The sequence below is a fragment of the Megascapheus bottae genome, chromosome 2 (assembly GCF_031878675.1).
Source record: "Megascapheus bottae isolate mThoBot1 chromosome 2, mThoBot2.hap1, whole genome shotgun sequence".
NCBI classification, from domain to species: Eukaryota; Metazoa; Chordata; class Mammalia; order Rodentia; family Geomyidae; genus Megascapheus; species Megascapheus bottae.
The window spans coordinates 83,031,466-83,175,644 of record NC_143510.1 but is presented as its reverse complement, the minus strand read 5'-3'; the positions used below and the strand labels follow the sequence as shown (position 1 = coordinate 83,175,644).

At 38.8% G+C, this 144,179-nt stretch overlaps 1 long non-coding RNA gene across 1 annotated transcript; it reads right to left on the bottom strand.

Annotated features, from left to right (window-relative positions):
• Positions 1-26,305: 26,305 nt before the first annotated feature.
• Positions 26,306-134,015, bottom strand: LOC150067430 (uncharacterized). The gene is made up of 3 exons (XR_016539630.1): positions 133,929-134,015; positions 29,284-29,347; positions 26,306-26,389 (listed from the first exon to the last, which is right to left on the bottom strand). It is a non-coding gene; the product is annotated as an uncharacterized LOC150067430 (long non-coding RNA).
• Positions 134,016-144,179: the final 10,164 nt, after the last annotated feature.

The window sequence follows — 144,179 nt, the reverse complement described above, 5'->3', positions numbered from 1 at the left end:
AAACATCTGAAATATTTAGTTGTGGCTCTTCACTCCCCCATGGGTAAGATTTATTCTCAGATGATCTTTTCTATCACGGGATACCACTATACTAAGAGGCAGGAGCCCTGGAATAAGTTACCTCAAACTCACAGATAATCAAGGATTGGCAATCAAGTAAACACTCAGAGCCAGAATTGAGAGCAAAATCAAGAGGGCAAGCTATACGCTTAGGCTATCAGGACTTCCTAGTGTCTCGCTGATCTTGGGGTTCATGTGGCCCCCCACACTCCCCTCCCTCCACAGACCTTTTCTACCACAGTCCAGTTTGCAAAGGGCTTTTGCTCCCTGTAGTACTAAGTACATTCTGCAGTCTCTGCAATTTTCTTCCTCCCTAGCTGGAAACAGTTGCTCCATTTTTAATTCCAACACTCGGAGCAAAGAATGTGCTCCTCTTGCACCCTTTTTCTTGCCAGGCCAGAAGTCCCAGGCAAGCATCAGGCTGGGCCACCATCAAATCAGGTGTCATCCCTAGTGGAGTCAAACCATAGTTACAGTGAGAAGTAACATCCTCAAGACTATGACTGTTCATACACAGAGTCTAAGCTCTGGGATGAGTCCAAGACATAGGAAGATCAACACTTTGATAGCAGGGTCCAAAACACCAAGTTTCTGAGGGGTCCAGATGAGCCATGCAAACCAGTGAGTGGAGCAGTTCTGCTGTGAGGCAGTGGGGAATGGTGGCTTCGGTGCACTGTAAACCTAAGAAGCTGCCAGATTGTTCTGTGTTTAAAGAGAAGCCATAAGTATGGAGTTTAGTGTGAAATTTCTGTTTTGAAACACTGTGCAAGCCAAACCAAACCTATCTGGGAGCCATTTTATGCGTGCAGTCTGTCAGTTTTAGGCTCTACTTTAAAAAGCAATGTACAAAGGGAGATCTTCTACACATAAGGGAAATGACATACCAAGAACAAATGTGTTATTGTTATTCATTTCTCTTTACTATAGTGGTTTGTGTACTTGCATACCTGTTCACATAGTCATTTGCATATTTGCATGCCCTGATTAGATATCTATTGGTTGACTTATTACAATATGTTATTTCTCTTGGATTGTGGTTAACATTTGTATTTGTCTTATTTCAGAATTCCTCTAACTTCTTATCCAAGCTCACAGAATACCATCTCCTCTCAACTAGAAGACAAAGCCCCAGGGTGGGTTTTAGCTTGAGGCTTCATAAAAGGTCATTTTGGAGAGATGATCCTTTGTTAATAACCTTCTCAGGTTTCTCAAAGACCACCCAGGCCTTTGGCTTGAAGATGAAGCCAGGACTAAGTGCCAGCAGGAAAATCAAGGAAAACCAAACTTCATGCCTTGGGAATTATTGAACAAGGATTTTGCAAGGTTGGTCACAAAAGCCAGAACAAATAGGCATGTATAGGTTCACAGGGAGGCAGGAGATAGATGAGGAGTGGAAACATGTGATCACTAGCTCACCATGTTTGTCCCAGGACTGATCATGCCTGGTTGAGAAATCTCTGTGACGCTCAATGGTTAGGGAAGAGTTCCAGGAGCAATGATTCTTGGATTTTCCTTCCAATCAAGAATAAGACTGTTCCACATGACTGGAGGATGCTTAAGTATCTCCCCAAGGGAGAGAGACATGTGGCCCAAGAGCTATCGTCTTCAGATTTGGAAGAAGCAACGTCATATCCATTTGCCAAACAGTGTTTTACCACATGATTGGGAAGAAGAACTACTTGGGTGTCATTCATACTCCAGACATGAGAAATAGGCTCAATGAAAACCTTGCCTAGAAATGCATCTGACTTTACTATTCTCTAGTACTTTAAAAATCCTGTACATAGAAGTATGTATGTGTGTATGAGTGCGTGTAAAAAAAGAGAACAAAGAACGTACATGCCTATAGATGCATTTTCTTGAAATGTAGCATTCTTACCAAAAAAGCCCCGTTTTATTAACATTTTGCTAAGTTATAACAAAATGAAGTAATCTCTACCATCACCACTCACATTAAAAAATGATATTATCACTATTCCAGTAGCTTCTGCATCATATCTGTTTCCCAGGCATTAGTCTTTCCAGCTCCACAAAATAGCCTCATCTTGATGTCTGACACCATGTATTAATCTCGCCTGTTTTTGAATTTTATATGAACCATGTCACATGACTGGTATTCTCCTAACTCCACTTGTTTCAATAGTCAATTTAAGCTTCCACTGTATCTGTCATATCCCACCATATGAATATAGTATAACCTTCCATTCCCACTACTGATTTAAAAAATCAGACTTATTTTCACTTTGGGGTCATTTATCGTAATGCTGCTCTGAAATATTTTTTCAGAGTGTAGCTCACCTTACAGATACATAAATTTGTTATAAATATGTGTGTATATAGATGAGAAATTTTTGTTTCAATATGGGTAGATGAGGGGTCATTAAATAATTGTCCAAATTGATTATACCAAATGATACCACAGTGCTAGAATTCCTGCTGTTTTGTCTTTTCCTAAATCTCAGTTTCATCAGACTTTTCAACTTTAGCTATTCTAAATGTTTTTATTGTTTGTTTTGTTCTGTGTTGGTGCCTCTCCAGGAGCTTGAACTCAGGGCCTGGCCATTGTCTCTGAGCTTTTCTTTTTTCCTCTCTCAAGGCTAGCACTGTATTACTTGAGCTACAACTCTACTTCTCGCTTTTTTGGTGCTTAAATGTAGATGAAAGTCCCCAAAATTTCCTGTCCAAACTGGCTTCTATCCTCAAATCCTAGCCTCCTGAGTGGCTAGGATTATGGGCATGAGCCACCAGTGCTTGGCTTGTGTGTGTGTGTGTGTGTGTGTGTGTGTGTGTGTGTGTGTGTGTGTTATACAGCAGTTGGGAATACAGTAATTTGTTAAATTTAAAATTGTAGGAAAATTTCTGTACATGTGGCTTTGGTATCACTCAGGTATAGAATCAATATTTTGGAAATCTTTTATTATCATATTTTTGATAATCCACGCAGGACATGTTTATGCAGCATTTCAAGCAAAATCCAATAAGCCTCAAACTTAATCTGGCAAAATGCAGAACTAATTCTTTATGCCCATGGGCATTCTTTTAACCTTTCCAAACCCTTCAGGCCTTAGCTCCATACTCTAATCCACTTCCTACACAATCCCTGTTGTACCTCCTCTCATGGATCTTCCTCTCTGGATTGACTATAATAATCCCAGTATTTGCTGACTTCTCTGATATTTGGTAACCCAAAGCACTTGTACAATTATGTACTTCTGAGCTTCTTTCTGGAAAAAAGATTCTGGGGAAATCAAGTGATCTGGCATACAAGTACCCCAGGCAATTATGATGATTCTCTGGGAAACTGAAAAAAAACTTAGCTGGTATTGTCAAATTTAAGAAAATCATAGAAGTGCCCAAATTTTGACCACTCCAGTTAGAAACAGTAGACACATTCACTCAACTCCATTAAATATCTTCCTCCTGTCATTCCCTTGCTTTCCTACCGCAGCTCCAGGCATGACTGGAGATGGTAGATTCTAGACAAATCACCTGACAACTAGGTGCAGCCTTGGTACTACAAATGTGGTCTCTGAAAAGTTGTTAGGAATGGATCAAGATGTACTGTATTCATAAATTGTTCAATGGCAATGCCCTTGTTCAACTGCTTAAATAATAAACAATAAAAATGGATGGAGAAAAAAAGAAATGTAGATCCTTGAGCTGGCTCCATACTAAGTAGTCCTTTAAAAGATGTGGGGGGAACAGAAGGGGGATTCTAGATCTAGATTTTAGAGTGAAAGGGCCTCTAAATCACATTACTAAGGTCTCCTGACAACCAGAAATGACTCCTGGTCCTACCATTGGGAGAGACCTTGAACAAAAAGGCTTTGGCCTAGTTACAAGCATAGTCAATGGACTGCTCTTGGCTTTCACAATAGGTCAGAGACTATGAAATATAGTATTTTATCAATAATGAGAAGGGGCTAGTTTTAAGAATGGAGAAAATCCTTCTCCTAAGATTTCATAGTGGGGTTTCTAGATTTTTGCTATAGGGGTACTAGGAGGCAAAAACCACTTCTTTGTGTGGCCAATGAGTTAAGTCAATACTGACCAATAGGATTATGGAATGCTACAAATCTCTATGCAGGAAGATCTAGCTGCTTTGGTACCTCCATCTCCCTGGGAGATGAAGATTGAATGACCAAATTCCTGCATTACTGGCAGCAGCCTGAATTAAGATCCAAATAACTCATCTTGGCAAAGACAAAAAAAAATCCATTTCAAGGCCTTCAGCTGGCTTGAAACTTGGCACTCCTGGCAAAATAATTCCAATTATTTTCAGCCCAGCCAGTTGCATATGCATAGTCGTGTAGAAATGTAGGTCTGACTATGCACTTGGGAAGCAGGAGAGTTTCATGTCATCTTGCTTTTACTGCACAATTATTTCCCAGACAGGGAGCTCTAATAATAAATGTCAGAGAAGATTACAACTCCAGACAGTATAAAGAAATAAGGTAGATAGGCTTTGCATGGGAGAATTTAGAAAATTATCAGAGTACCTGATTAAAAGAGATTTCTGTTAAGCTCTTCCTGCCAACTTCCCCACAGATAATGGTCAAGCCTTGAGGCCCAGACTTGGAGCGGAAAGGAAGCAGACACCCCTAGTCTCTTCTCCACATGACGCACTCTTCACGTTAGTGGAATTTGAGTAAACAACTGATTTCACTAATCTCAGAGGCCTCTCTCTAGTGTCTAATAAGCAAAGGCTCCCTCTCAGCATGTGCCTTTTCTCTAAGGCTCCCTATGAAATGTGATGCTAGCTGTAGAGTTGGAAGGACAAAGGAACTGAGTAAGTGTAATTTATTATCCAGGATTGTTTTCAACCTTTTTCCAATTATACACATTTTCTTTTGGCTTTTTGGCAGACCTGAGTTTATGAGGCTGTTCTTCTAGTCATTAATGGACTGAAACATTGGGCCCCAATATTCCTTAAGGGATGTGTTACTGGCTTTAGCAATTTGCTTATGGCTTCAGCTCTGTTGATTGCAGTTAGTTTAATGGGAAAACGAACAGGGATTCCTGCTTCCCTCACTGTCTTTCCTCTTATTCTCCTACATACATCAAGCTTAATATAGAATTATTTCATTAGAGAACCAAAAAGCCATTGGAACAACAGAAATGGAAGCCAGCCTGGGTTAAAGTAATCTTTTTTATTTTATCTTACTGGCTAGAGTGAAAATAATGGTCCTAGGAAGGAAAGAACCACATTTTGAAGTTTGGGGCAAAGAACACTGTGAAGTACAGGTTGATTGGGCCAAGTTGGATCATCATTTAATATCAATATTGAACAAATCACATAACTCTCTTTAATACAAGTTCCTATGTGATAGGTTAGATAGCCATTCTTGTGTCTTGGTTCAGTTATGGGTCAATGGCTCCTTTCTTTATCCTACCCATTCACCTGTAGGCATTCTGCAGACTCAGGGGCTGTCTTCTTTTCTTCCTAAGTCTTCTCTTGGTGACCTCTTTCCTTATAGCTTCAGCAGGAGTATCTGTGTTATATGTTTATACAGTCTATATTGTCTAAATAAAATGCCTAAAGTATATGTCTAAATGTGCATATCGGACATTTTCTAAATGGGTATTTTGCTTTGTACAATTTATTCTCATCAAAACTTGCTCAGAGAACTCTTCAGTTTTTAAACAAGAACCACAAATGGCAAAAAAAAATCATACCAACGAGGTACACTTTTAAGCCCAACTTTAATACTTTGAGCTGTGTTATTTGAGTGAGCCAGCTATATGAGTCAAGCTTAAATTGGCAATGTTCAGGTGATTGGAAAAGTTGGATAGTCTTGGAAGACCACCTGGTGTGTCAAGATTCTCATTCTTGAATTCTTCTTAGAATTTCTATAATTCCTCTATTCTCAGATTATCTCCCTCCCTCCCTCCCTCTCTCTTTCCCTTCCTTCCTTCCTTCTTTCTTTCTTGTTTTGTAAATCCACAACCAAGAACTATTTTAAAAGATGGTTATATAGTCCAATGTGAGGACTTAAATCTATAATCCTAGCTACTTGGGAGATGGAGATTGGGTAGTGTTGTGGTTGAAGCTAGCCCAGGCATAAAGTAGGGAATAAAGAACACAAGATTCTATCTCAAGCAGTGGTTGGTGTGGTGGCATGTGTTGTCATCTCAGTTGTTTAGGAAAGTACAAATAGAGGAATCATAGTCCTGATCCTATCTCAAAACTAACTAATACAAAAAGAGGCTGATAGAGTGGGGAGAGAGGAGAGGAGAGGCGAGGAGAGGAGACTGGTAGAGTGACTGCCTAGCAAGATAAGGCCCAAACTTCACCGACGTCAAACTCAATACTACCACAAAGAAATAATAAATAAGCAAATAAATAGAAAAATGTCTGTGTATAAACATTCCAGACATTAAGCCTGTTTCCCACCGAGTTCTACTAATTTGGAGATACAATCCTGTAGATATAAACATCATTTCTAATTATCATAAATGCAGCAAAACCTTTTCCAGACCTGAACACTGACATTATGACTATAACGGCAAGTAGCATCCAAGACTTCATCATTACTGTGAAAATATACAGAAGTTTTAAAAAAAATACTAGAGTCAAATTATAGAAGGTTCCCCTTCTTCATCAGATTTCAATCATTTTCTTATCCATTTTAAGATACTTCATGGCTAGCAAGGGCAATACTTATATACAGGTTTTCTTTGAGTGCTTCCTTAAGTCTATTAAAGTAATAACCTCTCTTTGAAGACACGACAAAAGGGATTATATCAAAATAAAAAGGGTTTGCACAGCAAAGAACATAGCTACTAAACTAGAAAGAGAGAGAGAAGTCTGGGAGAACTTTACCAGCAATTTATCAGATAAAGGCCTAATAAACAAAAATATGCAAGGAGCTCAAGAAACTAATTTCCCCTAACCCTAATGCACCAATCAATAAATGGGCAAAGGAACTAAAGAGACTCCTCAGAAAAAGAGGTACCACTGGCAACTAAACAAGTAAGGAAATTCTCAACATTCCTGGCCATAAAGGAAATGCAAATCCAGACAATTTTGAGATTCCATCTAACCCAAATTAGATTAACTGGCATTGAGAATTTGAACAACAAATGCTGGAGAGAAATAGAACCCCACTGGAACTTCCCTAGGATCCAGCCATTCTACTCTTGGGCACTATTCAGAATATTAAGAGTCAGGATCCTGTAAAGACACTTGCCCATACATGCTCACTACTGCACTGTTCAGAATAGCCAAGTTATAGAAATAGCCGAGATGTCCTGATCAATGAATGTGTGTGTATGTACATGTGTACACACAATGGAATTTTATGCATTTGTGGGAAAGAATAATATTATACTATTATATCATTTTCAGGAGAATAGATGGACTTAGAACAAATTGCATTAATGAGGTAAGCCAGGATGAGAGAGATAAATGGTACATGTTTTCGCTCATATGTAGAAGCTAGATCTAAAATATAACCAGGCATGATAACCTGTATAGGATTCCAGGCATTCATATGCAAACTACCAGACTTCGGGGAGGACCACAATGGCATAACTCCACTGAACATTTTAAATACTATTTATTGCAATGAATTCTAAGAAATGGAAACATGGGGTTTGTTGCTGCTACTTTTGTTGTTGTTGTTTTTTGCTTTTGTTTATCTTTTTAGTGGGGTCAAAGAAGGGTGCAGAAATGGAGGGAGGGTAAACAAATGCAGTCATGACATTCAGTATATACTGTGTGGAAAATAATCCACGCAACTTGTGGACAGGATGGGAGGGAAAGTAAGGGAAGGGATGACATTATTTAAATAAGAATGTACTTATAACCTGATTTATATTTATAAAATAGTTACCCTTCTGGACAATACCTTAGTGATGACAATAAAATTATATTTTAAAAAGTAATAACTTCTCTTAAGGATTGCATTTATATAAGATACAATTTTTTAAAAGACTAGGACATATCATAATACTAGTGTGCTTGTCTGACATGTAGAGTATCCTGGGTTTAATCCCCATAACTGGAAAAGAAAGTTAAACATCCCTGAGCAGAAAGGCCAAAAAGCCCCAAACGTAGGAGTCAATTAGACATGGGATCTAGAAAGCCTGGAACAATTACCCAGTTATCTATTTTCCCTAAAGCAGGTGATTGGAGTGAACAACCATAACTGTGTTACACTATCTTTGTTACTGTTATGACTTTTGTTGTTTCTTAATAGTTCTGTATTAGCAAAAACTAAGAACTGACTGTGAAGTAAGAATGAAATACTTTTTCTTTAAAATAGGCTGTTCACTACATATGCAATGTTGTAGCTCTCTTCCCCATATCTATTTGTTCTATCTATCCGTCTGTCTTCATCATCATCATCATCTATTCATCTATATTTATAACCTGTGTTTTCATAAACTTTGCATGCAAAGTAGAACAAAATACAGATTGCTCCTTTTTGATAATGAGAGCAACTATCCAAGATTAGTTATATATTTTTATTAAAGAATTTATTAACATTGATTTTTACATCATATTTCAAATGACGTGTTTAACAAACAGGTATTCAAGAAGGGAATCTCTATATACAATCACTGGCACTTAGTTTTTAGAACATAATCAAAATTAGGCTAAGGGTTAGTATATCATAGATACATATTAATTTATGAAATAAAACATTATGTCTATAGAGCCATAGGTTTTTTATGTCTATGTACTTATGTTTAAATTTCCAATACCATGTCCATAGCATTGGGTATGCAAATATTGAGTCCTCTCTCTTGTACTGTTTGGATCTAATAGTTATATTTTTGATAAAAACCAAAATGAACATCAGCAAAAGAGGAAAAACAAAAGGAGTATCCACATACCAGATGCCAGAATTGTAAGCTCATGCCTATAATTCTTAGCTATCCAGCAGGCTGAGATTTGAACATCACAAATTGAAGGTAGCCTGAATAAATGAATCAAAAAACATTTCAATTAACCTGAAAAGAGAGCTCATGGAGTTCAAGTCCCTAGTGCTGGCACAAAAGCAAATGAACTTTAAAATTGCATCCATTGAAATTTGTGCTAGAAATCTGCTGTTTCCCTGAGTTGGTTATAGTTTCCATTGCTATTACTTCTTCAGTATTCTAGAAGGAGACACTCAGGGAACAACTGGATTCTACAGAAGTAATGCAAACATTTGCGGGGGAAATGATTAGACTTATCAAACTGAAAGATTGTTGCCCATCCAAGAACACCTCTGCTTTCATCCACCAAAGAGGATGGTATTCATGCTTCCACATTTTATAACATCATTCCTTTAGTACATAGAAAGTCATCTGTGTGTGTGTGTATGCATGTATACATGTATATGTAAATCCACCAGGATAAACCCTTTTGTGTTAGTCAGAAAATAAAGTGCTTAATAAGCAAATTCAAGTCCAGAGGGGCACTGTATAAAACTTACCCTGCCATGACCATTCCAGAGATTTTGTACCCAATATAGGAGGACCATAATCAACAATGTAGTTTGCAATTTAAAAAATACCTACAAAGGCAGAAATCAAAGCCAAAGGTTAGATGAGAACCCATTTCTCTGGTATTCGTATTCCAAACTTTTCTTGGAAAGCTTATGTTGCATTGTACCTACTCTGTTGACAAAGACAATTTAGGGTGGAAGTTCCAGCTGACATGGACTAGTTACCATCACAAGCACATAGAGGGACAGAGAAAATAAGAAGCAGCAAAGTGGATGTCAGTGTTATTTGTGTTTTGTCCACAAGATGGTAGCGCAAACTTTCCATTTAATGTAAAGCTGGCTTGTGGTTCTAATTTCCCGTAAACTAGCAAATCATTGGTGTTGAACAGAGGCCAGGAGCTCTGGAGAAAATTCAATGCAATTTTTTTGTTGTTGTGATGAATTGTTGACTTGGAGAATATTTAGTGTTACCCTAGCAAGGTAGGGATTCATTTGAAAACCCAGCAATGCGTCGCCTTCCAGCTTTGTAAAGGGAATTTGAGAAGTGGGAATCATTTGAACATTGAAAAACCACATGCCAAGGATCAGATACTAACTTTTTTGTTCTTCTTTCAAACAACACCACCTTCTAGTACCTCATGCAAAAGACATTCAGGATGTCAAGTTCAATAAATCTTGGGTGGAATTTTTCAAAGTAACCAAGTTCCTTCCATGAAACTCATTCAAGTGGGTGATAGGTGTTTTCCCTTCAAATCCAAGGAGAAAGTTAGACTTTGGATGCTACGCAGTTTCCATGAGCTAAATGAGAGGGCATCATCATCATGGTGGCCTGTTCTTCTAGCCATTCAATGCCTCTCCCTCTCATCTAGCCCCATGCCAGAGGGGACAAGACACAAATGAGAAAAACATCTGGTCTTGTCTGCCTTCCCTGGCCAGAGGGTCTCTTTGAGGTTCATGTCTCCAGGCTTATTTCATCTATACTTTTTTAAACTCTTTTTTAAAATGAGAAGCTCAAATGGGATTTGCTTTCATCTTACTATATTATGTTCTAATTAAATTAGGTCTACAGCAGCAAGTCCCTAGGCCAGCCATTGAAGATTTTGTCCAGAGTGGCTGAGCTCTCCACCTGGGACAGGGTGGGGTGGGGGGAGGCAGATGAACCAGGAGCAGATTTGAGGATGTGGTAATAGCAGAGGGGTGAGAAGGGAGGCCCTGCTGCCCCAACTCTGGAGTCGCCTTTCCTGTGGACTCTGGAGTGAAATCAACATGCCATGCCTCCTCCTCTCCCATAGTCAAACCTCATTTTTTATTTATTTTAAGGACTCTGCTCTTCAACATGCATCTTGATATGAACTTAGTACAAGTGGCCTTACTGTTTCTTATGTTGGGTTTTTTTTCCCCACACTATTTTTGAGGTTAGCATGTTCTGCCTTCCTCAGAATCTCCATGGCTCTGACATCAAGGGAGGGAGTTTCTGTATCAAAATATTTTTTAAGGATGGATGCATCTGATGGGTGTGGTTAGGTTTTCTTTTTTCCAGGATGTAAGTGTGGAGAGAGATGAATAAAAGGGCACTTTAAGACGTGGTCACGAGTAATGTAGTAACATTGATCACAACTGGCTAATGCCTGCTCTTCATAAAAACTAGGTATCTTCTTTTGAAGTCAAAAACTTTCATCAATGTCTGCTTGAGTATACAGAAGGTTTCATGGAATCCATTGTAGCTTTCTTTCCCTTTTAACAACTCTGTAAATAATTCTTTATATGATATATGATGGACTATATGTTAGCAAAAGGGGTTTATCTTGACAATGCCTCACTCTGGAATTTCTGAAAACACTCAGCTTGTGCCTGTGAAGGATTGTAAGGATCTATTAATGCTAGGGTGAGATTCAGATGCAGCAGGGACTTGGAAGGGGATGGAGAATCTGAGAAGAGGAAGAAGCAAGAAAGGAGACTGCGAAGAAGAATTCTCCGAGAGCACCACTGGTTAACTAGTGGTCTGGGAAGACATGCTCTGCTTTTACACCATGATCTGAATGTTCTGCAGTGTTGTGCTTGAATAATAATAGGATTGTTTCTCTTCTAGAAACAAATGTACTCCACTTATCTTTTTCAGATAGTGTTGGCCCAAACAGAAACACAGTTTCTCAGGGTAAATTGTGTGTTTTGAAAATCTTGTCAGTGTTTTGAAGCATTCATTATCCCCAATGACTGATCAATCTATTATCTCTCTGTCTCTCTTCCTTTGTCTTTCTTTCTCTCTGTGTCTCTGCATGTCTTTCTCTGCCTCTTGCCACTTCTTTGAGTCTTAGTCTCCCTATCTATCTGCTTTTTGTCTCCATCTCTGTGTCTGTGTCTCTGTATCTCTTGTCTGTCTCTCTCTTTTATCTGGATTCTACTGTGTATATTGTTTCCTAACCCATCCTTTGTCAGTTACTTTGCTATGGATTCTTTCCAGATGGTTCATTGTTTACTAAAATATAATCTATAAGTTCATAATAGTCTACATATGTGTCCTAGATGTTTTTAGCCATCTCTTGTAATTGTGTATCATTGGACTGAAGCTGTCTGAAGATGGAATGAGTATCCTTGAAGGCATGATTGCCCCCTTGATCATGGAAGAAGAAAAGACTTAGGCTTGACCCATGCATCTTGAGGCAGAACATTAGTGCTGGATGGGGGATTAGGCTTCTCCTTCAGACTCCAAGAGTCTTGGATGTCAGCTAACTGAATCGACTTACAAGGAGCCCATTTAGGGCTGCAGGAAGAAAAGGGCAGACAAGCAACCTGATTGCGAGTTGCTCTTCACCTACTAAATTCTCTTTCCATGAGAAAGGGGATCTTTTTCTCAAAAGCACAACCTGTGCTTAGCTCAAATCACAGAGGAAGACAACCACAATTTGACTTATCCCCACCAAGGGTACTGCTGGAGGCTCACTCATGATTCACAGATGTCCTATGCCTAATACCAAGCTTCTGTCTGGTGGCCATGGAGAAGATGTCCCATTGTTAGGAAACAGTAAAGTTCACCAGAAAGAGGCACAGCCCCAAGAGAGCCCAAGGAAATGGAAGACACACAGTTCAATATCACAGACACACAGACACTCTCACTTGGGAGAATGTTGACAGATTCTTTGTAATATTGGAAAATAGAAAAGATTCTAAATACTATTGTTAGGATTATTAGATACTGTTATTTCTTTGCCTTTCAAAAATTATGTACAAAATTTATGCCTTAATGCTTGAAGTAAAATAAGCAGATAAGAAATTAGTAAGAGTTTTCTCATGGAAAAGTACAGGTTGTTTTAAGGGACTATTTTCACTGCCCCAAGCACAAGAATGATTGTGCTAAAGGACCAAGAGAAAATAATTAAAGAGGATCTTGCTTTCCATGAGCTTTCCAATCTACCAGGAAATGTATCATTATGCTACTCTATTCTGTCCACCAAAAGAGAGAAGCATACAGGATTCAGACACTCAGACTGGACTTTCTGATTGATCTCTGAATGATTTTCTCCATCACACCAAAGGCCTCCTTCACAGGGGATTGTTGAGTCATCTGACTTGGGATCCCTGAAGGAAGACAGCCCAAATCTTAAAGTTTTCTCTTGAAAACATCCATTACCAAATAGCCCGTAAACACTGTCACCTTCCCTATCTGTCCAGAAGCAAGCTCAAGATGGTCACTGCAGACCTTAGTATTGAGACACTTTTCATATAAGAATAAATGACAAACAGTTTGATCATATTAGGGACAAATACCAAAATGAGGTATCTGAGGATTTTTATTAGTATGTTTATAGCTATCTGAGAAACTGTCAAATCAAATAGGCGTTATGATATTATGTAAACAAAACAATATTCAAAAGTACAAAGACATCTGAAAATACTCATAAAAAGCTGCTTTCTTTTACAGATTGAGTACAGAAAGAGCCTACCCTCTACCTCTGCTATGTTATCTCTTTCATGTATTACTCTGGTAAATGTTACTCTGGCACAATTTATGTTATAGAATGTATTTTTATTTGCAAAGTGGTTTTGCTTTGTATGCAAAATCAACTCTCAGTAATTTGCAATGCATTCACTAATCAGTGCACAGCCTTCTTTAAATCTGTAGCAAATAGTCTGAGAAGAAATCCTACCACTATTCTAAATCAGTGAAGACTTTCATCAACAAATGCCAATTGGCACCCGCTATGTGCCAACATGCTTCTCTGGGCTGAGGAATCCATGGTGAATAAGTCTCATGTCAAGTGTAGAAATCAGAGGTGAATGGCTTCTACAAGATCTTCCATGCAAAAGCTAAATTTCTCATACAATCTTGGAGAAAAAAAACAGCTATGTATCATGGTTAAGGTCCACAAATATATTTTAGGTGGAAATTATCAACTGAGGGCCTTCTCAGAAAGGTCCTTTAAAAGAAAAGAGTCAAGGGGGATGTGACACTTTTACCTTTCCTTGTTTTCTGCCAGGACATAAGGATGGGAGCGCTGGCAGCCATCTTACAGATTGACCTTAAGGTTGGTAGAAGTTTAAAAGCTAGCAACAATTTGCCCTAGCAAATGATCCTGTAAAGTCTTTTGCAGCTGTGACCTGCTATTCCAGACTTTTTTATTCCAAGTGAGAAAAATAAACCTTATCTTCCTTAGACTATTACTATTTGAATTTTCCATTAACGATAGCCAAATTTGTCTCTCACTGGGCAATTAATTTTATTGTCATGATAAATTTACACTTGCAATAGTTGTTTTAAGTATTCATAATCTTGGAGCATAATATCATGTTTGTTTATTTGGAAATTTAATAGGCTTTCAGGAACCATTTGCCAAGGACTAATTTTTTTTGGTTGGGGATAGGTCTTGGGTCCTGAACCCTGGGCCTGGGCACTGTCACTGAGCTCTTCAGGTCAAGCTACTGCCCTATCCTTAAGTCACAGCCCCACTTCCAGTTTTCTAGAGATTATTTGGAGGTAAGAGTCTCATGGCTTTGTAGTGCCCTGGCTGACTTTGATCCTCAGATCTCAGCCTTCTGAGTAGCTAGGATTGCAGGCGTGAGCCACCCCCCCTGGCTTGCCAAAGACTATTTTTAGGTAAGAAAGTTGTAATTATTTTTAATTAACCTCGAGTTCTGTAATGTCCATACTCCTTGTCTTCACATTGAAGCATAAGTAGAGTGTAGTTCATCTGTGAAGCTGCTAGATACTGGTCTAGCAGGCATTCATGTAGGATTGCTTGCTGGCTCATGTTAAATTGAGTTATTTGACCTAAGGCTGCCTCAGAACATAAAGCTTGTTCTTTTTTTTATTCTTCTTAAGCCAAGTGTTTATTATTTTTTCATATATTTTTTATTGTAATTAATAGAATGGTTACATGATATTTGCCAGATAGATGGTGCATTAATTCCCATACATTGATACCCTTTCACATATCTTGGTCCCCATTTCCCTCCCCCCCACCTCCACCCCTCATCTTGTTTTCCCCCCTTCCCTATCCAATTTCAAATAACCAAGTACAAATATATCCGATATATCAGGTAACAAAGTGAGATACTGTAACAATATGAGATAATCAAGGGACAGCAAAAGAGATGAGAGATAACATAGTACCTTAAGAACAACAATCATTCATTATATGGCTTATGTTTCTATATCCTAGAGATCCTTATATCTAAAATATATCAACAGCTCAAAAAATTGAATCAATCCAAAACTAATCTCCAAAGAAACAACCATCCCCATTAAAAGATGGGCCAAAGACTTAAAGAGAGTGTTCTCTGAAGAAGAAACAAAAATGGCCTATAGACACATGAAGAAATACTTGACATCTCTGGTCATAAAAGAAATGCAAATCAAAACAACTCTAAGATTCCATCTCACTCCAGTTAGAATGGCCAGGATCAAGAAAACTAATAACAACAGATGCTGGAGGGGATGTGGCCAGGAGGGATCACTACTACACTGTTGATGGGAGTGCAAACTCATTCAACCACTATGGAAAGCAGTATGGCAGTGCCTCAAAAGACTAAACATAGAACTCCCCTATGACCCAGCAATTCCACTACTTGGCATTTACCCAATTATCCAGAAACTAGGGCATACTAAATCCATTAGCACAACAATGTTCATTGCAGCATTATTCACCATAGCAAAGATATGGAACCAACCTAGATGTCCCTCAGTTGATGAATGGATGAACAAGATGTGGTATTTGTACACAATGGAATTCTATGCTGCTGTCAGAAAGAACGACATCACCCCATTTGTTAGGAAATGGAAAGACTTAGAAAAAATCATATTAAGTGAAGTAAGCCAGACTCAAAGGAACTTAGGCTCAATGGTTTCCCTCATTTGTCATAAACCTTGATACATAAACTTGTTCTAAATGTTTCCCCCTAACTTGATGTGTGACCTAACTTGAGGTGTCAGCCAGAATACAATCTACCCTTGTAACAGGCAACCATGTCTCACCCAATCACAAAAAGCTAACTCTCCAGACCTTTTTCTAATAAGACAGGTATGAAGCAATGTGATATCCAAAAGTCATTTAATTATCCTTTCTATGCCACCCCACTATTGTGATTTGAACTGATGGTTTCATGGTTGGTAGGCAGGCAGGCAGGCTATCCCTTGAGCCATGTATGGTCCTATCTCCTATCTGGGGTTCAAGACCATTTCTCTTCCTGTCTCTGTATGACTCTTCTTTGTGTTATCACACTATGTTTTGGAAATCAAGGCTCCTATTACAACAAGTGGCAAACCACTCCAGAGACCTAATTATAACACATAACTCTACATGAAAACAAACTTTTGAAGACATAAATTAGGAAGTGTATATCTAAATCTTCTTGAGAGACAAAATAAACGAAAATGTATTTGCCTCTTTCACTACCCCTACATTAATAGGATGTATGTTGCAATGATCCACCCTGATTTTCTCTTCTCGCCCATGGTTATAGATCACTGTACCAGTTGTAAAAATGTCAGTCACCCTAAATGCCACAGTGATGTTGATGAAGGCTACAGTAGTCTTTGAGGGAATCACATAGATGTAATGGCTGTGTACATATAAAGTAATATTTATCCAAATGAACTCTAGGAAAGGGAAACAAGAGGTTTTTCCCCCCTTCCTCATTGTTGCTATTTTTGATTTGTGGTTTTTCTCTTTGTTGCTGGTGTTTTGTTTTCAATTCCTTTTGTCTTATTTGTTCATTTATCTGCTTTAAGAGGGCAAGGGGAGGAATAGAATTCGAGGGACAAAGGTTGAACAAATGCAGCGGTGGAACTCACTGGACATTGTGTGGAAAATGTACTTTAGCACTTGTGGGTGGGAAGCAGAAGGGAAAAACTGGGCGAGAGTGAGGAAAGGGATGAATTGAACAAAAAGAAATGTACATTTTACCAGATTTATATAACTGTAACCCTTCTGTATGCCACCTTCACAACACTAGATAAAATAAAGAAAAAAGACAGGAAGAGGATTCTCACATCATAGAGTTTTGTTGTATTTTTCTCTATTTCTAGGACCCACTCACCTATCACAGGCCTGTTAGTTCTTGAGTTTCTTTCTATTGAGCTGCTATACTGGTAGTGAGTAACTTCATAAGTGATACCCCTATTTCCTTCTTACTTTCTCCCCACATTTGATAATGCTGAGTCCTCTTCTTAATTCACTGGACAAAACTTTTACACAGAATGATATTCATTTTCTCTTCAAACACTTCTTAGAAGTAAGAATTCGTAAAAAATCCTTCATTCTTCTTTCCATTAGAACTGTAATTCCGAATCTCTCAGCTCACCATATGTTACCTGCATTCCCCTGATCAGTTGCTTCTCCTCTCATGTCAGTTCTACCTACAGAACAGAGCCAACAGTAGGATTTCTTTCAAGGAGCTACTATGAGGTTAGAAAGAAATGCTTGAAAGAATCCAAACATTTATGCCTCATAATCTCACACCCTTCATATTACTAGCACAGAAATCTCTCTGCTATACAGTACTGAGATTTTGTTCTCTATCCCTCATCCTAGTTCAAGAATTCTGTGAGTACAGGCACAATTATATTACTTAGATTGTGCAATGTGAGATTGCAAGTGAGATAAATCACAGAAAGTATTTGAAGTATGGTTATTTAAAAATGGAATTTGTTGTTAAAAGGATATCCAAGTTTGGATGCTAACTCTGCTCATTCTTTATATATTATATATGATTTGGATATAATATATTATATATTAAGTAGATATTTGTATGAAACATATTATATTAATTATATATTATTTATAAATATAACATAATAGATATGTTATATAGTTATATAATATAGTATATAATTATATGATATGTAATGCTTGTAAATGTTTTTAATATATTTGAATATGTATTTTATTTAAGGCTGGCTAATACTTGAATCATCTTCTAATGTTTGAAAAATGTTCTTCCTCCCATGAGTTTTTATGGAAGTCTATATTACTCAAGCAGTTCACACATTCAATATAATCAAAATTCTCTGAATATTTTTTACAGAAACAAAATAATTATAAAATTTGAATAAAGCCACAAAGACCCTCATATAAAGTAATGTTGGACCAGAAGAACAATGTTGAAAGCATAATACAAAAATATAGTATTGCCATAAAAACAGAAGCATGGACCAATGAAACTGAACAGAAGGCCCCAAGCCAATCATTGATGTCCACACCTGTCATTTTAGCTACTTAGGATACTGACATCAGATGATCGAGGCTCAATGCCATCCAGAAGAAAAATCTTCAAGACGCCATTTCTATTAGCCAGTAAAGTGTAGGGCTGGAGTCACCATTCAAGCAGTAGCATTCTAGTCAATGAAATATGCAATCCTGAGTTCAAACTTCAGCATGGGAAAAAATAAAGAATAGAGTTCTTCGAAATAAACTTATAACAAAGGTACTAAGAACATACAAATAAAAAAAGAACAGCACCTTCAATAATTAGTGTTGGCAAAACTGGATATTTGTGTGTGAAAGAATGATATCCTGCCCCATGTACAAAAATCAACTCAAAATTGTTGAAAAACATATAAGCTAAGTATATAAAACCACTAGGAGAAAGTACAAAGGGAAAGCACTATGCTTGCTTAGCACAATGATTTCTTTAAAAATATGGTTCCAAAATATGCATTAAACTCAAAAGTAAACAAGTGAGATTATATCAAACTCAAAGCTTCTGGACAGAAAATAATCAAGTAAATGAAGAGAAAAGTTTAGGGAGTGGGAGAAAATACTTTCAATCCATATACCAAAGCCTTTGAGTTATTTAAACAATTCAATGGCAAAAAAAAAATTACTTGTTTCTCAAGGTAATTTGGAGGGGGTAGGGAGAGGAAAATTGGGAAAAACATGAGAAGGGGTATCAATGTTCAAGAAGTTATGTTCCCCCTATCTGACAAATGTAACTGTAACCCCGACAATTAAATACAAAACAAAAAATTACCTGTTTCAAAATGGAGCAAACTTCTCAGAGGAAGATGTACAAAACGATCAACATGTTATGTAAAAAAATATTCAACAGTATTAACCATCCCATCATGCACATGAGACATTATCTCATGCTTGTTTAAAAAAAAAAAACAACATGAAAGTAACAAATGTTAGTTTGAAGTCAGCCAGGGAAGCAAAGTCCATGCGACTCTGATTTCCAATTAACCACCAGAAAACTGGAAGTGACATTGTGGCTCAAAGTGGTAGAGAGCAAAAAAAGAATCTCAGGGACAGCATCCAGATCTGGCACTCAAATCCCAAGAAGACCCCCCCAAAGTGTCCTTCAGTCTTTGAAGGTAAACCATCCCAAAAATTATCTCCCAAGGAGTCCCCCCCCTCCCCCCATCCCCCCACCTAGCTCCAATTGTTGGTGGCTCTGCCTATAATCTTAGCTACTCAGGAAGCTGAAATCTGAGGCTCAAGGTTTAGAATCAGCTTGGGAAGAAAAGTTGGTGAAATTCTTATCTCCAATTAACTACCACAAAACTTGGAAGTGGTGCTGTGGTTCAAGTCGTAGAGTGCTGGCCTTGAGCAAAAGACTTCAGAAACAATGCCCAGGCCTTGAGTTCAAGCCAAGGACTGACACACACACACACACACACACACACACACACACACACACACACACACACGGATTTCCAAGGAGAATCTCTAGAAAGAAAGCAAGATTTATCAATCTGCAGAGGTGTGAAAGGCCTTCAAGATATAAAGGAATTCAGAGGCTCCGATAAAAATGCAAAAGGTGGTTCATCCCAAACCAGCCAGACCACAGAAATACCAAGTTATTCAATGAACTCAGTGCCTGAAACAGAAACTCAGGTTCCTAAAGAAAGAAAGTGATTTTGTTTTTCTTGATTAGTGAGAGAGAGAGGGAGGGGGAGGGAGGGGAGGGAGGGAAGGAAGGGAGGGAGGGACAGAGAGAGAGATAGAGAAAGAGAGAGAAAGAGAGAGAGAGAGAGAGAAAGAGAGAGAGAGTGAGTTTATTTCCCACAGGATAAAGTCTGTTTCTTCCTTGAGAGAAATCCTGAGCAGTAACACAAACAATTAAACGGAAACAGACCATTTTAAGCCCCACTTCAGTTCAAACACCCCAGCTATCAAAGCTGGCTCACCAAAACCATCTGCTTACTCTCATCCTTTGAGGTTCAATGAACTGCGGCTTTGTTAGACTAGGAGTGAGAAAGGATTTCAAAGACAAGTGCCTTCCTTGGGAACAGATTTCCTGGTGACCTCTTCAAATTTCATGCTTTTTTATTTCTCAGAATACAACTAACCCGATTCCTAGACTCTCTTGTCTGCACCTCGCTAAGCCATGCAACCAGCATGGCTAGAAGAAAATGGTAGAGGGACAGCCATGTCTCCTGAAAACATAACAAAACTTCACCTATGTCAAAAAATAAAAAGCAAGCAGGAGATGAGACTCCTCTTTTCTGACTGTGCAATCTGCACAACTCAATTCAATGTTTTTGTGCCATGATTTAACCTGGACAACCAAAAGGATAAATTGGTGCATACCATAATTCTATCAATTTCAGACATCAGTCTCATTGCCACTGGCTGATTTGATAGCTCCCTCAAACCATGCTTAGGAAGATTTAAAGCTTTGGTCATTCTGTTTGGAATATTTATCTAAAATAAAATATACATATTTGAATTTTAACACTAGGTACCATTTTTTGCTGTAAAGTTGTTCAAGATAGTTTTAATTCTACTACCTGTTTTTGGATTTATATCTAGTATCATTACTCAGAAACTTATAAAAGGTCTTTCTATATAAATAATTGATAGCCTTTTATCAGGAGAGAAAGGAATAAGAAACAAATTTGAATGATCTAGTTCCTAGAAACAAACATCAGATTAGCATTCAGTCTCGGTCCTAATATTGATTAATTAAGTAGGTGCATTAATTAGGTAAGGATGTTCATAATAATCTGTTATGTTCATTAAAAAATCTTCCTGAAAATCAGGATTATGAGATAGAATTCTGTTTTCTGACACTAAGCTAGCTGAGAGAGCCCAGTAAAATCATCTCATTCACAGTCTGTCTGCCAGGCATTGTACAAAGCAGTTTTCATGACTGTCCTCATTTCTGCTCTGGGCCCTACCTAACCTTTGTGGCACGTGTCCATTATAAAGATAGCCATTTAGGAGAAAAGCAATCTGTGTCCTGATATATTAAATAACCTCCTGTACAGGCCACAAGTTTCAGAAAGTAGGTCCTTTTCATTAACTCTTTCATCACTGTATATTTTTTGAAGTTTCATATAGGCTTAGCTTTGTCCCTGAGTTTCCAATCTCTTTACTTCTTTTTTTTTTTTCCAGCCCTGGGCTTGAGCTCAGGGTCTGAGCAATGTCCTTGGACTTTCTCAAGGCTAGAGCTCTACCACTTGAGTCTCAGCACCACTTCCAGCTTTTTTCTATGTATGTGGTACCAAGGAATCGAACCTGGGCCTTTGTGCATGCTAGGCAAACACTTTAACCACTAGGCCAAACTCCTGGCCTCTCTTTACTTCTTAAAGCCACTTCCTTTCACTGGTGATTTACTACTTTATGATTTTCCCTTGTAATTCAAATGACTTCTTTTAATGACTTCTGTTTAACCCTTGGATGGGCTTTTGAATACAGAAAATTTAAGATACTAAAAAATAAGAAAAAAAAAAAGAACGAGAAGAAAACCCCATCAATTGTATCTTAAGCATTGAGTAGCAAAGGAGTTACCATTACTTCCAGGCAAAAGCTTACTGGTTTTCTCAAGGGAATCATATCCTTCACCAATCTACCAAATGAGGCTTGAAAATCAGAAATTAATATACATATTTTTCATTCCTCTGTACTTTTGTTTCGAAATAGCCCCAGTACAAAACCATAGATATATATATATCTTATTTCCTTTTCAAAACTTACAGATCAGAAAACAAAACAAAATGCAACCTTAAAATAGCAGAGTATATTAGTGCAAAGCACTCTAGAAGCGGATACCTGGCTTAAAAACATGTCTCTGGTGCATATCTAGTGAATGTAAGAATTTTATTTAACCTCTCTTGCCTTGGTGTTCCATATACAAAACAGTAACAGTAGCATTTTTCTCTCAGGGTTGTTCTGTACTGATCATACAACCAGGGATACCTGGTAAGCCTAGAATGACTATTATTTTATTTGTTTTATAATGATGACAGGCAAGGGTCCCAAGTCACAAATGTACAGCTTTTTTTGGAGCAACTATTTTATTAAATTACACACATCCAGGAAATTAACTCCCTAACTACTATTATGTGTGAGCATGTCCTTTGAACAAGACAACTTCTAAATGCAGGACCCGTATTAGCTGAAGAAATGAAGAATTCTTCCTTTGAGCTCCATGATGGTGGCTAATGCTGTCTATTCCACTCATTGTACAGAATAGGAAATTGAGGCCTAGGTGGTAAGAAATATACTCAAGCTTACTAGGGAGGGAAGTGAAAGAACTGGAGCTCAAATCTAGGTCTTTGAGCCCAGATCCCTTAGTCTTATGTCTTGCCTGCTCTGAATTCCTTGATCTCCCACTTCTATCTACCCATCACCCCAGGACCTTTACCATAAACTTCTCCATCTGTCTGGAACATGTCCCCATTGTACCCGGAGGCTCCTTCATGTGTGTAAATTCTACCGTTCAGGATTCATCTGTTTCCTGTGCCACTTCTGCTGCTCATGAGGACACACTATATTTCATTTTCAAAATTGGATAGCATTTAAAAGTGTCTGGTTCAAAGGAAATGCTCCAACACCATGCCACCAGTATTCTTCAGTCCAATATAACCATTCCACTCCATTGGCACATGAACTGGGCTTTACTTTTTACTGAGTTCCACCACAATATCTGTTAGGACAAGTAGGTGCTAAATAAACATGGCTGCTAGAAAATCTTTTCATTTCTTCTTTCCTAAAGTGCCATCTTTCCAGCCTTCTTGGACCTGATTTTGGAAATGTTCTGGTGACCCAAACACAGCCAGACAAGAAAGAAGAATTGACAAAAATGATTGAGACTAGATTTTAAAACCCAGAGTATCAGAAGTCATATTCAAGTTCTGCCACATTTGATGAGCTTGGGCCATTTATGAAATTTCTATGCAGTCTCTACTTTCTTGCTTATAAAATGGCACTAGGCAAAAATAGTGTCAGTCTTATGAGACTGCTCTGAGAACTAGAAGAACAAATCCAAATAAAGTAGGTAGGGCTGGGCTGACACATAGAAAGAATCTAAATGTCATCTCTTTCTGTTAACATTCACTGAACTTACATTCAAGGACTGGGATGGGAAGAGGGGGAAGATACATTCTATCCCCAACTATAATGCAACAGAGTCAGGAAATGCTTGGTAACTGATATAAACTTGCCAAATCGATTTATCCAAAAATAAAATTAAGAAACAGTTAAAAAGAGGCAGCTTTATACGGTACCATTTAAAACGTCCAGGGAGCACAGAAAAGGTAGAAAATGCACGGTCTTGTGGCTCACGCCTGTAATCCTAGCTGCTCAGGAGGCTAAGATCTGAGGATCACAGTTCAAAGCCAGCCTAGGCAATAAAGACCATGAGACTCTTATCTTCAATTAACCACTAGAAAACCGGAAGTGGTGCTGTGGCTCAAGGGGTAGGGCAGTAGCCTTGAGCTGAAGAGCTCAGAGACAGCAACCAGGCCCAGAGTTCAAGCTCCATGATCAAATAAATAAATAAACTAAAGATAGTAAGTGTTATGTGAACACTCATTGAGTGGAAGAAGGGAGGAGGAATCTGAAGCAGAGCCAGATGGGAGTAAAAAAAAAATACCAGGGAATGAGAAATCATTCCTAGTCAGAGTTTAGTAGCAGCCATTCCAGAATTGAACAGTAGATAAGGTCCAAAATATCAGTGTTATTGTAAGCTTGTCTGGATTCTTGCTCGAATGCTTGTGATTTTAAAATAGTTATTAAAGCAATATGATATAAAGAAGAGTATACATAAGGGTTTGGCAGTGCCCTCTGATTTGAACCTTAACTCTACTGTTAACCGAGTAAGTTGAGCTGGCCAAAAATGTTTAGCTTCCACGAGACATTAGGAATACCTTAGTGAGATAATTGTAAAATTAGAGATGATGTACATAAAGCACTTAGCATATTATCTCTGGGGTTGGTATTCAGTTCTGCTATTTGATTTGTGTGCTTGGCTGGCACTCTACCACTTGAGCCACAGATTTTGCCCATGTTTTTGTTGGTTATTTTGGAGATGGAGTCTCATGGACTTTTCTAGCAGGCTGTCCTTGAATCATGATTGTCTGCATCTTGCACTTCTAAGGAGCTAGCTTTACAGGTAAGAGGCATGAGCACCTGGTAAGAGTGATGTTTTAACAGTGTGATCAGTGTATTTATAGACTTAATGCTTTATTGAAGTAGATTTACTAGCAATCCACAGGAACTGAAAATAACTACTAAGATTCTCCAGTCAGATGATATTTAAAAAAAACCTTAAGAATTCTTGTACTGAATAGATGTAACTCTCCCCCAAGTACATCAAATAGTATTCAAATTTCCATACATGAGTAGTTTCTTATGTATTAGTTCATCCTAATGAACTAATGAAAGAAATTGATATTGTTCTCAGTTGAAATGAAGACAAACTTCTTAGTCATCTGGAATACTCTATGATAAGTATGGGAGGTCTGGCACCACTGAAAATGCACACCATCTCTTCAGTTATTCCTTTAAAGATTGAAATCAGAATTTATTCTGGAGATTTGGGAAGTTCTTACTTGCTGGTCTTCATTATAATGATAATACAGCATATTAAATAATCATAAATGCTTTTGTGGGCTCCATCAACAACCATCTCCCTTAACCTTCTCCTGTTACAAAAGAAAACTGAGGAAAGGGAACTTACAGAACTTTCCTGTAGTCATTTTGAACATTCACGGCTGTGCTTCTAGTTAAAGATGGCAGATTTAGCATATGCTTTCCATTTCATTTCATCCCCCAAGCCCACTAAAAAAGACAGTAAAGGGATAGATATGAAAGACATTAAGCCATAAAGACAAGAAGAATTAGGAGGAAAACAACAACAACATTTTGGAAGATGGAAAGCAGATGGCTGAGTGGTGAGCAGATTAGCAAACCCGTGAGGGTTGAAATTTAACTTGTCAGCGGGGAAACACAGAAACAACTGGATTTATACTGAAGAAAACTTCTGAAAGGCTCAGGAATTGCCAGCAAGAGGTACCTGTGAAACTTGAGAATGTGGTTGAAACAGGCACAGTAAGGGCTGATAGGCTGCTTGAATAGTAGGGTTGTGAAGACTTACTCTTTGGAGAGAATGTATTAGCAAGGGTTTGTCTGCACTAGGAAAGACAAGGTGCTCTATGTAAAACAAGAAGTTTTGTTGAATGGATACATTCCAAATGGTGAGAATCCCAACTCCCTAGTTCACTTTGGGTCCCAGAATACTGACAAGCAAACTTTGGTTCTTAGGCTCAAGACTTGTCGCTGCCCATGGCAACGACACGTCACTTGGTAGGCGGCATACTGGGAATGATCACAGACTCAAATCGCTGCAAGCAGAGGTCGTTTATTTCTTCTTTCTTCTCTGCTTCTCTCCTGTCTCCTCTCCCTTCTCCGTCTTTTCTCCCTTCTCCCCTTCCCCAGAAACCCCACACTATTTATATCTTTAAGCAGCCAATCACAGTAAAGGTCATCTGCAAAGCAGCAAACAAACCTGGAAGAAATCTAGCGATCCGCTCTATTCACAAGCACGGAAAAAACAAATCAACAAATGCAAAGAAACTTCCTGGTCAGCAAGTACTGACTCATTAAGCGAGCTGCCAGGTGCCATCTTATAATCTTACTTCCTCAGGAGGCTGAAAGCAATGGTCTCCAACAAAGACTGAATGATTCGTGTTGCTTCTGAAACTCATCCCAATGGTACATATCGAAACATACCTATACTGAGGCATCTTCTAATAAATGGTCCAGCTAGATCATCTTGGTAACATAACACCTAGTAATTTACAAGTATGGTTGTGAACAGTAAAGAGGTGTGATGTACTCTCTGAGAACAAGTGCAAAGTAAGGAAACTAGGTGTTTCCACTCATTAAAAGATGTTAGATTTTATCTTAAAGGTATAGGCGGACATTAAATTAGCTTACGCTGTGGAGTGATCTTCTCCAAGTTATGACATATGATTGCTCCATCTGTTTTCCTACTGTGTGACTCTCTGATAATATACCCCCAAAATAAGCAGTGCACATACTACTTACCTCATTATGGAGAAAATGAAGCACAGGGATTAAGTGGTGCCTTGTAAAGAGATGAGAGGGTTGGAGGGAGATGCAGAGCAAGACTTTGCATTTTTCCAGGTTTAGTTGCTTAGCACTTTCCTGAGCACATAAGAAGAATCCAATAAATATTTTCCTTTTTTTATTGTAATTAGTAAAAGGGTTACATGATATTTGCCAGATAGAAGGTGCATTAATTCACATACATTGATACCCTTTCACATGTCTTGGTACCCGTTTCCCTCCCCCCACACATCCCCCACCCGTCTTGGTTTTCCCCCCTTCCCTATCAAATTTCAAATATCCAAATACAAATAAATTCAATATATCAGATAACAAAGTGAGATACTATACCAATATGAGATAACCAAGGGACAGCAAAGGAGATGAGAGACAACATAGTACATTAAGGACAACAATCACTCATTATATGGCTTTTGTTTCAGTATCCTGGAGGTCCTTTCAATTAGCTTCACATTATATGTCCTTATGTATCAAGATTTTGCTCTATTGCAGATCTCTGCTAGTAGAGCCCAAAGTTTCTACTGATTATGACAAATGAGGGAAATCATTGAGCCTAAGTTCCTTTGAGTCTGGCTTACTTCACTTAATATGATTTTTTCTAAGTCTTTCCATTTCCTAACAAATGGGGCGATGTCATTCTTTCTGACAGCAGCATAGAATTCCATTGTGTACAAATACCACAACTTGTTGATCCACTCATCAACTGAGGGACATCTAGGTTGGTTCCATATCTTTGCTATGGTGAATAGTGCTGCAATGAGCATTGTTGTGCTAGTGGGTTTAGTATGTCCTTGTTTCTGGATGGTTGGGTAAATGCCAAGTAGTGGAATTGCTGGGTCATAGGGGAGTTCTATGTTTAGCCTTTTGAGGCACTGCCACACTGCTTTCCATAGTGGTTGAACGAGTTTGCACTCCCACCAACAGTGTAGTAGTGATCCCTCCTGGCCACATCCCCTCCAGCATCTGTTGTCATTCGTTTTCCTGATCCTGGCCATTCTAGCTGGAGTGAGGTGGAATCTTAGAGTTGTTTTGATTTGCATTTCTTTTATGACCAGAGATGTTGAGCATTTCTTCATGTGTCTATAGGCCATTTTTGTTTCTTCTTCAGAGAAGACTCTCTTTAAGTCTTTGGCCCATTTTTTAATGGGATGGTTGTTACTTTGGAGGTTAGTTTTGGAGTGATTCAATTTTTTGAGTTGTTGATATATTTTAGATATGAAGCCTTTGTCCGTTGTGAAAATGACAATCTTGCCAAGAGCTATCTACAAATTCAATGCAATACCCATCAACATACCAATGTCATTCTTTAAAGAAATAGAAGAGGTAATCCAAAATTTCATATGGAATAATAAAAGACCCCGTATAGCAAAAACACTTCTTAGCAGAAAGAACAGCGCTGGAGGAATTTCAATACCAAACTTTAGACTCTATTACAGAGCTATAATTCTCAAAACATCTTGGTACTGGCACAAGAACAGGCCTGAAGACCAATGGAATAGAAGTGAGGACCCAGATATTAAACCACAGACCTATGGCCACCTAATCTTTGACAAGGGAGCCAAAAAAATAGAATGGAAGAAAGACAGCCTCTTCAACAAGTTGTGCTGGCAGAACTGGTTAAGCACCTGCAGAAAACTAAAGCTGGATCCTTCTTTGTCACCTTGCACTAGAATTAACTCCAAATGGATCAAAGACCTGGAGGTAAAAGCTGACACACTGAAAACTTTACAGGAAGGAATAGGAGATACACTAGGCCTCCTTGGCACAGGTCAAAACTTCCTTAATAAGGACCAAGAATCACAACAAATCAGAGAAAGGCTGGATAAGTGGGACTGCATTAAACTGCAGAGCTTTTTTTGTATGGCAAAGGACATAGCTAGTAAACTAATCAGGAAGCCTACAGAGTGGGAGAAGATCTTTACCAACCAATAAATATTTTCTATATGCATATACTCCTTTGGGTCCTTTGCATAACAATAACAAAAATTATGCACCAACCAGCCACTAGGGGGAGTCATTCTTTCCTTCCCCCCAATAGAAGCATTAATCTTTTTTTCCCATGTATTTTTTACTGTAATTATTAGAAGGGTTACATTATATTCACCAGATAGAAGGTGCATTACTTCACATACATTGATACTCTTTCTCATGTCTTGGTCCCCATTTCCCTTTCCCCCACCCCTGCACCTCATCTTGCTTTCCCTCCTTCCCTATCCAATTTCAAATAACCAAATATGCATATATCCAATATATCAGATAACAAGGTGAAATACTGTAACAATATGAGATAACCAAGGGACAGCAAAAGAGATGAGAGATATAACATAGTACATTAAGGACAACAATCACTCATTATATGGCTTTTGTTTATATACCCTTTCATTTCATACTATATGGCCTTAGGTATCTAGGTGTTGTTCTATTGTAAATCTCTGCTAGGAGAGCCCAAGGTTTCTACTGATTATGACAAATGAGGGAAACCATTGATCCTGTGTTCCTTTGAGTCTGGCTTACCTCACTTAATATGATTTTTTCTAAGTCTTTCCATTTCCTTACAAATGGGGCAATGTCGTTCTTTCTGACAGCAGCATAGAATTCCATTGCGTATAGGTACCACATCTTGTTGATCCACTCATCAACTGAGGGGCATCTGGGTTAGTTCCATATCTTTGCTATGGTAAATAGTGCTTCAGTGAACATCATTGTGCTAGTGGATTTAGTCTGTCCTTGTTTCTGGACAACTGGGTAAATGCCAAGGAGTGGAATTGCCGGGTCATAGGGGAGTTCTATGTTTAGTCTTTTGAGGAACTGCCATTCTGAGAAGCATTAATCTTGACAAAGATAAGACACAAGGAAATAACAAAATACAACAACCACCACAACAAAAAAGCATGTTAACTGGACAAGATGCCTTCTCCAGTTTACACCAAACAAGATTTCATGAAAACAGAACTGGCAATATCATCACAGACCTTTTGTTATGTGTTCGAGAGGGCTGTATGTCCATGAGATTCAGCTATGGACAACCTCTTGAATCTGTTAAAAAAATAGGATAAATTTTTAAAATTGTGATTACAAATGGCCTCTCAAAAGTAAAGTGTAATTAGATGGAAAGGGCAATTTTTTTCTTGACCCAACTCAAACTGCACATGCCAAATTAGAAGAGTATTTTTCTTCACCCGATTCTACTGTTTTGAATTTCCTTAAACTTCCTTCAGAATAAAATTTTGGAAGAAGAGAAATTTGCCTGTGGCACAGAAATGGTTCCAGGAGTCTTCATGCATGTTTGTTTCCATTCTTCAATGTGTGTAAAATACATACAAATGTGTATAGAAATTAACAAACACACATTACATTCACACCTACCATAAAAATGCTTTACAAGATTTACAAATGGCAACCATGCTTGCCCAATTTAACCAAGACTACATTTTGTCAGCAACTAGTTACTTGGCAAAGTTTTATGTGGTTAGGGTCAGTCCATGCATCCTCTGGATACAGGTGTGTTCTGTCGATACATGTTCTCAGATCGTGCCTGAGTTGAAGGGCCAAGAAAAGTCTCCAGAAGTCCCACGGTGTAAACCAACTACCTGTAACAATCAGTTTTCACGGATTGTTCATTAATACTTCAAATTTGATAACAACCATCTTCTGTTTATTTTGGTAGTGCTGGGATTGAACCTAGGGCCTTTTGCATCCTAGAAAAATGATCTACCATTGAGTACTGAGCATTTATCTGCTTAGTTATTGGTAGTACTTTCTTTTTAAAAAAATAGACATAGAAAATCAGAGTAATGGATTGATTTTCAAATGCTTTTCTTCTGTATGTATGGAGTCACTAACAAATGCAAAGACTTTCCAAGTGCTGGTGGCTTACATCTGTAATCCTAGCTACTCAGGCTCTGAGTTCAAGCCCCAGGACCAGCAAAAAAAAAAAGGAAAGAAAGAATGAAAGAAAAAAGCAACACCCATAAAATTCTATCATCAAGTACATTTCCTTTTGTTCTTTATCTTTCCAAATCAATGTATAGGTAAAATGAAAAGGAACAGAATTGGGAGTTGAGTAGTAGCAAAAAAAAAAAAAGATTTTCTGCTGGGTACTTTTGTTATAACACACAAAGATTTCATACTTTCTTTTAATAAGAAATGCTAATTCCATAACACATGACCAAACAGCATTTTTGGCATAGCAATTAGACATTTACTTTCTATTTTCATTAAATCACTTAAATAGTAAATCATAACCACTCTCAAAAATATTAGTGTAAGTAGTTATCTTTGAGTAGAAATACGTTTGTCATGAGAATGACTAGTAACGAGATTTTTTTCAAGTCATTAACAAAAACAAAAAAAATAAATAGAATCAAAGCTTTTCTAAAACATAAGAAACAGACTACAAGCATTCTGAAAATGTAATGATTGATTTACTCAACACCTGCCACATCAATAAAGGTGTCTTCAAGGCAGAAGATATTTCCCCAGGAGCTTATGTAAGTTTCTAAGAAACCTTATGATATATTCTCTCCCTTTAAAAGTTTAACAGGATAAAAGTAGAAGGAGAAAACTTTCAAAATATGCAATATTAAGCTAACAAAGAGGTCATATAAGAGTTAGGAATCTCTTACTTAGGAATCTAAGATCTATGGATCATAATTCAAAGCCAGACAGGGCAGTAAAGTCCATGGGATACTTATCACCAAAAAGCTGTAAGTGGAGGTGTTGCACACATAGGAGAGCACCAGTCTTATGCAAAAATAAATAAATAAAACTAAGGAAATGTGCCCTGGCACTGAGTTCAAGCCTGTATGGGTATGAAAAGAAAAAGAATGCAAAAGAAAGAGACAGAGACAGACAGACAGAGAGAGAGACAGAGAGAGAGAGAGAGAGAGAGAGAGAGAGAGAGAGAGAGAGAGAGAGAGAGAGAGAGGAGGGAAATGGAGGAAGAAAGAAAGAGAGAAAGGAATAAAGGAAAGACAGAAAAACCTGATCTGTTTTGAGACCTGTTTGTACAACTACTTCATTTTTAAATATGAAAAAAAATAAAATGAAGTAGTATAAACACATAATTTGAATTTGCAAGACAAAGGGAATGTCCATGCCATTTATGAAAAAAAGGAGGTCAAAAAGCCAAGTATGTTTCAACAAAAGTCATTCATATGATTGGGTATGGAAAACTGGGTGGAGAGAGATGTCAGTGGTACACAGAAGAGGAAAAATACATGAAGCAGATTACCGACCTGGAATCCATAAGTAAAGAGGAATGTGAAGGAGAAGCTTCAGAATCACTTTTACAGAGGTGTAGAAGACAGGAGGTGAGGCGGGGTGCGGGGGAGAGAAGTAGAAGGGAGGACAAGGAAGACAAGGAAGGAGAACTAGATGCCCTTCTGTCTCATTCAAGGACCAGCCATATAGGCAGCCAGAAGAAAAACTGTTGTTTCAGGAGGAGAACTATGCTACTGGAGTAAAGGGGGAACTTTTTAAGAAGGGGTGTCCACAGAGCCCTAGACACTGGGACAGGAGAAGAGTGAGAGCACTGAGAAGGAAAGGAAAATCGGACTTTGTGGATAGGAATTGGATGAAGACCATTTCAGTGATGTTATCTCACCAGATGTCAGGTCAGGTGGCAAGAATCAAAGCAACAGCAGGAACTGGTAAAGGAGATCCAGCCCGTGCCTGGTGCCAGCCAGTATGTACCTCGAACTCAGCAATTCCAGGGAGGAAAGGAAGAGACAGTGATGTGCTGGACCGAGTCTGTTAAGAGGCAGTGTCACACACCAGGAAGCACCCTTCTTTCAAAAAAGGAGAAAGGAACTGTTGGGAAGAAAGAGTCTGAAATAACCCAAAATGGGACACTGGGGTTATTTTGATCATTACCTTAAGTGAAGCCATTGAGTTGGACAAATTTTCAAAGTCATCCTCAAAGTTCAAAGAAAGGAAGTGCATGGAAAAGGGCAGGGTGTCCTTGTAAGGTGGAAAGGAATCTCGTATGACCTGTGAGAGTCAAGTGGCAGTCTGGGAACCAGAGTGAAGCTTCAAAGCAAGGGAGCCTGGGGCTCAGTCCTACCATGGGAGTGAGCGGTGAGGAATCAAGTGAAAACAGTGCACGTTCCTCTTCTCTCTGAGCTCCAAGTCCCCAGCTTTCCATCCACGGTGACTCACAGCCATGGAGTCTGAACTCCATAGTTGGTAGTTTCAAATCATAGAGACCACGCCACCTGAGATGACGGGGAGGCTTTCCCAGGCCCACTTGGCAAGAAAAGGGACACCAAAGGACAAGACAAAGAAATATCACTGAAAAAACATGGGTGGCCCCTAGCCATCTTTCTACCACTCCGGTCCCTCCTGGGGTAAAATGTTTAAAAAATCGTGAACCTGCCTCACCAACTTTTTTTCTTGTGATGAGGGAAGCACAGGTCAAAGTCATAAATCCTGAAAAGTTCATTCTGAAGGGTAAAGCCCTCATAATTTGTATTTTGATAGTTTTAAAATATTTTCCACGTGGGTGCTTCCAGGAGTCAGTTAAATAGTCCCATTTTTAAGGGTCATTTGATTAACTTCTAAACATATCAGTGTTGTGTGTGTGTGTGTGTGTGTGTGTGTGTGTGTGTGTGTGTGTGTGTGTGTGTGGTGAGGGCAGGGGTTGCTGCTGAGTGACTCTGATACCTCTTGGTCAAGTTTGCCAAGAAAGTGCAAATGTGAGAAGGGAAACAAGGGAACCATTCTCCAGGAGCAGTTATAGGAATCTACAGTTTGAGAATTGCTCAGACTTCTGTCTGTCTGCCTGGTGAAGGGGAGATCAGAATGGAGTAAATTTGCAATCGAGGTGAGGGCTGTTACTACGCAACAATAACACTTTGTGTTCCATTCAAAAAGCTCCAAACCCTTTCACAAGACCTGCGTTCTGGCTTTCTTCAGGCTCCAAGATGGCACAGACTAAGTATGTAATAGAACTAGAGAGAAGCCAGCTCCATACCTTCTTCCTCCTTCTCCTTCTTGGCATCTTGGCTCTCCTTTCCTTTCTGCCGACCCAGTTTCACCTTCTATCACAAAGAAATCCATTTTTGCCTAGGAATATGCAAAACTATTAAGTACACCCTGAACTATTTGCTTATTGATATTTTCCACATTGAAGTTTGAAAATGATGTTCAAATGATCATCAATATATTTAATAATAAGCTTGGCACAAAAACTCAGCTTGCAGAGTTTGCCAAAATCTCAGCAAGCCCTCAAATTTGTCCCTCCAAGGGCCAATTCATTCTGTCCTGGACATTATCTTTGCTGAGCTGTGGAAAAGTTTGGATATACTTGGACAAGCAAAGGATGTGATGCTCAGAGGGTAAGAATGAGGGATCCTTGAGTGAAAACAGAACGGGAATATTTTAATATTGAGACTTTCAATAATAATGATATCAACTGTAACAAAAATATTTTAATATCTTTAAGAATTAGTATTCCTGAATCTTGGCCCTGACTTATTTCCATATAACAAATTAAAATGGTGCCAAAAGGTCCTAAATAACTCACCCTTGGTCACCCAGTCACTAACGAATTTCTTTACACAGGCCACCCCAGCTTCCATTCCTCTCCTCTCACTGGTTCCTGTCTCTTTTGTTTCATTTACTGTTTGTGTCTTAGGATGGGAAAGTGTGGTGGTCTGGAGGGATTACAGGGTATCCAAGCCTCTCCTAGAACAGCTGTTGTCAGTAGTCACAAAACCAGGGGTGGCCATTCTAGGGGAAAGGTACCTATAGGGGAGAAGTGAAGGGAGGGGAGGAAAGGACAGGAGAGGAGAAGGTGAAAAGTAATATAACTTCACATCTGATTTCATTGAACCCTCAAGTAATTCAGCACGATTACAGACAAATACATTTCATCTCAGTTTATAGGTAGTGGCAGAAGCTGAGGACCAGAACTAAGACAAATAGTCCAACATCACTGAAATAACTACAGTAGAGTCAGGATTGGGTCCCACCAACTCCTGCTCCAAGGTTCTTTCTTTTCTTTTTTTTTTTCTGTTCACATTGTAATATCTCCAGAATATGAAGGAAAGATGATATGACTAGAGAATAGAGCTATTTATGATTTAAAAACTGTCATAGTCTTAGTAATAGAGTGAAGGAAAAATAGCAAAAATCAGGTTCTTTCCCTTGCTTTCCCACTCCCAACAAGTTCACCAGACCCAGTCCTCGCTACTTGCAGGCTCAGCGCATCACTCAGATTTAACACCTGGCTTCATCTTTTAGGTCAGTTCCTCCAGGAAATTATATTTGTGGCCTATACTAATTTCAATAGTCCCTGCCTTGCTCTGTACCCACACTAATTTCAAAGATGGCATGACATTTAACTACAGGATGCAACATAGTCACTCACCACCTTCTTCCTGGGACTTCAGGGAGCAGACAGTGAGATGATTCAGAGCTGCAGGTTTTCACAGTTAGAACAGTATCTAAGTCATGGCATTCTGGCAAGACCACACAGGATCTTGTGAGAATTTACAAGCTCTTTAATCCTAGATCTCCAGTATTACAGACTGATGAAATACCCATGATGAGTGGTCTTACAGCTCCGTAGATTTTTTCCGGTATATGAGTGCTCAAGAGGCTTTTCCCTCTTACCTTTTCCTCCTATGAGCTCACAGGACAGTCCTGTTCATTTATGCCCATGCAGTAAAGTTTGGATTGGATAATCAATTGCTTTCAAAGTCAGCTGCTCATGTGGCTCAAGTGGTAGAGCACTTGTCTTGAGTACAAAAGCTCAGCACCCAGGCCCTGAGTTCAAATGCCAGAACTAGCATTAAAAAAAAAAAAACTAACAGCTCAGCTTCTTCTTTCAGGGACCACAGCTAAGCAGATGGTCCGAAAGAAGGCCAAGGGAGGGTTTCTGCCTATGTGTTTCCTTTGTGTGCAGGCCCAGGGCTGAAGTGAAGTGAGGACACGGGACAGTTGCCAACACTAGGTTCTAACCCCAGGAGATCTTTGATGTCCTTTCCTTGCTGTCTGGGGTCCCTGTTTTCAAGAATTTATCAGAATGACCCAGACTTAAGCAAACTTGCTCTATGTACCTTGGACAAATAGCCGCTGAGTCAATCCTGAGGCATCTTGGGTTGTTGGCCTAAAAAAAAAAACAAAAACCAAAACCTGTTTATAGTTGACTTCCTCTGGCAAGCTGCTGGCAGATGCAAAAAATAGCATCATCCATTTGGCACAGATTAGATCATTCTCAGTATTTGCATTAGGTAGATAGCCAATGGAAGAGCAGATAACAAATATCAAAAAGAAGAAAAAAACAATCCTAGCTACTCAGGAGGCTGAGATCTGAGGATCAAGCTTCAAAGCCAGCCCAGCACAAAAAGACCTGAGACTCTTACCTCCAGTTAACCTCTAGAAAATGGGAAGTGGGGCTTGGCTCAAGGATAGGGTGTTAGCCTTGAGCTGAAGAGCTCAGGGACAGTAGCCAGGCCAAGTTCAAGTCCCCATGACCGCCCCCCCCCCCAAAAAAAAGAAAAAAAATCCTATTTTCTTCCCTCTCCTTTTTGTCATTTTCTTTTCTCAAATCCCTGGCTTGTGAAAAGATGACTTGGGGACTCAAAATGACTTCTCCACATTCTAGGAAGTCTTATAAAAATAAAAAAGGCTGCAGGTGTGAAGAAGAAGGATGCAGAATCTGTGTTTGATTGCTAGGTTCAGACATTTCCTGCCATTACAGGTAATCTTCAATTCACTGATCTAACACCTCCACCACAAAAATTACTTTACTTCTGATCTGTGAACCTTCCCTTTTCCCTTCCTCTAGGCTTTTCTAGCATAATGAATGGATAGAGAGAGATGGTTGAGTCAGATAAGACAAAAATGATACAGTCTCCAGAGAAGACAGAAAGTAAAAGGTCTTGAAATTGAAGTCCTGAGAGGTAAGTTCCAGCCAGAACTTTGCCACTGGTGTCACACTGGGAGACTTTGGTAGGTTATCTCCTCTCTCACCCCCAGTCAGGGTCCCCACAAAACCAGGAGCTTGAACCAAGCAGATCTCCAGGTTGTTTTCCAACTCTTCTATACTGTAACTAGTGGTATTAGTGTCCTTGTCTGAAAACTTAGGTTTGGGGAAATGAGGTTCATTGTAACTTTCTTGTTGCCAGTGCCTGGGAAAGGTGGAATGACAAATGAGAACAGGTGACTGACAGTCACAGGCCCAGGGAGTTACTTTCTAGCATTTTGGCTTGTTTCCTTTTGTATTTCTTTTATATCTAGCAATTGCAAAGCAGCTGGGAAAATACACTAGTCCTGCATACAGGAGAGAAGAGTGGGCATAGAAGGAGAGAAGTGGAGGATCATAGAATGGAGGTCATGATACTTGGGTTGCAGTCAGGGCTTTCCCATTGATGCCCCTTTCCAAGTGTCATTTAAGGGTTCTTACTAACTCTAGTTATGTTCTCTAAACTGGACACCAGGTCTCCAACTTCATAGGGAAGAAGGCAGTGGTGATGCTGGTGGAGATTTTTTTTATTGGTATGTATGCAATAGACACATCTTTTGGATATTGCTTTTCTTTACATCATGGTCTTCACAGAAGGGTTGAATAAGGGCAACTAGCTAGAAACAAACAGACTTGGAATGGAGGCCCAATAATCTTTATGGCTCTGATTTTACAACCAACAGGTGAATGTCCCTGGAGTCATGAAGACCTCATTCTGCTATCCTTTGTTCTGCACTTGTGTAGGAAAGGAAGGAGTATTATAGTTGGGTGTTCAGCTTTATAGAAGGCTGGGAGACAAGGAGGCTTTCTTGGTAAGCTTGGCTCTGTGGCTTGGCAGTTACACAATAAAATGACTTTATCCCTAAACCAGATGTTCGAGTTGTTTTAATAATATCTTATGATCCCTCCTCTAAATAAAACAAAAACTGACACTATAGGAATGTTCTCCAGGATTAGAAGTTTGATCTCTTCTCTCTGTCTCTCTCAGTCTCTGTCTCTCTCAGTCTCTATTTCTCTCTCTCTCTCTCTCTCTCTCTCTCTCTCTCTCTCTCTCTCTCTCTCTCTCTCTCTCTCTCTCTCTCTCTCTCATCCACCAGAGGGTAGTAAGTAGGTCATCAAGTAGTAAGGGCATAAGTAGTTCATCAAGATGAACATAAAATAGATCAGGTTTGGCGTGGGGTGGCTTGGTAGTTGCACTGGATTCTGTATAAAAGCACCTAAGCAATCAGAAAAGTTCAAGGCTATCTCCTCATCAAGTTTCTAGTAAGGCACCAGTGTCTGTTTGTCTCCAGGAACAGTGTTGCGGCATTGAGCAATCCTTATAAAGTGTTCCTTGAGTAACTGGTTCACCTGGGAGATTCATGTATGCTTCCCCAGGGTGTGTGAAGCTGGGCTCAAGGATTATTGAGATTTGTTCATGAATGAGAGACTTGTTTATATCAATGATTTGACTCAGGCAGAATTATCCAAAACTTCAATTGGCTTGCTACAACAGGGGCAAATATCCATTGGAAAAAAATTAATTAAAGTGTAGATAAAATGAATGACTAATTGAATGAATGAAGGACTTTTTGAGAATTGGAAGTAGCATTTGTTTTCCTTTATTTTGTTGCTGGTGCTGGAGTCAAGGCTATGTGTTAATGTGCTTGCTTGCATCACTGGCACTTGACCACTTGAACCATACTTATAGCCTGGCTTTTTGCTAGTTATTCTTGAGATAGAACCCTATGAACTTTACTATCTTAGCTGGCTTCAAAGCAGAATACTTTAGATCACATCACTGGAGTCACTAGGATTATGGGCATGATCCACTGGAACCTGGCTGTAAATTTATTCTTAATTAACTCATAGAACAAGTTCTTATAGCAGAAAGTGTCCAACATGGAGAGATGAAAGTATTTATCTTTCAGCAACTTAAAGAATAGTGAAGGAAGGAAAGAAGACATTACAAAGTGATTCAGGTAAAGTCCCTTGAAAAAGAAAAGGATTAGTATCATTTTGAAGAGCAATGTCTGCCATTATGTGCAGAGGGTCAGGGGTGGCTGCTTGGAGCAGCTGCTCTGTTCTGAAGGGCAAGTGAGAGAAACTCATCTCTAGTAATTACCACACAGAAGAGGCCATATGGACTGCCTCTTATGAGTATCTGCTTCCTGTAGCATCAACAATGAGATAGGAGAGGCAACATGGCAGAGATAAGCATACAGTTTTAAAGGGGGACTGTATGTAAGAATCCTATATCTACTCCATCCCACAAATTGACTTGTATGACCTATGGAAAATTATTTCAATTCTTTGGGTTTCACTCTCTTCATTTTAGAATCTCCATAACACTACCACCTTTGTGGGGTTACATGAATAATAATAAATGAATAAAAATAAATGAAGTGAAATAGGCAAAATATTCAGAATAGGTCATGACTCATGGGAAAACTCATTAATATTAATTATAATTATTATTATTGTCAACATGCCAGTGCTGCTAAGTACCTTCCTGTATATGGCACATATTGAGGGCATGGTTTGACGACAATGGGAGAGAGAATAATGAAATTGAACAGTACATTTCTTTCCAAAGAGTCTCGCCTCTTCCCTTGTTTTCTCCTAATCTTTTCCTTCTGATCACCCCTCCCCTATAAGGTGTATGGTTCATTTTCAAGATAGTATCTAGTGGGTATCAGTGTTGAATTAGTTCACCCTTGTTTCCACCATTTCTATTCAAAAAGAAACTACTCATTACCTGAACTTTGTCACTGTAACCCCTCCATACATCACCTTTTAATTTTAAAAATAGTTTAAAGAAAGAAAGAAACATGGAAACGCTCTGGGTTTTACCATATCACTTTGAAATCTGTTTCTCAGTTTCTAGAACAAACTGGAAAACTGAAAACACTATCCCTGTCATCATCACAATTACCATATTTATAAATATCTGAATACTCATCCACTTTTCTTCTCTAAATGTTGCATCCCAACTACACTTGACCAAACATGATTATGTGCATCAGAGTCAAAGATGAGCAAGATGCTACCTTCACCTGCAGAGCTTAGTACCTCTGGGAAGGCTTGAAGATGTACACAAGTCACATTAGTGCCAGAGAAGTCTGCACAAAAGGACAGAGAAGATAGCCATATTATCTATCTGCCTAGATGCAAGGAAATCTCACAGAAGGTAGATAGGAAGAGGAGGAGGAGGAGGAGGAGGAGGAGCAGGAAGAGGAGGAGTAAGAGGAGCAGGAGGAGGAGGAGGAGGAAAATCAGCAGCAGCGGCTGAGCAGTGATGGCTCACGCCTGCAATCCTAGCTACTCAGGATGCTGCGATCTGAGAATCACAGTTCAAAACCAGCCCAGGCAGGAAAGTCCATGAAAATCTTATCTTCAATAAACTCTTCAGACAAAGCTAGAAGTTATGCCATGGTTCAAGTGGTAAAACACGAGCCTTGAGCTCGAAGGAGGCTGAGGGACAGCACACAGGCCCTGAGTTCAAACCCCAGGACTAGCCAACAAAAACATAGAAATAAAACAAAACAAGAGAAAATCAAGGACATACATATATACTCGAATACACACACACACATATATGCGTATATACACATATATACATATGTGTATGTGTGCATAATACATATAGATGTGTGTGTGTGCTTCAAAAAGTAACTGTACAAGGTGGGGGCCTGGGATGTAGCTCAGTGGCAAAAGCGCTTGCCTAGCAAGTACAATGTCCTGGGTTCAATGCCCAGTACCGAAAAGGAAAAGACAAAGAAATACAGTTTTAAAAGGAGAGAGAGAGAAAAGTAACTATACAAAAAGGAATCTGATAAATAAGTATGCACATGTTGGCTAAAGCATAGGGAGGCTAGTTTTTGCATTACAGTCCTCCATTTCTGCTTTACCCCTCCCAACTCCATTTCCCACACCCTTGCTTCTACCCAAGGGAGAGCTTCTACTTCATTATTCCCCTCCCTCCCTCCCTCCGGCCCTCCCTCCCTCCCTTCCTCCCCCTCCTTCTCTCCCTCTCTCTCTCTCTCTCTCTTCTCTCTTCTCTCTTTCTTCTCTCTTCTCTCTTTCTTCTCTGTTCTCTCTTTCTTTCCTCTCTCTCTCTCTCTCCCCCCCCCTCTCTCTCTCTCTCTCTCTCTTTGTGTCTAGTCTTGCTCAACAAACACAGGTGTCCTGGGTGAAGTGGACAGCAATGAGATCACGGGGAAGAACACACAAATGAGTGTTTCTCATTCGTTTTCCACTGGAGAATGGGGAATGTTGAATCAGAGGGTGAGAGGACAGTGTGTGCCCTGGGGTCATTGTCATGATGGTGCCACATCCCACCTGGCCTTTTCTCTGGAACAAACCACAGAGAAGCATGCCAGATTGGGTGACTTTCCCATCAACAGATGCAGACACAAAACATGAGTTCCCATCTTCCCATCCAAGTCCTGGGGGCAGAGCCCAACCCAGCCTGTGTGTCCTCATCACCTCATCAGAAACAAAGGAGACCCTCCAGGAATCCAGAGAAATGGACCCCAAACCATCCCACAGCTGCAAGCAATGAATTGCTGCCTCCAGGGCCAAACCTTGCATCCTGTCCAAACTACCCTTCCCCTCCACAACAGCTCCATCACCCATCCCAAGCCTTTCTGCACCCACATTTTCTTCTCAGCACTAGAGAGCCCACAGTCTTAAAGGTCTTCCAAATAAAATCATATTTCCTTCTCTTTTCATCCCCAGAGCATGGTGTTTTCCAAACCACGTGCAAACCTCACTCCTCATAAATCAATTGTTTACTTGACAGAAGAGATTTTTTTGTTTTGTTTAGAGACTCACAACTTCATAAATTCATATAATCCATCTTCTCCAAAATGCCTCGATGGTCTCTTGTTTTCCCAGAAACTTTGCAACTCCCACAGTGTAGAGAAGGGTCAAGTGTCTGTGTGCCAATTCACACCCTAGTACTCAAGTTTGAGAAGGACAGAGGATCATCTGGAGTTTGTGGTGAAGTCTATTGTGTGTGGCCTACTTGCATGAGCATGGGATGAGATGTTGGATGAAGAAAGTTTAGAGGTTTTCTCCCCCCTTATACATAGGTTGCCCACAATACTATGCAGAGAATCCTCCAAGTTTCTGAGTTTAAAAATAAAGGAAGAAAGAAAGGAAAGCATAAAGAAAATAAAAAAGGAGAACTTCAGCAAATCTGAGGAAATACTTTAGATCATGAAGGGAACACCTAGGAGAATTACACAAAAGAAAAGAAGGGGACAACAAAGAACTACGATGAGAAGCTTGTATCCATGTATGCAATCCATGAACTGGAATGCAATTCCAGTTCAAGACCGTCGACATCTGTGCACTGGGTTTGGTGGGGTCTCTACCAAATGCCATGGACTGAGTGAGCCCCTAAGTACTGGGCAATGCCACGTTTTAGAGTGGGTGCTGCTTTCTCATCAGAAAATATGGGTTATAGCCTCAGCTCTGCTGACCAAGCAGGAGACCTCAGTTTCAAGTTCACCTGGCTGACCTCACTTTAGTCCCTGATAATCTAAGCCAAGTTTATCCCTATCCACTCCACTCCTAGGCCACTGTTATCCCCACAGTAGTCATCTTGTGGGCACTGCAACAAGTACTAGGAAGGAACAGAAAAATCATCGCATCCTGGAGCACCAACCTTGGGCGTGCACTAGAATCACTTGAGCATCTTTTAGTAATATTAAGGCCTAGCAGCCTCACAGCAGCTGCAATAAACAAACATCTGTGCAAGGTGGCCCTAGAGGCCCGTGAAGCAATTCTAATGCATCTACCCTAGTTGAGAACTGCTTCCACCCAATGCTCAGAAAGAGGCTTATGCAAGTCTTATCCAGATGTTTGTGAGAATCTAAAAGGGGCCGGAAATGGTGCTGGGTACTTCTTAGTGAACGCAAAATCCTATATTTTTGGACATTCAACTGGGAAAAGGAAGCAAATAATCAACAAATAAATGCAACTAAATATTTCTAGACAAAGTGTGTGCTCTCCAAAAATATAATAAATCAGAGTTGTGTAACAGCAAGTAACTTCAGGGGTTCCCGGATGGTCAGAGGAAGGCTACAGTAAGGAGATGAGTCTGGAGCTGTGAAAGGAACAAAAAAAATGTCCTGACAGAGGATCTGAAGAGCAGATAAGAGGCACCAAGTTAGAAAAGAAGTCCTGAGGGGTTTGGCAGAAGATTGAAATGTCAGCAGGGATGGGACAGAGTCCTTCAGTAAAACAGAGCTAGTGACACCTGCTCCGGGACTTTCGCAGACTCCAGATAGAATCTCATGACATCCAATTGATCTGGCTGTAGAATATACTCATTGTACCATGATGCAATCACAGATTTGGGGCCTTAATTTTTTCTAAGAAGTCTTGCAGTGATGTAGCTACGTTCAGGGAATTTTCTGTGATAAAATCTAGACAAGTTTCCATTTATTACATTCCACTCTCCTTACATAAGAGGCAAAGTTGAAAGCAAAAATTGGAGGTCTTTAAAATGTACCAAAAGAAGACGTGTCACCATGCTATTCACATGGATGACCAACTCCCTGGATGTCCTCTTCATATGCTACTCTGGTTGCTTGCCTTTTGTAATATTTATCCCCCAGACACTGGGCCAGATAAAGTCCAATCACAGGATTACCTCTTAGTATCTTTCAGGGATGTGTTTCAGAGGCTGAGATTCATTTTCTTATTTAATATTTTTCACTTATATTTTAAAAAAACATCTTTTAGCAGGCAAGTAATGCATGTAGGCATTGTCCTTACTGCAAGCTCCTATCTAGAGCAGGAAAAAGTATCTTTGAAAATGATATCAGTCTTTCCCCCTGCAGAAGTAATACCAATGGACTGTTTATGTATATTTATGTATATATTATACATTTCTGTATTGCATCCATTTGTATATATGCATACATACATACATATACATATACCATGGGAAAATATATATATTTGGAAAATGTCTGGAAATGTTTATGTAAAGTACATCAACAGTGGTTGTCTTCAATAAAGTCTATACAATGATGCTTCTTTTAAACATCACAAAGCTACATAAATGACCGCCAGCTAGAGAATGGTTGAATACATCACAGTATGCTTAAATTATGGGATTCTATGCAGCTGTTTAGAAGAATGATGTGGTTCTAAGATGATAGTAATGCTTCTATAGACATTTCTGACTGTATGAGGGTTTTCTAGCAAGAAACAGGACTAGTAGAAGTGTGTGTGTGTGTGTGTGTGTGTGTGTGTGTGTGTGTGTGTGTGTCTAGTGAAATTTAATATAAGGATTGACTCATGTAGAATGCAGTTATGGGAGCTGCAAAAATCTGTCATCTAAAGACCCAAAAAGTCTGACAGTGGAGTTTAAGTCCCTGAGAACTGGAGAGGTATAAAGGTGTTGATTCTAGTCTAAGTCTGAAGTCCTCAACACCAAGAGTGGCAAGAGCTGGAGGTTAATGTTCCCTTACCAAGAATATATTTGCATAGGTCAGAAAATAAAATGTTGCAGATTTCATTGCATTGGACACATGTGGAGAAGTTTAGCGTCTATCTCTTCTCTGTTACCTACTCATTCTATCATTTTTATAAACCTACTTGTATCAGCTTTGATTGTGGGACAAACTTGGAGGCTTAAAACAACTCTTCATTCACCTCATGCTTCCATAGTGGTCTGAACTGTTTTCCTGAACTGTTGATCTTGGCCAAACTCTGCTAAGTAAGCTGTTGGGGATCAGTTGACCACTTGGCTTGAAGTCATATTGTTTAGTTGGTTTGATAGGAACTGTGTAGTTGCTAAGCTTAACTGCAAGTACAAGTTTTAGAATTGCCTCCCTTCTTTAATTTGGGTTATAGTAGTTAACACAAGATATTTGCATGATTACTTAGAAGGCAGAAACGAAACTGTACGCATTAATCAGGGCCCCAGATGCTGTCACATCTCATGTATGTCATTCATGATCAGTCTGCTAGACCACTCAGCCACCATGGATCTCCTTCAGCTTTCTTAAGTCTTAGACCAGAGACACATGTAGGTCTATAGCCAAAGGATCAGATGTAATAAAAAACAGACATGGGGTCCAGTTTGCCTCTGTGCCAAACTTTTCCACTTGATTACCTGCTGTGCTTCACTGACTTCAAGAACGGTATCAGTTGCAAAGGCGACTTCCTGACAAGAATGTTACAAGTTTTCCCTCATATGTAGAAGCTAGAGCTAAAACGCATGGAAACAGAATATATTAAACAGGACTCTAGGCATTCACACACAGGGAGACCAAAGGAGCATATTCTTAGGAAAGGAGCACAAAGGCTTAACGACTATGTGTATCTGACCATATAAAATAATATTTATGAAAATGAACTCCAGGAAATCAAAGCAAGAGGTTTTTTTTTTCCTTTGTTACTTTTGTCTTGTTTTCTTTGCTTTTTGTCTTGTTTATTTATCTGTCTTTGGGAGGGAAAAAGGGGCATAGAAATGGCAGGACAGGGTGAACAAATGCAGCAGTTACACTCACTGTACACTATGATGCTATGAACGTACAATGTGTAGATAGGGACGGGAGGGAAAACTTGGAAGAGAGTGAGGGAAGGGTTACATCGTCCAAAAGGAAATATATTAACTGTAACCACTCTGTATATCACCTTTATAATAATAATTGAAATATTTTTTTTAAAAAAGGAAGATCTAATGGAATCTCAAAGGATTTTTACTTGTCCTCTTGGAACAGTCTATCGTCTTGGGAACATTCTGAAGAGGTTCTGCACTGGGTTTCTCCCTTGTGTGGCTATAACCTTCCCCTCTTCCCTTTTTGTGGGGTCTGATCTAAGGGGCCTGTCCCTTAACCTTTTCTTTCCCTCAAAGCTGGCACTCCCACGCACTCTACAATTTGAGCCATAGCTCCACTTCTGGATTTTGGGTACTTAGTTGGAGATAGGAGTCTCACAGACTGGCTTTGAATTGTAAATTGTCAGATCTCACAGCCTCTTGAGTAGCTAGATTACACCTGTGAGCCACTAGGGCCCAGCTTTCCAAACCACCCACATCTTCCCCCCACCCTGTTTGGAGTGAGTAGTTGCTTTGCACTCTTTTTTCTTCTAGCATGATCGCCTAGAGCTTCTTGACTCGATATTTCTCAGAACCAACCCATCCTGACTGCCTCCTCCTCACCCACTGGCAGTCCTTCAGAATCACTTTTAATGCCATGCTTTGGACCAACACACACTGGAAATACAGACCAATCTCGTTAAAATACTCCTTTCCTGACTTCAGTGAGGCTTTTGGATTTCTGAAGATTTTTGAGGATTTGTGATGTTGGATTCAGACAAGAGTTCAGATCTTTCATCTCAACTACGCAGTGGTCTCCTTAGAAGACATAACCAGATTAGAAAAGAAAGGACAACATATGATGTGCCACCTATCCCCTTTTATAGCCTTGTTCTGGATGAAGAGGTCAAAAATTTACCTACCAGTTCATCAGAGGCATTTCCTTTATAAATACACAATTGGCAATGTGGCATCTTTGTTTGGAATTCATTATGAAATGTAATTAGGGTCTGGGCGATAACTTCAGTTTCAGAATTCCATTACAGGCAAAAGTGCCTTTGCCTCATCTCCTGGTATGAAGCTTCTTTTGCTCTTTTGAACAGTAAATTGGCTAGCTATAAAGAAAGACATGCTCATTCACCAACGTCATGTGTTCAAATGAGCATACTGTCCCTCTCCTGTTTACTCATTTTTAATTGTTTTAGAAGTAACAAAATTGCACTGAAATACTGTTGCTACATGAATGGCCTCTATAAATACCAAACAAATTAGTTAATTATTTTTTAAAAAATTTTTCGTCTTTAAAAAATTAGCACCAATTAGTTGTACAAGGGCATTTCATCATTAGCATTTAATATTTTAACATCATCATTTATGGTTATAATACATCTTGATCAGAGTCATTTTCATGATATTTTCCTTTCCTTTCCTCTGAATTTCTTCATTTCATTTTCACATGTGTACATAGAGTACTATGACTGTTTTTGTCCTCTCAACTTGCCTAGCCCCTCCAACTGTTTACCACACTGCAGCCCAATGTGTTTCAACTTCCTAATGTTCATTTGTTATACACTGCCTGTTAATTCCTTTAACAAAAAATATACATTTTGTTCTGATTCATCTGTAGAAGCCTGGGCACTGTCCCTTGGCTTGTCTACTCTACTACTTAAACCACAGCTTCACTTCTGGCGTTTTAGTTGGAGGTAAGATTTTTATCTCCATGGACTTTCCTGCCCAGGCTGGCTACTAACTATTATCCACCCAGATCTCAGTCTCCTTTGTAGTCACCAATACCTGGCTTGGCTATGCATTCTTTTTGTACAAAGCATTCAGCTAGGCTTTAAACAAAATAACTCACCAAGAAAGTTGTGTGGAAATAGGCTGTATGAATTATTTTCCATGCATTATCGACCCTTTCTTTTCACCTAAAACAGTAGAAATCTAGAGAAGCTGAAAGCCAGGCTTGCCAGAGCATGCTGCTAAATTGCATGATAATATCTACTTGAGCTAGATATCTACTTGAAGAACTCTCCTAGGGTAGACTAGAACTGGGAAACTATCATCTTCATGTTTCCAAGAATCCCTCTTGTAACTAACATCACGTTCGAGTGCTCAAGACATGAGATTCCAATGTGGCAGCCTTTCTGCCTACGAATATGCCGACAACCAAAGTTAGGTTATATCTTTCCCAGACACATGTCCATTTTCTCCTGTTTTCCCTCTTTGAAATGGGAATAAAACCCTTTGGCCTACATTATTTGGTTGGAATCGTCATAGAATCTAAATTCTAGAAAAAAAGTTTTTTTTTTTCCTATGAGAAGTGGAAAAAGGACAGAATTCTCCAGGTTTAACTTACTTAACCAAGACAGGTTCTGTTGAGTTTAGATCTCTCTCTTGTTTTAGATGGTGGAGGGGAAGAGTAAGTTGTAGAAAAGAAATTACATTCCTGGAATCCACTAGAAAATGGAGTGATCTTATTTGTCTCCTTCAAGAGATTTCTGGGAAGAAGTTGCAGCTGCCATTTCAGTTTTCTTACGGACAGTATTGTGTCTTTTTTCCCTTCTTAATGGCTTCAAGGAGTAAAACAAAATATATCTTCTTTATGACCATGCCATGTTCTTTAACTTGCTAAGCACTAAAGGTTTGCTTAGGTCTTAAAACAAGTGTCAGGGATTTTAATTCTATTTTTTAAAGAAAAGAAAAGAAAGAACTGGATGTTCCAAAACCAGACCACATGATTGCTACTTAAAAAGTACTAGTTTATAGCAAATGGTTGAAACTTTCTAGCAATGCTGAAATGATTTTGTATAAAAGTACCGTTTCCAAGAATATTTTTCTGGATTCATTTGGGATTGATTAAGTTAATGTTACATATTTTTTGCTGGTATGAAAAAAGATGACTTTCAATCAGAGAGTAATTTCAGAATATCACTGCGGAAATGAAACTGACCTGGTCCTTTGTAACTTCTCCCCCTTGGTATGTGGAAGAGATGGATAATTGCTATTAGGGCACCTCAGGACACTCTGAATGCCTGCTATATATCTGAAAGAAGAACATATACCCTTGGGATCTTCTTGAGGAGTGTAGAACAGATCTTACTTAGAGCAGAGGATTGCTGCTGTACCCATGACAAACTCAGAACTCTCAGAAGATATGCCACCAGGATCTGCCCCACAGTGTCAACAAGGACATGCTTCACTTCGTTACACCAATCCACAAATGAAATGAAAGATGCCTGCTCAGAACCATCTGGGAATAGGTTAGGAGAGAATTTGCAAGGCTTAACTGGCCAATAGATGAATGCATGCTGTAAGGACAATGCATGTATTGGCTAGGACTCCTGCATGTATTTGAATAATCCCCATGCTAACATGGAGGTCTCCTACACATTTTATGAACTGGATCTATTCCTGTGAATACTAGTTGAATGACATTGATACATGATGGTAAGAGACTCAGCTCACCCAAAGTTGGATGTAAGAGAAGAGACAAAGCAGACACAGAAAAAGGATGAGTTAAAAGTGTATCTGGGTTGGTTTCCCCATTGGTTGAGAAGGGAAAGAAAAGGGCTGGAAAAGGTTTTTAATAGCTTGAAGATATTTTAGAGAATGTTTTTATTGACTATACTACTGCAAATCCAAATTAATATGACCATTAAATCCCTAGGATGTATCATTTTATGGATGCAAAGAAAGTGTGTTTGGTGGAGAAGCATGTAGGCAAATAAGTGACATAGGGGTTTCTGGGTTAAGGAGCTCTAATGTCAAAGTGACTGGATGCACATTCTTCAAATGTGAAATCTTGGGCAAGTCACTTAATAGTATGATTCCTTGTTTTTCATCTAAGGTTGTGGTATTTTAGTTAATCATTGAAGGCACGCAGAATGTCCCTATCCTATAATAAGAGATCAGTTCCTATTAGCTATTATTCTTTAATATTGTTATTATTCTAAAATGAAAGTTTGAAAACCTGGAAGCATTTTGTATGCAGGTCGTTCCAAGAACCAGATCAATAGCATGTCTGTATATACAAGATCACATTATCTATAGGTTCATCATATATTAATCACATGTTCCATATCAAAAGTTGGTGACACAGTGAAAAAGCCCTCCCTTTAGGGTGCTCATATTCTAGTGGTCCAGGTGGATCCATATTTTAAGGATTTTTTGCTGACTAATGGGACTATCTGGACCAATTCTCCAACATCTCTTCAGTGTCACTCATGAATCACCCATCAGGAGATACTATTAGCTCCCACTACTTTGTCTAGGATGTCAGTCTTCCTTGACCATAGGAAATAAGATCAAAGAATCCTCAATAACATTTTCATTTTCAAAACCTCATGGCTTCACCAGGAGCTCTGAGACTTTATGACATCCTTGATTGTGGTAAAGGGAGAGAAACTGGCCAAACTTTTGTGCATTCAAAGCAGCTCTGATTGAAACTACATGCTTAGAATTTCTGAAAACAAAAAGTCAGGCAAAAGTGGGAGGCATAGAATATGACCCAGGTGGTAAAATTGGTCTGCAGCAAAAGACCAAAAAGCCAATAAATAATATGTAAGATATAAATACAAATGGAAGAAGAAAGATCTGTTTGATAGTGGTAATAATACTTATCAGACTCAGATCCTGAGTCCAGATGAACACAGTAAATCAAACAGTTAAAAGAAAAGTAAAAATGTTGTGTCAGTCAAGGAGTTTGGCCTAGTGGTAGAGTGCTTGCCTAGCATGCATGAAGAACCGGGTTCGATTCCTCAACACTACATATATAGAAAAAAGCCAGAAGTGGTGCTGTGGCTCAAGTGGTAGAGCTCTAACCTTGAGAAAGTCTAAGGACAGTGTTCAGGCCCTGAGCTCAAACCCAGGACTGACAAATAAAATAGTGTGTCTACTGGAAACTGTGATGTGGCTACACCAGAAATCAGATGCTCTGGAGAGATGGGAGACATGTTTGTCCAACAGATGTTTGTGGATCTCAATTAGAATAAACAAAGTTGCCCACACAAAGTCATTGGCAATTTCTTGTCTCTCTCGTCTTTGGAATAGTAGGCAGGTATTCTCTTCCTACGAACAAGGACACAGAAGATCTCAAAGATTAAGTGACTATTTCAGAGTCCCACATCTAGCAAGTGGCAGAGCTTGGATTTCAACCCAGGTCAACTTGTCCCTTGATACAGTCTGAATCATTTAAGTCTAAATTTCTGAAGTTTAATTCATGCCCAGAGTCCCTTATTGATTTAATTCACCTAATGTGCCTTCAATTGTGTTATTAAGCAGTTGAACATGCAAAGGCTTTTGAAAACAATGCAATCAAAAAACATCTCCAGCCCACATGTAGACTTAGCAAAATCAGCCCTGGTTTGAGGGAACATTTGGGCTGGGAGAGGAGAGGAGAGTAGAGGAGAGAAGCAGGCAGAGAAGACTCATCCATCCATTCAGCCATAGATTCTCAAGCTACAATTTCTTAGCTTAGTTTTAACCAATGCACATCTAGCCTTCACCCGTGTATACACCCTGTGATCCACATTTCTTTCCTTTTCTCTACCGAGCCTCCCTGACTGAGACACACAATAGAGCTAAAATGAGCTTTCAGTTGGAGTCTTGGTCCCATTATCTCATCCCAAGGCAAAAGCAGGGGAGCATGTTTGGGATGGCAGGTTTTCTCAGCCTTGAGGACCCAAATCCACACAGACACCCAGAAAGGAGCCAAGCATTCTTTGATGAGGAGGATTCCAGCAGGCAGCTTCTTAGCTTAGTAATTGCTCCTGCACTATGCTGGGTTCTGGCTAAGCCAGAGGTGTCCTAGACACCCCACTATCAGGCTCTTTCCAGTTAGACGGACCGAGCAGACAGTCCTCTTTTAGGTGTCCTTCAGGGGTGAGCTCCCAAGAGAGGCATGTGCCAAGGGCTTGGGAAACACCAATAGACTGGTCATTTGCTTGCAGAGAGGGTAAGGTAGTGTCTTGAAATGTCTTAGAGAGAAAAATAAGCTTAAATTGGGGCTTACCAAGTGAGATATTCTCTCCAACTGGAGACTTTCATCTGCTTTCTCACTGGCCTTTTGGCTCTACCCGTGCCTTCCTATCTCTCCAACATAGCAACAGTGGTGCTTTAACAAAAACAATTCACTGTGTCATCTTCCATTAAGTTTCCCAAGAGTTTTTCAGTGAAATCTCTAAGTCTTAGTCATCCAGACCTGCATGATTCAGCTCTGAGCTGTCTGTACCTCTGTTTGTCTCTAGTCTCACCTTCTTCAATACTATTCCTGTATTGCTGCTGCTATGGGTTTCCTTCGGCTCCTATGTGTATTCTTTCTGAGTTTCACATTAAAAACATAATGTAAAAGTATCACATAAAAAACAAAATATAAATTTATAAAATATAAAACTATAGGCTGTCAAAATATTAATCGATGAGTGAGGAATCCAATACTTAAAAAAAATCAAATGTTGGCTGGGTACTGGTGATACACGCTTGTCATCTTCACAGTTCAATGTTAGTCTGGGAAGGAAAGTTTGTGATACTTTATCTCCAATTAATCATCTGAAAATGAGAGATAGAGTTATAACTCAAAGTGGTAAAGAATTACCAGAAAAGCTCAGGCCCTAGCCTCAAGCCTTATAACCAACAAAAAATACAAAAACAAAACGTTAAGGAAAGCAAATGTGTTATGTCTAAGGGCCTTTGCACTCATTCCTAGTTTGGGGACTCTGTTGACTCTTCTCCCTTAGTTCTTCAGCGATCTGCCTAGTTATCTTAGCTAAAAACACTGCATGCCATCTGCCTCCTATACATACACATGTACTTCTTTGCTTCATTGTCCTATTTATCTTCCCTACTTTACTCGGGATCAAAATCATTTATTTGTCTTCCATATCCACTCACTCATACAATTGGAATGTAAGTGCCCCAAAGCCATGGACTCTTATTTCTCTTTGCTATTTTTTCATCACCTAGAATGGTGCTTAGCAAATAATAAACATTCAATAACAAATGATCAAACAGAAATGATGCAAAGGTCTTATAGGAAGAGTTATTAGAGACTTTACTTTTATTCTCTAAGTACCCACGACTTGTTTTGCTGGTAGCAAAAACTTTTAAGGAAATACATGCTAAAAATATGCAAATGGTTCTGCTGCAACCCCCTGAGCTGGAATGACATCAGCTCTCTGGAATGTTTGAGGATCAGAGAACACATTTATCTCCATGTGGGTCTTTAAAAATTGCACAGTCAATTCTGGCATTTTTGACTCTACTTTCATTAAAATACTTTGATTGTTCATGGCCAATTGTCTAGTCTTCAGATAAAGCCCTATAGGACATGGTTATGAAGCATTTGATGAATAATTTAAATGAAGTATAAATGAATGTAGAGGTTAAACTTTGTTGTTGAATGTAAATAGATTTTTTTTAGCAGTTATCCCCATGAAGCAGTAAAACCCACGTTTATGACTTGGCTGTCAGAAACCCCAACCAATACTCTATTTTGTGCCTTATAAACCTTAAAAGACCTTTCAACAGCTTTAAATATGACCGCATGGTCTTATAACACTCCTATATAATCCCCAAAGAAATCATAAACATGGCAAGCTTCCTCTCCATCTGCTAAGATTGTCACATAGCTCTCTCCTGCCTCTGGTCCTCGAAAGGTTCCTAGAGATGTTTACTATTCTCTTCTGACCCAAGCAAGGATTGGAGTAGGGTGTGGCAATCCTCCAGAACCTGGGTGGTAGATTATCCTCAGACAGACATAGAAGACAGAAGCAACTTGTAGCTAAATGAAATCAACCCAATGTCTAGTTTCACAGCTTAGAGTTGGAAAGGAATTAGTAAAGCTGCTCCCGAGAAAAGTGATCAGCAAAAGTGTTCTGCAAGTTTTCACAAAGGGTGGCAACTAGCTATGATTATTATATTATACTTCTATCACGCTATTTAATTTGTGCTGTTAAAATCTGATTTTGAGCCGGGGCGTGCACACACGCACACACTGTGTCTCATGCCTATAATCTTAGCTACTCGAGAGGCTAAGATCTGAGTATCGAGGTTCAAAGCCAGCCCAGGCACAAAAGAACCTGAGACTCTTATCTCCAATTAACCTCAAGAATACAGGAAGTGGGGCTTGGCTCAAGGGTATGGTGGTAGCCTTGAGCTGAAGTTCTCAGGGAAAAGCACTTAGGTTGAGTTCAAGCCCCATGACCCCCACAAAAAAAATCTGAATTTGTCTGTGGCCCTCATATGACAGGAAACAAGTTCAGGAGACTGATTTCTATGGGACTAAAAATTAGTACATTGCCCCCAAATATATTAGTGACTCAGATTTTGCTGGCCTTGACCTGCTTTAGAAGTCAAAGCATTGGCTTCTGAGTCCTACTCTATCACTGATTAACTGCTAAACATTGGGTAACATTGTTTAACCTTACTGGGCCTCATTGTCCTCATCTGTAAGAGGAAGAGGTTGAGTTTTATAGTCTCTAAGGTCTTTTGTAGTTGTAGCATTCCATGGCTCTACAAAAGCAGTGCTGTTAAATGAAGGAAGGTTATTAGGAAATATTGAAGCCAAATTCTACTTTCCCTTGTCTATCCTGATTATGTCTTCCACAGATATATTTATCCAAGCTGACTTCTAAACAATCTAACTGATTGCCCTTCTCTTATTAAGATTCCATAACAGAGTTTTGCCAACTCAGAAAACATGATGTGTAGGAGAGATAAATATGATCCAAGTGTTCCTCTGATACTTTGACCCCTATGTATGGGACATGGAAGTTCATAATGTCAGAAAATTAGTTAATAGTTTCCTTTAGTATAGTCTAATGATAAGAACAGTTTAAAATATTCCAACAAATAATTTTCCACATGCCCATGTGTCAGATACTATTTAGATTCTATAGATATAAGATAAACAACAATAATTTAACATCTATTAGGACTTCAGAATGCTACCTGTAAGATTATTCAAAGCCAAAGGTTTTTCTATGTTTTGATTTTTCCACTGGCCTTGGGCATTCTCAAGGCTATAGCTCTACCACTTGAGCCATAGCACCACTTCCAGCTTTTTTTTTTCTATGTATGTGGTACCAAGGAATTGAACCTGGATCTTCGTGCATGCTATGTAAGCACTTTACCACTAGGCCAAACTCCTAGGTTATTTTAGGGGGACTGTTTGCGTTGGTTTCGCCACTCCTGGGGCTTAAATTCAGGGTCTAGGTGCTATCCCTGAGCTTCTTTGTGCTCAAGATTAGTGTGCTACCACTTGAGCCACAGAAGCCACTTCCATATTTTTCTGAGTTTACTGGAGATAAGAGGCTCATAGGCTTTCCTGTCTGGGTTCCAGTAATCCTCAGATCTCAGCCTGAGTAGCTAGGATTGCAGGTGTGAGCCTCTGGTGTCCAGATAAAGACAACTCAGTGTAGCATTTCAAAGCTGTCTTGCTATGTTTTCTGTCTGTCTAACAGAATATTTTGACTGTGTGCCTTACAATGAGCAGAAATTCATTGTTTATTTCTAGAGTCTTAGAAACACATCAAGAGGGTAGAATCTACCAAGGGCATTCTTTGCTGGGTTAATCCCATAACAGAAGGCAAAGATAAGGAGATAAGGGGGTGGGGGGGGGTAGAGAGAGAGAGGCAGAGGAGAAGGATGGGGGGAGTTTGGCCTAGGGGCAGAGTGCTTGCCTAGCATGCATGAAGACACAGGTTTGATTCCTTGGTACCACATACATAGAAAAAAAAAGCCAGAAGTGGTGCTGAGGCTCAAATGGTAGAGTTCTAGCCTTGAGAAAGTCCAAGGAGAGTGCTCAGGCCCTGAGCTCAAGCCCTGGACTGGCAAAAGAAAGTTTAATGTAGAAGAAGGAGGAGTTGGCGGAGGAGGAGGAGGAGAGGATATGAAGATGAATGAAGGACAGAAGGAGGGATGGAGGAAAGGAGAGTAAGAAGGGGCACAGGTTCCACTTTTATAAAGAACCTATCCCACATAGACCTTCCCTACACGATACCACCATACCACTCCTGGGCATCTATCCCAAGCATCATAACCCAGGATATGATAAGGACACCTGCTCAGCTATGTTCATCTCTGCACTATTCACAATAGACAAGCAATGGAAAAAACCCAGATGCCCTACTGCAGATGAATGGATACAAAAAATGTGGTGCTTATACACAATGGAATTCTACATAGCCAACAGACAAAATAAGATAATGGCATTCACTGGGAAGTGGATGAAGCTAGAGCAAATCATGTTGAATGAGACAAGTCAAGACCAAAGGAACAAAAGGCACATGGTCTCTTTGATATGTGGATATAGATCCAAACAGTACAAGAGCGATGACTCAATATTAGGGTACCCAACGTTATGGACATGGTCTTGGAGATATAAACATAACTACATAGACATAAAAATTTATGACTCTATAGACATAATGTTTTATTACATACATTAATATGTACCTGTGACATACAAACCCAATTTTAATTATATTCTAAAGTTTAAGTGCCAATGATTATATATAGAGATTCCTTTCTTGAATGCTTATTTATTAAATATGACATTTGAAATACAATGTAAAAATCTATGTTAATAAATTCCTTAATAAAAAAGAACCTACTCCATGATAATGAACCCACTATTTGATAGCAACATTAATCCATGCATCCATATCCATGGCTTTTGCATTAGGGATTAAGTTTTCAATACATGTTCTTTGAAGATACAATGAACTTTGAAAAAAGCCAAATCAATTGTCTCTAAAAATGACTTCAACTCAAGAAATACAGGTCCTCTGAGTTCCAGATGACTTTATGTAAATAACTAGCACAGTGAGTACAACTCAATGCATGTTATTTTCCCTCTGTACCTCATTCAAGTTGATGTCTAGAAGTCATTCTTCATTCCTCTATTACTCACTCCCAAGTTGTCAAGTTTTCTTTTATAACATTGCTGGAATTTGGATATTTCTCTATATTCTGATATAAAAATCACATTTAAGCTTCTGTATGTCTCACTGTACATTAACTTCCTATTTTTCTCATTTTTAATCCTGCTTCCTTCAATCCATTCTCCACAGCAAGGCTACAGTGATTTCTTTGAAGTTTAAATGTGCTCAAAGTATCTTAAAGTTATGTGAAGTTATTTATTTAGGGCTTTAAACTATTCAGGGGTCAAGTACAGTTTCACTTCAATGAAGAATTTTATCCTCAATGAAGAATCATTTTGGTCTATTAGGCAGATTTTTCTTCAATGAATGATACAGGAATGGAAGTGGTAGAAACCAGAGAATTGGCAAAGGTATAGGGAGCCAGGAGAATTGTCTACAATGACTGAACAACCAAAAGAAGTCAAATCTGATCTTTGCAACTTGAGCAACACAAGTAACAAGAGCTTCCTAGAATCTGTCCTGCACTGGACAGTAGTTCTCAGAAAATCTTGGGACCAAATCAACAGTTAGGTAGATGTGTACAAAGAAGGTATGTGCTATTGGCTGAGATTCAAAGCAACAAATTCAAGTTGGCCTGTTCAAAATTATGTTGGGTAACCTTGGTTATCCTGGTTCTAAATTCTTGAAACAGAAGAAGAGGAGGAGAGGGTAGAAAAAGAAGAGGGAAAGATTTAAAGAAGAGGAAGAGGAGCAGTTTCTTTTTTGGATGGTGAGAAAAATAATAGATCATAATATCAGTTACTCTTTAAAAGGTTTGCTAGATACGAGGGACTGTGCTAATAGATCTATACACATTGGCCCATTTATTTCCACCATTGATGAGGAAAAATGGGTATGTAGAGAAATTTAAAATGCTCCCTCAGATTCCAGATTAAAGAAGTAGAGAGATGTAGAAGAGCACTGTGGGAAGTGGGGTTGATCGACTTGCCATGAATTCTCAGTTGTTCTTTGTCTTAACTTTCTCTACTACAGATGCTTGAGAAAGGAATACGCCCTGCCCCAGCTATCCTTGTAGCTGTAGAAGCCCACATTGTACAGCTTTAAGCAATGAAATAAAGGCAGAATTTCTGGGAAAACAGTTATTCCTATGTTGAAGCGAGACAAAGCTTTACTTGAAGAATGGCTGTAATGGATGAGTCTACCCATGAAACTTGATAAAAAGACTGAAAGACATCAGGACCTGGACCAATGGTGGCTCTGCTGCCCCATTCAGTCTACCTTGAAATCTCCATGTGAAACAGAAAAGAATTTATTGGTGAAGTGTATATTCATAAAAATGTCTGCTTATCGAGAGACCTTAACATTATTTCTAATCCATGCAAAGACTAGCAGAATAAGTTGCTGAAACATAAGTGTACTCAAGATTGAATTAATTTTTATAAATAAATAGGTCAAAAGCCTTTGAAAAATGACTTTTAAAAGTAGAGTTAATAATAATAATAAAAGAATGTTGCTGGGCATGGTGGCTCATGCCTAGCTACTCAGAAGCCTGAGATTTGAGGATCAAAGTTCAAAGCCAGCTCCAGCACAAAAAGACCTGAGACTCTTATTTCCAATTAACCTCTAGAAAACAGAAAGTGGGGCTTGGCTCAAGGATAGGGTGGTAACCTTGAGCTGAAGAGCTCAGGGACAACGCCCAGGCCCAGGGGTAGGGCGGTAGCCTTGGGACAGCGCCCAGGCCAGTTCAAGTCTCATGACCCACAAAAAGAGAAAGAATGTTATCTGTAAAAATGAAAAAAAATTAAGCAGAAATGACTATAAATGAAACAATAGTAGCTATCTATGAAGGGTACAAAAATAAAATGTAAAGCTGGACGCTGGTGGCTCACACCTGTAATCCTAGCTACTCAGGAGACTGAGATCTGAGAATCACAGTGCAAAGCCAGACAGGGTACTAAAAGTCTATAAGACTCTTTTTTCCCCCAGTCCTGGGGCTTGAACGTAGGGCCTGGGCACTGTCCTTGGGCTTTCTCAAGGCTAGAGCTCTACCACTTGAGCCACAGCACCCTTTCTGGCTTTTTCTATGTATGTGGCACAGAGGAATCGAACTTGGGTCTTGGTACATGCTAGGCAAGCACTATACCACTAGGCCAAACTACCAGCCCAGTGAAACTCTTATCTCCAATTAATCACCAGAAAACCAAAAGTGGTGCTGTGGCTCAAGTGGTAGAGCAATAGTCTTGAAACTAAGAGCTTAGGGACAGCTCTCAGGCTCAGAGTTCAAGCCCCACAATTGAGAAAAAAGTGTGATATATAATTGGATTAAATATTAATAATTATAGAAGTAAAGTAGTCAATAAAGAGAGAAACAATCAGAATGAACATAGCTAAAAGAAGAATTAATGAACAAGAGAACCATATAAAGTATTTATACAAAATACATTAATGCAATGCTGAACAAGTTGTGTGGAATTTGTGCCGTATTATTCTTAATAAAAAGAGTAGTTAAGTGTCAGGAGGCCACAGACTGGATGCAAAAAGAAACTTCTGGGAGGATTTTTTTTTAAATAAGAGAATAGTAAGGAGCAATATTTAAAAGTTAAACCATTGATTTTTCAGATTTAAACCAAGAATGAAATTCCCAACCTGGAAGTGTCTATGCACTGGGTATTTGAACAAATATACTTAGAAAATTCTGAGATGACAAGAATGAAAAATACAAGACAAGCCAAATCATAAATTTGGAAATGAAATGCAGAGATGATGTCTCCTTTAAGTTGATTTTATTTTCGGAGCAGTTACAGGTTCAGAGCCACAGTGATCAGAAGCTAGTTTCCCTATACACACAGGCTCCTGACTTCTCTCTGCATCCTGCATCAGGTTGGGGTGCCTGCTTGGCTCAGTGTCCTATCAGTGACAGGTCACTACCACCCCAAATCCAACCCTGTACTCTCTCACTCTAGTATCAGGCCATAGGTTCACTGCCTGAAAAATTCTGTGCTCTCTGCCTGATAATCTTCCTTTCCCACCAAACTTGGAAACCACAAATCCTTTTTTTTTTTTTTACTGCCATTGTAATTCTGCCTTTTCAAGAATGCCATTGTGTTGGAAGCATCCAATTATTTAATCTTTCCATATTAGATTCTTTCACCTCGTATTATCTATGAAAAGTCCATCCATATCTTTCCATGACTTGAGAGCTCATTCCTTCTTAGTGCTGAAGCATATTCTGTGATTGGGATATAGCATGACTTATTGATCCTTTCATTTTTGTAAGGACAGCTTGGAGATGGATGTGGTGGCATACACCTGTAATTTTAGTGTTTGGCAGGAATGATCAATTTAAAGCTAGCTTGGGATTTATACTATGATTCTGTCACACAAAAAAACTAAGCAAAGCTTACTCCTCAGTTTTAAATAAAGCTGCTATAAACATCCAAAGGTGGCCTATTGTTTGGACCTAAGTTTTTTCTTTCTTTTTTCTTTTTTTAATTTAATTGTCAGGATAATATATAGAGGGGTTACAGTTACATTCGTCAGGTAGTAGGTGCATTGTTTCTCACACATTGATACCCTCTCTTATGTTTTTGTCCCCACTTCTCTCCCCCACCCCTTCCCTAAATTTTCTCTTTATTTGGGAAAATACCCAGGAACACATCATTAGGCATGACGTAGAAAGGGAATGTTTAGTTTTATAAACAGTGTCCTCCAAAGTAGCTGTATCACCCTGTAGTCTCACCAGCAATCAGTATCTCTGTGATCAGTGATTCTGCTCTTGCACATCCTAGAATGTGGGTAGTGGCCTCATTACTGTTTTTCTTTATCACTCCTTAATAACATATGATGTTCTGCTGCTTATCAGATACTTCTTTGCTGTCTTTCTATTTTATTTGGCAAGAAACCTGTGTCATTCCTTTTCCCCATTTAAAATGGTGTTGTTAGTTTCCTTATTGTTTAGCTTAAGAGTCCTTTATGCATTTTAGAAAAGAATCCTTAAACATTTTTGTTTTGCCAGTCCTGGGGCTTGAACTCAGGGCGTGGGCACTTTCCTTGAGCTTTCTTAAGGCTAGCACTCTACCATTTGAGCCACAACACCACTTCCAGCTTTTTCTGTACATGTGGCACCACGGAATCAAATCTATGGCCTTGCTCATGCTAGGAAAGCACTCTACCACTCGGCCACACTCCTGACCTCCTTAAGCAGTTTGCAAATATTTCTTCCTAGTCTGTGGCTTATCTTCTCATTGTCATGAAAGATAAAGAACTTTTAAGAAAACGCACAGACATATAAAGATGGCTGAACCAGAGGAAGGACCCAGTAGACATAGAGGAAACAAAAGGGAAGGCAGAGCTGAGTAGAGCATCCAGTGTTGGGCAAGTACATGAACCACAGCATTAGAAGCTCACATACTGTATAACAAGACACAAACAAGGCTAGAACTGTGGAAAGAGATATGAGGTTTCCATCAAAGTCATCGTTGCTATTGGTTAGTGGAGAAGCTCAAGAGGTAGAGTGCTTGAATTCATACTCTAGTCTCTCCCCCAAAGGAGTGATACTAGCTAAGAATTTGTGACATAGACCTAAAGCAAAATAGACATCTTGACATACCACAGATTCTTTTACTGTCAAAGAAATACATTGAAAGATAAAACTCCCAAAGATGGATCTTCTACAGATGAATGAGTTCTTTAGTCAGACCTATAGAAAACTCCACATCAGTACTAAAACTTGAGAGAGGACCAAGGAACAATATCTTCCAGAAGGTGAGGGAAATAATGTCTGAGAACAGAGCTCTATAAGTGAGCTAACCTATCCTTAGAAGCAACAGGAAAATAAAGACGTTTTTATATGGAAAGAAGAAAAAGTTTACTCCTGGAACACCTTGACAGACTTCTAAATAGTACTGAGAAATCAAATCCACAAAGAAAGAGTGAGAAATGAGAAATGAGATAGAGAAAGAAATATTAACTTCTAAACACAAATAATATATTATTATTTAGGGGGTAATCAGGATGGGCAAAGGGTATAGAAATCTAGCAGACATATTTCTACAAATTATTAGTTTGCTTTCCAGCATTATTATGTTCCCAATAGAATTACATTATCCACTTTATAGATTGTATTTCTACACAGATAATTTATTTTGGACTGGCTATATACCTTCAGTGAGCGACTAGCTTTTGCCAAACCAGCATCATACTATTTTGATTATACAGCTCTCTGCATTTAAAATCTATTTTAAAATTTCACTATTGTTCTATTTTCCCCTCCCAATTTTCTCAGCCACATTTTTTTTTCATGTTCTCAATCAAGGATTAGCACACTTTTCTCTGAATAAAACCAGATAATAATTATCCTGGACATTGATGACCTTACAGTTTGTAACAACTAGTCAACTCTCTGTCCTAACATGAAAGAAACCATAAACAATATGTGACAAATGTGCCTGTCCAAGTTCCAATAAAGCTTTATTTACAAAATAGGCAGCTGCCTTGAATTGGCTGGTGGGCAGTTTGTCAACCCCTGCTACAAACTATTTTTCTTTATTTGTTTGCTATATTCCTTCCTGGATTCTCCCTGCAGGGCTGGCTACTGTACTTGCTTAAGGATCAGTTTAGCATGTCTTGTAGGAAATTTCATCACCATAAAATTATCAGATAACCTTGAAAGTCCAAGAATGAAACTTACTTAGTTGAGAACAAAGACAATTCCTCCCTCACCTTGGTAAGTTTCATGTCTGACAGTGTTCAGGACAAAATAGAGCATCAGTAAACATAGAAGGCTGAGATTGAGGGATCTGACACCTATTCTAAGCTAAACATGTTTAATACTATGGAAAGCTACGTACTTAAGACTTTAAAAAATTCAACCAATGGCAAAATGGAGAAACCAGTGTGAAGGACAATTATACAAAAAAATAAAAGCTGGTTGGAGTTGATGGAAGCTTTTGATTGGCAGGAAGCTAGAGTCAGAGAGAAAGCCTTATTCCTAGATATCAGGTATGATAAGGAATTAACTGGAGAAAATGGAATGTTCTAGGGGAAAAGAAAGGAAGGCTCTAGATGAAAAGAGAAAATGAATGCATACATGATTACATGCAACAGAAAACATGGCTACAGCTGAAATAACTCAGTGGAACTGGAGCTGAGTGAGAGGTAGGATGGCAAGGAAAGCAGGAGGTAGATAAAACAGCAGGCTCAATTGAGATAAGCTGTAGGATGCAGTCTGTCACTGAGGGCTAGGTTTAGGAACATACTTTTGTCTAAAAATTCTCAGGCTCAGCAAGTGAATTCTAGATGGAGTAAGGGCACATTGTTATCTTAGTAAAAGAGAGATTGGAAGTCTACCACGAGTTGTAATTAGCACGAAGCAGGAAGGGAAATGGGAAGCAGCCTTGGTGTGAAGGACTAGAGAAAGCACAGCCAGTTGTGCAGTGAGAACATCTGCTCACAAATGGAATGGGAACGAGAGGGAGGAGGACCACATTGACTGACGCCCAGGCTCGCCTGCCAAACAGTCGTCAGTGTGGGATTTTCTTCTTCTTGCTCATACTCTCCTGATCAAACACACAGCAGCAAACATGATGTGCTCTCTGGGGCAGTGAAAGGTTTCAGCAGTTGGGGGCTGGAGGAAGGGGGGCAGTGTGCGGGACAATGGGAACATCTGCTCTGTGAAGCCACTTGAAAAGTCATCTTCTAATTGCTTGGGGAAAACATCTGGACTGCACATCCCAGACCACCAGGGGTGCAGTAAGTGGAGAAAGATTGGGGAAATTAATGAGGAGGGAGGGAAGCAAGAGTGGATGAAGAGAGATGTGACATGCCTTGGAGAAAGAGTAGTGTGACTCCTATAGAGAGGCCAGGCAGCTGAAGACTTTCTTGTGCAAAAACCAAAGGCAGGGGTTGGAGGTGTGGCTCAGGTGGTAGAGTACCAGCCAATGAGCAAAAGTATCCAATACCAAGTTCAAGTTCTGGTCTCAGAAAACACATATAAGCCCAACGATGGAATGTTCTCCCATTAAGTTCACGGGAAAGGCTTACTCGGACAGCTGTTCTCAGCTCTCTCATTTTCAGGGTGAAGGTCACCAAGAAGTAAGGAAGGAAAGAATTCAGTTTCTAGTAATGTCCCTAACTTTTCGGAAGGCGTGCCTGGACAGAGAAGAAGGGATCTAAAGAGGATTTTTGAAGTGAGTAGATAGGAAACTTTGAATGCAGAGGCAAGGTTTCATCTCCCACAAACACATTAATTAGGGAAATTCAACTTGAATTGCTAGTGGTAGATTTAAACATCCTAGGTTTTCTTCAACTCATCCTCCAAGGACCATGTGGCTGGTATGGAGCAGATCCTTGTTTAGATTAGATTTCCCAACTTAATTCTGATTTCCTCACTCTAAGTCCAGGACTTAAGATGGCCAAGTAAGACATAGATAGAGAGATCTCACGAACATATGCTTATAACTGTTTGCTTGTAACATATAATCAGGTTTTTCTTCATGGATAAAGTGATCAAACAAAACTAAACTTTCCTTACATGTGAAAAAGATTCAGTTCATATACACGTTTTGTGTGTTCCACTGTCTCATTCCTGCAGCTCCAAAGTTGAACAACAAGACATCTGCATGTTGTGGGAAGTAATGGCTGCAAAAGAAGTTCTAGGGCCAGTGAAAGGCTTAGATACAGGTACTGGTGGTAGAAGTATTGGATGCACATGCGGTATTATACCTTCATAGCCACCTTCTAAGTTGATTTATCTTCCTGATTTTATAGAAGAGGGAAGAAAAATCTCAAAGATAGCTAGAAGAGAGATCCAACCCCATATGCTGAGTTTTTTAAGACTGGATCTGTGATAGTCAGGGTTCTCCAGTATAAATAAATGGATGGATAGATAGATAGATAGATAGATAGATAGACAGACAGACAGACAGATAGATAGATATGGATGGATAGATGATAGATTATACCTGGGTCTCATCATAAGTGATATAAACAAAGATGAAAAATACATTAGAATAATTGCTCACATGATTATGGAGGCTCATAAGACCCACAACAGGTTATTTGCAAACTTGCAGGTCATTAATATAGCCCAGTTTAAGTCTAAAGGCCTAAAAGCCCAGTAAGTTGTAAATATATATCTTGGAGCCCAAGGGCAGGAGAAGAGTACTCTAGCTCTGGAGACAGAACAACTAACATTTTTCTGTTTTTATTCTATTGGGGTCTGGCCACGTGGATGGGGTCCACATGCTGAAGGAAAATTTTTCCCACCAAGGCTTACATGCCTATAGCCTCTGAAAACATTCTCACAGACCCCCATCATTCTCCCTTAAACAATATTTTATCAATTCTCTATTCATTCCTTAATCTAATCAAATGGACATAAAAAATTCATATCACATGACTGGATGAATGGGGTTGGGAGAGAGGGGAAAGAATGTTAGAAGGGGTGACACTGATTAAAATGCTGAATTGATCAAGATTAGAAACTGGCATGTTATATTGAAATCTTTTTGCACAACTACATAAAGAAAAAGTTTTAAAGCATTAATAGGGGTTCAGACCGGCCTCAGTCCTTGAAAGAGTTCTTTGCTTCTATGCCTTATTAAAGCAATCTAAGACCATGTCCTGTCTTCTCATGCTCTGCACGTGTTACCCTAGTTAATTAACAACATATTTCCCTGGGTACATGTCATTTTGGATAGATCAGGTAAAAATGAACCAAAACAAGGCAGCCAAAGCAAGTAAATCCCCAAAAGTGATTGCTCATATGCACCTGACCATATGAGCACAGCCATAACTTTTCAGTGTAGCTGATGGTAGAAGTTCACTTGGCACAGAAGATGGATAGCTATAACTATCACCTTGGAAGAATGACATTAGGATACTTGGCCTAGCTGCAAGAGCTTCAGGGGAGCTGAGTCCCATGTGCAGAACAGCATCCTGGAAGAGCAGCAACAGACAGCAGGTGGTGAGTCAGTAATGCACTGGGCATCACAGAGATCCAAGGCACAGCACAGAATGTCCTGACCCATGGAAGGACCATATTGTAAGAGAATGTCAGGAACAGACAGAATACACACTTGGATTTGCTTGACCAAAGAATGGGATTTTTGCCTAAGCATGCACAACTTCAAAGGAAACCCATTTGGAGAAGCAAGGGAGAAGAATTAGCAGAAGACAAAGGCAGGCTATGCCAGGACACCCAGGAAAATAGACAGAGACAGCTGGCACCTGGGGAGCAGAAGTTCACTCAGCAGAGATGAGTGTTCTGGATCTTGGGAAAAGCAATTGAAGGCCAATTAGCAATGGGAAAAATACCACACATAGAAATAAGATAGGAATTCTTTTCCCAAGAGGCAAGTACAAGTCTCTTTATCTGAATCTAGTTCATTTCTAAAGATCGGTTATAGAATTAGTGTTCAGATAGTAGGAGTATATTGTCATTTGTTTTAAAAAGATAATAATAATTAGAAATAAATAGCTTTTCCTCGAGTCCCACTTAGTTAATATGTCATAATGCAATCTATTAAGGATTTCTTCACAACATCAACTTTAATCAGTTTTCTATTTTCTCATGCAAGGAGAAAAAGAACATTCATAGTAAATAGTAACCGCATCTGATGCAGTCACCACTCTCAATATTCTTTACATGTTCCAACCTTTCTGCCAACAAAGGACTTTCCAAAGTATCTCAGGCTCACCGACTTTTTCCACAAGCTTGTTCACTTTCTTAACATGGGGAAATGACTGCGATAACTTGTCATGGGTTGAAATGATGAGACACCATTTTCCATATATTTTTATTGTAATTAATAGAAGGGTTACATTATATTCACCAGATAGAAGGTGCATTACTTCACAAACACTGATATCCTTTCTCATGTCTTGGCCCCCATTTCCCTCCCCCCACCCCGCCCTCATCTTGTTTTCCCCCCTTCCCTATCCAATTTCAAATTACCAAGTAAACATATATACAGTATATCAGAAAACAAGGTGAAACACTGTAACAATATGAGATAACCAAGGGACAGCAAAAGAGATGAGAGATATAACATAGTACATAGTACTCATTATATGGCATTTGTTTCTATATCCTGGAAGTCCTTTCATTTAGCGTCATACTATGTGGCCTCATGTATCTAGGTTTTGTTCTATTGTAAATCTCTGCTAGGAGAGCCCAAGGTTTCTACTGATTATGACAAATGAGGGAAACCATTGAGCCTATGTTCCTTTGAGTCTGCTTACTTCACTTAATATGACTTTTTCTAAGTCTTTCCATTTCCTTACAAATGGGGCGATGTCATTCTTTCTGACAGCAGCATAGAATTCCATTGTGTATAAATACCATATCTTGTTGATCCACTCATCAACTGAGGGACATCTGGGTTGGTGCCATATCTTTGTTATGGTAAATAGTGCTGAAATGAACATCATTGTGCTAGTGGATTTAGTATGGCCTTGTTTCTGGACGATTGGGTAGATGTCAAGTAGTGGAATTGCTGGGTCATGGGGGAGCTCTATATTTAGTCTTTTGAGGAACTGCCATACTGCTTTCCATAGTGGTGGAACGAGTTTGCACTCCCACCAGCAGTGTAGTAGTGATCCCTCCTGGCTACATCCCCTGCAGCATCTGTTGTTATTCGATTTCTTGATCATGGCCATTCTAGCTGGAGTGATGTGGAATCTTAAAGTTTTTTGATGAGACACCATTTTATAGAAAAAGCTGAGACACAACTGCAAACCATTGTGCATGCTTCCTCTCCTCCAGTCACATTCAATGGAAGAAGTTTTTTTGGAATATGCATGCTGATACATTTGGAGGTCTCAGAGTTAATAGTAAATATTTGAATACTGAGAGCTCCTGAAGTATTACTATAAAAAGGAGAAGCAGTCTTAGAGATAAGAGCAATGAGTTGAAATAGGACTTAAATTTTTTTCTGTCCTTCATATGTGCAAGTGTGTTTAAAATTAAAATCATGTCATTATGTTTCAAACGGAGGAAAACTTATAGATAGCTACAATTCAAAGTCAAAAAATCCTACTCAACTGGGAGACCAGAGTCACTATATAGTATCTGGCTGACTTTGAACTCAGGATCCTCCTGCCTTAGCCTCCTAGATACTAGAATTACAACATGCTCGGTCTAACCACAACCATTGCATGTAAAAGTCAATCTCCAAATAGCTAGACTTGGGTGGAGAGTGTAAACATGGAATTTTACCATCAAGTCAACATGTTTTTTTGGCATCCATTTGACAGGAAGAAAGCAGATTTCAATAGCAGAGTCTGGATTTGAAACAATGTCAGAACCCAAAGCCTGCATTCTAAATGCTGAACTCCCTCTAGAAAGTAATATGGTTTGCAAACAGGTTAGAAGCATCATATGCCTTGACCAGTTTTCTCAGTCTTGAAAGATGAAAAGTATCTGTTTAACATGAGATTGGCAAACTTTTCCATAAAGGGTCAAATAATAAAGATGTTAGACTTTTTTTTGGCTTCGAGTTTCATTTTCTCTCTTTTCCTAATTTCTTAAGGTATTATCTTTGTTTAGCATTCTTTTCCAATACAGCACTTAATATCAATATAAGATATTAGGAGAATTATTTAATGTTATGCCTTTCCCTTTAAACATTGATTTTAGCTACACCCTACAAGTTTTGATATGAAGCTCAAAATATTTTTAAATGTATCTTCGGACTTCCTTTCTCCTTACATACGATTTAGAAGTATTTTGTTTAACTTTCAAATATTTATACAGTTTCCAACGTATCCATATACTTTATGGTTCAGTCCGATTATTTTTGTGGTCAGAAGACACGAATTATATGATTTATATACATTCAATTTTAAAAGTATGTTCATGTACTTTTAATTTACATATTTTAATTTACTTTAATGGCAGGTCTATGCTGGCAATCCTACCTACTTAGGAAGCTGAAATTGGGAGCATTGAGTTTCAAGGCAGACGAAGGCAAAAATGTTTGTGAAACCTCCTCCTCAACCAATAGCTGATCACTGTAGAGTGTACCTGCCATTCTAACTATGTGAAAGGCTTAGTTTGCAAGGGTTGTGGTTCCTTCCAGACCAACCTAGGCAAAAATGTTTAGTGGACGCCATCTCAGTGGGAGAAGCTGAACATATGATGGATACCTGTCTTTCCTACTGTAACAGACAGCCTCAAATAGGCAGATCATTGTCCATGTGCACGCTTGGGTAGAGAACAACAAAAAAAAATAAGAGCAAAAGGAGGGAAAGGTGTGGCCCACTGTCTAGGAAGTGTAGCTTTACAAAGAAACTAAGGGATGATAATGGTTTTAAATTTGTTAGGCTGCTTCTTGTTCCCCCATGATTCTATTGACCTGTAGTAAATCTAAATATGTTAAAAAATTTCAGTGTACAATGATACAAAGTTTCCTTTCAATGGTCATGTACCTTTTTAAACATTTTTGCATATGAGAAAAAGTTATTTACCCACAGATTTATCATTTTTACTGTTTTTCCTTCCTCCCTGGGGTTTCAAGTTTCTTGTTCAATTTTTATGCAATCCGATGAACTTTGAACATTTTAAAAAATATTTTTAGTGTATTTAATAAAAGGGTAACTTTGAACATTTTTAGAGCCTATTTGTTGATGATAAGTGTTGTCAATTTTCCTTAATTGGAGAAAAAATTTATTTTACTGTCATTCCTCAAGGATTTTATTGCTGGATATGGAAATTTTGTTGATATATATATATATATATTATTGCTTTGAGTGTACTTTAAAGATGTTAATCTAATGTCTTCTACTCTCTCTGGTTTCTGATACAAAACCAATGATTATTTGAACTGTTCTTCTCCTACCCTTTGTATTGGGGGGGGGGGAGGCTAAGAGGAAGTCCTAAGGCAGTGTCCCTGAGCTTTACTGCTCAAGCATAGTGCTCTGCCATTTGAGTCACAGATCTACTTCTTGCTTTTTGGTGTTTGATTGAAGGTAAGAGTCTCACAGGCTTTCCTACCTGGGCTAACTTCAAACCACCATCCTCAGCTCTCAACCTCAGATCTAGCCGGTCTCTAGGATTACAGGCCCAGATAATTGTTTGTACTTTAAATACTTTGAAGTTTTAGGTAGATGGTCATATAGCAGTTAGATAACTGAAGCATACTCAAATTGGTTATGCTGAATGTATTTTAGTTCCTTTCTTTCCTGAGTGACTTTGCATACATGCAGTTTTTTCTTCTTGCACACCACACACACACACACACACACACTCACACCTATATTCACACTTTCAAATGTGCCTCCCACCTCCTCAGCTTTCACATTTCACATTTTGTTTCTCCTAACTGAGCTTCCTTGAGTTTTTGCTCTGCAGATCTCCAGTCTCAAGTTTAGTGTTCCTGCTGCACATTCTAATAGCCTGAACTATAATTCATGAAGAGAAATATAAATCAAGGAGATACTGTTTTTAGTCTAGCAAACTTTTGAATTGAAATGAATGATATATATGGTTGTATGGAAACAACAGTGTGAGAATTTAAATCAGTACATTATTGTCATTAGTCATTCAGAAAGTTTAGACAATAGTGACTATAATTTCTTCTATGTGAATCTATTTCTAAAGAGATAATGAGAATAATGGACAAAGATTTAGTTGCCTACATTGGTTTAAAGGTTTCAAAAAATCAACTGAATTTATGTTGCAATTTGAATCCTGTTCAGGATGCATAAGAGACAAATATTTGCATCAGGAAAACATTCTAAACATCAGCAAAGATTAGTTCTAGGTGATAGAATTATGAGTCATTTGAATTCTCAGTTCTTCATACTTCACTGTAGTCTTCAAGTTTTCAACAACTTGGCATGCATTTTTCTTTAATCTGATGAAAACAATAAATATAGCGCCCCCCCCAAACTGCAAAGTAAGTTTGCAGTTGACCACAAGTTCCATCATAAATAAACAAGCTGAAGTTAGCCATTTCAAGAAAACAGACATCATAGCTGACAGGATGGTGGGAAAGCATGCAAGCCAAAGACCCTTCTTTAGCAGAGCAAAGATTATGTTGCTAAAGACACTCTGGGAAAAGAGTATAAGCATCAAGGAACACAAAGATCCAAGAGTTGTTGGAAGGAGAACATATAGGTTTACATCTGCCTATTTAATATGTCCTGGAGTTAACTTGAAAGTGAACAAATCCCAGCTCTGCAGTGGTCTAAAGGAGCTGCCAATCCATAATCTGAGCCAATTCAAGCTTTGGACCCTTGATTTGAAGGCTCTTAGTGGGAAAGGACTTGGAGATCTAAAACCTTAATTCATAGTCTGGCTCTTAGCACACACTTTTCTCTGCCTGCTCTCGACTGAGGGACAGCTTGATTAATAGTTCCAAGCTCTTGACCCCAAAGCCATGATTATATCTATTCAACAGGACATTGTGGAAGATGTATAAGAGTTTTCCATTGTTGTCCTTGAATTGTCCTAAGGAAACTAACACCTTTCCATATACCAAAGTATCAGTAAAGTTTGGACTCTATTTGTTCTTGGATCTGTACTACAGTCTAGCTATTATACTCAGGTTATATTCTTTCCACAGATATATTATTAGAATAATACATATTGTTCCTCCTTATTATTTCCATAGTATCAAGCTTGATTCTGGGTAATATTTTACTCAAGTGACAGAAGATGATGATCTACAGCATTTTGATTGACTTTCTGGCTGGTAGTTTTTCATTTTTCATAGTCCAGGTGGCCAGTTATTTCCAGTAATGTTTTCAATGGGGCAGTTATTCTTCCTCCAACTACATCAGTGGATATTAATAATGTTCATAGACAACACTAGTCTAAGGTACAGAAGACTTCATCAAGCTCTGTAATAGTACAGATACTACCAATGTATAAGGGACAATGTATATGTGTATTTGCCATAATGTCTGGCCTTTTGGATCCCACCATTTTGATAGAAGTGTCTCTTCCATTACAGGATGGCAGTCCTCCTGACTGCGTGTATGTCTTCACAAAATTAATGCTCTACAGTCTAGTCACTCTTTCATCTTTTTCTACATACATTTGACTCTTGGTTCAACTGTAACATTTACTTCTGTCAACCTTGGGTTCCAAGTATTATCCCTAAGAGCATTCATCCTGAAGTGTCACCATTCTTTCCTTCAAAATACTATTATGGATTTTGTTATTATACAAAGACAGTGACTGGCTATGACTTGTTTTAACATATTTGTAAGTCTAGTACTTAATACAGTACTGGCCCACAAAGTAGGTGATTGGGAAATATTCATTAAATAAGCTAAAGACATCCCTTAATTGAAAAGTAATTAATAACCAAAAAGTACTATGAATGAATACTGTCTCATAAGTTTGCACTTCAGAAACTGCATCAACACTGACATCTCTTTTTAAGAAAAAAGTAACTAAGTTAAAATTATAGTAAACTACCTACTCAAAGGGGATTTCTGTTCATCAAAACGTTTACGATAGCTAAGTATATATGTTATTTAGAGATCACTTAACTTCCCAAGTCTTTGTAGTTAATAAAATACAAATTAGATTTAAGTCTAACATGATTGCAATTTTCTTTGATGATTCACAAGGTTATTCATGATCATATAATACCCTAGGGCTATCAATATGCACCAATTACCCTTTCTGACAATAATTAATAATAGAAGTTTTCTGATAGTTGAATGCCAAACTAACAAGCTGTTCCTGATTTTGGAGTCCATGTGCACAAAAGCTCCGCCAGACCTGTACTGAATGAATTTTTTTTTATTATTCTGCTGCTTTTAGAGTTTTCCCAGTACAGTAATTCAAAATGTAATTCCATTTGAGGGAAATTTCAACATGCACCCAGAGCATGGCCAACTTCTATCCCTGCTTTCAAACACTAAGTCACATGCTATCACATGCTCCCTTACAGGCTTACCATGGTTTGTTCCCCCCCAAAAAGCATCAAATCTTAGTAATCCTACTTCATTCAATTTACTCAGCATTTCTTTTGAGCAGCTCATATGTTTCAGTCTGCGTCAAGCATGCGAAAAATATAAGATTAGAGAAGCCTTAGCATCCTCCCATCTCTGTGGAGCAGGAGTTTGCGGTCTAATGAGAAAGATAGACACACAACCAGATGACTACAGAGCAATACACTACGTAAGTATCCACCAGCAGTCTCAAGACCAGACTGACTAGAGTTCAGGAGGACATCCTAGAAGAAATGATACTCTCAACAATAAGACACAGAGGAAGGGAGCAAAAAGGATAATGATGAGACAAGATGTGCAGCTTATGGGAAGAGGCCATTTCCTGTAGGAGGGACACTTAAAAACTGAGAAGCCAGAAAGAGCATAAGCTTGTGTGGGGAGCACGGAAAACTCAAAGGAGCTACAATTGCTGAAGTGCAAAATGCAAAGCAAGGAGTCACAACTGATAGGAAATGAATGCTTGGAAACTCCTAGAACACGGAACCTCTTTGATCCTGAGGCTCAGAAAGCTTTAAGCAGAAACTAAAGTCATAATACAGCCTCTTCAGTTACATCAATATCAGAGTCTGCCCTTCAGCAAAGATCTTAGAACACTGAAAAGTTAAAATATGACAGGAAAAAACAGTTCTCTCTGAAAATAAAGAATATCCAAGATAAAGTTTTTGAGAATGAATTAAATTTGGGTAAGACTCTCAGGGAAGATTCTAGAAATGCCTCTTTGGTCTCAATTGCTTCTCTCTTTATCAAGTTAAGTTCCCACACTGGTCAGGCAAATGAGTGTGCAGATGCTTGAAAAAGTCCAAATGTGATCCCTTTCCTCAAGGAAGCTACGTGCCCTAACCTTAGTGTTTGCATCTCTGTTGTATTTAAGGCCAGCAGAGACTCCCTGGGTTTAGGACATGGTCCTTAGATCATGCTAGGGTGTAACATTCACAGATGCTTCCCAGGCTCATGACCCATAACTTGGAGCCTTGTTTTCCAAGTTCAAGATCTCTCCATCTCAGCCAAGTTGGGACATTAATGTCCCCAAATCAGCAAATAAATGCTGCATTGTAGCCAAGGCAACAGCAGCTGCGTCTGACAATAGAATGGAGTAAAGAAGGGACACAGAATGCTTTACTAAATTAGCTTGCTACAGAGAACAAACAAATCAGAATGAATTAAGCCTCCAATGCTGGTAATTTTGTAATAGTTAATAGTCTCTTTAAAGATATATATATATATGTATATATATATGCTCTCCATTATTTACAATTTAATTTTATTGTCAAGGTGATATACAGAGGGGTTAGAGTTACCTATGCACAGTAACAAGTATATTTTCTTCTCTTTTTTTGGCCAGTCTCGGGCCTTGAACTCAGGGCTTGGACACTGTCCTTGGGCTTTCTCAAGGCCAGAGCTCTACCACTTGAGCCACAGCACTGCTTCTGGCTTTTTTCTATGTATGTGGTACTGAGGAATCAAACCCAGGTCTTTGTGCATTCTAGGCAAGCACTCTACCACTAGACTAAACTCCTAGCCCAACAAGTACATTTCTTGTCGAACATTATTATCCCTTCTCTTATTTTTTCCCACTTAACCTCCCCTCCAACTTCCCACAAGTTGTAAAGTCCATTTCCAACATACTGTTTTGTGAGTATCACTGTTGCATTGATTCACCCTTTGACCTTTGTCTCAGCATTTTGTTGTTCCCCTTCTCTTCCCCAATTCAGAAACAGGGTGCCAAAATCAAATATAGTGACAACAGAAAAACAATGAAAAGGAAAACAATGGAAGAAAAAAATAACTTCACACAGTACATTAAAAACAACAACAGCAAAGAAAAAACTCTCGTCTCCATATTTTGGAGTTCATTTCACTTAGCATAGCTATTGAACTATTATGATCCTTTTCTAGGATTATCTTAGACTTACACTAATTATTACAAATGAGGGAAACCATGGAGTCTATGTTTCTTTGGGTCTAGCTTACTTCACTTAACACAATCTTTCCAAGTCTTTCCATTTCCTTACAAATAAGAGATGACTTCATTCTTTCTGACTGAAGCATAGAATTCCATTGTGTGTATATACAACATTTTTTGATCCTTCCATGTACTGAGGGGTCTCTGGGATTGGTTTCACATCTTAGGTCTGGTAAATAATGTTGCAATGAACATGGCTGTCCTGGTAGCTTTAGTATGGCCTTGTTTGTAGTCATTTGGGTAGATGCCCAGAAGTGAGATTGCTGGGTTAGTCTTTTTAGGAACCTCCACACTGCTTTCCAGAGTGGATGAACAAGCTTACATTCCCACCAATAGTGTAGTAGCATTCCTTTTGGCCACATCCCTGCCATTCTTGATAATAGCCATTCTAACTGGGGTGAGGTGGAATCTCAATGTTGTTTTCATTCACATTTCTTTTATGGCCAGAGATGTTGAACATTTCTTCATGATACACCTCATTTTTTTATTTGAAGTAATGTGGAGAACTAAGTTCTCAATCTAAATGAGTTCGGACAAAAGATTTTTTCCAGTGAATTTTCCTAAAATATTTAAATTATTGAGGGGAAACACCACTTTGCTATTTGAATTAGTGGAAATTCTCCACCTCACAGAATTGTATAGACACAGTTCTGAATTAAGTCATCCACAGAGAAAATACAAGAAATGCTGATTTGAGGAAAAGCTTGGCACTCAAGGAAAAGAATGAGCTTCCTCAAAGCATTCCAAGATTTTAAAAAGAAGAAGAAAACAGCTTCAGAGAAATGAACAAGAAAGAAAAGGCTGAAAGGAAATATTTTAACTTCACTGTCATTCTTGAGTATATACAGGTCCCTGCCCTCATCTCCATGGAGTTGAAATATGTGCTTTCAGATTTAAAGCAGACTACCTGAACAATCAGACTTAAATCCCATTTAATCCACAAGAATGTGAGTGTTTCACCTGCCAACACATTAATAATAAATTCAGTCATTTTGGCTTAGAGTAAGAGAGTCATCCAATGTCAAACAAGGATGTAGACTTTGAAGGTGCCTGTGTTGGAGTGCATCACACTGTGTTAAGGATCTCAGATACATTTCTCTTAGAAGAAGCCAGGGCATGGATGGATTGGAATTTTCAGAGAACAGATAATCCACCAACTGAGTGACATCAGCTTGAAGATTGTCCTGATGAAAGCCAGGATGTGAATTCTTCTCCCCTATCAGTGCACTGGGTCATTTATTTATCTGAACATTTCAGTAAAATTCCAAAGCAAAATAGGAGATACCATAATGATTGAAATAACTTGATTCCCTTCTGTCTTTACCAGACTCAAACTGCTCTATTAATAGACTCACTGGTTCATATGCAGACATCTGCGCCAGAGAATACTAACTAAAAATTGTTTATTCATTACACCAAATGATACATACATATATTTTTTTTCCTTTGGAGTCTTATAGAATATCAAATTGGTCCTGTAGATGTGTAAAGTTCCACCGCTTTCTTATACTACATCTCAGTATTGTTAGTTGATAATTCATTTGTCTCCTGAGGTTAGGTTTCTCCAAGGAAATTTCAATTTTCTGGAAGGCTAATACTGGGATTATTTCTTTGGTTTTCTCCTTCATGAGAAATAAGATCAATGAAAATAGTTATGTGGGTATATCGGTGCGTTGAGAAATATTGTTATTGGTTTATGACTGAGTTAACCAGACAGGTTAGTCTGAACAGAAGAAAGACTTAAAAATGACTTGGGAGTTAATAGCTCAATCCTAAGGAGAAAGAGGTACTGTCTAGGACATGATTGTAGCTCTGAGCCCCTGAGATGTTCACAGGGTACATTTCCAGATCACTATAGAGAGATCTAAGACTAAGTCAGAACAAAATGTTAGGAATTGAGTACAAGGGCCTCAGGTATAAAGACTGGTTTATATTTCTTACTGTCAGTTTTGGCCCATTTCTCCATGAGAACACAAGCTCCGAAGTCCCCAAAGAAGCTTAGAAGACCACCGAGCTAATCAACAAAGCAGAACTGGCATAGTACATATAAAGGGATACATCCCAGGGAATTTTACAAAACTTTAATATATGGAGTAAGCAGCTCTGGTGATTTCAAAGAGGCCAAGGAAAACAAATGAAGCTTTATTTGGGGTTATATAAAATGAGACCATGTCAAAGACATAAATCACTGGGAGAAATGTTTCAAATCCAAGGTAAACCATAGCTAAATGTTCTCTGTCTGGACTGCTTGCCCTCCAGGAGATGTGAATTCACCCGAGGTCAAGCAGAAACCAAGGTCAGAAGCAGGAGCTGGAATAAAATCCTTCATTCCCAATTTGCTGCAAATCCAAGTATGTCCTGCTACAACTTTCATTTTATTGTCAAATAAAATTGGAAGGTTTTTTTACAGTAAATATTCCTCACAAAAGCTTAGTATATCTATCAGCATACTCAAGGCACTGGGCAGTCGTGTAAGTATGGCATTGTACTGATCTCATTTTAATAGCATTGAATGAGCAGAGCCAGGATTCAAGTTCAGTCTAGCTTTGAAGCACGTTCTTGGCCACCCGACTGTACTCTGTCCTGAATACATACTGTTTCTTTCTTTTGAAACATTTTTTACATAAAAATAAAAATGTCATGAAAAAGACGAAACCATGGGCTCAACAGCAGAAAGAAGCAAGTGTATACATGCATTGTGTTTATGTCCTATTTTTCTACATATAAAGAAAATGAGAACATGGTAATAATGATGATTTTCCTTTGTTCTCCTGGTTAGTTTCTCTGTTTTCTATTTAGAAGCAAACCTAACACTGAAATTTGAACGCACTTTTTCTGTGTCTGTGTGTCACGCGTGCGGGCACACCCAGACAGAGGCTTGAACTAAGGGACTAACATTTTTGCTTGGCTCTTTTGTATCAATGGATGTTCTACCATTTAAGACCCATCACTCCTGGCTTTTTTCTGGTTAAGATCAAGTCTCTCAGGATTTGTCTGCCCAGGCTGATTTCTAACCTCAGTTTTCAGATTTCAGCCTCCTAAATAGCTAGAATTACAGGCATGAGACACCAGAGCCCAGGTTCTATGCACTCTTATGTGATGTTTCTGTTATAACAGATACACATCATAAACAGTGTCTAGGATTCCATTTTTTTGCCAGTCCTTGGTCTTTAACTTAAAGCTAAGGTAACTTAGCTTTAACTTAAGCTAACTTAAAATGGTAGGCTAGCGCTCTACCACTTGAACCAAAGCACCACTTTTGGCTCTTCTATGTATGTAGCACTAAGGAATCGAATCTGGATCTTCGTGCATGCTAGGCAAGCACTCTACCACTAAGCCAAACTCCTGTCCCTAGGATCTTATTTTTGAACAATGTTCTAGAAGAGCTATCATCCCTTATGTATCATTCTAAATTTCAGCTTTCATTCAGTATCATATTTCTGAGAGCTAGCCCATTGTTTTAATTGTTTTGTAACATGTTATCCTACAAAGAGCACAGTGTTATTCATTTATTCTCCTACAGATGGATGTTAGGTTGCTATTACCAAAGTTGCTGAAATCAGTAGTACCCATCTCGAGTCCTGCACACTTGTAGAGAGATTTCCTAGTGTGTATAGCTTCAGAGAGAATTTCTAGGTCACAGGCTTTATATATTTCTTATCTTGCAAGAGATTGCCAAATTACCTTCAAATAACCTTCTTGTCCTTACTTTAATCACTTCTTACACATCCCCAAGGCACAAGACTCTTGAACTAAGTAAAAAGACTTTGTAAGAAGAATCAGTAAACCTGTTCAGATTATAATGTGATGGTGGGATGTCCTTTTCTGGTCAGGTCTGTTTGGGGTTCTAAAAGCTTCTTGTATCTGGACAGGCCTGCCTTTCTGGATATTTGGGAAGTTCTCTGAGATGATTCCCTGAAGTATATTTCCAATACCATTGACCTCTTTCTCCAGACCCTCCTCAATACCAATTAGCCTTAAATTAGGTTTCCTAATTGTGTCTTGGACCTCCTGAAGCATTTTCTCATATTTTCTAGATTTGAATTGACTCATTTTCTGTTTTTTCTCTATAACAACTAAATTATCTTCAACCCCAGAAATTCTCTCTTCTGCATTGTCTAACCGGTTATCAAAGCTTTCCTTCATCTCCCTTGCTTCTAATTGCTCATTTTTGATACCTTGCATCTCTTGTTTTAGATCATGTATGGATTTCTTTAGCTCCTTGATTTCCATTTGAGTGGATAGCTCAGCAGCTTTATTCTTTTTGGACATTTGTCGGAGTTCGGTCACCTTTTTGTTTGTGGATTCTATGAATCCATCCATTTTTTCTTTGAAAAACCTCTATTATGGCCTCCTTTATGGCTTCCTCTTTTTCACATATCACCTTGCTTATGGTTTCCTCTTGTTTAGCTGTGGCTTCCTCCCTTATCTCTTTCTTTATGTTTTCACACTTTTCATTAATGATGTTTATCAATTTCATTTGTATAGCACTTGGAAGATTCTCCTCTAGATTTGCCACTGACTGCTCCATTGCCTGTTCATATTGGGTGGGAGATGCTATTCCTTGATTTGACATTTTTCTTGAGTTTCTTATTCTGCCCATTTGAAAATGGGAGCAAGATTAATACTAAACAAGATTATAATTTTTCAGATATAACCAACCTAGACCTTTTTAGTTGGCTGACAATAGATGTTCACACTTTTAGATTGGTAATATCACTCTTTGTTTCTTTTTGTGCAGTTACATACAAATCGAATACAACCACAGATTACCAATTTATGACCAAAACAATAAGCCCCTCAATCCAATCTCTATTGTATTTAAGTCCCTCTGGACCTAGAGTACAATTGAACAGCTAGATACACAGCATTGCTCAACAACCATCAAATGTAGATCCATGCATTGTAAAAGTTGAAGGATGAACGAGGAACAGAGGACCAGAGAAAGACAACAGGGGAGGTAGGAAAAGAATAATGCAGGACTGTAAGATTATTATAGTAATGAAGAAAAGGTATAGTGTAAGGATAACTGATCTAAGGTGATAGACAGGTAGAATATTTGAGTTCAAAATTTAGAAGTACTTAGATTAAACTTATTAAAATAAGAAGAACATATAGAGAAAAGGGGGAGGTAGATATAGGAGATTTCAATGATAAAAATTTTAAAAAGAAAAAAGAAACAAAACAACTACAAAACAAAACACACCAAAAAAAAAAACAAACCAGGCAGGGGGAGATTCCTCACTATTATGAGTTCTTACCCAAGAGATACCAGGGTTGAGAACCAGGAGATTAAAAAGCAGGTGACTGTATCAATATAGATATCATTTTTATTCAGACTGTATCCAGAGCTGTCACTGTGTTTCTAGGAATGACCACAGTGACAGAAGGAATGCGAGAAAAGAAAGGAGAAAATAAAAAGAGAAAAAAAAAGAAAAAGAAAAAGAAAAAAATGGAATGAATCATAACATTAGAAAAAAGGTGTAGGTAAAATGGCAAAGAGAAAATAAGAACACCTAAATATGCAGATGAAAACGGGTAGAAGAACAAAAAAAAAGGGTATTCTTCAGGGGTTTTTTTGGCGGGGGGAGGGCAGGATAGGAAACTTGTGTCTCCACTGAATTCGGGATCCAAACACTTCACAAAGTCTTTTTCTCTTGTGATTTGGCTTTGCAGTTTTTCGGATCAGATTGCTTGGTTGGTAAACAAAGCTGAAAGATTCGTGGGCAGCTTTGTTTACCAGGTCTGTGGCAGGCGCAGGGTCTGGACTTCAGCAGTGCTGGGGCTGGATTTCTGGCTAAGGGATCTCTGGGAAATCCTTTGCCAGTTAGAATGATGGCGCTGCCAGCACCACCTCTCAAGTTCCAATTGCTTTGGCCGGGTCTTTGCCAGAAATCAAGATGGCATTGCTCTCAGCTGGTGGGGGAGGGGGCCCCCTCCGAGCAGAAGTGGAAACTTCTCCTTGGAGATACTCACAAATTGCTGGATTCTCCGGTTCTGTGAAGCTGGCAGGTCCGCGCAAGGCTGGGTGTGGGCTCTGGGCTCGCGCAGGCTCTGTGTGGCTCTGTCTGCAGCCGGTGGGTCTGCGCCGCCGTGAAGCGCTGTCTGCTCTGGGGCTGGCGGGGCTCCACGTTGTCTTCTCACGCCAGTATTCTGCCTTTTTCCTCTCTGACTGAGATCTCTGTGGCTCTAAAGCTTACTTAGGATCAATTTTTGGTAAAGAACTGTCCCCTACGCTGCCAGAACTTGTATCTTGGTGGGAGCTCAGAACGACTCACACTGAACCGCCGCCATCTTCCACCCTAAAATTTATCCACTGGTACCTGGCTAATGTTTTTATTTATTTATTTATCATATATTTTTATTGTAATTAATAGAAGGGTTACATTATATTCACCAGATAAAAGGTATATTACTTCACAAATATTGATACCCTTTCTCATGTCTTGGTCCTCATTTCCCTCTCCTCACCCCCTCCTGGCTAATGTTTTTAGTTTCTTATGTGCTATGAGGCTGTGTACTTTATGGCTCCTAGACAGGTATGATTCTAAATTTTATTTTTTCATTGGATCGGTAGAAATCTAAAACAGATTTCTCATCAAGGACACTATGATCCAGTAATGTTTGAAGCTTACCTGTCAATTGTTCAAAGGGAAGGGAACCACTTTGTATGAAGGGGTAATATACATAATATATGATCTATTCTTCTTAACTTCTTAATAACACTGTGCTATAAAGTGTTAATAGCCCCACCTCATGTGTAGGGAGCCAGAGGTACAAAGTGGCTAGTCAACCTGCCTGAGGATGTAAATTTAGAAATAGAGTTAGAATTGGAACCCAGGACCTGAGCCCCACGTTCTTTTCATCTTACATCTACACCTAGTACAATGCCATTTTGCTACTCAAGGCCAAGTAAATGTAACACTGAAAAGAAAATGGCACTCAGTGGCAATGACAGTAGTAAAAGCTCTGAGAATGTACATGTTACAGGGCCGAGCCACCTCCATTTCCCACTAACTCATAACCAGTAAATGGTGCAGTTCCAGTACTAGTTCCCTTTCCAGCAATGATCTCAGAAAGTCTTCACAGCAAGAAAGAACTACAAAGGGAAAAATCATGTTTCCCTGGGATTCGACGCAGAACTGTTTCTCAAGCCTGTCACAGCAGAATGGTTGTTGCTCTAATGTCTACCATCTGCTCAGTACTCTGTAGCTTACACTCAGAAGGTATCTGCAACATGTCAAAAGATGAAAAGGAATTGTAGTACATGATGGAAGGGACCTTTGGGACTGTTTTCCCTTATGTCCTCCCCCCCAAAATAAATGGTCATCATTCAGAGTAGTTGTCTGCACTATATAAATTACTATAAACACAAGGTATGAGACTACTCTTGAAATCAAGTATAAATAAATTTCTTTCAGAACAAAGTCCCTTTCTATCAAATATGTTCAGAGCAATTTCAAACAGGATTTTATTAGAAATAGCAATTATCAATTAGAACAAGTCAAAGGGGTAAACCTCATTTACTTCAACAACAAAAACTACATTTACCTGGAACAATGCTAAGGAAAAAAGAGTGGAGATGCACATCTCATTTATGAATATAGTCTGATTTTAATACTTTACAAAGTATGTTGGCTGGCTTCCCACCATTTATATGGTTTGGAACAGTTTACTTAAGATGGGAATTATCTATTCCTTGAAGGTTTGCTGGAACTGGCTAATAAATACAATTGGGCCTAGTGCCTTTTCTTAGGGAAATTTCTGGCTTCTGCTTCTCTGTCTTTTATGATTATTGGCCTGTAGTGGTGAACTTGTTTTCACAATTTATATTTTCTTTGAAATATACCATGTATTTAAATTCTGAATGCCTTGGTATAAAGTTGTTGGTAGAGTTTTTCCTAATTGGTTTGCTTTCTAAGCACTTTTGCTCATGATTCTATTCTCACTTCATGTTTACTTTGTGCTTTATTTCTTCTCCACCTCACCTCCATGCCCACGGTGTTAACTATAGGACTTTTCAAAGGACCAGTTTGGGGTTTTGCTAATCAACTCTACTGTTTGGTATTTGTACACATTTTCTAATTTTAAGTTTGCTATTCTACTGATTCTCTGCCTTTCTCTCTGTCTCTCTCCCTGTATCTGCCTCTTTGTCTCTCACACACATTTTTTAGGCAGTCCTAAGGCTTAAATTCTGGGCCTGGTGCTGTCCTTGAGCTCTTTTTGCATTCTACCAGTTGAGCCACAGCTCCAGTGCTGGCTTCTGTGATAAAATGAAGATGAGAGTCTCATGGATTGTCCTTCCTGGGCTGGCTTTGAACTACAGCTCTCAGATCTGAGTAGGTAGGATTACAGGTATGTGCCACCAATGCCAGACTTCTCTTGATTATTTCTACAACACTACTTTTCTGGCCCTCCTCAGATTTCTGAATGAAAAGATGATCTTTAAACTTTCTAATAGATCCATATAAGGACATAAATGTCCCTCAAACCAGTTTAGTTACTATCCTACAATTTTTATTGTAGTTCAAGTCTAAATGTTTGTTAATTTCATATAACATTGATAGGACCTTTTTCAGTAGTTGTGTTTTAATAACTGGTTGGAAGATTGTATTTTTGTTGTTCATTTTTAGGTTTATATTACTGCACTTCATGAATGTGATTTATAGTATCAGTCTTGAGGTTTTTCTTTGTGTTATAGAGTATAATAATTTTGTGTACTAGTTCATGTGTACTAGATTTACAACTATTCTTCCTACTCTGAGTCCTCTACATGATGTTTGACCATTCCTGCTAAATGTATGATTCCAGCTAGTGTATACTTTAATATTGATACAGTTTGGTTGTTGTTGCTTATTGTTAGGTTCTCAGGTTTTCCTCCTTTCCCTCCCTCTCAACCTTCCTTCCTTCCTTTTTCCTTTCCTTCCTTCCTTCCTTCCTTCCTTCCTTCCTTCCTTCCTTCCTTCCTTCCTTCCGTCCTTCCTTCCTTCCTTCCAATTTCTCTCCTTTATTTTCCCTTCTGTTCCCCTTCCCCTTCCTTTTCCCCTTTCCCCTTCCCTGGCCTCTTCCCTGTCTTCTTCCCCTTCCTTCCCTCGCTCCCTCTCTCTCTCTCTCTCTCTCTCTCTCTCTCTCTCTCTCTCTCTCTCTCTCTCTCTCTCTCTCTCTCTCTCTCTCTCTCTCTCTCTCTCTCTCTGCCTGCCTGCCTTTCTTTCTTTCTCTTTTTCTTTTCTTTCTTTCTGCCTTCCTTTCTTTCTGCCTTCCTTCCTTCCTTGCATCCTTTCCTTCCTTCCTTCCTTCCTTCCTTCCTTCCTTCCTTCCTTCCTTCCTTCCTTCCTTCCTTCCTCCTAACTTCCTTCCTAACTTCTTTCTTTCTTTCTTTCTTTCTTTCTTTCTTTCTTTCTTTCTTTCTTTCTTTCCTTCTTTCTTTCTTACTTTCTTTCTGCCTTTCTTTCTTTGGTATTCGGGTCTGAACTCTTGACCTTGTAAGCATCTACTCTACCACTCAAATAATAACTGAGGCTATTATTTCTCTTATTTATTTACCTATTTTCCATAAGAGGTTGTTCAAAGAGCTTTCAAGTCAGAATGTACATTTGCGAGTACCATGTCATCCCTTTCATCATTCTCCTTATTTCTCCAAATGGCACCCCTCCCCTAAATTTATCTTTTCCCATTTTCACATATGTGCACTGAACATGACTTCAATTGCATGCCCTCTCTCTCCATTTGCCTGACTCCCTCCCATTGACTTCAGTCTTTACTCCCTGGCTAAAGGGAAGAACCACAATCTTTCCATCACTAGAGATATAGGCATGAGCCACCATGTTGAGTTATTTACGCTTATCATTATAATTGTTAATGCTTCCTGCTTGCCATGTCACTGATTCACATGTTGTGAAAATTGTGTATTTTGTCTGATTTTCCATTACCACTTTAAATTCACTACATTCTATTTCTCTTCAACAAGTATGTTTATTAGCTTCCAAATTTATGTTTACAAAATAATGTAAAATCATCCAGCCTTGGTGCCTCACACCTGTAATCTTAGCTACTGAGGAAGCAGAGATATGAGGATCAGGGTTCAAAACACCAACACAAAAGACCATGAGACTCTTACCTCCAATTAACCACTAGAAAAGCAAAAGTGGCCCTGTGGCTCAAGGGATAGGGCAGTAGCCTTGAGCTGAAGAGCTCAGGGACAACACACAGACCCAGAGTTCAAGGCCCACAACCACCCCCCCCAAAAAAAAGTATAAAATCAGTATTTATTTTCCCTGTCCAACAAAAGACCAGAACCATAGCATGAAATTATTTCTCTTTGCTATCTCACATACTTAAAAACTTTAAATGGAAGTTTAGTCACAATTTCATTAAAACTCTGTTGTATAATAAATATCTATACCACAAATATTGTACAATATTGTCATATATTTTCATAATTGATTATTAGCTAATTGATGTTTTTCTCTCGTTAACAATCTAGTAGTTCTTCCCTGTTTCCTGGAGAGTATTCTTGGTTTGTAAACTTAATATACCATGGTTAAGGGGGTGTTTTGATTTGGCTTTACAGTTCAACAAATATTTTCCTTTTTTCCATATATTTTTATTGTAATTAATAGAAGGGTTACATTATATTAACCAGATACGAGGTGCATTACTTCACAAACATTGATAACCTTTCTCATGTGATGGTCCCCATTTCCTTTCCCCCCTCCTTCCACTCATCTTGATTTCCCCCCTACAATTTCAAATAACCAATTAAGCATATATAAAATATAACAGATAACAAGTTAAATATTGTAACAATATGAGATAACCAAGGGACAGCAAAAGAGATGAGAGATAACATAGTATATTAAGGAAAACAATCACTTATTATATGGCTTTTGTTTCTATATCCTGGAGGTCCTTTCATTTAGTGTCATACTATGTGGCCTTATGTATCTAGGTTTTGCCCTATTGCAAATCTCTGCTAGGAGAGCCCAAGGTTTCTACTGATTATGACAAATGAGGGAAACCACTGAGCCTATGTTCCTTTGAGTCTGGCTTACTTCACTTAATATGATTTTTTCTAAGTCTTTCCATTTCCTTACAAATGGGGCAATGTCATTCTTCCTGACAGCAGCATGGAATTCCATTGTGTATAAATACCACATCTTGTTGATCCACTCATCAACTGAGGGGCATTTGGGTTGGTTCCATATCTTTGCTATGGTAAACAATGCTGCAATGAACATCATTGTGCTAAGTGGATTTAATATGTCCTTGTTTCTGGACGATTGGGTAGATGTCAAGTAGTGGAATTGCTGGGTCATAGGGGAGTTCTATGTTTAGTCTTTTGAGGAACTGCCATACTGCTTTCCACAGTCGTTGAATGAGTTTGCACTCACATTAACAGTGTAGTAGTGATCCCGCCTGGCCACATCCCCTCCAGCATCTGTTGTTACTAGATTTCTTGACCCTGGACATACTAACTGGAGTGAGGTAGAATCTTAAAGTTGTTTTGATTTGCAGAGATGTTGAGCATTTCTTCATATGTCTATAGGCCTTTTTTATTTCTTCTTCAGAGAAGACTCTAAGTCTTTGGCCCATCTTTTAATGGGATGGTTGTTTCTTTGGAGATTAATTTTGGAGTGATTCAGTTTTTTGAGCTGTTGACATATGTTAGGTATGAGTCCTTTGTCCATTGTGTGAAAATCTTCTCCCACTCTGTAGGCTTTCTAGTTAATTTGCTAGCTATGTCCTTTGCCATACAAAAGCTCTGCAGTTTAATGCAGTCCCACTTATCCAGCCTTTCTCTGATTTGTTGTGTTTCTTGGTCCTTATTAAGAAAGTATCGACCTGTGCCAAGGAGAACTAGTGTATCTCCTATTCTTTCTTGTAAAGTTTTCAGTGCATCAGCTTTTACCTCGAGGTCTTTGATCCATTTGGAGTTAATCCTAGTGCAGGGTGACAAAGAAGGATCCAACTTTAGTTTTCTGTAGGTGCTTAACCAGATCTGCTAGCACTTTGTTGAAGAGACTGTCTTTCTTCCATTCTATTTTTTTTGCTCCCTTAACAAAGATTAAGTGGCAATAGGTCTGTGGTTTAATATCTGGGTCCTCAGTTCTATTCCACTGGTGTTCAGGCCTGTTCTTGTGCCAGTATCAAGCTGTTTTGGTAATTATAGCTCTGTGATAGATTCTAAATTTTGGTATTGAAATTCCTCCTGGGCTGTTCTTTCTGCTAAGAAGTGCTTTTGCTATATGGTTTCTTTTATTATTCCATATGAAATTTTGGATTCCTCTTCTATTTCTTTAAAGAATGACATTGGGATATTGATGGGTATTGCGTTGAATTTGTAGATAGCTCTTGGCAAGTTTGCCATTTTCATGATGTTGATTCTTCCAATCCAGGAGCATGGGAGGTTTTTCCATTTCCTCAGTTATGCTTTAATTTACTTTTTCAAGGTTTTAAAGTTTTCATCAAAAAGGTCCTTTACATTCTTAGTTAAGCTAATTCCTAGGTACTTTATTTTCTTTGAGGCTATTGCAAAAGGAGTTGCTTTCCTGATTGTTGCCTCGTTCCTCTCATTGTTGGCATAGAGGAAGGCAGTTGATTTTTGAGGGTTAATTTTATGCCCTGCTACCGTCCCAAAGCTTTCAATAAGCTCAAGAACCTTGGGAGTGGAGTTTATAGGGTTCTTTAAATACAGAATCATGTCATCTGCAAAGAGGGAAAGTTTCACTTCCTCTTTCCCTATTTGGATCCCCTTTATGCTTGCTTCTTGCCTTATTGCACTGGCTAGGAATTCTAATACTATGCTAAGGAGGAGTGGAGAGAGTGGGCATCCTTGTCTCGTTCCTGATTTTAGAGGGAATGGCTTTAGCTTTTTGCCATTAAGTATAATGCTAGATGTGGGTTTGTGATACACAGCCTTTATTATACTGAGGAATGTTCCATGGATTCCTAGTTTCTCCAGAGCTTTTTGCATATAGGGGTGTTGGATCTTGTCAAATGCCTTTTCTGAATCTATTGAGACAATCATGTGATTTTTGTCTTGCTCCTGTTGATGTGTTGAATTATATTCATTGATTTGTGTATGTTGAACCAGCTTTGCCTCCCTGTGATGAATCCTGTTTGAGCATAGTGTATAATTTTTTTGATGAGTTGTTGAAGACGGTTGGCCAGTATTTTGTTGAGAGGTTTTGCATCAATATTCCTCAATAAATGGGTCTATAGTTCTCTTTCTTTGATGGATCTCTATCTGATTTGGGGATGAGGGTTATCCTGGCTTCGTAGAATGAGTTTGGCAAAGAACTTTTGTTTTCAATTTCGTTGAAGACCTTGAGGAGTATTGGTATGAGCTTTGCTTTGAAGACCTTATAGAATTCAGCTGTGAATCCATCTGGCCATGGGCTTTTCTTGGACGGAACTTCTTTTATTGCATTTCTATTTCAGTGCTTGAAATAGGTCTGTTTAGTTGGATTAGGTCTTCTTGGTTCAGTGTAGGCATGTTAATATTGGCTAGAAATTCATCCATTTCTTCTAGATTCTCAAATTTGTTGGCATAAAGGTTTGAAAAGTATTCCCTCATGATTCTCTGGATCTTGTAATTTCTGTCGTGATATTACCACTCTCGTCTGTGATTTTGTTTATTTGAGTGTGCTTCCTTCTTTTTGGTAAGATTTGCTAAGGATCTGTCAATTTTGTTAATTTTTTCAATGAATCAACTCCTTGTATTATTTTTTCTATCATTTTTTAACTCCAATTCATTTAATTCTGCTTTGATTTTAATAATTTGATTCCTTCTTCTGGGATTAGGGTTGGTTTGTTGCTCTTTTTCCAGGAGCTTCAGGTGACACATTAAATTGTTAGATGGCAATTTTTCCAATTTGTTATTGTAGACATACAGAGCTATAAGTTTTCCTCTGAGTACTACCTTTGCTGTGTCCCAAAGGAGCTGGTATTTTGTGTGCTCCTTTTTGTTAAATTTCATAAACTGTTGAATTTCTGTTCTGATCTCCTCGATGACCCACTTTTGATTCAACAATGTGTTGTTCAATCTGCCTCTGTCTGGAGACAGTGGATCTGTACTGATGAGAAGCGCTGTCTATTCAGGTGCTATAGGTGGGCTTTGTTTCCACAGCAGCTCCGAACAGCAGGTGCAACTCCACACTGTCTTCTTGGACCGTTTTCTGCCATTTTCCTCTCTGACTGAGATCTCTGTGGTGCTAAAGCTTACTTAGCATCGATGTTTGGGTATGATCTTTCCCCTACGATGCCAGAACTGGTATCTTGGTAAGAGCTCAGAAAGACTCACACTGAACTGCTGCCATCTTCCACCAATCTCTGTCAACAAGTATTTTCTTAAACATAAAAATCCAGAATCAGGGCTGGGAGTTTGGCCTAGTGGTAGAGTGCTTGCCTAGCATGCATGAAGACCCGGGTTCAATTCCTCAGTACCACATATGTAGCAAAAAGCCAGAAATGGTGCTGTGGCTCAAGTGGTAGAGCCCTACCCTTGAGAAAATCCAGGGACAGTGCTCAGGCCCTGAGCCCAAGTCCAGGACTGGCAAAAAAAAAATTCCAGAATCAATGAGATTTTTTTCCTCCAGTTCTCCTTACAAATATTTTTATTGCCTATTTGATTTCCAGTATTTTTCATGAAAGAACATATTTAAATAAGCTTTCTTTCCTTATAAATTGTCCATTCTTTCTCATTGCTTTTAGTAATTATTTTTCTCTCATCTTCCAAGTTTTTATAATGTAAGATTTGTTTGTTAAATGAGTCTTGGAACTTTTGGATACAATTTCTGTGTCTCTCATATTTTCTCTTACCAATGTTAAGAAAATAAAGTTAATGCTTTGAAAATACCTGCTTTGAAATTTCTATAGCATGTTTTGGCTCACTAGTTTGTACCCAAGATGGTATTTTCTTTGCCTAATGCATTTCTATATGTAAACGCACATGCATGTACACATACATGTATATACATAAACAAAAATATTTATTTCCCATCAAGTCATTGACAGGATGTTACTTGTTTACATCCACCTCTGCGTATATTATAAATTCATAGTCTCCAAAAATATCTTTTATATGTTCAAGGATATTAAAGTTTTTATTTAAAATCTTTATCTCAGCCAGAATTGAACCAAGAGATTATTAAAAGCCTTACCAGATCAATAACAAGAAATGCTATTAATGCAGTAATAAAATGTCTCCCAACAAAGTCTATCATTAGATAGATTAGGTCTGAATTTTATCAGACCCTTAAAGACCTTAATACCAATACTGATCATACTATTTTGTAAAATAGGGAAAGAATGATTCCAAACTCAATGAAGCTAATGTTGTATTGATACCAACCCCATAAAAGGACACATCCAAAACAGAAAAATACAGACCAAAATCTTTGATGAAATTTGAAAATGAAAATCCTCAATAAAATTCTTGCAAACTAAATTAAACAGCACATTAAAAGTTCAAAAAGTTAATTCTAAAACAACTATGACAGAAATAGCAAAAATAAAATCTTAAATAACTGAGATTGAAATAGGATCTACTATATATAAAATTAATAAATCAAAAAGCATTTTAGATAGAAATTATTTTTTATTTGCTGATTTAATATTTAAAATTATTATGATCTTTAAGTAGATTTTTATATTTTTTATTGTAATTAATAGAAGAGTTACATTATATTCACCAGATAGAGGGTGCATTACTTCACATACATTGATACCTTTTCTCATGTCTTGGTCCCCATTTCCCATCCCTTACCCCCACCCCTCATCTTGTTTTCCTCCCTTCCCTATCCAACTTCAAATAACCAAATAAGCATATATAAAATATATCAGATAACCAGGTGAAATACTGTAACAATATGTGATAACCAAGGGACAGCAAAAGAGATGAGAGATAATATAGTACATTAAGGACAACAATCACTCATTATATTCAAAAAGCATTTTTTTTGAAAGAGTCAACAAAATGGACAGACTCCTAACAAAATTAGTCAAAAAAAGGAGAGGGAAGACTCAGATAAACAATATTGGAAGTGCCATGAGAACAATCATAACCAATATACAAAAAATATCCAGACTATCCTGAATAAGTGCTTCCAGGGCTTATAGTCAATAAAACAGGAAAATTTAGTAGAAATGGATGAGTTTTTAAATAAGCATAGGCTATCCAAATTGAACCAAGAAGAGATAAGTCAACTGAACAAATCAATTTCATACAGTGAGATGGCGGAAGCAATCAGATACATGCCAACTAAGAAGAGCCCAGGCCCAGATCGTTTCACTGCAGAATTCTCTAAAACTTTTAAAGATGAGTTAATATCTGTATTCTTGAATTTCTTCTGAGAAATAGAAACAGAGCGAGCCATCGCAAACTCATTCTATGAAGCCAAACCAGGGAAGAACCAACAAAAAAAAACTACAGACCAATTTCTCTGATGAACAGACGCAAAGCTCCTCAATAAAAATACTAGCCAACAGAACCCAGAGACAAATTTTAAAATTATATACTATGATCAAGTAGGCTTCATCCCACAGATGTAAGGCTGATTTAACATGCACAAATTTGCAAATTGGTCTCTGGACACTGAGAAGGCATTTGACAAAATACAGCATCCATTCATGTGGAAAGCACTAGAGAAAATAGGAATAGGAGGTACATTCCTTAAAATAATTAAAGCCATATATGACAGGCCTACAGCTAGCATCATACCACATGGAGAAAAACCAGAACCATTTACCTTAAAATCAGGAACTGGAGAGTGATGCCCATTCTCTCCACTTCTCTTCAATATTTTGCTGGAACCCTTAGCCAGAGCAATAAGGCAAGAGAAGGACATCAAAGGGATCCACGTAGGGAAAGAAGAAATTAAACTATCCCTATTTGCAGATGACATGATCTTATACCTGAACAACCAAATAAATTCCACTCCCAAACTCTTAGAACTAATAAGTCACTTTGGTAAAGTGGCAGGATAAAATATCAACCTTCAAAATTCAGTAGCCAAAGGGAAATCAAGAAAATCATCCCATTTGCAATAACCCCAAATAATAAAATATTTAGAAAAAGAGAATAAAATATTAACCTAACCAAGGATCTAAAGGGATACCAGGAAATGGAAAGAAATCCCATGCTCATGGATAGAGAGAATCAACATTGTGCAAATGGCCATACTGCCCAAATTGATATACAGTTTCAATGCAACCACCATCAAAATCCCAAGGACATTCTTAACTGAAATAAAGATTCATATAGAACAACAAAAGATCTAGAATAGCCAAAACAATTATAGGTGGTATGAGAAAACCAGACATCAAACTTTACTATAGAGCATGGTATTGACACAAAAATAGACCAGAAGTTCAATGGAACAGAATAGAAGATCCAGTAATAAAACCACATACCTATAGTCAATTTATATTTGACAAAGGAGCTGGAGATATAATGTGGAATAAACAGCCTCTTCTATTATTGTTACTGAGAAAACTGGGCAGCCACATGCAAAAACTAAAAATTGATCCCAGCCTGTCACCATGCACATAATTCAAAATGGATCATATCTCAATATCACACCTGAACTCAGTATCAAACTCTGAAACTGGTATATGACAGAGTAGGAGAGAAACTGGAACTCATAGGCACAGGCAAAAATTTCCTGAACAGAGTCTCAGGGTAACAATAGATTGGAGAGAGACTGGACAAACAGGACTACCTAAAAATAAAAAGTTTCTGTATAGACAAAGACATAACTACTATAGCAGAAAGACAGACAACCAACTGGGAAAAGGTATTTGCCAATAATACATCAGACAAATACTTAATATCCAATATCTACAGGGAACTCAAGAAACTAATCCCCCCCCACCTCCGCCAAACACAGCAAACCAATCACTAAATGGGCAAGGGAACTAAAGAGAGACTTATCAAAGGAAGACGTAAAAATGGCAAAGAAACATATGAGAAAATGCTCATCATCTATGGTCATAAAGGAAATGCAAATAAAAACAACACTAAGATACCACCTTATCTCAATCAGAATGGCCAATATTCTTAACTCAGACAACAACAAATTCAAGTGGGAAGGTGAAGAAAGAGGAACCCTACTGCACTGCTGGTGGGAATGTCAACTAGTACAGCCACTCTGGAAGGAAGTTTGGAAGTTTCTTAAAAATTGAAAATAAACATTCCCTACGATCCTGTCATACCATTCCTGGGCATCTATCCTGAGCATCCTAACCCAGGATATGATAAGGAAATCTTCACTGACATGTTCATCGCTGCACTATTCACAACAGCCAAGCAAAGGAAACAACTCAGATGCCCCACTACAGCTGAATGGATACAAAAAATGTGGTACATATATACAACGGAATTCTACATAGCCACCAGATAAGAGAAAATAATGGCATTTGCTGGGAAGTGGATGAAACTAGAGCAAATCATGTTGAGAGAAGTAAGCTAAGGAACAAAAGGCATGTGGTCTCCTTGACATGTGGATATTAAATCCAAACAGGACAAGAGCAATGACTCAATACTTGGATACTCGAGGTCATTGACATGAACTTGGAGATAAAAATATAACTACATAGACATATAAAACTAAGATGGGATATATATTTGATAGATATGTAAATATATAGATCGATATGTATCTATGACATACAAACTCTCAGCTGAATTTTAACTTTTTCTTAACTATATGTTCCAGTAATTGAATATAGAGATTCCATTTTGAATACTTGTCTGTTAAACTTGACATTTGAAATATGATATAAATATCAGTGTTAATAAAATCTTTTAATAAAAGGTCATATATGAAGAACAAGTTTGTTTTCCTAGAATGCAAAGATTGCTTAACAAATCAATAAACATAATCAATAAACCTGAATGGCAAAAATAGAACTCATAATTTCAATAAGTGCAGAAAAAGCCTTTGACCAAATTCAACATTCTTTCATGTTAAGAGTGTCGAAGAAGCCAGGAATGGAAGGATCTTCAACACAATAATGTATTTCCTCCAGGCAATATACATGACCAGCACAGTGCCAACATCACTCTAAATAATGACTGAAAACATTTCTTCTAAAATCAGGAATGCAACCAGGATGTCCACACTCTCATCCTTCCTTTTTCAAAAAAGTACTTAAAGCTAGGCACTGGTAGCTCATGGTTGTAATCCTAGCTACTCTGGAAGCCAAAATGTGAGAAACATAATTCAAAGCCAGCCTGGGCAGGAAAGTCTGTGAAACTCTTTTCTCTAACCAATTACTCAGAAAAAGCCCAGAAGTAGTGCTACAGGTAAAATGGTAGAGGGGTAGCCTGTGCAAACAAAGCTCATGGGTAATGGAACAATACCCATGCTCTGATTTCAAGCCCAGGAACAGCACGTGTACACACACACGTACTTGTTTTAGCCAGAGCAAAAAGGCAAGAAAAAATTAAAAGAATATAAAAAGGAAAAGAAGTCTAATCAGTCATTTTCATATGATATGGCTCTATAATTAGAAAACCCTGGAGACTCCACCAAAAGATTTTAGACCTGATAAACAAATTCAGCAAAGTAGCATGATATAAAACTAATGTGTTTATTGTGCAATTATTTACATTAGCCCAACTATAGAATCAGCTTAGGAATCCAACAATGGACCAATAGTTCAAGAAAATTTGTATGTGTATAAATATATATATGTGAATATATATGTGTGTATGTATCATACATACACAATGGAATACCATTCAGCCACAGATCCACAAATGTGAATGTGCATGGTATGTGCGTGTATGTATACATATGAATACATGTACAATGGAATGAATACTATTCAGCCACAAAGAAAAAACAAAATTATTTCATTTGCAATAAAACAAATGAAACTAGAGAGATCCATATTAAATAAATCAGTTAGAAAAGTATCACTTGTTTTCTCTCATATATGAAATCTAGAGGGATTATTAGGGAAGAGGACTAGAATTGGATCAAGACAGGGTAAGAGAAGGTAAATATGAAGTAAGTACATTGCATGCATGCACTAAAATGTCATCGTAAAACCCATTACTTTGAACAAATAAATATAGTAATAAAACATTCTTTGTTAAAAAGTCCTTTTCTATTTGATTGATTAATGTCATTTCCTTCCTCTACAACTTTGTGGAATATAACCATTTCTCAGGGGTTAAGGGATGCTGTGTTATGAGTTTATCTTTTATAACCAAATTCCCATTGCTGTGTCCTAAATTCTCCTGTCTTCCTCATGACTTGTGGCTTTCTAGGTTGGATGGTTGGAGTAAGTGGATCACTATAAAAACAACTCTAACTTATTTCTGGTACCTCCATTCTCCCTGTATGGCTTGGGCTTTGAGTCAAGAAAACTTGTCTTTCCGGTTGTTTATTTATTTACTTTTGGTGCTGGGATTGAACCCAGAATGCTAGAGGACTTTGTATGTGAAAAAATACATGCTATATCACTGAAGCATACCCCAGACTCTTCTTTTCTAACTGAAATATTTTATTGTTTCAAGATTAAACTTAGCCTTTATCTTTTTTTTTTGCAGATTTGGGCTGAGAATAAATTTCATTATGCACTCATTTGATTCAATGTACATTTTATTGTCTTAATTTATTTCAAACTCAGTTTTCAGACTGGAGGTGAGGCTTACTGACAGAGTGCTTAAATATCAGCACTGCAAGAATTAACAAACACCAATTCCTGCTCTCCACTATTCAGCACCTATCTTCTCTTCTATCCTACATAATGCACAGAAAAGCTTTATATTTTGGCAAGATCCAAGTGGGTGTTGAGTAGAAGAGGGATATGAACCTTTAAAGACTGAAGAGAGAAGCTGGGTGAGGTGGCTCTCACCTTACCTAGCTACTTACTGAGGAGGCTGAAATCTGAGGATCAAGGTTCAAAGCCAGCCTGGGCACAAAAGGACCTGAGACTCATCTCCAATTAACCTCTAGAAATTGGGAAGTGGGGCTTGGTTCAAGGGTAGGGCAGTAGCCTTGAGCTGAATAGCACAAGGACAGCACCCAGGCCTAGTTCAAGCTCTATGACCCACAAAAAAGAAAGAAAGAAGGAAGGAAGGAAGGAAGGAAGGAAGGAAGGAAGGAAGGAAGGAAGGAAGGAAGGAAGAAAGAAAAAGGAAAGAAAGAAAATGGAAAGAAAGAAAAAAGAAAGAAGGAAAGAAAGAAAGAAAGAAAGAAAGAAAGAAAGAAAGAAAGAAAGAAAGAAAGAAAAAGACTGCGAGAGGGAAGCAATAGACATGAGAGGGAGATTAGGAGTCCTTGGCAATAAACCATCCGTGGAGTTTTGGCTTTCTTCATACAGTCTTTACAATTGCTTTTGGGAACTGATTGAACAATCAAGAAAAGTGAGAGGGAAGTTTATAGGGTAATTCCTAAATTTCTATTTTCAATAACTTGGGTGAATGAAGAGGGTAGTAATATTTTGTCCTTCATGGGACTTAAACTCTGGGCCTGGGCATTGTCCCTGAGCTCTTCCGCTTCAGGCTACCACCCTACCCCTTGAACCACAGCACCACTTACAGTTTTCCGGTGGTTAACGGGAGATAAAAATCTCAGACGTTAGTGCCCAGGCTGGCTTTGAACTTCGATCCTCAGATCTCAGCCTCCTGTGTAGCTAGGATTACAGGAATGAGCCACCCCACCCGGCATCTGATTAGATTTTTAAATATCAGTATGTGAGTAAGACTAGAAGGGTGTTGAAAGCTGGGAATGTGGCCTAGTGGTAGAGTGCTTGCCTAGCATGCATGAAGCCCTGGGTTCCATTCCTCAATACCACATACACAGAAAAAGCCAGAAGTGGGGCTATGGCTCAAGTGGTAGAGCATCAGTCTTGAGAAAGCTTAAAGACATTGCCCAGGCCATGAGTTCAAGCCCCAGGACTGGCAAAAAAAATAAAAAGAAGAAGAAAGGAGTTGGACATTGGGCACTGGTAGTTCACACCAGTAATCCTAGCTACTCAGGAAGCTAAGATCTAAGGATGAAGGTTCAAAGATAGCCCAGAAAGATTAATTCTTGAAGACTCTTATCTCCAGTTAACCAGATGGAAATGGAGGTATGGCTCAACTGGTAGAGTGCAGTCTTGAGGGAAAAAGCTAAGCAAGAATGTGAGGCCCCAAGTCCAAGCCCCAGTATTTGCGTGCCCATGTGCACACACGTGTGCACGCTCACACATACACACACACACACACGTATACACACACATTTACTGAATAGAATGGAATGGAATAAAAAGGAGGGAAGGAGTGAGTGGCCTGCGTAAGAGAGAACAAGGCCCACATAGAACGTTAAAGAAAGCATTAAAAGGGGTCAAGTAAAGAATAAACAAAGAAAATAGATAAAACTGTAGAGAAGGATATAATCGTGGAAGGCAAAGAAAAAAAAATACTTCAAGTAGGTCCCCCAGGGAAAAATGACAGTTAGAGGTTAAGCCATTGAAAATCAACCCTCTTGGTTTTGGAATTAGGTCGACTAGCAGCCTTGATTTTTCAATGTTATTGTGAATTGTTTCTAAATCCTTTAATTCATATGTATTTTTGTGGGAAATCAAGAAATGTTGCAGTGGATGCTGTTTTCCAGTTGATTCTCAAAACATACGTCTGCACTGCTACTGGCATTTTGTTTAGTTTTCCTTTTAGTATTTTTGTAATCCTTATTTGGTCAAGGACCATTTAGGTATAAATAATAGTATTCCCTTCAAATTAGGGGGAATCAGAAGTGCAATGTTTGTAGAATGGTACTAGTGTAATTCCTCGACCCTGCGGTCCAGAAGTCTAGTGGACCCTCAGGGGAGGCTGGATTGAGGACCTGGAAAGTTGTCAGGAACCAAGACAGCTATGTTTCCTCTGCATTTATCTCCTATCCCATGGTCTCTTTGCCGCTGCCCTCATTTGTTTATCTTCATAATCCATTTCTCTGTGTATTCCAGATCTCAATTTCTCCATGGAGATGAATGAAAGTGATTCCCACTGTGGTTCTTTATCTATCTATCTATCTATCTATCTATCTATCTATCTATCTATCTATCTATCTATCTAACAAGATCGATCTATCATCTATTTATCTTTCTATTATCTACCTATGTGTCTTTCTGTCTAATCATCTTTCTTCTCTCTTTCAGCACCATTGGAGGCCACAGAGAATTTGGAGGGTCAGTACTGGGGTTTGAACTCAAGGCCTCTTGCTTGCTCGATAAGTACTCTACTGCTTGAACCTTCATAATTTAGTTTGTTTCCTTGTGCTTTTTTTTTGGCCCTGGGCTAGCCTCAGATCACAAACCTATGATCTCTGCCTCTCAAGTCCCAGAGATTATAGAGCACTACTAACATACTCTCTTCTCTTGTTTCCTGAGATAAGATCTTGGTTTTTTGCTGGTTGGTCAGTAGTGGGACTTGAACTCTGGTCCTGGGTGTTGTACCTGAGCTCTTCAGCTCAAGGCTACCACTCTACCCCTTGAGCCACAGTGCCTCTTCCAGTTTTCTCGTGGTTAATTGGAGATAAGAGTCTCATGGACGTTATTAGTGCCCGGGCTGGTTTTGAAGTGTGATCCTCACATTTTAGCCTCCTGAGTGCTAGGATTACAGGTTTGAGCCACCACACCCAGCTCTTGGTAACCTTTCTATCTCCACTTTCTGAAAGGGTATTCATGTATCTCTATTCAAATTTTTGAGGAAAAACAAACTGACCATATTTTGATCATATTCCTCCTGGTTCAGATCCACAGGAAGCAGGGAAATAATGAAAAGGTTCCACCACTGTTAGAAAATTGATAAATTATATGTCTATTTAGAAGCTTTTGTCTGGATAACCCCTAATGGTCTCAATGAGTCCTGACAATGATGAAATAATTCTTCATTGATTACCTAAGAGTGAATCTAAATATCGTTACAGACTTTTGTTGTTGTTGTACAAAATAGCTTACTACTACTGGGTAGAAGGTGTATCTTTTTGCTTTTTTTGTTATTTTTGTTTTTTGCTAGCTCTGAGGCTTGAACTCTAGGCCTGGGTGTTCTAACTTGAGCTTCTCTTACTCAAGGCTAGCCCTCTTCACTTGAGCCACAGTGCTACTTCTTGCTTTCTCTGTGATTTAACTGGAAATAAGAGTGTCATGAGCTTTCCAGCCTGGGTTGGTTTCAAGTCATTATCCTCAGATCTCAGCTCCTTCAGTAGCTAGGATTGTAGGTGTGAGCCACTGCTATCTGGCTCTATTTTTTAAATAAATGGAAAATATGTGCCACTATCTCCATATAAATATGAACTATCTTTTAGGGGATATATTTTATGTTGTTTGAATTTGGACATTTCCCTTTATTGAATTTTTTTTTGCCAGGCCTGGGCTTGAGCTCAGGGCCTGAGCACTGTCCTTGGACTTTCTCAAGGCTAGAGCTCTACCATTTGAGGCTCAGCACCACTTCCGGTGTTTTCTATGTATGTGGTACTGAGGAATCGAACCTGGGTCTTCATGCATGCTACGCAAGCACTCTACCACTAGGCCAAACTCACAGCCCCCCTTTATTAAATTTTAAGCCCAGGTTTTCTTTCACCTTTTCTTCCATATATGTTGCATACACGTTAACTTCTACATTTGTACTTATACACACCACACACAAATATGTATACAATGTTGTACAACCATCCTTTGTACACATATTTAGACACACACATAGGGCAGCATGACAGGAATGTTGGGTAAGAGATTTTCCTATCAATTCAGAAAATCATCCCAACTGAAAACCATCCCAACCATAAATGCTACTCCCACTCAGATGTCACAATGCTTTGAAACATTTCTGCTGACCTGAGCTAAAACATCTTCAGGGTACCCCAGATAAAATCCACATGGAAGACTGGAGAGATTATTGGATCTTGGAGACAAAAGATATAAGCCTGTCAGGGGCCAGTGATTCATAGCTATAATTCTATCTACTCAGGAGGTAAAATCTGAGGATCTCAGTTCAAAGCCAGTCTGGGCAAGAAAATTCCTCTAATAAACCACCAAAATGCCAGAGTAGAGCTGTGGCTCAAGTAAGAAAGTAGTAGTAAAGCATTAGTCTTGAGTGAAAAAGCTAAGAGATAGGCCCTGAATAAGGATCAGAACAAAAGAAATCTTTACCTGTCTTTTTTTCAATTAGTGAGCTTCAACTTTCTTATGGAAAAAACTGAGATGATATTACTCAATACTTCATGTTCTAGTAAGGATTCAATGAAAATTGATACCCAAAGTTTCTGGCTGGTCCAGTCTCAAATACATAAAAATCTCAATTAAATGATAGGAGTAATATATGTTCATTAAACATAGGAAATATTATACAAAGCTAAATTTCCTAAGACAGAGTCACAGACAGACAGACAACATACACACACACACACGCACGCATGCACGCACGCACGCACGCACGCACGCACATGCGGAGTACTTGCACAAAGAAATGGAATTTCTGTTGAATATCTCATTGTATAATGTTGGAGGAATAAAAAAAGATTCATTATAAAATTTGCTCCAGGATTTAAGTCTTTGCATGGGAACTGGGTACCAGTGGCTCACACCTATAATCCTAGCTACTTATGAGGCTGAGATCTGAGGATAGTAGCCTGGGCACTAAAGTCCCTGAGACTCTTCTCTCCAATTAACCACTAGAAAACCAGAAGTGGCACTGTGGCTCAAGGGGTAGGGTGGTACCCTTAAGCCAAAGAGCTGAGGGACAGCACCTAGGCTCAGCGTTCAAGTCCCATCACACACACACACACACACACACACACACACACACACACACACAGATCTTTTTTGCGTGGGACATTGAGTTTGAAATGGCAAGAAGAAAGGTTACCTGCTCTGCAGAAAATTCAGCTTAATCATGAAATTTGAGGAGGGAATTCTGATTTTTTTCCAGCAAAGATGAAAAATAGGAATGAAGAATCTGGAAATAAGGGCTATTTTATTAAAAAATATATAATGAACTGAAATAAAAAGGTAGAGTATTCACAATGTAATATGAGAGTAGAAATAAGTAGCTAGTTTGACTATCATAAACGCACTGCATGTCCTCAATAATTGTCATGTTTTCCTATAAAAAATAAATCATACAAGGATATCTCAAAGATTGGTCAGTAACTTGAATGACTTCACATCAGAACCACTAGATAGGGGAACTCTGATAGAAACACAACTTGGAATCATATGACTGAGAAGCTTACTTAAGCTTCCTTTCTCTATGAGTAAGAAGGAGTTAATTTTAATAGTCAACTAGTAGCCTTGTTGTAAGGATAAAATGGATATGGCATGTGAAGTGTTTAGAATAAGACTTAAAACATCCTAGCAGAAATAGCTATTAATTTTTTACCCATTTCATTTATTGTAAGGATGAAATAAACTATCAATCATTCTTTTTAGTTTTTGAAAATATATTGAAGTCATTTATGCTTATTTGGAGAGTAAGGGGTTTGTAATTCAATGTTTATTTTCATGGAAAGGATGATATGTCCCAAAAGGAAATGTACTCCTTGCCTGACTTATAGAATTATAACTCTTCTGGTTTTAGCATTTTCAAATAAAAATGAAAGCCATTCCTTACCCACTCCCAAAATGTCCAAATTGCTTACTAGTGATATTTGGGGGAAAAATGTGTTCATCTATCACACATATTTACCAAATGTGACCATCTTACAAAGTTATAATAAAACATGAAATAAACCTTTCCATAAAACATTTAATAAAGTCATAAAAGTTAAATAGCTCATAATAAGCAACATATAAAAGCCTGTAGCCCAACATTCCACCATTACCTTTCACAAGAACATGGAAGAAAACTCAAACATTTTTCTAAACTTCCAAACTTATAGTATGATATTGAATCAAGGGTATTGTTCCCAAGACTGTCTCTGCTTTGAAACCAGAGACTTTCACAATTGCTTCATTGAATTGATCTGATTTCTCTCACTGAGGTAAAAATTAATTTGAAAAGGGACTTACTGAAATGTTTGGAATTCCTGCATTAAATATGAAAACAAAATGATTTTTTTTGCTTATTTCCCTATGGATGATATAAAGCAAGAAATGGAAATTTGGTTCTGGCTGCCTAGCCTCCAGTTCTTCTTAATGGTATCATATTTTCTTTCATGACTCCATTGTGTAGATTATTGGTGGTTTGTAAGTATTCAAATAAATAAGTTCTACCTTTCCCTAGACTAGGATGAGAGCAAGTGACCATGCTCTGCTAATTAGAGTTGCCTCTTGGGACTGTTGTAGATCAGAGTCGACAGCCACTAACAATGAGGCAGGGAATAAATAATTGATGCTCACTGGATCTCTATTCCACAGTAGCATCCTTCATGGGCCATTCAACAGTTCTTGTTTCAGCCCCTCTACTTTCCCATATCCATGTAGCCAACAATATCCCATCCTTTAGCTTTCTCTTTGCTATTGTAGGCACCCTATATCTCTTTAATAAATTCCCTTTCTGCTCAAATTCTCAAGTTACTTACTATTGCTTGTTTTAAAGGATCCTAACTGCTAGAGAATATCAAAGTAATAATCATCATGGACTCACATTTCCCCAAAGCAAAATATACCATACAAAGAAAGCTAAAAATTACACAATGATCACTTGTCCCCTTCACTATTAGTTCCATCAAAAAAATTGATCTTGGATTTGTCTAGGACAAATTATGTCTAAAACTAACAAAAATAAATGACTGCAACACCTATGTAAAAAAATCAACTGAAAAGATATGGTCTAGAAGCTTTGGTTGCACTCAAAATGATTTTTAAATCTCCTAATAGTTGAAAGCTTCATATAAATATTTGCCTAATGGCCTAAAAAGTACGAAGAAGTAATAAAACCCCTGCGAGTTGAAACCTTATAGATTACAGTTGGTGGCTCCAAATTGTTTGAGGTTAAGAGTATTTATAATTTATAAAAGACTAGTATTGTTAGCCTTGCATAAAACAGCTACCTCTCACAGGCTCATTTTTACCAGGCGCACTTCACTGGAGCCAAGATGATATACAAAATAGAATGCCAGTCTCTATACTTTGTTCAGAATCCCTTTGCCTTCCAAGCCAAGTCATCTGAAGCGAAGGGGGAAGAAAGGCAGCTAGAAACCTGGGAAATCGTTATTTAATACAATTCCATCAGATCATTTTCTTCTCCCTTCCATCAGATCATTTTTCTTCCCCCTTGAAGTCCTACTCACTGAAGAAACCTGAATCAAGTAAAGGTAGAAAATTCATCTAGATGCATAGGTGATATATTAAATATCACACCGAATATTTGCATACTTCTGTCACATGCCAGCCTGTACAGAGCACACCGTGACAGTAAGTTCAAGGGCAGCTTGAAGTGGCAGTCACATATTGGCTGCTATTTTTTTTAAAACTCTTGGAGGCTCACTTTGTAGGTTAGGTTTCTTTCTCCTTTCCAGTGGTATGGGAAAGAAGGCCAGTATAAATTTTGTTGTCACAGAAGAACAAGTTATAGTATATATTCAACCACACACATACAAAAACTTTCAAATAACATTAACTTAAACCCACAAAACCAAATGGAATCAGAAGCAAATCTGAAACTCTGTCCTTAAGTCACCCTCGTGGGGTTTACATCTCAAATACCAATCACATTGCTGGATTGCACAAGGGATAGATAGGTCTATAAAATCCTAAAACAATAGGTCAACTGGGGGGGAAAAGGAGAAAAAAGAAAATAAAACATTCTCAGTTTAAGTCTAGTTGACAAAGAAAATACAAATCAGCCATCTGATGTGAATGTTTTAATCTCAATATGTGGACCCAGACTCCCTGCCCAGTCCTCTGTAAGTACCAAATAGTGAAAGAAACAAGAGAGATAACCATGCTTGGGGCAACATAGAGATTATTTTTCCCCTAACATAATGGGCTCTGTGCAAAGACTTTATTAAACAAGTATAATGCTATTTGGCTTAAGGATGTATGTCTTCTCATGGTTCATTCCTGAGTCAAATCTACAATTTCTCCAGGGTCACTAGATTTAAAGAGGGAGGAGGTGTGGCTGTCCTTAGAAATCTATTATGCAAACCTATAGTCATTGCCCAGTCTGAGAAACCTGCATTTCCAGCTTGTCCCAGAATTTACCTAATGGCTATGGTATCCGGCAGGCAGCTCATCTCTCTGACTGGAGGATATTGCACCTATAAAATGAATCAAGGCTGGGTGCAGTGGCTCACACCTATAATCCTAGCTACTCAGGAGGCTGAGATCTAAGGATTAAGGTTCAAAGCCAGCCTAGGCACAAAAAGAGCTGAGACTCTTATCTCCAAGTAACCTCTAGAAAACAGGAAATGGGGCTTGGCTCAAGGGCAGGGTGATAGCCTTGAGCTGAAGAGCTCAGGGACAGCACCTAGGCCAACTTCAAGCCCCGCAACCCACAAAAAAAAAAAAAGAATTAAGGAGCTGGGCATTGGTGGCTCATACCTATAATCCTAGCTGTTCAGGAAGCTGAGATCTGAGAATCAAGGTTCAAAGCCAGTCCAGGCAGGAAAGTCCATTAGTCTATTATATCCAATTAACTACCAAAACAAACTGGAAGTGGAGCTGTGACTCAAATAATAGGGCATCAACCTTTGAGAGAAAAAAAAACTCAGAGGTAATGCCCAGACCTTAAGTCCCAGCATCTGTACCACTGAAACAATAAAGAAAAGAATTAAAGATCAGGTAAACACAAACATACACACCTACACACAAGGGCTGTCACAAAGATTACATGGATACATGTGCAGCCTTTAGACTTGTTCCTTGTATGTGATAAGTCTTTAATAATTGGTCCTGATATCTGTGAGCACTGAATATTCTCACAAGGGAAAAATAAGGCTAGACCTCTTTAAGATCAACATGGTAGGAGGCCAGAGGTTTGGAGATGCTAAGCTAAGCTAATTTGGCTTTTGTTATATAGAAAGTAAATTCCACACAGGGGAAGGCAGCAAAAATGAACCATTTGCCCCACAAATATGCCAACTATGTGCCAGGCATTGGGGAATTCAGAGATGAACAAGAGAAAACAGTCTGGAAAGGATGCAGACATTGAAACCAACAATTACAGCAAGGGTTATCTACTGAAACCTTAACGCCTAGAACCTCAGAAAGTGACTATCTTTGGGCTTTTTATAAATGACTAGGTTAAAAGAAGGATGTTAGGGTGAGCTCTCATCCAATTTGATCAGTATCCTCATAAGAAGATAACAATTTATACCCACCAAAAGATTCCAGAGACATACAGGAAAGGCCACGCAAGTGACCATGTTCACGCCAAGGAAAGAGGCCTCCAGACACATAAACCTTGTTGACATCTTCATGATGAAATCCCAGTCTTCAGAGTAATAAGATATGTTACATTGTTCATTCCTGCATTGTCATGTGGTGCCTGTGTGTCTTCATCATTCAATTAAGGCCCTGGCTTTTCAGTATGGCCTCATTAGTTGCATCTGGAAAGCGTCTATGTCCAAATATGAATTTGAGGAGATATCATTCAAGCCACTAAATATTGTTATGTCAGCATTAGAGATGAGAATAGATTAGTACAGAGAAAAAAAATAACTTTCCAATATTACCCAGATAATCAATGACAGAGCCAAGAGCCAAGAGCTCCAAAACCCATGTTTTTCAGTTTCTCATTAATTATTATTACATTTTGCCAATCCTGGGGCTTGACTTCAGGGCCTGGGCACTGACCTTGACCTTTCTCACGGCTAGCACTGTACCACTTGGGCCACAAAAGCCACTTCCAGATTTTTCTGTGTTTGTACTATCAAGGAATTGAACCCAGGCTTTCATGCATGCTAGGCAAGCACTCTACCACTAGGCCACACTCCAGGCCCATTAATTATTTTTAATGTTTTGGGTTTTTTCCCACACAAATCTGAGCTGTGTGTTAAATTCCATTTTCATCTCTCTCACCTACATTTGGTCACCCATACCCAGCTAAGCTGCTTTCCAATTCTCTCATTTAACTGCATTTTCAATGGGTTGGTCACACATATAACTAATTTGTAGTCACCAACCAAACCAATGTACTTCTCTTTTTAGTATGATGTATCCTGCCTTGTCTGAGGTGTACCCCAATCAGACTCAAAGACTCAGCTCAAACCTGACATCTCTAGTAGGTATACTTAGACAACACTCATTGCTGTACCTTGGATATGGTTCGTTTCCCCAAAGTCTTGTGTGCTGGAGGCTTGGTCTGCAGAGTGGTAAGATTGGGGTGATAGAATCTTTTAAGAAGTAGGGTTTCATGGACAGTAACTAAATACAGAGTGATATTGTGTTGGTCTCAGGAGTGTGAGTTGCTAAGAAATGAGGCTTGGCCCACATATTTTTCATATGGCCAATTCCCTTCATACTTCTCTGCCATGCTGTGATGATTTGAAAGAGCCTTCATCAGAGTCTAGAAGGTGATTTTGAATTTTCAGACTCTAGAATAGTAATCTAAAGCAAAAAAAAAAAAACCTTTTTATAAAGTTTCCAGCCTCAGGCATTTTGTTGTAGCATCAGAAAATGGACTAATGCTGCTATTACTACTATAACTACTCTTACTACTACTCCTACAGCACACATGTAGCACACATACTCATGTATAAACTGCCTCCGTCCACAATGGTACTTACTGGGCAACTTTATGATGCCACTATGAATTCATTTGGTTTTTCTCTATGACATGCATTTCTAGTCGTTTTCTTACTGAAGACCTCTGGGGAAGGGACTGTGTCTTCTTGATTTGTTTGGTGGGGTTTTTTTTTTCTACCACTAGCGTCTAACAGTGTTTTATGAAAGTGTAGACACTTGACAAGTGTTTGCAGGATAAATGACTGAATTAATAGTCTCATGTCAATGTGTATATAAACACAGACTTTATTTCTATTTTGACTAAGGCTTGATAGTGCATATACAGAATCCAATTCTCAAATGATGAGGCAATTTCTTGGCACTTAAAACTGCCCAAGAACAGATGTCATATAATCAAGAGGAGGCTGAAGCCAAAGTCATATTTCAAAAACAGACATCCTAGGGGCAAAATTATTAAATTATTAAAACGTAACGGAGGCTCTTGCCATTCCCTGAATTCCTATTTGTATATGTGATGGGTAGGATGTGGAAATTGATAGTGTTAGCCCAGCATTGAAGACTGCTTGGACATAATTGACATAGCTTTTAATGAGAGAGAGAGAAAGAGAAAGACAGAGAGAGAGAGAAAGAGAGAGAGAGAGAGAGAGAGAGAGAGAGAGAGAGAGAGAGAGAGAGAGAGAGAGAGAGAGAGAGAGAATAAATATGAATCACATCTGGAGGACATTTAGGAATTAACAAGCCTATTTCCTCACTCTTTATTTTACGTAATTAGGCAATATAGCATAGAGGTTACATGCATGACACACTGAATCAAAGAATCCAAACATACTCTAGCATCTCTTATCTTAATATGTAGATATGTAAGTTTTACTATGCATGCATGTGGATAGCCCTCTCCTGACCACACCTCCTATTCCTCCTCCTTATCCTGACAACCTTCACAAACAAAAACTGGAAAGGTCTACTTACAAATAGACTCCACCTTCCTGTTTCATTTGCTCTCCTGACCCTGTCAGGCTTCTCTCCTCTTATCCTGAGTTGCTTGTGTCAAGTTCCACATCATCCTCTATATGGTCCTTCACTGCTAGTAACTAACCTATTTGACACATCTCCCTTCTCATTAGTTGAAGCATGTCTTTCTTCTCCTGGTTACTACTAATCATATTTTCTCTAAATTTTACCTCTTCCTCTGCCTTTTTCCAACCAGTTACTTCCTATCATCCTTTCCTGAATCCCCTTCTCCAACTGGACCTCAGAATTCTGGTGGAACCCAGGGCTCAAGCTTGGCTTTCTTTTCATTTCTAACTCCTAGCCATTGGTCCTGATCAATGATCTTTGTGCACAATGTACTTGATGGCTCCTCCTGCCCTCAGTTTGTACCCAGCCTTATCACTACTGTGTCTACCAGACCTCTTAGTAGAGGGGTGGGATAGAATAGAAGAAAGCATGGACTCCTATCTAACCAATCAAGCCATGAGTTTGAATTCACATCCTGCCATTTAGTTGCTTTAGGTTCTCAGGGAATTTATGGGATCAGTTTCCTCATCTATAAAATTGATATAATGCCACCTCGAGTTCTTGTGAAGATTAAACAAGTTGTGGTGGGTAGCAGTCTCTATTTGTACAATCATCAGGTGTGTATAAGCCTATTTCTTTCTGTTAAAACCTAAGTAATTATACTGTGTCATTGGTGTATGTAGCAATGGCCATTTGGGAGCCCCTTTATATGTAGCCCTCAATGGATTTTCCTGGGATATTGAGTCATATTTTTAGAATAGAGAGATACTTTACACATCAGTCACTGTAGAAATCAATTATTTCTGATGACTATAGTCTCTTTAGACGATTCCTTCAGGAACCAGGAGCTGACTAGGCACTTCAGTGCATGCCCTTTGCTTTCTCTGCCACTGTTCCCACTAGATCTGTGCACCTTCTCAGTACACTGTCAGGAATGACGGTTGGTAGAACAATGTTGTCCACTGCTTGCAGTAATGACTTCCTCTCCCCTTTCCTCCTATCTGAAAATCTTTTTATTGTTGAGTTGACAATCTTGCTCTTACTCTTCCTGTTCTTCAAAAGTATTCTTTTCTCCTCCAACTGTCTTTCCAGTACCTAGAAATTTCCCTTAGTGGCATGGAACTTAGGGATAAGGGTCAGGAAAGGCAGTTTGTTGTTTGCTTGTTTGCTCTCTGATTCATACCTGCCAGAGTGAGGAAGCTTGATTCTGTTGCTTGTTTAATTGGAGGGAACCCAGGAAGGAAGTAAATATAGAAACTGTTCTCCCTACAATGGCACCTATATTTCAAAATTTCCCACTAGGTAGCCATTTCCCTCAGAAAGTTATCAAACCATCTTTTCCAATGATCGTCTTGGCCCTCCTTGCCCTGAGTGCAGGAACACAACAATATAAAGCATTCAAATAGGAGGCCACAAATCTGGAATGCAGATGTGCACATGTGTGTTTATTTGGCTTCATATGCTTCCATTTACTTCAAAAGATAGCTGAAGTAGTTATCGATGATTTAAATACTGAAGTTTTAACATTGAGTTAGGATATTTTTATTTCTTTAGCAAAATAATGGCTCTCTAAATACTATATCTTTTGCACACCCATGTTTATAACAGTGTTATTTATCATAGTCAGACTATGGATACAGCTCAATGCTTTAAAATTGATGAATGGATTAAGAAAATATACAATGGTCTAGTATATAACTATAAAGAAGAATGAAGTTATTTCTTTTTCAGGTAAATGGAGATCGTCATGTTAATTAAGTATTATATTCCAGGTTCAGAAAGGCAATGATCACATGTTCATGTTTTTCTCTCATATGTGGAAGCTAGACCTAAAATGTAATCATATTCATAGATAGATATGTGCTTTATATGCTTTGTTAGAGAGAGAAAAAAAGAGGGTTTATTGTTATGAGACTATCTGAAACTCTTAGGGAGAAGAAGAGAGGAAAAGAAAATGATAAAAGGTGAATGACATAAAGATTCATTGCATCTGTAGATGAAGAGGTTTAAAAAACTCTGTGGAATCTATCAAACATAACCAGGTAGAGGGATGGAAAAAGAGAGAGCAGTCAAGGGAATTAATCTGATTAAAATTCAACATATACATTGTATAATACCAAGGTTAAACCACTTTGGATAATTAATATACACTTAAAAAATAATTGACAGGAATGTGAGATGTTCCTTCCTATTCTTTTGTAGAGTAGACTGAGAGGGAGAAGAGTAAACCGTGAGAATGAAAATGGCTGAAGGACTGTAGTTCAGGTGTGAAAACAGAACAAAGAAACCTGCTGCAATTTATTTAAAAGAGGGAGATTAATCAGGGAGATAGTAGAGGAAGTGAGTCTAATAAAGATAAACTGTAAGCAAATATGGGAATGTCATAATGAAACAATTGTATAACTGATATATGCTAATAAAATAGTTTCAAAAATACCATGCTTGTGTTTCCTCACTGGTGATATTGGAGCTGAGTTGCAGCCTTCTTTCCCATAGACCTAGCATTTCAACTCCCTAACATTTAGATTGATTTGGTGACAGATAACAGATATGTTAATTATGATACTGCTCTATTATCATAGAGTTAAGAAGAAAAACAACTGTCCCACCTTTGATGTAGAAAACTTAAAGACAGACCATGAGGGCACATTTACTTCAGAAAAAAAAAAAAATGGGAGTGAGTATATTTTCTCATGGATGTGAGAACTAGACACAATTAGACATTGACATCAACCACATAGTCTCCTAGGCCATGTGTTAAAGTGGAAACTCATTGTGATCTTGCTCCAAAGATCACCTAGGTTCATTCTTAATTGAATCTAAGTCACATTCTTTATAAGATAGATCCTGTGGCTGGATATGTCTGAATTCTACCTGAGTACTATAGTCAAGACTTGAGTTCCCAGTGTAGTTAATTTGACATCCCTTAGTAAAAGCCTGATTCCTGTTTTACAGAATATAATAGGAATTTTAGGACAAGAATAAGGACACCTATGCCATTCAGTGACCACCTGATAGATTGGCAAGAAGAACATGTGGTCAGGCTGTTATATTACAGTGTGAGGAGTCTGTGATTGAGAAAGGGACCAGATGCTACAGGATATAGTAGTCCATCCAGGTATGAGATGCTCTGGTGGCTTCTTTAAACAAATAACAATTGAATTGAATCTTAATGGGTATCTAGAAATTAAGAGGATGGATCATTCCAGATAGGTAGATTGTTATGAATAAATAATCTAAAGGCAAGACAAATTATGGCACAGCCTAGAAAGCAAATAGAGTGAGCTGCCAATTAGCAAGAAGGAAGGGATAAGATATGAAGATGAAGAGACAGGTAAGAGTAAGGCTTTGTGAACCATGACTAGGAACTCATATTTCCCCTCCTAATTATGATCAAGCCTCCAGAGCACTTCACAGCAAGAGCAACAGGACCTAGTTGAAATTTTAAGATGATGGTAAGGAAAGAAGAGACAAAATTGTTTCAGAGAAAACTACTTAAGAATATCGCAAAGGTCAAAGTAAGAATTGGCCAGGATTTAACCAACAGCAGTATAAAAAAGATGGATGGATTTATCACATAGTTACATGAAAGTCTAATGACCTGTAGCAATTGATTAAAGAGGAAAATAAAGTGTCTTGGACAAGATCAAGAAGCCAAGGATGATTTTCAGCTTCATGAATGGGCAATGCCAACTAAAATTAGAAAGAACAGAGAAAGAAAATGAATTTGCCTTAGACATGCCAATGGTTAGATTCATATGGAATATCCAGATGTAGATACTACAAGTAGCCAGGCAATTTGTAAGACCTTCAAAGGCTCATCATTCTTGCTTCTGGAAAACTCATCCTACTTCATATCAAATTTAACCCACATCCCACATTAAATATAACTTTTGCAGTACAACTTTTAGAGATTTTTTTCATAATTTTGACTTTTTTGAATTTGCAGTTCATGTCAATTTTCAATTAGTCATGGTTTTCTTAATTTTCTGCAAACTGAACTTCCTTGAGTAATAATATACTTTGGTAATGAAACTGACAATGTTTTGTTTCACAAAATACTTATTTAATTTTGCTTTCACAGAATTGCTTTTGTATTTTGATTTCATTATTCCTTTATTTAGATCTTCCTGGCACTGGTAAATCCTTGAAAATTTCATAGGCTACAAGCACATAGCCCATGCAATTTTAATTACAAAATTGCCTCTTGAGCAAGCAGTTGAACATGTAAGTCTGATGATCAGGGAAGACCAGAGTTTTATAAAGCCAAGATACAAAAATTCTAGGTTAAAAAAATTAGAGTAAACTTCATAAGAAGGAAGAGGAGATATACTAGGTCTTCTTGGCACAGGTCAAAACTTTCTTAATAAGGATCCAGAAACACAAAAAATCAAAGAAAGTCTGGATAAGTGGGACTGCATTAAACTGCAGAGCTTCTGTATGGCAAAGGACATAGCTAGCAACCTAACTAGAAAGCTTACAATCTGGGAGAAGATCTTCACTAACCACACAACGGACAAAGGCCTCATATCTAAAATATTTCAACAGCTCAAAAAATTGAATCACTCCAAAATTAATCTCCAAAGAAACAACCATTCCATTAAAAGATGGGCCAAAGAATTAAAGAGAGTCTTATCTGAAGAAGAAATAATCATCTATAGACACATGAAGAAATGCTCAACAACTCTGACTATAAAAGAAATTCAAGTCAAAACAACGCTAAGATTCCACCTCACTCCAGTTAGAATGGCAAGGATCAAGAAATCTAATAACAACAGATGCTGGAGGGGATGTGGCCAGGAGGGATCACTACTACACTGTTGGTAGGAGTACAAACTCATTCAACCACTATGGAAAGAGGTATGGTGGCTCCTCAAAAGACTAAACAAAGAGCTCCCCTATGACCCAGCAATTCCATTACTTGGCATTTTCCCAATTGTCCAGAAACAAGGACATACTAAATCCACTAGCACAACAATGTTCATTGCAGCACTATTTACCATAGCAAAGATATGGAACCTTCCCGGCCCTCAGTTGATGAGTGGATCAACAAGACGTGTTATTTATACACAATGGAATTCTATGCTGCTGTCAGGAAGAATGCCATTGTCCCATTTGTAAGGAAATGGAAAGACTTAGAAAAAATCATATTAAGTGAAGTAAGCCAGAATCAAAGGAACATAGGCTCAGTGGTTTCCCTCATTTGTCATAATCAGTAGAAACCTTGGACTCTCCTAGCAGAGATTTACAATAGAACAAAATCTAGATACATAGGCCACATAGTATGACGCTAAATGAAAGGACCTCCAGGATATAGAAACAAAAGCCATATAATGAGTGTTTGTTGCCCTTACTGTACTATGTTATCTCTCCTCTCTTTTGCTGTCCCTTGGTTATCTCATATTGTTACAGTATTTCACCTTGTTATCTGATATATTGTATATATGCTTATTTGGTTATTTAAAATAGGATAGGGAAGGGAGTAAATCAAGATGAGGGGAGGGAGTGGTGGGAGGGAAATGGGGACCAAGACATGAGAAAGGATATCAATGTTTGTGAGGTAATGCACCATCTATCTGGTGAATATAATGTAACACGTCTATCAATTACAATAAAAAATATATGAAAAAAAATAAGAGTGAAATTAGTCACCCCAAGAAAACATAAAAGGAAAAGGCAACCAGTCTAAAACAAGTAAGGATATCAGGATTCCCCTGTCTGAGTCAGAGAAAAGAGAATTTCACAAATGAGATGATGAGAAGAGCTGGAATATTTAGAGATGGTGAGTTGAAAATCAAGGGAGCCAAGAGGAGCAAAACCCATAATTGCAGTCATTCCAGGCCACACACACACACACACACACACACACACACACACACACACACACACGTATGTATGGATGTATGTATTAGTCTGGACTGTAAATTCTGACGTGTAAATAAAAACAAGGAATCAAATATCACAAATAATTATTGAAATGGTGTCAAATAAAGATGAGTGGTCCATTTAATAAAATGAGGAGTGAAATTCTTCCCAACTCCGGACCGGCGAGCTCAGCTATGTGGGTACCTTGTCACCATCCACAACCACATTTGCTCATTTGCACAATCAGACCTCTTTTTACAAATAAGCTGTCTCCCTGGGAGACTATAAAGCACAGAAAAGGATTGACTATTAACCTAACTTTTTGTTGCACATGTAAAATGAAGTCAATATATAGTTAAGGTAATTTAGGTATCATGGATAAAAATCTCTGCCTCTTTGTCTCCCTGCGTATCTCTCTCATTCTTTCTTTCCTCTCCATTTTATGAAGAAAACATTTCAAAGAACTGACAACACATAGTTTTCATAAAGAGATCTTCCTTATTTATGGGTCCAATAGTCTTTTAAAAAATTTTTTGCCAGTCCTGGGCTTGAACTCAGGGCCTGAGCACTGTCCTTCGACTTTCTCAGGGCTGGAGCTCCACCACTTGAGCCACAGCACCATTTCTGGCTTTTTTTTTTTTTTTACCAAGGAATCGAAACCTTGTCTTTGTGTATGCTAGGTAAGCACTCTACCACTAGGCCAAACTCCCAGCCCCAGTCCAGTAGTCTTTTAACCCCCAGTAATTCATGTAATTTGAAAAATAGAAAGAAGTGAAAGAAAACAGAGAAAAAAAGGAGAGGGTCTAAAATTTGAAGAAAATTGAATTCCCCTTCTTAACCATGCATGTATCCATTATCAGCAACTGTCTTCAACATTCACTCAGCAAATGTGTAGATTCCTTTCTCTATACTAAGCCCAAGCGAACTACATTCCTGTGAATATGATTTGATACATAAAGCATTTCTCTCTCTCATTCTCTCACTTTCTCTTAAACTCCCAATTCTGAATGTTGCTGACCACTCTATCTCAAATTTTTCCTTCCCACCCCAAAGCAAATACAAATTCAGTTCACTCTAGGACCTGGGGTTGGCTCTGGGATTGAAGTGGGTTTGGATTGGATGTGTTGTGTGAGCTACAGAAGATGAGAAAGAAGCACACTGACGTGATCTTGTATTAGTCAGGAAAAATTCTAAGAAACTCTTTTCAAGGAGAGAGGCAGCAAGAGGATTTTTTTTCTCCTCTATTAGACTTACATAACTTGTAAAATAACAGGTTGCCATTTTAGAAGAGTTGGTGTTGGCATGCTATTATCATGAAAATTACACAAAACTATCCTTTTTAGAAAATATTACTTCAGGTTTTAAGTTAAATTTTGATGCCAAATACAGATGACTAGTTGGTTTGTACAATTATCGCCTTTTTTCTTAGAAGTAAGGGCAAAACCTCAAAACATACCACAGCAAAATGGCTATTTCTGTCATTGGCTCATGGGGAAGGACATTCATAAACCTTTGGAAATTAGCATCCTCAGGAAAATCTATTTGAAAAAAGTCACAAGGAAGTTATTAACTAGAGTTAAGACACTCACAAGAGATATTATTAATGATCTCAAAATTTCAAGTGCACTTAACTATCACTTTTCAAGCCTCATTATTGATGACTTAGAGAATATTAAATTATTCTACAGTAGTTACTTGGCTAGAGATCAAATGAAAAACAAAGAAAAGAGCTTAAGTTCTAGGTAATTCCATAATTCTTCAGACAACGCAATTACAAAGTTAGAATCATTAGCCTTTCTGTCTCCCCTATCACCACATCTACTGGTGGCTCATAGAGTTGGTTTCTTCTCATTGTTAATTATTCTTTGTTTCTCTTCCAGATGCTGACACAGTAAAGAGCAAAGTCAGGAAAACCCTCCAAGTCTTGTTTTTTTCCAATAGTGGTTCAGGAAGTTCAGTTTCATTTCAGATTGAAACAGACATTTTCAAGAACACTAGGTTTTTATGTGCCATCCCTCAAAGACTTTTCTTTTTTCTTTCCCATATATTTTTATGGTAATTAATAGAAGGGTTACATTATATTCACCAGATAGATGGTATATTACTCCACATACATTGATACCCTTTCTCTTGTCTTGGTCCCCATTTCCCTTCCCCACCCCACCCTTCATCTTGTTTTCCCCCCTTCCCTATCCGATTTCAAATAACCAGATATGCATATATACAATATATCAGATAACAAGGTGAAATTCTGTAACAATATGAGATAGCCAAGGGACAGCAAAAGAGAGGAGAGATAACATAGTACAGTAAGGACAACAATCACTCATTATATGGCTTTTGCTTCTATATCCTGGAGGTCCTGTCATTTAGCATCATACTATGTGGCCTTATGTATCTAGATTTTGTTCTATTGTAAATCTCTGCTAGGAGAGCCCAAGGTTTCTACTGATTATGATAAATGATGGAAACCATTGAGCTTATGTTTCTTTGATTCTGGCTTACTTCACTTAATATGATTTTTTTCTAAGTCCTCAAAGACTTTTCTACAAGAGTCAGGAGCCTTTTCTTTCCCACTCAATCATTTCAGCTTGACACTAGGAAAAAGCTACTTTCACATTTTTTTGTTATTGTTAATGTCTTCTTTAATAAGTGAGTTTCATCATGATGTTGGGTCAAAAGTGTGTGTGTGTGTGTGTGTGTGCGGGTGAAATATATATATATATATATCACATTGATACTAGATTTCACACACTTAAATAAGATTATACACATCATTTAGATAATTTATTTTGCCTTTTCAGATGTATGCAATTTCTCTTTTTTCATTTCTCAGCAGTAATGTATGTTGTTACCTAGGACTGTTCCCTTCAGAACCTGAAGCTGAACAAATATTTGACAAGTGCCCACTACACATAGAGCATCCTGCTGTGAGTAGCAGAGGCTCAGGTGAAAAGGTGAACTTGAGGCATCCCTCACTTTCAGAGTGCTCTGGACATGAAACTGAGCCACTCTGGGCCATTTCGATAGTCTTTATTAAAAGTGGGACTTAGCCTAGGTAGCAGGGAGCCTAGGAAGCAGAGAAGAGTGTGCTACTAAACTTGATATGATGGAATGAGGGGAAGAGCAATGGAAGGTTCCACTGGTGATGAATAAGTTGAAATTAATTAAACAAATGCCCCTTCTGCAGTGATTACAACACATAAGGGCTTTGTTTTTTCATATATTTTTATTGTAATTAATAGAAGGGTTACATTATATTTGTATGTGTATTACTTCACATACATTGATACCCTTTCTCGTGTCTTGGTCCCCATTTCCCTCCCCTCACTCCAGCCCCTCATCTTTTTCCTCCCTTCCCTATCCGACTTCAAATAACCAAATACGCATATATACAATATACCAGATAACCAGGAGAAATTCTGTAACAAAATGAGATAGCCAAGGGACAGCAAAAGAGAGGAGAGATAACATAGTACATTAACGACAATAATCACTCATTATATGGCTTTTGTTTCTATATCCTGGAGGTCCTTTCATTTAGCGTCATTCTATATGGCCTTGTGAATCTATATTTTGTTCTATTGTAAATCTATGCTAGGAGAGCCCAAGGTTTCTACTGACAAAGAATTAGAGAATCTTCTCTGAAGAAGAAATAAGAATGGTCTATAGACACATGAAGAAATGCTCGACATCCCTGGCCATAAAAGAAATGCATATCAAATCAACTCTAAGATTCCACCTCACTCCAGTTAGAATGGCCAGGATCAAGAAATCTAATGAGAACAGATGCTGGAGGGGATATGGCCAGGAGGGAACACTATTATACTGTTGGTGGGAGTGCAAACTCGTTCAACCACTATGGAAAGCAGTATGGCAGTGCCTCAAAAGACTAAACATAGAGCTCCCCTATGATCCAGCAATTCCACTACTTGGCATTTACCCAATCATCCAGAAACAAAGACATACTAAATCCACTAGCACAACAATGTTCATTGCAGCACTATTTACCATAGCAAAGTTATGGAACCAACCTAGATGTCCCTCAGTTGATGAGTAAATCAACAAGATGTGGTATTTATACACAATGGAATTCTATGCTGCTGTCAGAAAGAATGACATTGCCCCATTTGTAAGGAAATGGAAAGACTAAGAAAAAATCATATTAAGTGAAGTAAGCCAGACTCAAAGGAACTTAGGCTCAATGGTTTCCCACATAAGGGCTTTGTACATGGTTTTCCATCTTTCAACATTTCTTAGAAGGAGGCAGGTGAGGCTTGAAGAGATTCCACAACTTCAGTTAACCTGAACATGACAGACTTGAGATTCCAAGTTCATATTTCCATTTCTATGGTGGCATCTGTATTATCTGTTAATGTTTCTAGGTCCTCTACCATGTCTGGCAGGACTCTTGAGTGTGCTCTCTACTCATCAAGATATGGCAAACCATTTGCTGTGGCTTTTCTCATCCCATGTTCTATGTGGCCAATGTCATGGCTATAACATAGTCAGTGTTTTTTGAAACTTATTTCCATAAGCTCAGCATTCCTCTTACCCATAAAGCGTAACACTCAATGAATAGATCACATCCACTGGTAGTTAGAGTATTCACTTCCATGCTAATCAGTTCCCTCATTCAGAACATGATAAAGAACTATTTTTTTTCTTCTGCAGAAGAGAGTAAATGATTCTTTTCAGAGAAATTATCCTAGATTGGAAATGTCTTAAGAACTTGCCCTAGGATGTGTTGTAGGGATTATATAGCAACTGTTGTAGGGAATCACAGAAGGAGACAGTAAATATACATGAGACTGAGTTACTTCTGAGATACTTGAGCATAGAAGGGAGAGAAAATGAGAGGGAGTATAGGTAGTGAGGCAACTTTCGTCTCATGACAAGAGGCACAACTCTTGTCACGTTCCCTCAACAACATGGTGCCAGAGGCAATCTTTGTATTGCATTCGGTGTCATAAAGAGTCTAGAGATGATTTAATGTATGCAGGAGGATGTGCATAGGTATTAAGTAGATGCTATGCTATTTTATATAACATATAAGCATCTGTGGGTTTGATATATGCTGAGCGGATGGAGGGGCAGATCCTGGGACCAATGTCTAGGAACCGGAGGGATAAGAGGGACAAATGTATTTTACAAATAAAGAAACTAGAATTCAAAAAGATTAAGCAACTTGGCTATAATCTGGCCTTCTGTAAGTAGGGAGAGAGATGTGCACCTAAGGTTCAAAGGCTCCATTCTTTCTCTGAGTATTAGCCCTTTTCTGGACAATAAGATCCATGAATCTTCTTTTGTATTCTCCCACATTGGCCTGACGAATTGTCTACTGGGGAGACTGAAGTGACCTTTACTGGGACCGCAGGAGGCAACATGTGTGGGAAGTTTGGGCCATGTTCAAGTTCTTTTGGCTTCAAGCCAACTGGCATTGGAGAGTTAGCAACTTCTGGATGTCTCTCCAGGAGCTTGTCCTTTCAGTCTCTGCTTTGGCATGAGACTCTGCGTCCATCAATTCTAAAATGCACCCGAGAGTTTGAATAATGATGATCCAGAGAGGGTTGTCATATAAGTCTGAGCGAAGCCTGGGAAGAGGTGGCCAGGAAGATGAGCCTTTGAAAGTCTCATAGCATGGAGAACAGTGAGAATAATGACAGAGGAATAACAGTTGGGCAAAATGAATGACAATTAGAGAACAGAAGAAACAAGGAATGATTACTAGGTAAAATGAGCATTATGTAAAAGGAGAGAAGAAGGAAAAGGAGAAAGTAAGTAAAGGACATACAGTTGACTGAAACAGATAATAATGTTCCCAAGTAACACAAAATGGAATGGAAACAGCTGCTATGAGAGAGTGAAGATAATGAGGAGAAAAGAAAGAAAGGAGAAAATAGGAAGGAATGGGGAAAGATGGAAGAGAGAGAAAAGTATTTCATCCCCGTTTGGAACCTATACCTCAGAACACATTTACTCATGTTCAGGTCTCACACTGCCATCCCCTTAAAGTCCTGGACAAAACCTTGCAGGTTCTTCATCTTGCAGTGCACATGACAACAGCTTCCTTCTCAAGTCTCATGAAAATTACATGCAGTGATGGGTGTAGAACTCTAGCCCAGTTCCTGGAATGTGACATTCATATAATAACTTCTAAGCATTATTCTTCCTTAACCCAAAGACATACGGCAGGGCTGATGCAAAGCCCGCAGGGCCTCACACGCCTCAGAGGCCACGAACAGCTCCCTGAAGAAGTTCAAAATGCATTCTGGAAAAGAAAATATTCTGCAACCAAAAAAAACTCAGATCATTTCTAGAACCCTATCCAAACCAAACTTTCTTGAAGGTCATAACGTGTTCTGAGGTTTCATTCCACTATTTTTCACTTATACACTCCTTCATCCCGCAAGGGCTGAGCTAGTTCAACATAGCCAAATACCACAAGGAGAAAGAAGCCCAAACTCCTTTTTCCCTGAATGCTCTTCCAGCCCAACAGAGAGGTGAAAGCTCTGGAAAGCTCCAGGAAGGCAGCAGCCCCAGCAGGCATCTTTTCAGAGGAGTTTCAAGGGAATTGGGGGCTACGTAGACCACAACCAGCATCAACTCCCCTGTTCATCGGATGGAAAAGTCCGAGTGCTAGGATCTTCCCAAGCGTTTTTGCTTGATACCTAAGGATCTGCATTTCAAACAAGATAGTGATGCTCTGGACTGGGCACTACAGATTGAGAACCAGTAGGCCTGTAAGGATTCATGTTTTCTAGTGGCCAGAGTAATGATCTGAGTTAGTAATAGAATTGGAAGCCACTGTAAAGAAAAGGGTGAAGATGAGTGTCAGAGATCCCTGACACCTATCATGGATTTCAGATTATTTCCTAGCATTTTAAGGAGCTGGGAAAGAAGAGCTAGAAAAAGCTAAGGGGGGCAGGAAGGATAGCCTAGTGGTAGAGTGCTTGTCTAGCATTCACAAAGCCCTCGGTTCAATTCCTCCGTACCACATACACAGAAGAAGCCAAAAGTGGTACTGTGGCTCATGTGGCAGACCACTAGTCTTGAGGAACAAGTGTGCAAGGATGGTTCAAGCCCCAGGTCTGTCCCCCCCCCCAAAAAAAAATACATGGTAGCTAATGGTATACTATTTATTCTGAAAGCCCTAAAGAGGAAGAATTCAAGTTGCCTGGGACACATAGTCCCTTTTCCTTTTTATTTGTGCAAAACAGCATTGGGCCTTTTCCTCCACAGTAGATAACTAATTAGTATTTATTACCTGAATCAAAGGAGGAACTTATATGTGCATTGTAATAACATAATATTCATGGAGTATTGGCTTTATATAGATGATTTTTAAAGGAATATAGCCTACTTATTATTGACTGATTTACCATTATTTTTATGCACCAGGATCTCTGTACATAATGAACTCTCTGTTCACTGAAGTGTTTGCCCAAATCCCTTTATCTTGTTATTGGTTCCTTAGCCCCCCTCCCATAGACAAATGGCTTGCAATGGTATTTTATAGGGAGATTATGAAAATTTAAACTATTCCCCCATTATGGAACCACAGATGTATTCATCGCTAACATCTGTCTCTTGTTTTAAAAGTCCTTCTACCTGTCCTTCAGTCTGTCTTCCCTTTTGTACACTCAGGCAATTCAATTTACTGATAGTGTCCTTTCCTCCTAAATCTTGAGCTTTTGCCTCTTGTCTGATTCTTGTTGTCAGAAATCAAGAAAGAGGGAGAGTAGGGGGAAAGACACAGAGAAAGAGAAACAGAGAAAGTAGACTCTACTATGCAACATCACATCTCCTGTCTTCTCTAAATCTGCTTGTAGTTTTTGCTCTTTTTCTCTCTGAGTTCCAGGGCAAGTTCTTGGAAATCCAGGCCACCCCTTACTGATTTCATTTCCTCCTTTCATCACCCATGGCAGGCTGGCCTCCAGCCACCTCTCCACTTACTCTGTTCTTGTTAGGGTCAGGATGACCTCTGTCTTTACAGCTCAACACACCTTACCTTACTCGACCTTCCTAACACATTTGGTATGAGAGACCATTCTTTCTGTGTGAATGCCTTTCTGTTGAATTGACCCACCTTCCAACTGTCTCCCACGCACAACTCTGGTCAGCTATCCTGTGAGCCTTTCAGGATCCAAGTGTCAAAACTGAACTCTGTCTTTCCCTCCAAACCAAACTATCCTCTCCAGTTTCTTGTTCGTGACAACATCACCATCATTCCCAATCCTACCCAAACCAGAAACTTTGAAGTATAAGTCAATCTTTCTTTGTTTTCTGTCCAGATCCAACTGTTATCTAAGTCATACCGCCTTGATTTCCTTAGAAACTCTAGGATTCTTCTGTGTCTCTTCTCTTCATTCCTGCTGCCATTTATTTATTTTAAGGATATTACAACATTCACTTGAATTTTTGCAGTAGTTTAAGCAGTAGGAACACTAAATAATCTTTCTTAAAAGTTGAAGGTAGCAACAAAGTATAGTAGTTAAGGGGACAGACTGTCTAGGTTTAAATTTAAGTGTAACCTTTTGCCAATTAGGTGCTATTGAGTGATTCATTTGCCTTCTCTGTGTCTCATGGGTTTTGTTTTGGCTCTAAAATGAGAAGTATAAACTTTCTAATCAGTTTTTCTGGTATTAATTTCTGTATGTTATACAGAACAGAGCCCTGAGAAACAGGAAATATTCATCCATGTTCCTTACTTTTGTCACTTAATTCTACATATTAAAACATTGAAAAGCATTTTAAAACAACAAGATCAATGTGATTAAATCAGTCCTTCAAACCAATTGTATAGCATAGTCAGCAGAGTCATCAAATGTTGTTTATTTCTCTCAGGGCTCCTTTGTTTTTGTACTATACAATGCAAACCATGAACTCTTAAATTTCTAAAATCCTTAAGTGTTTTATCTGTGCTTACTATATCCTTACCCTTCCTCTATGCCATGTATACTCCTATTCATGATTCAAGTTCCTTACACCAAGTGGGAGAAAAACATATGAGAAGGGGTATCAATTTTCAAGAAGTAATGTACACACTACCTAATGAATGTAACTATAACCCCTCTATATGTCACCCCAACAACAAAATGCAATTACAAACAATTCTTTACACCATCTTTGAAGTCTGATGATTTTATATCACCCCCAAATAGAGAAAAAGCACTAGTAACTTCTAGATAACTTACATAATATTTATCTTACACATTCTTGAGTACTGATATGTAGGCGTGTGAATATACACATATCTATCATGCTATCTTGCATTTACATATTTATGCATGTATCTCTTCCTCTAAAACGTAATTCACTGACTTATCTCAGAGTAGGTAAGTGTTGCAAATAATATACCTTATAACAAATATTTTATATTTCTTTATGCCTCATCATTTACAAAATGATGTCAGAATTCAGGATAGCATTGGGTTTGTCAAGCTGACCAAGAGAGTATGATAAAAGCATTGTTTTAGAATTTTTAAGTCCAAGTCTTAGGAGAACTGGCAGATTCTGTTTTATCCCTGCTTTAAAGCAAATGCTGTATAAGAATTCAGAACAAAATCAATGCAACAGTGACATTAACTAAATACTATGCTGGACATGAACTTTACAGCTTGGGGAAGAAAAGAGTTGGGGGAGAGAACGTAGAAGAAAACAAGGGAGGGGTAATACTGTTAGAAAATAAATGTACTCATTATCTTACTTATGTAACTGTAACCACTCTGTACATCACCTTTACAATTAAAAATTTCAAAAGAAAAATAAAAAAGAATCCAATGACACAGATAGTTCATGCTGCAAGGAAGCAAGAGCTTACCAATAACTGAGGATGCAAGAGCAATCAAATAGGGCTGTTGCCTCCACATCTTCTTCCCTATCACCACCTAGGGGGAAGATCTCAGCCCTGCATCAGTTACTCTGCTCTTTCTTTTGACACCTCACTTTACCAGGGTGTACTGAGGAGTGTCATGCTTTTGGTACTGAAAGTTACACATCTCAGGAATCCTTCAGTTCTGAGCAATGGGGTAAATACAGTAGGCCACTCTCCCTTCCTCATAGCTGTCACTGTTAACTTGGGTCTCGGGATCTTTGGGGTGGGCCATTCAGCTGCTGCCCCCCAGATCTCTAAATTGGAAAATGATACTTATTACTTCCAAGGGTAATTTCCGTAGAGAGCAAAGATTCACTCTCTTTTCTACTTCCCACTTCCACTTATGCTTAGCCACACAGTCCAGAACAGCTTGCCAGAGGTTATACAATGAACCCAACTAATACAATGAAGATTTTCCCCCAAGTTACATAACATACATTCCCTGTAATTATACAATTCCCAGTGAAATGAAAGCCCAAATGCTAAGCCCCAAATAAAGTCCCTTTTGAAAACTCAAAGTACAAAAAAATAAATACATAAAATGAAAAATTCTATCCTCTCCAACTTATTTATCCCCTCAATCTCAGCCAGACAATATTGGCCTTCCTTTGGCATCTCCTGAGCTATGTCCCTCAGTAACTGCTTAAGTTCCTCTACCAGTAAGGGACAGAACTTCTGACTACATCATCCATCATCACATGCAGGTCTTCCTATGAATTCATGATTTCTGAACCTCTCCTATGGGTAACATACAGTGTTGTCAACCTCAAACCATTATGGACACATGCCGGTAACTGAGAGAAGAATACTAAAGGAGCAGCAGGGAGGGGGAGTGGACAAGGTGGCAACTTGAAAGATTATTACCACCTAACTGAATGAGAAATGGTCAGATTTCATGGACGTGTTTTAGGTTGGGACTCTTCAATGTCAATGACTCTAACAAACTGGCCATCCCCCACAAAACACATGTTGAAATTTAATTGCCATATTAAGAGTTGATTAGACAATGAGGTCTCTGCCATTGTGAATGGCTCAGTTATCAGTGCTTTAGTTATAGTGTGAGAGAGTTCTGAACTGCTAGTCCAATGGGTAAGTTCTACCTAAATTTTTTTCTGACATAACACAGCACAAAGGCCCTCCCCAGATACCAGCCCCATATTCTCAGATTACCAAGCCTCCAAAACCATGAGCCAAGTAAACATCCAATGTTTATACATTTCCCAACCTGTGGTATTTTGCTATAGCAACAGAAAATAAGTGAAGACAATGATTACTCATTTCCTGTTGCTGGAAGTCTATAAAATTTCTCCTTATATTTCAACTGTTTCTTGTGTCCATTTCTTGCATCCAGACAATGCTTATTGACATGACTTTCTTAGACAATATCTTATTAGGGAAGATAATTTTCCGTACATTCAGTATCCTATTCATGCAGATCCCCAAAATATCTTAAGTAGATTGAAGAAGCTATCAATAAAGCTCACATTAAATGTGGTAAGACTATGAACTCAGGGAACATAACTGGGTAAATATGAAGATACAACATGATTTTTTAAACTTTAATGACTAACTTGCCCTTTTACTCAATTTATCAACTTTTTAAAATAAGAATAGTAACAGCATTTCTATTTTTAGAAGGGAGTTTCCACAGACATGTACCATGGTATGTTTAGGATTTATTAAATTCTTGACTCTGAAGTATATCTGCCCAGGAGTGTGGCTACCAACCTATAAATATGTAAAACAGATACATTCTAAACAGTAGATCAAAAAACACTAGTTGCTGTGAGGTTTTGTGTTGTCTTAAGCAAAATAAAACTCTAAAATATTTGAGGGATGGCAGTGGAGAAACTGTTGATATGTAGGCAGGGAGTTGAGATCTCATAAACATGGTATTTGTCCCCCAAGTTCACCAACTCATGAAATCTCTCACGAAGAACAGTGTCACAACTGAGTCAGGCTGAAGCCCTTTCTCCTTCATTCACATCTGCCCCAAGTAGAGAACTATGAGCAGCCTGTTCATGGTCTGTACAGAGGCCAAGCTGGAATGTTTAAACAATATTTACTAAAGATTCAGAAATAACAAAAAAGAAGAAAATGTTGTTGCAAGCCAGAATCTTCCTGATCTCTTCACTCTAGGGGAAATCTTAGATGTTCTCTTGTGCCACCTCTATCACCAGTATAAGTCCCTTGCCTTCTAGAACTTATCCTATTGCACAACAGTAAATCAACAATCTGTTACTTCATTGCATCCATTGGATTTTATTCTTTCTCCACTAGAAATTCATACAGAACTTCTTCCATATTGGTATGGTGGATTTCTTTGTGTGTATGTGCTACTCCTGTAGCTTGAACTCAGGGACTGGGCACTGTCCCTGAGCTTTCTTTCTTTTCTTTCGCTTTCTTTCTTTCTTTCTTTCTTTCTTTCTTTCTTTCTTTCTTTCTTTCTTTCTTTCTTTCTTTTTTTCTTTCTTCTTTCTTTTTTGTTCAAGGCTAGCATCCTACAATTTGAGCCATAGCTCTACTTCTAGATTTGTTGGTGATTAATTGGAGATGAAAGTTTCACATGCTTTCCTGGCTGGGCTAGCTCTGAACCACAATCCCCAGATCTCAGCCTCCTGAGAAGCTAGGATCACAGGCATGAGCCACTGGCAGCTATCTTGGTATGATACATAAGTATAATTCTTCTGAATAACACTTTCTCTCTCTTCTATCTTAACACAGAAATAAACTGAAATAATGCAGGAATAAACTGCTGGATAACACAAAAAAAATCAGAAAATTTGAAATACTACCCAGATTTTATGATCACAGCCCCCGAACTTTGTGTCTGCCTTTAGATGGTTCACATCATACTGAAACCACCACCATGTAAAGGTACTTCCTGGGATACCACGTAGGTTCTTGGACATCTAGACCTCAGAGATCAAAACTAAGATAAGAAAGCTTAAGATACACACACACACACATACATATATATAATATATTATTAAATACAAATACATAAATATGTAATACATAATATATACTTCTATAATATATATACTAGATACTCATACATATTTATAGTATATAATACATGTTACATATAATACATATGTATACATAATATATAAACATACATTGATAGAATATATATTTTTACATTATATATATAGTGTAGTTTTGTAAATCATTTGACATTTGAGGCAACCTCTTCCTGAGAAAAACAAGCCTTTCCAAGTGGACATAACCTTCTCTGGAAGTCCCCCCAAAGTCACATGATAGCTGCAGCATTTGAGCGAGGCTTATAGGAAAGCAACAGGTGCAGCCACATCAACACTGACTTTGAGAGGGCTCCATGGTTGGGTTAGTGTTCTACAGTAAATGTCCTAAAATTCCTAATCATCATCCAGGCCCCACAATTCCTGTAGCTGATCTTACTAAATATGGATACAAGTAGAACCAGTAGAGGCCATGGAGTGGTTCATTTTCTTACAATGGTCTTAGGGGAAATGGCAGTAACCATCTTAGGAGTCACTACAATAAATCCCATCAGATGACACAATGGATGTCAAATACAAGGCATCAACAGCCTTTCAGCTCATCAATAGAGAAGCTGCTGCTTCTAGAGGGTTCCAGCTCCATTGTTTTACAGTTTCAGGGATCCCTGACCATCTTTTCTTTAAGGGGAACCATTGCTGTTGGTATGCCTGCCATAGGATAGGTCAGCATTGGTCTCCTGACCAGCACATTCTCCGATAGCACCACCCACCCTCCAGAGTCTGATCCACCTTCCCTGGCCTTTCCTCTCTCTCCTGTGTGCACTGGGATCTTGCATTTAAAAAAAGAGAAGGCAAACTCTATCAAAGGAATTTCCAAAGAACAGGTGCTTGGAAAACTACAGAGGAGGCAAATGGAAAAATGGAAATTTATAAAGAACATTTTTGTTATAAAATAAATTCCATAATTCTGGTAGAAAGATGAACACTTGAAAGGCCATGCTGGAGTGATTGTGCAGCTGGAAGCAAAGGCAAGTAGAATGGAGAGAGAAAGAATAGTGGAGGGGTGGGAAAGAGACATTAAATGCACAGCTGTGGGAAAAGAACCTGGAAATAATGGATGAAAAATCCAACGGAGGAGTGAGGTGACACAACAAGATGCATAATGGGCCAGTGACACAGTTATTTAGTGCCTTTATTCTCTACTCAAGGAGTTTTAATTTGCTACTCAGAATTTTGATGTGCTGACATGTGGTGCCCAAGGAAAGGAACATGTTGTTCAAGCTCAGGGTCATTGAAACTGCATTTTGAGGCTTTTCCAAGTAGAGCAAATGGAGTCCACCTCTGGCAAGATGCACTCTTATATTCATGTGCAGTTATTGTCCAGGCCCTGTGGATGCTCAGTTGTTTGGGAATTCTCTTTCTACTGGAAGATTTTAAAAGGGAGAGAAAGATCTTACAAACTATAACCCAGATGCAAACTGAGCCCCCAGGGGTGGGGGTCACATCAGATGGGAAATATGAATTTAGTGTGTGTGGGGGGGAGGAAAACAAAACATCTGAACACTTGGAGAAAATTTGAAAACAGAACCATCTGTTACATAATCAGATCCAGTTGACTCTTATACTTTGTACCACCAGCTGCCGTCAAAAAAGAGATTATGAAACCTTGAAATAAATGCTTCAGTAAGCCTACTTTCTTGCTTCAGGGTGAACTTGGGGCAGAGCTGCGAGACTGTTAGGGATGAGATGCTGGTGTCCTTATGTAAGCAAGCTTTCTTTCTGGGTATATGTCTCCCTTTCAACTTGGTCACCCTCAGTGGACGTGGAAATGACCCTCAGCCCAGACGTGAAGTTGGGAAGGAGCAAAAGATGTAGTCTCCATGGCATCCTTGTCTCTTTCCTGTGGATTATGACTTTTATTCCCACCTCTTTCACTATCCTTTCCCCATCTGCTCAATGCCCCAAATGGCAAGACAAGCCCACAAAGACATGAAAAGAGAAATTACAGCCAGGACTGAAATGAGTTAGCATCCTATGGCTCTTCTATTTATTTCTCACTGCCCAACTAACAGAAAAGGGGAACTATTGGGATAGAGAAGCCATCAACAGAGTCTTAGTGATAGGACAGAGCAAAAGAAAAGAGACCTTCTTTCTATTCTTACCTTTCAACTTTTCTGATATCTTTGGTCTATCTGTAGTTCTCAGTATTTTCAATGGTGTTACGTTAACGAGGACTTGCTCATTTTGATAAGTGAACTATTTTTGGATATGGGCAAATATACAAGGTTCATGTTGACCGGATAACAAGATCCATGGGAATCTTCAGTGCAAAGTTTGACTCAAGTTTGATTCCTGGCAAAAACTCTTTTCCTGTTCTTTCTTCTCTTCTCTTCTCCTTTCTTCCATTTGCTTCTCTCCTCTTCTCCTCCCTCTTCTCTTTTTCTCCCATTACTCACATATAGGTGTCTCCAAACATCCTAAACTTCTCTCTACCTTTCCCCTTCCCTGCCTCCTATCTGTGTTTGTCCTGCCTGTTCTTGCCCATCTCATTCTGATCTCCATCCTGCAGCAGGAGAACTCTGGGACAAGCTTGACTTGAATGTCATCTTCCTCTTTAAAACCTAAAATGGCTTCTTTTGAACCTATAACAGAATCAAACTACACTACATGTTTGTGGTCTGCTCCTTATACATACTTCAGCTCATTGGTTTTATTGTCTCTCATGTCCATAGTACTATAGAGACACAGGCCTTCTTGTTTCTCAGCTAAGAAAGGCCAGTGTTACAATCTCCAGCACCAGCCTTCTCTATGCCTAGAATGTCCTCCCCCTGAGCGGTTTCTTTTCTCAAGGTTTCCTCCTTGTGCTGATCAGCCATCAAAGTAGCTGTTACTCATTCCATGCCATCCTGCTTATGTTTGTCACAGTAATATTTAAGGCACGCTGAAATGAGATAGGTTATTTGGTTGTGTATTATCTGCCTCCCTGACTTGAATGAAATGTCACTGGGGCCTGGAAGTGTTTCCCAGTTATTCAATTCTATGCCCATCTTAGGGCTTAAAAATATAATCTTGTGAATTGAATGGTTCATCTGGCTGGGAACTGAAAGAGATTCAAAGCTGAGAACATCACAGACCCTGCCACAGTAGAAAGATTAGTGGTTTTGTAACACTATGCAAACTTGGGTGAATAGATTGGGTTTTTATTTTTAACAGTTATGCATGGATATGTCTGTTAATAAAACTTCTTTTCCTGGATGGCATCAAGCCCATCTTCTCACTGGCAATACCCAGCCATTTCTAAAGTGTACCCATACAACAATGATCTTTGCTTCTTTTGCAGCAATCCAGAATGACTTCTATTTTCCTTCTCATTGGAGACACTGAGACTTAGTGACATTGGCCGATTTCCTATTAGGGACCAGAGATAACGTGAGAACTTCAGCTCTGAGTGCTCTGGCTTCCTGATTTACCAGGCTGTGTATCTCCTTATCATTTATTTCTCATACTACCCCTGGGAGGTCAGAAGGGAAAATCAGGATCCCCATGACATTCAGTGATGTTTTTGGATGACACACATGTGTGCCAACCCTGCTTGGGAAAACCCCACAAGGCTATCCAGATCAAACAGAATCACAAGGGACTTGCCTATGACACACAGAGACAAGAGGGCTCTTCTAGGTTGCCGCTTTGTAGATGGCACACACCAAAGATATACCTATACTGCCTTCAGTATAGGGTACCCAAGTGGAGATTTTAGAGGCTCTCTGACTCTTCTCCATTGTCATCACCTTCTATCTACTGAGTCACCACATAGGGCCATCCTCCAACCCAATGTCATCTCTTCACTTGGGCCACAGTTCATTCTTAGCTGTTGCCAGACTGTTGGAACATGAATCGCTGGACTACTTTTTACTAAGTGGTGTCTGACTGTGGCAAATTATTTAACTTCATCTTGTCATAGTTTCCTAAACCCTAGAATGGGAACAGTAAATGAAACTGACCTTGTAGACAGGGTTCAATTTGTCAATGTGTAACGCACTCATAACAGAGGAAGTATGGGGCGATGAGCTACAATTATTTGTGTTCATAGGTCCTTGACAACCCTGCTTTAAATTGTTAAATCTCCTAATTATTCCTTCTCTAGCTTTGTCTTGAATTCGTTTGCCTGTTATCTAACCCATCAAGAGAAATCTTACTCATACACAATCTAACTGTGGGAGTATATTCCCTGCTTCAAAACCTGTCTTGATCTCTAGCTCAAAAGTGGTAAGAATTCAACACTTCTGCAACACTCACCCCAATCTACCCTTCAATCAAACTGGGATACACCCCTTTCCCTAAGTGTGAGTCATAGCACATATATCTCACTTGCTCTATTCCAACCCTTCTGCTGAATATGGCTTTCCACACATACCCCCTGCTTTTGTTGAGGAGACTAGTACTCAAATCTGAGAGTGCTTTAAATGCCATCATCCCTGTAGTGCTTTCAGTTACTCACCAACAGAAAATAGCCAGATACAGCCTTACAGACACCTGACATCACTTTATTGAGGCTCAGTGCTTAACACCACAGTGAGTGGTACTCAGTATTCAGGAGCCAGAAACTAAGGGGTGTCCTGCCTTCTCTCCTATTCTTACCATTATGTCCAAAACAAATCTAAAAGCTATCTCTTCTGGCTCTCAAATACTTCCAAATGCATCCATTTCTCTTCCTTGGTGGTCACTGGGGCCACCCTCTCTAACCTGGACACGTTCCACTGCCTGTTGACTACAGCACACTTGCCAACAAAGAGTCCCAAGAAACTAAGTGGAGCATGTCACTACTCCATTGCTTCCTATTGCCCTTTAGAGAAAATTCACTTACTTTACTCACCACATTTGCCTTTTCACAGCAGTGTAATGGAAGACGGTAAATATTCAGTGAAAATTTGTTGAATGGCTACTGAATCTAATACTAGGCTAAGCAGTATTCTCAGTCCAGGCCTATCAAATGCCAGTATGAGAATTTGATACACATTTGTGCTTTGACTGATGATCAATTAATGCAATTAATTCATATTAATGCAATAGGAATAATCATATATTAACACAGGAATAATCATGTATTACACACAGGAATAATCATATATTAACACAACAAACACTTTTTTTTCTTTTTTGTTTTGTGGGTCAGCCTGGGTGCTGTCCCTGAGCTCTTCAGCTCAAGGCTACTGCCCTACCATTTTAGAAGAAAAACCAAACAGAAAGAAGTGATGGTTGAAGATATTTCAAGGGTCCAAAGTTTTCTGGGTAACTTCAAGCAAGTGCCCAGACTTTGCTGAATACCATTTCTCACTGGTAGAAAGAAAGGGTAGGCTGGGTGCTGGTGGCAAGCGCTTGTAGTCCTAGCCACTCAGGAGGCTGATATCTGAGGATTGTGATTCAAAGCCAGCCTGGGCAGGAAAGTCCACGAGACTCTTATCTTCAATTAACTACCAGATAACCAGAAGTAGAGCTGTGACTCTAGTGGTAGAGCACTAGCCTTGAGTGAAAGAGCTCAGGAGCTCAGCACCCAGGTGCTAAATTTGAGTCCCATGATGATGGTGGGGGCAGGGGAAGAAGAGAGAAAGGGAGAGGAAGAGGAGGAGAAGGGGAGGGAGGGAGGGAAGGAAGGAGTAGATACTACCCATAGCCCAGATGGTGTGAGTAGAATATAAAGTCACATGTGAGAGGTCTTATCATAAAACTTGTGTTCACAGTGTCTCCACTGGTCGAGAGTGGGGAGTGTGTTCTCCTGTAGGTAGCTGGCAGGATCCAGCTCACATAAATGACAGAGTACATCTTTCCAGAGAGATTGGCCTGTTGCTTTGTCACTCACACTTGGCGCACCCCTCACCACACAGCACTCTGTGCTGACACATGCAGACTCAGACTAGGCTGGCTGGCTGCCTGGTCATGCTGCCCTGCCCTGCCTGTGCATCTGCCCAGCCTCATGGAGATGTCAGTGGGGAGCTGCTCTGACTTCATCTCAGGCACAACCTGACACTGGCGCTGCTTTCACCAGCCAGATGAGGAAACACGTGGGATGAATGAACACAGCCAACTAGGAAAGGAACTGCCATAGGACCGTACTAGGTTCCCAGACACCCCTAACCAGTACTTCAAGGGATTTCTTGGATATACTAAACTTCCTTTCACACACACCCCACTCCAAAGAACTGCCTCTTAGCCAACCCCTCAGGACCAGAAATGAAGGGTTTGAATGCAAGGCAGTCTAATTCACCACTGAGGAATTAATTGCTATACACATAAAAGGCACAGTGGGTACCTTCTAAAGGAGCAAGCTCAGAACTTCAGGTTTGCAGATCAGCAACTTAAACTAACATTCTTTCACAAGTTAAGGATGGAGTGTGTGTCAAGGTTCAGAATATCTATAGATGAAGATTATTCCTGAAAGCAGTGTGTGTGTGTGTGTGTGTGTGTGTGTGTGTGTGTGTGTGCCCAAACATGTTAAGGGAGCTTTGATTCCCTTGTCTTGGGATGTGTGTGCATATGTGCACACATGCTGTATATGCACACATACACATGTATGCACATGTATGCTTATCCTGGGGCTTCAACTCAGGGCCTGGGCACCGTCCCTGAGCTACCACACAGCTGCACTTTCCCCAGATGTCACAGTATCCAACTCTGGATTCCTTACTACATTTTTCTTCTTTCCCTCAGCCAAACTGTCCCGGCTCTTGAGCACAAACTTCTCTCTTACCCTGGCCTCCCTGGCTCAGGGGAGGTTTCCCACAGAGGCACAGTGTGCCTTGCTAGGTAATGTCCAGGTTGTAAAGTACAGACTGTGCTGTGCTGACAGGTGTCTGCCAGGCACTCATAAACTTCCAATGCAGAACATCCTCTCCTTCCCAGGTACATGGTGCAAGGTGCTGATTACAGAGCAAGGAAGATGAGAGACGAGGAGTCCCTGTATTTAACAAGGCACTTGAACTGCAGAACAATGGGAGCTCTGTGGGTTCTTTCTCTGAACTGGAGATTGCTGCTGTCTCCCATCTATCTGGCTACCAGCCACACCTAAGGCACTTTTTGTGACACTCTGATGTACTGACTAAACGAAGTGGATTTCTTCCCTCCTTGAGAAGTGTTTGTCTATGGTAGCATTTAGCAATTGGACACAATCACAGAAAGATATATCCTTGATATGGGAATGTCACAGTGAACAATTAATTTACACCATCAATGTGCATCAATAATGATAATGCAGTAATGACAATAGTATTATGATAATAAAAAGAACAAAAAAGGAGAAAGACAAGCAGAAGTTTGGATGAATGTCAGATCCAACCAGCTCTCAAACTTAGATAACCTTTGGAAATTCCAATATGACGAGTGCCCCTGTTCCCATCAGAGCTCCATACTCCTCTTTCCTGCTAGAGAGTGCTTCTAGCCTTTTCCCCAGCACCACTAGATTCCCTCTGATTGCGATACTCCCCACCAAGGCCATCTCCAAAGCTCGTCTCTGTGATTGATGTCACTGTCATCAGATCTTCCCTTAGGGGCCTCTAAGTCCAGACACACTTCATTGGGTTATGAAATTATGTGGAAGAAAAGCAACACATGTGAGAGACCTGGGGGCAAGTACTCCAGGGTCACAGAGAAAGAGGTGATGCTGTTAACTGTGGAACATACAGATATCCACAAATAAAAAGTTCCATGATGGGTGGGGTCCTAGACTCTGGCAAATTCTCCCCCCCCCCCCCGCCACCATCTTCCCCAGAAGCAGCAATGGTAATGGTAGATTTCCAGTTGCAAGGAACTTCCTTTCTTGTACTTTTAAAAAATTATTGTAAAGTACATAGAAAATTGATATATTTACCTTTTTTTTCATGATAGTACTAGGGCTGGTATTATCCCTTTTTTCATGCTGGTACTTAGCTTTTCCATTCAAGGTTGACTCCCTACCACTTAAGCCATAATTCTAATTCTGACATTTTTTTTTGCAGTTAATTGGAAATAGAAGTCTTGCTTTTCCTGCCTGGACTGGATTCAAATCATGACCCTTTAGACCTCAGCTTTCTGAATATCTAGAACTACAGGCATGGGCCACCAGAACCTGGCCCATTTTAACCATTTTTTTAAAGTGGGCAGCTCAGTAGCTGCCATTCGCTAGAGAACTGTCATGATATCCATCTCAAAGGCCCTTCTCATCTTTTTCAAATTAAACTCTCTCTATATTAAATACTAACTTCTCATTTCCCTTCTCCTTAGCCACCAGCTTCTACTATTGTAACTTTTATGCCTCTGACTTTTACTAATTTAGCACCATATGTAAGTGGAAAATCATATAGTATTTGTACTTTTCCCCACTGATTTTATTTTACTCAATGTGTCTTCAAGTCCCATCCATAATGTAACCTATGTCAGACTTTCCTTCCTTTTCAAGGCTGGGTACTATTTCATTCTATGTACAGACTACATTTTGTTTATTGATGCAGCAGTCCATGAATGCTTGTATTGTTTCTATCTTTGGCTACTGCACTGGCCTTGCTGTCATATAAGCAAAAATAAAAATAAATCGTACAAGGCCGGGAGTTTGGCCTGGTAGTAGAGTGTTTGCCTAGCATACACAAAGACCCAGGTTCGATTCCTCAGTACTACATACATAGAAAAAAGCTGGAAGTGGTGCTGAGGCTAAAGTGGTAGAGTTCTAGCCTTGAGAAAGTCCAAGGACAGTGCTCAAGCCCTGAGCTTAAGCACAGAACTGGAAAAAAAAATCATACTAAACGCCTCCCTCCAGAACCTGACCAGACAGCGCTCCTTGGCAGTGTAGACCTGCCAGCTCTAGACAGAACCAGCAGAGCCTGCCCGAGCCCACAGCCCTCACCCGGCCGTGGCATGGACCTGCCAGCTTCACAGAACCAGAAAATCCAGCAATTTGTGGGTACCTTCGTGGAGAAGTTTCCACTTCTGCTAGCAGAACAGCATTGGGAAGAATCCCCTCCCCTACCAGTCGAGAGCAGCGCCATCTTGACTGCTGGCAAAGACCTGGCCAAACCAACTGGAGCCTGAGAAGTGGTGCTGGCAGTGCCATCATTCAAAAGGGAAAAGGATTTCCCAGAGGCAGCTTAGCCGGAAGTCCACCCCCAGCACTAGCGGAAGTTCCTCCTCCTAGTCGGGGCCACTTGTCCTGGTAAAGAAAGCTACGCGTGACTCCACCGTTTTATTTTTTTTTCTGCCCAATTAAGCAAACTGATCAGAAAAACTGCAAAGCCAAATCACAAGAAAAAAAAGACTTTTTGAAGGGTTTGGATCCCGAATTTAGTAGAGACACAAGTTTCCCCCCACAAAAAAAAAAAAAAACAACCAAACTGAAGAATATCCTTTATTTTTTCTTTCTTTTTTTCCTTTTTTTCTACCCTTTTTCATTTGCATTTTTATGTGTTCTTATTTCTTTTTTTTTGACATTTTACCTACATCTTCTTTTTTTAAATGTTATGATTCTTTCCTTTTTTTTTTCTGCTTTCCTTGTGTCATTGTGGTCATTTCCTAGAAACAGTGACAGCACTGTGTACAAACTGGGTACAGTCACCTGCTTTTTAATGTTGGTTCTTAACCCTAATATTTCTTGTCTAAGAACTCACAGTTGTGTGGGATCTCCCCCCACCCTTTTTCTTTTTCTTTTTGGTTATTTTTACTTTTATAAATTTTTATCATTGAACTATCCTATATATACCTGCCTCTTTTCTCTACATATTCTTATTACTCTTCTTTTCATCACTTTTATCTAATTTTTTCTAAATTTTGTACTCAACTATTTTAACTTTCTACACCTTAGGTCATTTATACTTACGCTATCCTTTTCCTTCATTACTATATTAATCTTATACTTCTACATTACTGTTTTCTTACCTCCCCGCTTGTATTTCACACTGCTTTTCTATCTCTGGTCCTCTGTTCATCCTTCAACTTTTATAATGCATGGATCTACAGTTGATGGTTGTTGAGCAATACTGTATATCTAGGTCCAGAGGGACTTAAATACAATAGAGATTGAAATGAGGGGTTTATATTTTGGTCATAAAACAGTGACCGGTGGTATTAGATTTGTCTGTGAGTGCACAAAAAGAGAGAGAAAGTGATCATACCAATCTCAAATTGTGAACATCTATTGTCTGGCCAGATAAAGAGGTCTAGGTTGGTTATATCTTAAAAAGTGTAATCTTGTGCAGTATTAATCTTGCTCCCATTTTCAAGTGGGCAGAACAAGAAACTCAAGAAAAATGGTAAATCAAGGAATAGCATCTCCCACTCAATATAAACAGGCAATGGAGCAGTCAATAGCAAAAGTAGAGGAGAGTCCTCTAAATGCTATACAAATGCAACTGAAAAACATGATTAAGAAAAAATTTCAAAGCATATAGAAAGAGATACGTGAGGAAGCCATATCTAAACGATATGAAACCGTAAACAAGATGATGCGTGAATGAGAGAAAGACATAAAGGAGGCCACAATAAAGGATTTACAAAGATAAATGGATGAATTCATAGAATCCACAAACAAAAAGCTGACCAAACTAAACAAATGTCTAATGAGAGTAAAGCTGCTGAGCTAACCACTCAAAGGAAATCAAGGAGTTAAAGAGGTCCATACATGATCTAAAACAAGAGATGCAAGGCATCAAAAATGAGCAATTAGAAGGAAAGGGAGATAAAGATAAAGTAGAAAGTATGGATAGCAGGTTGGACAATGCAGAAGAGAGAATTTCCGGGGTTGAAGATAATCTAGTTACTATAGAGAAAGAACAGAAAATGAGTCAAACCAAATATAGGAAATAGGAGAGAATGCTTCAGGAGATCTAAGATACAATTAGGAAGCCTAATTTAAGGCTAATTGGTATTGAGGAGGGTCTGGAGAAAGAGGTCAATGGTATTGGAAACATACTTCAGGGAATCATTTCAGAGAACTTCCCAAATATCCAGAAAAACAGACCCATCCAGATACAAGAAGTTAGAATCCCAAACAGACCTGACCAGAAAAGGACATCTCACCACCACATTATAATCCATACAGGATTAATAGAGACCAAAGAAAGGATGCTAAAAGCAGCCAGGGAGAAGAGAACAATCACCTACAAAAGAAAGTCAATCAGAATAACCACAGATTTCTCAGCAGAGACCATGCAAACAAGAAGAGATTGGAAGGATATATGTCATGCCCTTAAGATAAATAACTACCAACCAAAAATACTATACCCAGCTAAGGTCTCATTCATAACTGAGGGAACAATAAAAACCTTCATTCCAAGGAAAAATTGCGACATTACGTAGCAACCAAACCAGCATTACAGAAAATTCTCAGAGATGTTCTACATATTGAAAACCAACACAAACGTGATACTGACAAAAAAAATGGCACCTAAAAATCATAAAAGCAAAGTATCACAAGAACTGTCAACCTACAGGCCCTAATGAAAGCTTTTTTAAATGGCAGGAACTAGTAAATAGTTTTCAATCCTAACACTCAATATCAATGGACTTAACTCTCGAATTAAATGGCATAGACTGTCAAGTTGGATCAAAAGGTAAGAACCATCATTCTGCTGTCTTCAAGAGACACATCTTGCCCCCAAAAAACAAACATTTTTTGAAAGTAAGAGGCTGAAATAAAGTTTATCAAGCTAATGGCCCCCATAAAGAGGCTGGAGTTGCCATCCTCATATCAGATAAAATAGACTTCAAACTAAAATTAGTGAGAAAAGACAAAGAATGTTATTACATACTAACAAAGGGATCTCTTCTTCAGGAGGACATAACTATCCTAAATATCTACACACCTAATCCCGGAGCATCGAACTTCATAAAAGAAACTTTACTTTCACTGAATCCATACATAGATCGAAACACAATGATTGTTGGTGACTTTAACACACCACTCTCACCTATGGACAGATCAACCAAGCAAAAACTCAACAGAGAAACTTCAGAATGGAACAATTGTATAGACCAACTAGATCTAACAGACATCTGCAGACTATTTCACCCAGCAACAACACAATATATGTTTTTTTTTCAGCAGCACATGGAACATTTTCTAAAGTAGACCACATTTTAGGGCATAAAACAAACCTGGGAAGATTCAGAAACACTGAAATTATTCCCTGCATTCTCTCAGACCACAATGGCATCAAATTGGAATTGAACACCAATCTCCATCAACAAAAACCCTGTAACTCATGGAGATTGAACAACACATTTTTGAATCACCAATGGGTCATCAAGGAGATCGGAACAGAAATTCAACAGTTTATGAAATTTAACATAAAGTTGCACACAAAATACCAGCTCCTTTGGGACACAGCAAAGGCAATACTCAAAGGAAAATTTATAACACTGAGTGCCTACAATAACAAATTGGAAAAATCACAAACTAACAATTTACTGTGTCACCTTAGGCTCCTGGAAAAGAACAACAAACCAACTCTAATCCCAGTGGAAGGAATCAAATTATTAAAATCAAAGCAGAATTAAGTGGCCTATAGACACATCAAGAAATGTTCGACATCTCTGGCTATAAAAGAAATGCAAATCAAAACAACTTTAAGATTCCACCTCACTCCAGTTAGAATGGCCAGGATCAAGAAAACTAATAACAACAGATGCTGGAGGGGATGTGGCCAGGAGGGATCACTACTACACTGTTAATGTGAGTGCAAACTCATTCAACCACTATGGAAAGCAGTATGGCAGTTCCTCAAAAGACTAAACACAAAGCTCTATGGACCAGCCATTCTACTACTTGGCATCTTCCCAATCGTCCAGAAACAAGGACATACTAAACGCACTAGCACAACTATGTTCATTGCAGCACTATTTACCATAGCAAAGATATGGAAACAACTCAAATGCCCCTCAGTTGATGAATGGATCAACAAGATTTGTACACAATGGAATTCTATGCTGCAGTCAGAAAGAATGACACCGCCCCATTTGTAAGAAATGGAAAGACTTAGAAAAGAAACATATTAAGTGAAGTAAGCCAGACTCAAAGGAACATAGGCTCAATGTTTTCCCTCACTTGTCATAATCAGTAGAAACCTTGGGCTCTCCTAGTAGAGATTTACAATAGAACAAAACTTAGATACATAAGGCCATATAGTATGATGCTAAATGAGAGGACTCCAGGATATAGAAACAAAAGCCATATAATGAGTGATTGTTGTCCTTAATGTACTGTTATCTCTTATCTCTTTTACTGTCCCTTGGTTATCTCATATTGTTACAGTATTTCACCTTGTTATCTGATATACTGTATATATGCTTATTTGGTTATTTGAAATAGGATAGGGAAGGGGGGAAAACAAGATGAGGGATGGGGGTGGGGGGAGGGAAATGGGGACCAAGACTTAAGAAAGTGTATCAATGTTTGTGAAGTAATGCACCTTCTATCTTGTGAATATAATGTAACACTTCTATTAATTACAATAAAAATATATGGAATAAAGAAAAAATCGTTCTACAATTCATTGAAAATTTTTATGAAGAAAAACTATATTGTTATCTAGCATCATTTATTATGTTTATCTAGCATCATCATTATTATCTAGCATCATCATTATGTTATCTAGTATCATTTTACATCCTACCCACACTGCACAAGAATTTCAGTGTCTCTATCTCTTTGCCAGTCCTCATTATTTTCTGCTGTTTATTCATGTATCTCGCAATAGGCCTTTCATTATTTTGCTTTTCAAATGTGAAGGTTATCTCTTCCAGTGCAAATAATTAAGCAGTTATCCTTACTTTTTGCCTGCCATCTGGCAGGTCCATTCAAGTCACCATTCGGGTGACAATGACAGTCTTTTGGATGCTCCACTTTGTAATAATCAGACTTTAGGTCTGAGTGAGAAGCTGGAGTGCTTTTTCCCAGAACTCAGAGAGTTGAGGGAACCTTTATCTCTTAAAAAAAAATGCAAGTGGCAATTATTTTCACTGTTACAAAGGACAGCCACTGCTTATGAGAAGGAAGGAAATAAGATACAGGCATAACCTAAGAAAGAAATTGAAAGGCAGTCTGTAAAGTCAGACTTTTACAAATTCTATGTTCTGAGTAGTAGTTGTGGCTTTGTGACCTCTGCAGCCACTGAGCTCATGGAGCCTCAATTGCCTCAAAGTAAAAGAAAATGGCATATCATTGGTGCCACACATATTAAAATATATAACATATGCAATAATGTGCACACAGGAAATGTATGCAATGAACACATATACAATAGATACTGACAAACCAAATACGCCCGCTTAGCATACATATTGGGTTCAGAAACTGCTTATAGGTAATCTTTTCCTATGAGTAATTACATTTTTTTTTTTTGGTCATGGCACTTGAACTCTGGGCCTGGGCATTGTGACTGAGCTCTTCAGCTCAAGGCTACCACTCCACACCTTGAGCCACAACACCACTTCCAGTTTTCTGGTGGTTAGTTGCAGATAAGAGTCTCAAAGACTTCAGTGCCCAGGCTGGCTTTGAATCGCCAACCTCAGATCTCAGCCTCCTGAGTAGCTAGGATTACAGGCGTGAGCCACCGACGCACAATAATTACTTTTTAAGCTTGGATTCCTTCTTCATCATGCAAACATTTCCTCTTTAGAACCAATGTAGCCTTTGTGAATTATTTCACAGATATTTTTCCTATGCTTATATGATCACATCCATAGAGACATGTTCAGATGCGCATGGAAAGTTGTAGAAAGCCCTGATAAAAGTGAAATGTTGTCCATACTTTTCAGTATCTTGGCTTACACACCCACTATTTGGCAAACTCTAAAGCCAATCTTCGTACATGGCTGGACTGTGCTGTGATTTGTTTAACCAACCGCCCTTGATGGTCCTTCAGTTGTCTGTTCTGCTCCGGTAGCTCAAGCGTGACTTATGAATGGTGATTTCCAGCCCATTGCTCTCCAGAGGTATCTTGTCTCATGAAAAATAAGATCATCCAAAGGCCTCATGATGGACTCTGAATCCCTAGGTGATCTGGGAACCCCTGTTCTGTCAGGGTGCCTTCTGATCTAGAAGGCTCTGTTCTAGCTATATTGTCCTCATTGCTGCTCTTCTCACACAACTCTTGTTCTACCTTAAGCTTTATACTTGTTATTCCCTCCAATCCAGAACATTCTACATAAGTATCACATGGATAACCTCACCTCTTCCTATAGGCTACCCCAGCAAGGTCCTCTCTATCTTCCCACCATGCTCTATCTCCCTTCTTATACTTCATTTTTCTCCCTAGCACTTAACATTCGATCCATTAGGACAGATACCTATTTACTAAATTGTTTAACTCCATTTCTAGGACTTGATATGTTTAATAAATATCCATTGGAAGAATCAGTTAATACATGAGTACATGAATGAAAAACCAAGTTACATAGGTCAATGTAGTAAGGGGTAAAACATCACAGGATGCAGAATAGTTTTAAAACAGGATTAGAACAGACAGTTTTCATGGCTATCCATATCTAATCTAAATATCTCTGAAGTCCTAGTGAGGATATAACTCTGGAATTTACAGTTTGAGAGTTACCTGTCAATCATAGACAATTAACTCAGTCAAAGCTCCAGAGAATAGATCAGAAACTACTGCCTGAGTTTCTTTTGTGAAACTCAGACACAAATTCATTTGGTCCCACAGCAAATGATCTCAGTCTAGTAAATTATGAAGGAGTAATATTTGTGGCAAAATAGCATGGTAGCTGAGAATGCTGGCCTTGGAGCCTAATTCCCTGGAATTAAATCCCAACTCTATAATTTACCTCTGTGCAAGTATAGAAAGATTGATTTAACCTCCCTGAGCTTCAGCTCTCTAGGAGTCAAATGGTGATAAGAAGTGAATCCATGTTAAAAGATTGTTGTGGAGGCAAATGAGATCAGAGCTTGTCCTTCAACAATCACCTGTGTTGTAGACAAAAAGAAAAGCTCTAGAGATAAGAGTACCTGGGTCGGATTCTGGCTCTGCAGATAAGTCATGCAAGGTCTCTGTAACTCAGTTTTATCCCCTACAAGATGAAGATGATCACAGACTCTCCTCCCCAAAATACTGTGGGAGTTGATCATGTTGATAAACAATCACTGACTCTGCAGAACTATTGTGTGAATAGAAGTACAGACTTCATTTAGGGCCTGGCATGTAGTGAGCAAAGACAGGAAGGAGACCAGAAGGACCTTTGGGATATTAAGAGAGAAGAGGGTTGATGAGGCTGTGCTATTAGCTTTTTCTCTCTAGGAAAGATTATGCATGTTTCCTTTATGGAAGGAAGCTTAACTGAGCCATTTCATTTTGGCCAATAGAATGTGATCAGAAGGACATGTGTGACCTCAAGGCTCAATGCATGGCTGTTTCATGATCTCTTTTCCCTGCCCTCAGCATGTTTTGAGGTGACACTCCCATCATTCTGTGATAATTAGCTTCCTTTTGCCAACTAGTTATTGATATACCATGTATGAGAAACAAACTTGGTGTTAATCAGTACTACTTAGAAATGTTAGTTACTGCAACACAGCCTGGCCTAACCTAACCAATGCTGGCAGAGGTGAATCTTCAAATGTAGCCTTAGTTAAGCAAAGAAAGTGGCAAGTCTTATCCACACAGGGAGAAGAACATGAGAAGCATGAAAGAACATGAGATGTGCCATGTCAAAGTTCCTCTGTGGTTTGAGAACCGCAATTCAAAGGAAAAAAAATGTCGAGATGATTCTTGTGAGTCAAAGTGAGTCCTCAAGTGCTAAGGTTCTTGAGGTTAGGCTCCTGGAGAGATGCTTTAGTCAAACCCATCACTTTTGTGGGGCTCGGACTCTATGATCTGCGTTTTGCATGGTGTCTACTCCATAGGTCACAGAGCAACCCTGGATCTGAAGTATGCAGGTCCCTTCCTTCCAAAACATAATCTCATATCTCTTCCATCTGCTATTTCAAAACCAAGAGAAGTAAGCAGAACCATCCCACTACTTAGCAATCAAGATCCATGAAACCACAAAGATTTACTTTATGACTGGGGAACATGTTTTGTCAATCCATTTTTGAAGCTTTATTTTGTAACCAACTTGTTTAAGTCTTATTCCCCCTCTCAACTATCATATCCCTTTGGACAACTCAGGATACTGGGGGATCTGTCCCATTAGTTTGATGATATCCATAGGAAACCTGCTACCAAATTTTGAAAAAGTCCCACAACTACTCCGATTTTCATTAACAAAATGAAGATAGTAGTTTAATACTCTGCTGCAGTCTGAATGTTTTCATTCCCTTGCTCAAGTTTATACAGTGAAATCTCACCCTAAGGTGATAGGGTTTAAAATGTGAGCCTTAGGAAAAGGAATTAGACCCGGGTGCTAGCGGATCACATCTAAAATCCTAGCTGTTCAGGAGACTGAGATCTAATGGGAAAACTTCAAAACCAGCCTGGGCAAAGAAGACATTTTATGAAGATGAGGACTCTGCTTTAGAGAAATGCAAATGACATAGTATCAGGAAAGCTTTGTCCTTGTGGTAGGGGACCACGCCCCTTCCCCCAGGTAATAGGAGTGCCTGAATTCCTGGAGACAGAAGTAGGCATTTGACTGATAGGTGACTAGAACTTCCAGTCCAGTTTCTGGGACTTGGATTTTCCTGTGACCCTGCCCCCTGCCCTGACCCTATTTGACCCTGGACCTGGACTAGCTGAGGAACCATTACATCATGCCATATGTCTCTCATGTTTGTGTCCTGTGTCCTGCCTCCTGGCTGTTCTCCAAGTCAACATAGCATCCCAATTCAGTTCTCCGTTGGAGCTGAATTGGCTTGTTGGTATTCTTTTTGTTGTTTCTTTCTGGCCTGTTTCTTAACTGTAGTGCATATGCTTTCTGGCTGCTGGCCTTTGAGACAAGAGTCCACCATGCCGTCGTTGGCTTTCTAATAAAAACTCCAAAATTCAACCTCTCAAAAAAAAATGAAAAGAAAATGTTCATGAGACATTTATCTCCAATCAACCAAGAAACTGTTGAAAGTAGAGTGGGCAATGGCTCAAGTGGTAGAGAGCTAGCCTTGAGCAAAAAAGCCAAGCCAGAGTGCACAGCCTAGCACTAGCACAGAAAAAAAAATGCTTAAAGGAGATACCGCAGGACTAGGATTCATATTCTTTTACATAAAAGACTCTAAAGAGCAAGAAAACTCACTTCTTTCATCACATGAAGCCATAGTGAGATGTCACCAGCCTATGTATGAATGTAGTTTCCCAGTCATTGGTGTCATGTGATGTGAGCCAGATGGAGTAGGGCAGATAAGATACTCCCAATAGGAGCTTTTCAGCCAGAACTCTTAGAACTTCAAGGTTCAATCCAGCAGCAATAAGTCCTCTGCCTCCAGACTGTACCCTACCTCCATGTACAATCACATGGGCTGTCCCAGGATCAATCCTTCTCTATCTCCTTCCAGGTCTCCCTTGCTGAGTTATAGAACTTCCATTTGTTGGCACATTCCTATTTCTGGGGTTGGAGAAACTCCTTTTCTTTTAAGCCTTTCATTCCCTTGTAGAAGGACCTCCATTAGTTAAACCTCCTGGCCTCTTGTAGAATCTCCAGCCATTTCTCTCTGGGGTATAACAAAGACCAACGTGATTGGTGGTTACAAGAAAGAAGAGTGCTAATGGCTGAGCCACTTTGGAGCTGTTCTCATTTGTGATCTGTGTGCTGAGAACACATTTGTCTTTTTTGCTGCCATTACATCTTGATCTGCTGGTGGGAAAAAATCAGTCTAACTACAAATGACTGAATACCTGAAATAACTGGGGATTAAGTAACTGGAGATTAAGCAAATCAAAATTTATTCTTTTCTTCTGTTTATGAAATCCCATCTTGGTAGGTATTTCATATCTACCAAGGAAACAAGTCAAATACTATTCCAGTCCCTGCCCTTCATTTAAAACCTGTCAGTAGAGCCTTCTGGTCTAATATTATTTCCTGAAATCCAGCTATAGAATCTACCTTCCAGTTAGTAGCAAGAATGAGGGAGAAGGTAAAGATAAGGCTTCCCATTAAGGATACATCTTGCTATTTACACTCACCATTCATTAGGTTACCCATGGCCTAATTATATGGTTATATTATCTATAAAATTGGCTGGAATTTTTTTCTTATACCTGAGTGACCATCTGACCTACTAAAAT